Source organism: Nomascus leucogenys, chromosome 17, assembly GCF_006542625.1.
Source record: "Nomascus leucogenys isolate Asia chromosome 17, Asia_NLE_v1, whole genome shotgun sequence".
NCBI classification, from domain to species: domain Eukaryota; kingdom Metazoa; phylum Chordata; class Mammalia; order Primates; family Hylobatidae; genus Nomascus; species Nomascus leucogenys.
In genome coordinates, this window is record NC_044397.1 from 92909574 (window position 1) to 93033598 (window position 124025).

Here is a 124025-nt window from a genome sequence, read left to right on the forward strand (position 1 = left end):
CCTTACCTACTGAGGCCAGGTGCTTGAAGATCTCCAGCATCACATCTCTGTAGAGTTTTCTCTGAGCAGGATTCAGTAAGGCCCATTCCTCCAGAGTGAAATCCACAACCACGTCTTGAAAGACCACTGTGTCCTAAAACAAACCACATATGTGTACATGAGGATGGGTAAAACTCACAGCACTGGGGAACTGAACTCAGTTCATGGGACACTCACACAAGATCCTGCAGTCTCCCAAAATCTATTTAAGACTCAGTCCTCAGACCTCTTCCCCTCTGTCTCTAATCACTTCCCGTGTCATAGGTTTTTTTGTCTTTGACAAATAAAAGTTGTATACATTTAAGGTGTAGGTGATGATTTGATACACATATACTCTGGGAAATGATTGCCATGAAGTTAATTAACACATCTGTCACCAGTTACCTTTTTAAAAAATCTGATGGTAAGAACAGGTAAGATTTATACTCTTAGTACATTTCATTTTTTTTTTTTTTTGAGACAGAGTCTCGCTCTGTCGCCCCAGCCTGGAGTACAGTAGGGCTATCTTGGCTCATTGCAAGCTCCGCCTCCTGGGTTCAAGCGATTGTCCTGCCTCAGTTTCCCAAGTAGCTGGGATTACAGGTGCACACCAACATGCCTAATTTTTATATTTTTAGTAGAGATGGGGTTTCACCGTGTTGGCCAGGCTGCCCTTGAACTCCTGACCTCAAGTGATCCAACCGTCTTGGCCTCCCAAAGTGCTGGGATTATAGGCGTGAGTCACCATGCCCAGCCTTTTAGTATTTTTTTTTTTTTTTTGAGACGGAGTCTCGCTCTGCCACCCAGGCTAGAGTGCAGTGGTGCAATCTCGGCTCACTGCAACCTCTGCCTCCTGGGTTCAAGCAATTCTCCTGCCTCAGCCTCCTGAGTAGTTGGGATTACAGGCGCCCACCACCACACCCAACTAATTTTTGTATTTTTAGTAGAGACGGGGTTTTACTGTGTTGGTCAGGCTGGTCTCGAACCCCTGACCTCGTGATCCCCCCACCTTGGACTCCCAAAGTGCTGGGATTACAGGCGTGAGCCACCGCGCCCAGCCCAGTGTATTTCAAGTGTACATTACAGTATCCTTAAATACAGTCACCATGTTGTACACTGGATGTAGAGAATTTATTCATCTTACAGTGGAAAGTTGGTTCACTTTGACAACATCTCTCCTCACTTCCCCTGCCCCTCAGCTGCAGGCAATCACTCTTCTCCTCTCTTCCTCTAGGAATCTGGTTCTTTTCGATTCTCCATTTGAGTAAGATCATCTGGTATTCATCTTTCTATGCCTGGCTTGTCTCACATAGCATAATGTGCCCCAGGTTCATCCTTGCTGTCGCCATGGCAGGATTTCCTTCTTTATTATGACTGAATAACATTTAACTGTATATATGCGTATGTCATATACTTTTTTTTTCTTGAGACGGCGTCTCGCTCTGTCGCCCAGGCTGGAGTGCAGTGGTGTGATCTCGGCTCACTGCAACCTCCGTGTGTCATATATTCTTTATCCTGTGTCACAGTCTTTAGAAAAAAAAATTTTTTTGAGATAGAGTCTCGCTCTGTCACCTAGGCTGGAGTACAATGGTGCGATCTTGGCTCACTGCAACCTCCGCCTCCAGGGTTCAAGTGATCCTCCTGCTTCAGCCTCCCAAGTAGCTGGGATTACAGGCACATATCACCACACCTGGCTAATTTTTTGTATTTTTAGTAGAGACAGGGCTTCACCGCATTAGCCAGGATGGTCTCAATCTCCTGACCTTGTGATCGGCCTGCCTCGGCAGCCCAAAGTGCTGGGATTACAGGCGTGAACCATTGCGCCCGGCCTTTTTTTTTTTTTTTTTTTTTTTTTTGAGATGGAGTCTTGCTCTGTCGCCTAGGCTGCAGTGCAATAGCGTGATCTCGGCTCACTGCAAACTCTGCCTTCAGAGTTCAAGCGATTCTCCTGCTTCAGCCTCCCGAGTAGCTGGGATTACAGGCGTGTGCCACCACATCCAACTAATTTTTGTATTTTTAGTAAAGATGAGGTTTCACCATGTTGGCCAGGTTGGTCTCAAACTCCTGACCTCAGGCGATCTGCCTGCTTTGACCTTCCAAAGTGCTGGGATTACAGGCGTGAGCCACTGCGCCGGGCCAGAAAATGTTTTAGAGACAAGGTCTCACTCTGTTGCGCAGGCTGGAATGCAATGGCATAATCAGAGCTCACTGCAGCCTTGAACTCCTGGGTTCAAGCCATCCGCCTGCCTCAGCTTCCCAACTAACTGGGATTACAGGTGTGTGCCACCATGCCTGGCTAATTTTTATCATTATTATTATTTTTTAGTAGACTCAGGGTTTTACCATGTTGGTCAGGCTGGTCTCGAACTCCTGACCTCAACTGATCCACCTGCCTCGGCATCCCAAAGTGCTGGGATTACAGGCAAGGGCCCCAACCCAAAAGTGTAAAATGTCATCTGCTCCCTGAAATTAGCGACAAGAGAAGCTTTCAGAAGTGATCCAATTTAAATCAATCATGGCGAATGTAGTATACAATGAAAAAACATAGAAACGAGAAAATTGTTCTGGGTGGGAGAAACAGCCAGAGGTTAGGCCCTAAGGAAGGAGTGGGCCTTGGCTCTTTCAGGCACAGCCAGAGCCTGTGTGACTGGACAGAGGGGGATGGGGAGTGACAGCCAAGGGGGGTCGAGTGACGTGAAGTGAAGCACATCACTTTGTGGGGAACTCATCAGCCACAGTAAGGACTTGGCTTTGGCTCTGAATGACTCCAGGCCTTTGCACAGGGCAGTGATCTCATCTAACAGCTGAGACTAGATCATAGGGGACAGATACAGACACCGGGACACCTGTTAGGAGGCGAAAGCCGCACTAGGTGAGAAGTAGGCGTGTCAGCTTGGGTGGTCACAGTATAGTCACGTGCAGGACCGGCATAAGAGGAGATATAGGCCGGGCGCGGTGGCTCACGCCTGTAATCCCAGCACTTTGGGAGGCCGAAGTGGGTGGATCACGAGGTCAGGAGATTGAGACCATCCTGGCTAACACAGTGAAACCCTGTCTCTCCTAAAAATACAAAAAAATTAGCCGGGCATGGTGGCAGGTGCCTGTAGTCCCAGCCACCTAGGAGGCTGAGGCAGAAGAGTGGCGTGAACCCAAGAGGCAGAGCTTGCAGTGAGCTGAGATCACGCCACTGCACTCCAGCCTGGGTGACAGAGCGAGACTCCGACTCAAAAAAAAAAAAAAAAAGAGGAAAGTTGGGGCAAGACAGGACAGGAAGAATCAAGGAAGACTGATTATTTCATGCAGGAAAACTGGAATAATGGAGTTACCAGCAACTGAGATGTAGGCGGTAATATGTGGACCAGGCTCTTGGGGAGAGGCTGAGGATATACCGCAATGCAGCTGAGAATAAGACATTCAAGTGGACACACATATAATAATGTCTTTAGGGGCACTGGTCACAACGGAAAAAATTTGAAAATACCCAAATAGTCACTAGCAAGCAGTGGAATTAATAAACACTAACAATATATCCCTATGAATGAATATAAAAGAGTGATAAAGGGTCCGGGCGCAGTGGCTCACGCCTGTAATCCCAGCACTTTGGGAGGCTGAGGTGGGTGGATCAGCTGAGGTCAGGAGTTTGGGACCAGCCTGGCCAACATGGTGGAACCCCGTCTCTACTAAAAATATAAAAATTAGCTGGGTGTGGCCACGCATGCCTGTAATCCCAGCTACTCGGGAGGCTGAGGCAGGAGAATTGCTTGAACCCAGGAGGTGGAGGTTGCAGTAAGCGGAGATCACGCCATTGCACTCCAGCCTGGGTGACAGAGCGAGGCTCCATCTCAAAAAAAAAAAAAAAAAATAGCCAGTCACGGTGGCACATGCTGCCTGTAATCCTAGCATTTTGGGAGGCCAAGGCAGGTGGATCACCTGAGGTCAGGAGTTCGAGACTAGCCTGGCCAACATGGTAAAACCCTGTCTCTACTAAAAATACAAAAATTAGCTGGACATGGTGGCACGCAGCTGTAGTTCCAGCTACTGGGGAGGCTGAGGCAGGAGAATCAATCGCTTGAACCCAAGAGGCAGAGGTTGCAGTGAGCCGAGATCGCGCCACTGCACTCCAGCCTGGGTGACAGAGCAAGACTCCGTTTCAAAAAATAAAAACAAAAAAGAAAAGAACAGAATTATCATCTGTCACAAATTCTCCACCCTGGAAAAGGAGAATAACTGATATTTTAGCGAGTTTTTGTAATTCACCAAATTATATACCAAACATTTTTTCTTGTAGCAATGTATTCATTTCGGCAGGTGTCATAATAAAAGAGAGATTTTCTCTCTTTCTCTGCGATTCTTTTTCCCGGGAGCCGCGTCAAGGGCTAAGCCCTGGAATCCCATTTGTCATCACCGAAAATAAAACAACAGATGTGAGAAACTTAACCACACATGCAAAAAAGGAACGGGGAAAAAAAAAAGGCACGCTAGAATTTTTAACAAATGGAATGTAAGACGAGAGCTTTATTTTTTTTTCTTAAATTCACCTCCTTGGAAATATTTTATCTTTCAAAACTGTATTCTTTACTGTATGTTCTATTGACTGAAAAAATCTGAGGCTCAAGGAACCAAATCAGTCTTTAGAAGGAGAGAAACCCAGGCAGGGGCGGCTGGGCTGGAGTCCGGCCTGCGGGCCTTTGGGGTCAGGCCCGGCCGTCCCGCCACGTGGAGCGCCCGCACCACCTGTCCACCCCTCGCCCCTCCCAGGGACATGGGCCTGGGTCCGGGCCCAAAGCCTGCATCCAAACGCATTCTGCTTTGGGATTGTTGCACCGCCTCGCTGGGGTGAGTTTTTTTTTTTTATTTTGTACTTGGGTTAGTTTTTCTTCCAATTAACTTTGTGAGACCCCACAGGGCAGGAGTCATTTCTGTCTTTTTTTCCCCTCCATCCCAGCGTCCTGACAACTACAACTTTCCAGGGAATGAAGACTGGGGCAGGGGAAGAAGCTCCCCGCAGGACCCGGGGGTGAGACGGGGACAGAGGCTGCATAGCGGGGAGGGGGGGGGTGTCCCCCGGCGGCTCCCCTGGGAGTTTCAGCGTGTTCTGGCCGCTTCCAACCCTCCCCTCCCAGGGCTCCGGCTCAGGCTCGGCTCCTGCCCTGCACTCACCATGTCCTGCCCGTTCCTGAGCTCTTTGAGGAGCTCCTTGCGCCTCGCAGCCGGTGCAGGTGAGCACTATGGGGACACCTGTGGTCACTCAGGGCAGGCCGGGTGTGCTCAGCAGGGAGGACAGCAACGCCCCGCCCCTGGGGCTGTGATTGGACGGTTCTCTTCTCTGTTTATCTCTGATTGGAGACTTCACCAGTCACATCCCAAATCCCCTGATTGGACAGTTCTTTAGACTCTGCCCTTCCTCTTCTGGTTGGTCAACTTGCTATCCCCTGAGCTCCCCTGATTGGACAGTTCTTCAGGCCCCACCCCAGCTTTCCTAATTGGTCAGGTTTCCAGGCCCTGCCTCAGCTCCTTTGATTTGACAGGTCTCCAGGCTCTGCCCCAACCCCCCTGATTGACAGTTCTCATCTGGATTCTCCACCTCAGCTCCCCTGATTGGTCAGTTCTCTAGGCCCCACCCCAGCTTCCTGATTGGTCAGTTCTCAGGTCTTGGGTCCTGCAGGTAGCAGCCCCCATCCACAGTGGTCTCCTTCCTGAAATGAAAATAGTGCTGACTTAGAGGGAAACCTGGGCCCTTTGGTTATCCACCTGTAGAAAAAAGCAGCTTCTTCTGTCCTCAGTCTATTGCCAGATTCCATGATGCTGGAGGAGGTCCCCTCTCTCTCCTGACCAGTAGACACCTGGGGAGGCCCATGGGGTCAAGTGAGTGACCAAAGAAAGGTTTACCATTCCCTAACTAGGGTCAGCACAATTGCTAGAACTGACCTCTAGAGCCATTAGCAATGGTCCAGCCGGCCGGGCACGGTGGCTCATGCCCATAATCCCAGCGCTTTGGGAGGCCAAGGTGGGTGGATCACCTGAGGTCAGGAGTTTGAGACCAGCCTGGCCAACATGATGAAACCCTGTCTCTACTAAAAATACAAAAAATTAGCCGGGCATGGTAGCAGGTGCCTGTAATCCCAGCTACTCGGGAGGCTAAGGGGGAAGAATTGCTTGAACCTGGAAGGCGGAGGTTGTAGTGAGCTGAGATTGCCCCACTGCATTCCAGCCTAGGCAACAAGAGGGAAACTCCGTCTCAAAAAATCAAACAAACAAACAAAAAAAAACCCCACAAAAACCAAAACAAAACAAAAAAACTGAAAACACACACACCAAAAAAACTGTGGCAACAACTCTATCCTAGGTCAATATTTTGAGGTTAAAGCACTCTGGGGATATTTTGCCTCACAGTTTCCCCAGTAAAAATTAAGGTCATGAATATCTGTGTACCTATGAAAACTCAAACTCCAGAGCTGAGCGCTCAATGTGCAGGCAGATGAAACAGCTTGAATATTCTAGAAGCAAACAACATATAATCAAGGAGGCATAATCCCTGGAAGCCTGTTGGTAGGGCGGAGAGCAAATAGATTTTATAGGGTCCCCACCGAACTTTGCAGAGGCTATTCCCTATACTGTGATCATGGTAGCCACTTAAATGCGCATATTCCTTACCAATCCCACCAGACATTCTCCTGCTGAACCACAATACAGGGTTTCACCAAGACCCGCCCTTCCCTTGGGGTTACAGATGCTACTGACAGTGATCAAGGTGCTCAGTTCTTTTCTCAAACTACACTGTAGCGGGATTGAGAAGGAATCAGAGAGACTGATGGGGTCCAAGAGGACATTTATTATTGAGGTGCACCAGCCCAGTTGGATTAACATCCAAAAGACTCAGCCCTGAACGAAGAGTTAAGTTACCTTTTAAGCATTTTGTGGGGCAGGGGGAGATCTGTGCAGGGGGAAGCATATTACAGAAGCGAGAGACAAAGACAGTTATTCAATTAATTGAGACGTGCATTACATCATTTCTTACTTTTCAAGGCAAAACATGTTTCACAACTTGAGTTTATCTGTCTAGTGACCTTGCAGCTGCACAACTAGGGAAACAGGGTCTTCACAATGCCTGGGAAGGAAGGAGAGATAAGGCTCACTAGCCACAGAGAAACAGGCCGTTAATTTTTAAAGGACTCCAGCTCTTTCTTTCTCTCAGGGGGAATTCGGTTTTCTTACATACAACTGAGTTTCTGCTGACACATTCTTTAATTTCTTTTTCCTTTTTTTTTTTGAGACAGAGTCTCGATCTGTCACCCAGGCTGGAGTGCAGTGGCACCATCTCGGCTCACTGCAACCTCTGCCTCCCAGGCTCACGCCATTCTCCTGCCTCAGCTTCCTGAGTAGCTGGGACTACAGGTGCCCACCACCACGCCCGGCTTATTTTTTGTATTTTTAGTAGAGACGGGGTTTCACCGTGTTAGCCAGGATGGTCTCGATTTCCTGACCTCGTGATCCTCCCACCTCGGCCTCCCAAAGTGCTGGGATGACAGGCGTGAGCCACCACACCCAGCCTCTTTAATTTCTTTTCATTCCTATTCCAACACAACACTGGGCTTATTTATTTATTTATTTATTTATTTATTTATTTATTTATTTATTTATTTTTGAGATGCAATCTCACTCTGTCACCAGGCTGGAGTGCAATGGCTCTATCTCAGCTCACTGCAGCTTCCACCTCCCAGGTTCAAGTGATTCTCCTGCCTCAGCCTCCCGAGTAGCTGGGATTACAGGCGCCCGCCACCATGCCCAGCTAATTTTGTATTTTTAGTAGAGACAGGGTTTCACCGTGTTGGTCAGGATGGTCTTGATCTTTTGACCTCGTGATCCACCTGCCTTGGCCTCCAAAAGTGCTGGGATTACAGGCATGAGCCACCATGCCTGGCCAACACTGGGCTCTTGAACAAGGCATTCAAAGCAACTTTCTGCTCTCTTATACTCTCAGGCTAGAGGCCTCCTAGAACTGATGGCTCAAGCAAACCTTGTTGACATTACACACATGGTCTTCTAAATGGGTCTCCTCCACTGTGTGCAGCTTTACTTAGGCTCAACCCCAGCCTTTAGGGCCCCTTACTTTCTCCTGATCTTCAGATTTATTGGCACCTTAGAGTACAACCATAACACATGTTTCTCTCTCTCTTTTTTTTTTTTTTTTTTTTTTTGAGACAGAGTCTCGCTCTGTCGCCCAGGCTGGAGTGCAGTGGTACGATCTGGGCTCACTGCAAGCTCTGCCTCCTGGGTTCACGCCATTCTCCTGCCTCAGCCTCCCGAATAGCTGGGACTACAGGCGCCCGCCACCACGCCCGGCTAATTTTTTTGTATTTTTAGTGGAGACGGGGTTTCACCGTGTTAGCCAGGATGGTCTCGATTTCCTGACCCCATGATCTGCCTGCCTCGGCCTCCCAAAGTGCTGGGATTACAGGTGTGAACCACCGCGCCCGGCCACCATCTTTAGTTTCCATAGGAGAACTACACATCCGATGCTTCTAGCTTCCTTGGCAATTGTTTTAGGCTACTGTTACCTTCTTGCTTATCAAGTTGCATATTTACTTCTTGGGGCTAACTAAGTGACTAAAATTTACCTTGAAGAAACGCAGGATTGTTCTTTATTTCTATGCTTGGGAGCCCCGCAGACCGTGAAGAGGGAGTCCCTGCTCCATCTCACACCCACTCCCAAACCTCCTGTTGACACAAGTGTGCTAATTTTCTGCTCATTGCACATACTTTTCGGGCCATCTCAGGCACTGCCTTAGGCACACATGATGTCATCCTGTCAACTCAAACCATGAAGCCCTCGGAAAACGTTCAGCACACCGTAACCACACGCAGCAGAGAGCTAACGCTTTAGATGCTTTCCGTGAAGGACCGCGCTCCCTGGCAGACGTGACAGCTGATGACTGCTTGGCTCTGGACTATGTTGGCCAGCCAGGGAGAGTTATGTTCCCTTAAAGGGGCTGCTGGCTATACGTGGGTACTGGAAAGTTTTCACAAATAACAATTGTTGGGGACCAGCCTCAACATCACCCGTAGGGTACCCAAAGTCCAGTGGCGACGAAGGAATGAGAAGAGACAGCTTGAGTGCACAAAGAGGCCGGGCGCAGTGGCTCACGCCTGTAATCCCAGCACTTTGGGAGGCCAAGGAGGGCGGATCACGAGGTCAGGAGATGGAGACCATCCTGGCTAACATGGTGAAACCCCGTCTCTACTAAAAATACAAAAAATTAGCCGGTTGTGGTGGCGGGCGCCTGTAGTCCCAGCTACTCAGGAGGCTGAGGCAGGAGAATGGCTTGAACCTGGGAGGCAGAGCTTGCAGTGAGCCAAGATCACGCCATTGCACTCCAGCCTGGGAGACAGAACAAGATTCTGTCTCAAAAAAAAAAAAAAAAAAAAAAAAGAATGCCTAAAGAGTGGGGGCCAGGGGGCCAATTGCAAAATGGAAGCTGGAAAAGGCACCAAGCTCTGGTCTCCTCACTATATATTGAGTACAGTCACTTATATCTAAGAAGCACACGTGGCCGGGCGCAGTGGCTCATGCCTGTAATCTCAGCACTTTGGGAGGCTGGGGTGGGTGGATCACGAGGTCAGGAGATCGAGACCATCCTGGCTAACACGGTGAAACCCCGTCTTTACTAAAAAAAAGAAAAGAAAATTAGCCAGGTGTGGTGGCGGGTGCCTGTAGTCCCAGCTACTCAGGAGGCTGAGGCAGGAGAATGGCGTGAACCTGGAAGGCGGAGCTTGCAGTGAGCCGAGATCGCGCCACTGCACTCCAGCCTGGGTGACAGAGCAAGACTCCGTCTCAAAAAAAAAAAAACAACCGAAGTCTGGGTTGTCTAAGGGGATGTCTAAGAGATCTCCTGGCTTTGAAATCATTTCTATTTCTGCAAGGTAACCATGTGGAATAGAGTAGCGTGCTCCACCATCGGGGGTGGGGGTCGTAGATGGATTTAAAGTGTTACAAAGATGCGAGATGATGGATTGATTTGTTAATAGGGCTTCTTCATAGGCTCTCAGAGTGTACAGAGGTGTTATGTTTTGTGAGCTTGTAAGAGAGCAGACATGGCATGGGGAACATAGAGATGAATGGGAGAGCCTAATGTAAGAGTGTGGCTTTGTCAGTTGTCGGGGCAGCTGATAGTGGCAGGAGGCAGGTAACTCATAGGCAGACAGGGGCAGGTCCACAGTGAAACCCAACCTTCAAGCCAAAGACAGTTGAAAGCCTGAAGGCCAAGCTACACGTCTTGGATAAATCCACGGACTGGATTGAGAATCTCTCTTCCCATTTGTGAGCTTTCCTCTGATTGATGCCACTTTTCACCTATTACATATACCTACCCTTCCCTAATTGGTTTTTTGGCACCGTTGTGCCCATCTTTGAGTGGTGCCTCTTTTTTTTAGCCTTTTTTGCATACTCACAAACCAATCAGCACGTGCTCTGCCATTCTGAGCCCAGAAATGCCCTGGGCTCAGACAGACTTTGGGACTACCCACTTTCCGGTGGGGGAGACTACCCGACTTCAGGTAGAGGGCTGCCCAACTCAGGTTCCCCTCTCTGCTGAGAGCTGTTGCTCAATAAAACTCTCTGCCCTGTTCACCCTTCAGTTGTCGGTATAACCTCATTCTTCTTGGACACAGGACAAGCACTTGGGATCCACTGAACACAGGTACAAAAAAGGCTTTAACATTGTGGACCTCTGCCCTCTGCTGGCACGAGGCAGCTGCCCCATGCAATAGGAAGCAGCAGTGGAGCCAGCCCAGCCCCAGGGCCACAGGCCAGAGTGGGGCAGTGGGACTGAATGAGCTGTAACACAAATGGGCTGAAACACACCCAACCATTCACCATGCTACAAGTGGCGGGAGGGAGGAGAGCTGCTGCATGCTGCAAAACCCCGTCTGGTGCTTTGGGGTCATGGCACCTCTGAGTTTTTTGGGTGCCATCACATTCCCGTCATCCAGACACTGGTGCCTAAGGCAGAAGCAGGTCACTGCACATCCGACCCAGCTGTGGGCTGAGTGCAGATCCTGTGGCGAATGCAAGCTAAGTGCAGCCCGCTGGGCTGAGGGGGTGGGGTATCTCCAGCTGCGATCCCGGAGCCGAGCATGGCCCGGGCAGAGGCCTCTGGCTGGTGAAGCAGCACCAGAACATCCTGCATCACAGCTACAGCTACAAGATGTGGACAAGAGGGCAGGCATAGGGGCATGCCTGGTGCCACAAGGTCTAGTTAACAAGAGAAATATGCAATAGAATGTATCCGAGAGGGCTGTCCTTTACCTCTCAGATACCCGCAGCAATCCCATCATTTTCATGGCCACATAGATGAAAAGGTTCGTTAAAATTGGCAATTTTGGTAAGCCAAGAGCAGATGTGTGGACAGTGCTAATTGTAATAATTCAAAGAAGGTCTGGGGTGGGCGCGGTGGCTCACGCCTGTAATCCCAGCACTTTGGTAGGGCGAGGCGGGCAGATCACGAGGTCAGGAGATCGAGACCAACCTGGAGAACACAGTGAAATCCCGTCTCTACTCAAAATACAAAAAAAAAAAAAAAAAAAAAAAAAAATTAGCCGGGTGTGGTGGTGGGTGCCTGTAGTCCCAGCTACTCGGGAGGCTGCGGCAGGAGAATGGCGTGAACCCAAGAGGTGGAGCTTGCAGTGAGCCGAGATCGCGCCACTGCACTCCAGCCTGGGAGACAGAGTGTGACTCCGTCTAAAAAAACAAAAACAAAAACAAAAACAAAAACAAACAAAGAAGGTCAGTATCTCTGAGGGGCAGATAATAGGCTCTGAGGCAGCATGTGAAAGGACGGCATACAGAGGTTTAGCAGAGGAGCATAACTAGGAATTCTCAGTGAAGAGAGCAGCCAGCTGCTCCTAGAATTATACATCTCTGTTTTTTGTTTTTGTTTTTTGAGACGGAGTCTCACTCTGTCGCCCAGGCTGGAGTGCAGTGGCGCGATCTTGGCTCACTGCAAGCTCCGCCTCCTGGGTTCACGCCATTCTCCTGCCTCAGCTTCCCGAGTAGCTGGGACTACAGGTGCCCACCACCACGCCCGGCTAATTTTTTGTATTTTTAGTAGAGACAGGGTTTCCCCGTGTTAGCCAGGATGGTCTCGATCTCCTGACCTTGTGATCCACCCGCCTCGGCCTCCCAAAGTGCTGGGATTACAAGCGTGAGCCACCGTGCCCGGCTTTTTTTTTTTTAAAGACAGAGTCTTGCTCTGTTGCCCAGGCTGGAGTGCAATGGCACAATCTCGGCTCACTGCAACCTCTGCCTCCTGGGTTCAAGCAATTCTCCTGCCTCAGCCTCCCGAGTAGCTGGGACTACAGGCGTGAGCCACCATGCCCGGCTAATTTTTTGCATTTTCAGTAGAGACGGGGTTTCACTGTGTTAGCCAGGATGGTCTCGATCTCTTGACCTCATGATCCGCCCACCTTGGCCTCCCAAAGTGCTGGGATTACAGGCGTGAGTCACCGCACCCGGCCCATATCTGCTTTTATTTTGTGGACAGCGATGGATAAAATTGATTCAAGTTGTTCTGGGTGAGCTTTGGGTGCCCTGAGATATCTCGCATCCTAAGTCATAGCTATCTACACCCACTGAAATTTAGATTGGGAGACTTTATGGCTTAATTCAGCTAGTGTCTCTAGGAGAAGGAGGAAATCCGTAAGACCACCTTGCTTAGTTTGGCTACAAAGAGATCATCAGTATACTGAACAAGAGTAGAGCCTTGGATACATGTTACAAAGTCTGAGTAGGCCTTAAGGACTTGGGAAAATATTGATGGGGTACCAACAATATTCCTGAGGTGTGCAGGCCATACCCACTGTCCTCCTTTAAACAGAACTGCAAAGAGGAACTGTGAACCAGGGTGCAAAGAGGAACTGTGAGTCAGGGTGCAAAGAGGAACTGTGAGTCAGGGTGCAAAGAGGAACTGTGAACCAGGGTGCAAAGGAATGGAAAAGACAGCTGAGCAGAGGTCCATTCATGCAAACCAGGCTGCATAAGCAGGAACTGGGGTAAAAGTAGTGGTTGTATTGGGAACTGTAGGGTGGTGAAGAACTACAAGAATTATGGCTATTAGATTTTGTAAAATTGGTAAATTTGGTGCTCATCAAAGTCAAACTTCCCTTCTCATTTTTACTGGCAAGACTGGGGTATCGTAGTGGGAGAAAGTAAAGATAATGGACACTGCTGTAATAGAGTCTAGTATAGATTCAGTTCCTTGTTCTGCATATTGACATGAGAGGGCATTGAGCTATTGATTGAAAAGGCTTAGGCCGGGTGCAGTGGCTCACGCCTGTAGTCCCAGCACTTTGGGAGTCTGAGGGGGGTGGATCACGAGGTCAGGAGATCGAGACCATCCTGGCTAACATGGTGAAACCTCGTCTCTACTAAAAATACAAAAAATTAGCCAGGCGCGGTGGCAGGTGCCTGTAGTCCCAGCTACTTGGGAGGCTGAGGCAGGAGAATGGCGTGAACCCGGGAGGCGGAGCTTGCAGTGAGCCGAGATCACGCCACTGCACTCCCGACTGGGTGACAGAGTGAGACTCCATCTCAAAAAAAAAAAAAAAAAAAAAAAAAATGGCTTATTCATTTTCCAGGCAACGTGCACAGTCTCTGCGCTCTGTAGCAATGCAACTTCATTTGCATATGAGGCCCAGAGACTAATTGGAACATCAGTAATTGGAAGTAATTGGAACATCACTTGAGGTTGCATCCTCTTCAGAGGACAAGTCTCAATTAGGGAAAACAGAAAGTTTGAGGTTTGGTCTGAGGTCAGGGGAATAAAAACACCTTTCCCATTACATTGTAGGATGGCATTAAATTTATGTAACAAATCACTACCTAGAAAGTTTACCGGTGAGCCTTCAGAAACTAGAAAGCTATAATGAGTGTTAATCAAAACAGGATATTGGTGTGGCCTGAGACATGGGTAACAAAACAGGTTCCCTAGAGACTCTGACAGCTTGAATAGAATGGAAAGTAACAGGAGAGATGAGTCCTCTGAGAAGCTGGTAGAGAAAGTCGGACCACTGTCAATTTAGAAGTTTGGTTTCTGATCTTCTATTTTAAATTTAATGGCAGGTTCTGAGGTGCAGCTGAGGATTGGCTGGCCTCCATCAATCACTAGGGAATTCGGTCAAAACTCCTGATGCATTTTATATCTGAAAATATTCTATTTCTGAAAATATTCTATTTAAGAACCAATGGAAGTGCAAACTCTGATATTATTTATTTATAAACCAAATTGAAGAAAACATTCATGGTTTATGATTTACAAAAAGTACTGGTCACTTTCATAAAAATTAGTGTTTAAAGGATTACCATTTAGAAAACAGGCTTCCTGGTAATAATCCATTTGATATATGTTTTAAAATAAAATATGGCTGTTTTTGTTTGTTTGAGATAGGGTTTGTTTGTTTGAGATAGGGTCTTGCTCTTATTTCCAGGCTGGAGTGCAGTGGCACGACCCTGGCTTATTGCAGCCTCGACCTCCTGGGTCCAAGCTATCCTCCAGCTTCAGCCTCCTGATTAGCTGGGACTACAGGCGAGCCTCACCACACCTGGCTAATTTTCATGTTTTGCAGAGATGGGGTATCTCCAAGTTGCCCAGCCTGTTCTTGAACTCCTGAGCTCAAGGAATCCACCTGCCTCATTTCAAAGTGCTGGAATTACAGGTGTGAGCCTCTGATCCCTGCCCAATTGTTGTTTTTTAAATAAACAATGAATGCCAAACTTTAAAAAATCAACTTGAGGCTGGGCGCAGTGGCTCACACCTGTAATCCCAGCACTTTGGGAGGCCGAGGTGGGTGGAGGATCACTTGAGATCAGGAGTTTGAGACCAGCCTGGCCAACATAGTGAAACCCCATCTCTACTAAAAATACAAAAAATTAGCTGTGCATGGTGCCACACGCCTGTAATCTCAGCTACTTGGGAGGCTGAGACATGAGAATTGCTGGAGCCCGGGAGGCAGAGGTTGCAGTGAGCTGAGACTGCACCACCGCACTCTAGCCTGGGTAACGGGTGGAGACTCTGTCCCCCACTCCCTGAAAAAAAAAATTCACTCAAACTTACTAAAAAACTGTGAAGCTTTTTTTTTTTTTAACTATATTTTGGAAGAATTTAATAGTGCAATAAATATATGCCTCTCAATGCTTAAGTACAATTCATTAATAACTCTGAGCCTGCTAGGCCTTTATATTTCATCAAAGACTGGAAAACACAGAGACACAGAAAAATCACAGCTGTGCAGTGAGACACATGGACATTCACAGACACTTTCCTGAAAACAGGGACCACCACTGAGACACATGGGACCTCCCAGATACACCAATATATGTCCCCACAGAATCACCCAGACTTTGTCGCTAGGAAAAACAGTTGGACACACCCAAGCACACCCAAGAGATGAAAGTACCAGAGGTATTAACAGACTATCCCACAGACACACATAGTCCAGGCCCTCTGCACCCCTTAACCCCACCTTTGTTTTTCTTCTTAGGAATTACCACTGTCCATACAAAGTGTACTTGACTTGCATTCCTTGTTTTTTTTTTTTTTTTTTTTGGCCCCTATGACATTAGCTTCAAGGGAACAAGGATATTTTGTCTCTTCTGTTCACTGCAGCACCTAGGACATCATCTGTTACACAGAAGAACATCAAGAAATACTTGATGTCCAGGCTCAACAGACATGCATTCGGCGAGGTGTGCACACATCTCATCAGAGGGCCACATCCATAAGAACGTCAGAGAATGAGTTGTCTTCACATCCATCCCTTGTGGAAGGAGGAGATCCCCCGAACCCCAAAGGAAGGTCCTTCAGCCGTTTTGGTGGAGTGGCGGTGGTGGTGGGAGCCTTCCCGAGCCCTCACTGTCTACTTAAGAACCTGAGAACAGGGAGCCTGAGTCCGCGACAGGACAAGAGTCATGATGCTGTAGCCCCTGACGCGGCTCAAATTCTAAGAGCTCCTCACTACCAGACCCAGGGAGCTCAGTTAGGACATCACTGATATCTCTTCCTCGCTCGGCTGCCCTGTCCTTTTTTGCAGTCACCTCTGACGCCACCATATTCACAGCAGTGCCTTCTACTTGCCGTGGAAGGTCCCTCGGACCATCAGGGTCCTTCCCCGTCTGTCGTGTCTACTCAAGTACATCCGCCATTACAAGATGAAGGCCTCTGGCGCTCGGGCTGTCTACCTGCCACAGACACGTGATATCCGGGACCCACCACACCGGAAGCTGAAGAGGGCAAGAGGAGAGCTTCCGCCACTTCCAGTAGCACTCCTGATGTCTCCACTTCTTAGAGTCGCCCCGCCTCGCCTAAGTGCGCCTGCGCACTTCATTGAAGGCGGAAACTCCCAGATAGCCCCAACAAAGCACAGCTCTTTTAGACGCGAGCCCGTGTTGCATCCTGGGAACAGTCTGCAGGGCGGGGCTTCCGGAGCCTGAGGGGCTTGTCTTCGGGAACTCCACTTCCCGCAGGCCAATGGGCTGAGGCTGCGCGCGTTTAGGCTGCTCCTGAGAAGGGCACATGCGCTCTGGTGAAGCGTTAGTAACGCGCGTCCTGGAGTGTGGGGAGGAGGCAGGTAAAGAGCTTGGGGCGCGACGGGCACCTCCTGGGGTGTAACGACCTGAGTGCGCAGAAAAGGCACGTCAGGTGACTGGACAGTGAGGAGGAGCGCCTGTTTGCCCGCTTACAGGTGAAACCCCATCACCCCATCACTATAGGTGGGTCCCAGCTCGGCATCTTTGTGGTGTCATGGGAGATGTTGACACTGTGAGGCGTGTGATTGTGCCTATGGATTTATGCAGTCGCAGGAGCTGCTGTGGCTGATGGGCATGTCTCCATGGCATGGGTTCTGCCACTGCCTCTTCTATCTCACCTCACAACGTGGGGCTGCCACGTGTTCCCAACAGGAAGAGGAGTTTGGGGATCCATAAAGACATTTCCCAGCATGAACACACAGAGCTGAGCTTGAGATGAGAACTTTGGAGCTGGAAGTGGCCTCAGGAAAGGCCCTAGACAACAAGATGCGGATGCCCCTTGTCTGAAGACAGGATCAGGATGCTTCCAGGCAGGGTATTCCTGGGAAGAAGTGTAGGGTCCCCGTTTTATGTTTCAGAACCACAGCATTCCCAAAGATCAGATGCGAAGAACGTGGTGTAAACTCAAAGACAGATTCTGGAAGACCTCCCTCTTCTCTCCTGTTATGTGCGTGAGATGAAGTCAGGTATGGCCCTTGTGGGTGTTTCAAAACTTCAGACTGGGTTTCAAACAGGGTCTGACGAGGCACAAGTCCTTGTCATCCAGCCCTGCATTTCCTCCAGAGAATTCCAAGATGGTGGGGGAAGTCTTTGTTTTGTTTTGTTTTTTTTTTTTTTTTTTTTTTTTTTGAGACAGTCTTGCTCTGTCGCCCAAGCTGGAGTGCAGTGGCACGATCATGGCTCCTCCAGGACTCAAGTGATCCTCCCACTTCAGCCTGCCAAGTAGCTGGGACCACAGACATGCACCACCCAACCTGGGTCACTTTTTTTTGTAGAGCTGAGGTCTCGCTATGTTGCCCCAGACTGGTGTCTAGCTCCTGACCTCAAGTGATCCTCTTGCCTCAGTCTCCCAAAATGTTGAGAGATTACAGGCATGAGTCACTGCACCCAGCTAGGGAAAAGTCTTATTGCAAACTTATATATCAAGTTTCAGGAAAGTTTTGAATTTCTTTTTTTTTTTTTTTTTTTTGAGACAGGTTCTTGCTCTGTCACCCAGTGTAGAGTACAGTGCGCGATCATAGTTCACTGCACCCTCAAACTCCTGGCCACAAGCAATCCAACCGCCTCAGCTTCCCAAAGTGCTTGGATTATAGGCATGAGCCACTGCACCTGGTCTTGAGTTCTTTAACATACTGAAAGCATTTTTATTGTTTAACTTTAAAATACACATACAAAAAAATTTGCTATTTTAAGAGTAGCCTTATGAGTTTTCATAAATGCTTTTCACTACAATCATGACAGAACACTCTTACACCCATTTGTACTCAAATCCCCCACTTCTAACCAGCAATTTGTTCATTTATCTTTCCCTTTTCCATGTCTTATAAAAGGAATACCATATAGCCTTAGGAGTCTTTTTGTAAAATTTGATGCTCTATTTGTAAAATTAATTATACTTGCTTTCCAGTGTTCTAAATTTAAGTTTTGACAATGCCCAATATAGGCTAAGCACAGGTTAAGCCTTCAAACTTGATTCCATCATCATGAGCTACATGAATATACAAGACTCTGTGGTCCCTGTGCTTAACTTTTTTCATCTAAGAGGGAATGATGGGTAAGTGGGTGTTAAGAAATACAAGTGACTGCCAAATCACATTCATCTATAGAGCGTTATGAAAACTTATGTTAACATGGAAAGTAATGGAGATTATTGGATATTGTTTGCTCTTTAATAAAACTCTAAGGTGTTACATGTTCTTCCTCTTCCCTAGTTAATTCTGGAAGCTCAGAGGTTGAAATGATACCTGAGAAAACTGAAAATAGGCTTTTGGGGCTTTCTAGCTCATTAAAACAAAAGCTTCTGCCTCCTTGGCCTATAAAACACATGAAAAATTTTCTCTTTTGAGGATGTCAAACATGTCTTCTTTTCTTCCGGAACTCACCTCTAAACCACAAAAATCATCAAACGTTCCCCTCTTCTCCCCAATATGACTGGCTGCTGCTGCTTTACTGGTTAGTTTTCAGCTCCAATTAACTTCTGCTTTGTAGATGAGAACTTTGGGAGTTCCCAGAGAATTATATTCGTGACCTGAGAACATCCAATCCAGACCAAAGCCTGGCTTCCTTGAACACTCACCAAAATCACAGAACACAAGGCCAAATCTGATAGTAACTCCTTTTAAACACCTTCTGACTGATACAAGCCACAGCCCTTTCTTGATCATGTGTTCGAACGTGAACTCAACACAGCGAATTTTCTTTGACTACCAGTGTGATCCTGGTGGTTTCTGGGTAGAGGGCATTGACAAAACCATTATTTCCACTTTTTGTTATTAACCACAAATAAGAAATCATTTTAGGTTGGGCGCGGTGGCTCACGTCTGTAATCCAAGCACTTTGTGAGGCTGAGGTGGGCAGATCACCTGAGGTCAGGAGTTCAAGACCAGCCTGGGCCATGGTGAAACCCCATCTCTACTGAAAATACAAAAATTATCTGGGTGTGGTGGTGCATGCCTGTAATCCCAACTACTCAGGAGGCTGAGGCAGGAGAATCACTTGAACCTGGGAGATTAAGGTTGCAGTGAGCCAAGGTCACACCACTGCTCTCCAGCCTGGGTGACAGAGCGAGACCCTGTCTCAAAAAAAAAAAAAAAAAAAAAAAAAGAAAAAAAAAAATTTAATGGCACATGTGAAGTATATAGCAATTAAAAATAACATTTATATGACAAAAAATACCTGTATTTGTATATACCTGGTAATACTGATTCAAAATGTAACATGCTTAAATTATCAAAATTACGAAGTTGATTTGAAATCCATAATTCTCTCAGTAAACAAAAAATAACATTTCTTAGTGTTATGGGTTGAATTGGGTCTCCCAAAATTTTTATGTTGAAATCTTAATTCGTGGTACATCAGTATGTGGAAAGAGAGTTGTTGCCAACGTAATTAGTTAAGGTAAAATCATAGTGAAGTAGAGTGGGGCCTAACCCAATGAGTGGTGTGTATGTATAAAAATATTCTCACATGGAGAGACACACACACAGGGAGAATGCCATGTGAAAATTAGAGTTATGCTGCCACAAGCTAAGGAACTACCAGAAGCTAGGTGAGTTCTGAAACAGATCCTTCCCTAGCATCTTCAGAAAAAGCATGGTCCTGCCAATGCCTTGTTTCTGGATTTCTGGGTCCAGAACTGAGAAACAAAAAGTTTGTTTTCCTATGTCACCCAGTTTTTGTACTTTGTTATGGCAGCCCTGGGAAATTAATATAGTCTCTAAACAACTAATTTGAAAGCACAGTAAATAGGATATTTTTTTCTTTTTTTGCTTGTGAGGTGGGAGTCTTTCCCTGTCTCCCAGGCTGGAGTGCAGTGGTGTGATCTTGGCTCACTGCAACCTGTGCCTCCTGGGTTCAAGCGATTCTCCTGTCTCAGCCTCCCAAGTAGCTGGGGTTACAGGCACTCACCACCATGCCTAGCTAATTTTTGTGTTTTTAGTAGAGACAGGGTTTCACCATGTTAACCAGGCTGGTCTCAAACTCCTGACCTCAAGTGATCTGCCCACCTCAGCCTCCCAAAGTGCAGGGATTACAGGCATGAGCTACTGTGCCCAGCTAAACAGAATATTTCTAAGAAATATCTAGAGAAGGTTTTCCTTGAAACAAAATCCACATTATTTTTAATGATACATAATCAAACCTCATAATTTAACCCATATCAAGAAACTGCCTTTAGTTCAGAGTAACAGAAATCTCCCTAAATCTAATATATGAGGAAGGTATTTGTTCTCACATAGGACTGGGTTGGCACACTTAAAAATGCAATAGGGTACAAAGTCCCATGTGTTGTTTTTCTTCTTTGACTGCAACACTGTGGCTTTCGTGGTGGAATCAGGATCACAGAGCCACTGGAAGTATTAAGATAACAAGGTGTTCACTATATAAATTAGACCCCATGCAAATATGTTAAGATCTACACGGCCGGGCACAGTGGCTCATGCTTGTAATCCCAGCACTTTGGGAGGCCGAGGCAGGCGAATCACGAGGTCAGGAGATCGAGACCACGGTGAAACTCCGTCTCTACTAAAAATACAAAAAATTAGCCGGGGGTGGTGGCAGGCGCCTGTAGTCCCAGCTACTCGGAGAGGCTGAGGCAGGAGAATGGCGTGAACCCGGGAGGCAGAGCTTGCAGTGAGCCGAGATTGAGCCACTGCACTCCAGTCTGGGTGAAAAAGCGAGACTCCGTCTCAAAAAAAAAAAAAAAAAAAAAAAAAAGATCTACAGAACGGGAGAATCAGAAGCTCAGAGATGGCCAAACAAGACAGTCTGAATCAGTGGTCAAGAGGTCATACAGGGTTTTGAGAAAAATCCAGACTGTAGGTGACTGACCACAAAGGCATATCCCTGATACCAAGTTAATGGAGATGTCTGAGGAAGACTACACCTCTGACACAATGGAAATCAAGCACCTCTGACACAATGGAAATCAAGCACTCAAGTGTTTCTCTTGATGGTACTCTTGATTGGCAGGAATAAGAATCTGGAAAATAAGCTGAAGGTTGATGTTCACGAAGCCCCTATGCATCTGTCCATCTCCATTTAATGTGACCCCAAAAGCTCAGCGATGACTTACGTCTTCACTTCTTCATTCTAAATTTCATTCAAGTTATGGCTATTGGTAAATTTGCACATGGAACCATAAAGGAAATGCATTCCAGCAAATGAAGTTCCTAACATTACCCACACTGACAACAATGCAGAAGAACCATCTGCAACTCTGGATTTCTGTCATATCACAAGTCAAAGTCTACTCTCCAATTTACAATCACAAGCAAAGACAAACAGCAAAGGGCAAACATTAAACATGACAATTCATTTGAGGCTATACTCCTTAAATAACTTTGCATAATTACAAAATTCTGCCAACTACTTCTTAGAAAATGGAATAAGGCTCCTCTGGCCAAACAATAAAAATACTCCCAGTAAGAAAGGTGGAAAATAAAATAGATAAGTGATATCCAATACCTGCCACACTAAGTCGGTTACAATTTAAGAAATGAAATAAAACTTTTTTTTTTTTTTTTTTTTTTTTTGAGACGGAGTCTCGCTCTGTCGCCCAGGCTGGAGTGCAGTGGCGCAATCTCAGCTCACTGCAAGCTCCGCCTCCTGGGTTCACGCCATTCTCCTGCCTCAGCCTCTCCGAGTAGCTGGGACTACAGGCGCCCACCACGCCCGGCTAATTTTTTTTTGTATTTTTAGTAGAGACGGGGTTTCACCGTGGTCTCGATCTCCTGACCTCGTGATCCACCCGCCTCGGCCTCCCAAAGTGCTGGGATTACAAGCGTGAGCCATCACGCCCGGCCTTGAAATAAAACTTGAACCTAGTTGCATATTAAAAATACACTTCAAATCATCCATGAGTCCAAAACACTCTAAGATGAAAGTTTTATTTACTGAATTGTAAGAAACTACCTGTTAAAATTCATGTAGGATAGCTAAGAGTACTTGGAGAATTATTTTTCACCTAAATGTTTATTTGCAAATGAACTACAGACACACTCCTTAAGTGTCCACTTTCAGGATAAGTAACTCATAAAGGCAACACCATATTTACAACTTTGATCAGATCTCTCTCCTGGTGTGACTTTTCTGAAGCACTGCACATGAATTCATTTGCAGGAGGATGTCCTACATTACACTTATACCGTTTTTCTGTAGTGTGTATTCTCACATGTCGCCTTAAGGATGAGGAACAATTGAATGCTTTCCCACAATGCTTACATTGATAAGGTTTCTCTCCAGTGTGCAGTCTCATATGTATTGGTAAAGACGATGGCCATTTGAAGACCTTCCCACATTCCTTACATTCATAGGGCTTCTCTACAGTGTGCGTTCTCACGTGTTGTTGCAAAAGTTCAGGCCAACTGAAAGCTTTCCCACACTGCTTGCATTCGTAGAGTTTCTCTGCGGTATGCCTTCTCATATGTTTTTGTAAGGATATGTGGCAATAGAAAGCTTTCCCACATAGCTTGCATTCATAGGATTTGTCTTCAGGGTGCATTCTCACATGTTCTCGAAAGCAAGCGGACAAGCTGAAGGCTTTCCCACACTGTTTACATTCATAGGGTTTCTCTCTAGTGTGTGTTCTCATATGTTTTCGTAAAGATATGGGCCAATTGAAAGTTTTCCCACATTGCTGGCACTCATAGGGTTTCTCTCCAGTGTGCACCCTCATGTGTCCTCGAAAGGAGGAGGGGTGACTGAATGCTTTCCCGCACTGGTTGCATTCATAGGGTTTCTCTCCACCATGAGTCCTTTCATGTCTTCGAAAGGACTGGGGATAAATGAAGGTTTTCCCACACTGTTTGCATTCGTAGGGTTTCTCTCCAGTGTGAATCCTTTCATGTCTTCGAAAGGACTGGAGATAAATGAAGGTTTTCCCACATTGTTTGCATTCGTAGGGTTTCTCTCCAGTGTGTGTTATCATATGTCTTCGAAAAGCCGAAGAATAACTGAAGGCTTCCCCACATTCTTTACATTTATGTGGCTTCTCTCCAGTGTGTGAAATCATATGTCTTCGAAACGTTGAGGAATAACTAAAGGCTTCCCCACATTCCTTACATTTATATGGCTTCTCGCCGGTGTGTGTTATTGTGTGTCTTCGAAACGTTGAGGAATAACTGAAAGCTTTCCCACATTCCTTACACTTATATGGCTTCTCTCCGGTGTGACTTCTGAGATGACTAGTAAGACTTGAGAAGTCAATAAAGGCTTTCCCACATTGCTTACATTCGTAGGTTTTCTCAGCAGTGTGAATCCTTACGTGCCGATTGAGGGAGGAAGTACGAGGAAAGGTTTTCCCACATAATTTACACACATAGGGTCTCTCTCCATTGTGGGTTCTCACATGCATTCTTAGGTGTGAATGACAACTGTAGGCCTGCCCACATTCCTGGCACTGATACGGTTTGTGTCCAGTGTGAACTGTGATGGGACTCTTGAGGGATGCACGGCGATGCATGAAGACTTTTCCGTACATGTTGTATTCATACTGTTTTACTCCAGGCGGAATTTTCTTGTACAGATTAAGATGTGGAATCTCGCTGAAGGCTCGTCCACATTGATCATTACTTTCACAGAGTCTCTCCAACACATGATTTCTACTAAAAATGAGAAGCATGTTATTGGTTTGATTAATAATGATTTGTTAGTATTTATTAGGATTAGGACTATCTCTTAACCATTTTCAGTGAAAGCATAGGTATTTCACCCCATGTGAACTGTCTGAAAATGAAATAAACTGAATGCCCTGGAAGACGGCTTGACCACTGCCATTATTAAAACAGTGTTTCTTATGTATAGGGTTTCTTTTTCTTTTTTTTTGAGACAGAGTCTTACTCTGTTACCCAGGCTAGAGTGCAGTGGTGCAGTCTCAGCTCACTGCAACCTCTGCTTCTGGGTTCATGCAATTCTGCCTCAGCCTCCCAAGTAGCTGGGATTACAGGCCTGTGGCACCATGCCCTGCTAATTTTTGTATTTTTAGTAGAGACAGGGTTTCACCATGTTGGCCAGGCTGGTCTCGAACTTCTGGCCTCAAGTGATTTGCCCACCTCAGCCTTCCGAAGTGCTAGGATTACAGGCGTGAGCCACTGTACCCGGCCTAGGGTTTCTTGATAATGGTTTCCATCTAAATTATGTTTCTAATGTCACTCACTGTCTATGTCACATTTAAAGAAATACTTTTTGTAAAAATTCTGTGGATTAAGCAAATTTGGAGCTAGGCTTGGATGAGTTTTCTGTTTGCTTGCTTTTTTAAAGTTTAATGACAGACTAAGATTCTCTCCTGAAATATTGTGTTCTCTTGCGAGTGCAGCTCACCTGAGATTTCTCCCCTGGTTTGTGGGATGATCTTCAATGCTAAGACTGTCCCAAATTTTTCCTAAAACAGAGGCCCAGGAAACATTTCTGGTGAATGTGGCTATTTTAGATTCCTTGGGTATTTTTTCTCCATAAATATCCTGCTGAGAAACTGACCCACTGGCCTTAAATTGAGTTTCATCATCTGAAACCAAAAAAACACACAAATCATATAAGAAGGCACTTGTTAGCAGAAAACGACACTGAGGAGTTTAGCTATCTCAGGACTTCATCAAACATAAAATGGTCAAAAAGGTAAGCAACTCAATAAACACAGTATTAGTAAGCATAGAAAAATTATTAAAAAAAAAAAAATCATGGCCAGGCACGGTGGCTCACACCTGTAATCCCAGCACTTTGGGAGGCTGAGGCAGGTGGATCATGAGGTCAGGAGTTCAAGAGCAGCCTGGCTGACATGGTGAAACCCCGCCTCTACTAAAAATACAAAAATTGGCCGGGCATGGTGGCGCTCGCCTCTAATCCCAGCTACTTGGGCGCCTGAGCCAGATAATCGCTTGAACCCAGGAGGCAGAGGTTGCAGTGAGTCGAGATCACACCACTGCACTCCAGCCTGGGCGACAGAGTGAGACTCCATCTCAAAAAAAAAAAAAATCAAATTTTCACTGGCTTGCACAAACAAATTTCACCAGGCCTATCAAAGCTATATCCACAATGACGACATGAAGGGCGCTTTCTCCACAAAAAGAAAAAGCTGAAATACAGATTCTCATTCTCATGGAAAAACATTACATTCTAGCTCTACGACACCTGTGACTATGTCTGTCTTTTTTTTTTTTTTTTTTTTTTTTTTTTTTGAGATGGAGTCTCGCTCTGTCACCCAGGCTGGAGTGCAGTGGCACGATCTCAGCTCACTGCAAGCTCTGCCTCCCAGGTTCACGCCATTCTCCTGCCTCAGCCTCCCCGAGTAGCTGGGACTACAGGTGCCCGCCACCACGCCCGGCTAATTTTTTGTATTTTTAGTAGAGACGGGCTTTCACCGTGGTCTCGATCTCCTGACCTCGTGATCCACCTGCCTCGGCCTCCCAAAGTGCTGGGATTACAAGCGCGAGCCACCGCGCCTGGCCGTCTGTCTTATTTACCAGTTTATTTACCAGGTCCGATGTGTAAGAAATACCTGTTCTCGAAGAATAACTACATGAAGGAAGGAATGATGTCATCCTTACCTACTGAGGCCAGGTTCTGAAAGGTCTCCAGCATCACATCTCTGTAGAGGTCCCTCTGAGCAGAATCCAGCAAAGCCCACTCCTCCAGGGTGAAGTCCACAGCCACATCCTCAAAGACCACTGAGTCCTAAAACATTTAACATATTTATGGGAGGATGGTGGAGACCGAGAGCCCAGGAGCATTGTAGTCAATTCGTATGCAGTTCAAACAAGATTCTGTGGTCCCCTTACATCTACCCTGTGCCTCAGTTGTCACACCTCTTCCTTCCTGTCTACACTCACGTCCTCATAGATTTCACAGGACCATTAACACACTGAATTTATCTCTATACTTTTACTGGGACCAACTGAAGACATTATTCTCTATCAAAAGGATTCAGACCACATTGGAGATATCAAACAAATCCTATATAAGTGAAACAAATATTTGTATTTTAAGACCATCAGTCCCTTGTCACACAAACCGTTTCAGCTCCTCCCCTGCTGCACACACCATCCTTCAGCACTACACAAAGAACAGGGTCAAAACTGAATGAAGTTTTACAGGATAAAAACACCGAAGGACTGGGAACATTCCCTTCTGTTTCCTTCACCAAACATCAGGCCCAGGGGCCTGAGGGGACTCAAGTTGCAACAAGGGCCAGGTAGCCATAGCATCTTAAAGAACTCCAGGTCCAACTGGCTGAATAAAAACATTCTTTTGAGAAGTATTGATTTTAACTTGGAAACTAGAAGTTATTGAGAAATTAGACCTTAGGAAAGAGGAAAAAGACACGAGAACGTAGACCTCCACACATTCCCTATACTTCGAGCCTCAGTAACGGAAGCCCAACAATTAATTCTGGGTTCTCTCTCTCACACGCTCTCTCTCTCTCTCTCTCATACACACAGGCACACTCACTCACTAAGTATACACAGAGTGGGGTGCACACAATGACAAAACAGCTCTTTTCACCAGAGCCAAAAGAAAATATTCCTGGGCCAAGTGTGGTGGCTCATGCCTGTTACCCCAGCACTTTGGAAGGCCTTGGTAGGCAGATCATTTGAGGTCAGGAGCTCAAAACCAGCCTGGCCAACATGGTGAAACCTCATCTCTATTGGAAAAAAAAAAAAAAAGCCGGGCATGGTGGTGCATGCCTGTAGTCCCAGCTACTTGGGAGGCTGAGGCACGAAAATTGCTTGAACCCAGGAGGCAGAGGTTGCAGTGCGCCAAGATCATGCCACTGCACTGCAGCCTGAGTGATAGAGCAGGACTCAGTCTCAAAAAAACAAAAGTATTATTGCTAATCTTAAGGATAAAGTTAAGAGTCCCACTTTACAAAGGAGTTACCTGAAGTCCAAACTATTTGACTACGAATTTTCTTTTTTTTTTTTTTGAGACGGAGTCTCGCTCTGTCGCCCAGGCTGGAGTGCAGTGGCGCAATCTCGGCTCACTGCAAGCTCCGCCTCCCGGGTTCACGCCATTCTCCTCCCTCAGCCTCTCCGAGTAGCTGGGACTACAGGCACCCGCCACCACGCCCGGCTAATTTTTTGTATTTTTAGTAGAGATGGGGTTTCATCGTGGTCTCGATCTCCTGACCTCGTGATCCGCCCGCCTCGGCCTCCCAAAGTGCTGGGATTACAAGCGTGAGCCACCGCGCCTGGCCAACTACGAATTTTCAATGGTTATAAAAGACACAATGGACTCAATAGTGCCTTTCTAGAAAATTCTGTGTCTCAAATTCCAGGAGGAAGTGATTCCCCACATATCACTCTAGAGGCTGCACTCTGAATTTCTCATTATTTGTATATTGCATATTGGGCACAGGTGCATGGAACCCCCAAGATGCACGGTTCCTTCAAACCTGCTTTCTGAGAAAGATCAACTCGCCATCTATGAGCAGGAGACAGACAAAATACTGTCACGCAGCAATTCTGATGCTAGAACACCCTACTCACAGAGCAGCAGAGTATCCACAGGAATGTCGTGCTGGCACGGGGAACGGTATGAGCTCCCTGGGTCAGCCTTAAGTGCTCATAGTGCAGTGTATTTGCAGTGTTTTTTTAATAATAAAGTTCCCATATGCAGAAAGAAGTTAACAGTGCGGGTCTTAGACTTTACCCTTAGAAAGGCTTTCTGGCAATGTTGCCCTTAGCTAGTGTCTGGGAACTTGGGTTTTGGGAAGGTTCACCCCACCCTAATTCAGATTACTCATGGTGCAAACACCACTGTTAATGCTGAACAGCTGCTTTCCTTCTGGAAATGGAATCTGTGTACATACCAGGCAGGGGATGCTTATGTGATCAGCCAGCAATAAAAATCCTGGGCACTGGCCAGACGCAGTGGCTCCCACCTGTCACCCTAGCACTTTGGGAGGCTGAGGCAGGCGGATCACTTGAGGTCAAGAGTTTGAGACCAGCCTGGCCAACATGGTGAAACCCCATCTCTACTAAAAATACAAAATTAGCCGGGCGTGGTGGCATGTGCATGTAATCCCAGCTATTTGGGAGGCTGAGGCACAAGAATAGCTTGAACAACCCAGGAGGTGGAGGTTGCAGTGAGCCAAGATCGTGCCACTGCACTACAGCCTGGGCAACAAGAGTAAGACTTCATCTAAAAAAAATCCTGGGTGGCCGGGCGTGGTGGCTCACGCCTGTAATCCCAGCACTTTGGGAGGCCAAGGCAGGCAGATCACGAGGTCAGGAGATTGAGACCATCCTGGCTAACACGGTGAAACCCCGTCTCTACTAAAAATAGAAAAAATTAGCTGGGCGTGGGCCAGGCACGGTGGCTCACATCTGTAATCCCAGCACTTTGGGAGGCCGAGGCGGGTGGATCACAAGGTCAGGAGATCGAGACCATGCTGCCTAACACGGTGAAACCCCGTCTCTACTAAAATACAAAAAATTAGCCAAGCGTGGTGGCGGGCGCCTGTAGTCCCAGCTACTCGGGAGGCTGAGGCAGGAGAATGGCGTGAACCTGGAAGGCAGAGCTTCCAGTGAGCTGGGATTGCGCCACTGCCCTCCAGCCTGGGCGACAGAGGGAGACTCCAGCTCAAAAAAAAAAAAAAAAAAAAAAAAAAAAAGAAAAAGAAAAAAAGAAAACAAAGAGCAGCCTTTTTGTTCTCTCCTCCAGGTAGGAGAAAGGGCCCCATGTTCTGAAAGGTAAGCTTTGGGTGAGGAAAATGGTAAAAGTTTGTGTTGCATTGGGAGGGAAAAGAAAGTTAATTCCCAAGGCTGGAGCACAATTTTAGGTAAACCCTGGGGAAGCAGGGGACACTCCATGCTTTAAAACCTGCTGCTGGTTTAAAAAAGGCTGGAGTGTTCCCTGCTTCCCCCTGGTTTACCTCCTGACCAGCCATGGTCTTCCCTGCTAGCATAATGCTAGCCCTGTAAATGCCGAACTGGCAGTGGTTTGTTGTGAAGTGGTCCCCCAGGAAGATATGTCCGTGTCCTAATTCCTGGTACCTGTGACTATAACCTTATTTGTAAATAGGGTCCTTGCAGATGTAATCAAGTAAAACGACATCACCTAATCCAATGGGCCCTACTCCAATATGACTGGTGTCTTTATTTTTTTATTTTTATTTTTTGCAGATTAAGGAACTTTATTAGCATCAGTTCAGCTAATAAATGCTGAAGGCAGGATTTGAACCTGCATCTACTATATTCCAAGGATTTTTTCTCCAATATTTTAACTGTGGTAAACACATATAACATACAATTTACCATCTTAGCCATTTTTTTTTATTGTACTTTAAGTTGTAGGGTACATGTGCACAACGTGCAGGTTAGTTCCATATGTATACATGTGCCATGTTGGTGTGCTGCTCCCAGTAACTCATTATTTAACATTAGGTATATCTCCAAATGCTATCCCTCCCCCCTCCCCCAACTGGTGTCTTTGTAAGAGGAAAATGTCACATGAAGACAGAAGCACACATGGAAGGTGGCCACGCGAAGATGGACGGAGAGACTGAATTATGGTGCCACAAGCAAAGGAACACCTGGGGCCACCAGAAGCTCTAAGAGATGAGGAATACTACCACATCGGCATGTGTGATAAAAATGAGAGAAAATGGTAAAAAAATCTTTGTCATTTTAAAAACACTACAGGGATCATCTCAATCAGTTTTTTGTTTTGTTTTGCTTTTTTTAAAGTGACAGACACAACTTCCTTCCTCTTTGCCCCTGGTGCATGGATTGGAATTTAAACTCTAAGTATTAGAAATAAGATTAGGTCTCCACAACTGGTTTTTACTATCATTTTTCCTATTGGAGGTTCAGGGAAAAGGGAAACAAATGAAAAGAGAAGCAATCTCTAAGTGCAGATATACTTTTGGAATTTGAAGTAGTAGTTTCTAGTTTGTTAATACGCTCTTATGAAAATCTATTTCTGACAACCTCAAGAGTTGATGGTTTTCAAACCAGATGTGCATATTTTTAACTGGGTCAATTTGGACTCTAAGATTCATGAAACCAAAAGGGCTTAGGTAATTCTTGCTTGCAACTTGATCTTGGAACACAGCTGGCCAACCCGGCAATACCTAGGCTTTACTGCTGCAGAAGAAAAGCCTTCAGTGTTTTATAGAATTCTGAACTCAGATCCCAACTGCGTGGACTTGACTCTAAGCTAAAACCTAACACTGCCCACTGCTAATTCATCCTCACTATGTCCACTGCTAACTCAGCCTTCACTATGCTGACCTGACAGCAGGGCTAGGCTCAATGAACACGACTCTAATTCAGGAAACACTGCAGAGTTAGACACTCCCGGGGAAGGCCCTGAACTATGAAAAACATCAGGGGTGCTGGCTGGTCCATGTGGCTCACTCACAGTTGCCCACAGTGAAGGACTGGCTTGACCTTGGTTGGAACTGTCTGAAATCAAGCTGCTCTTTTCAAAGCTGAGACTGAAACGCTCCCCTCTTCCTGAAGGAAGTGTCACATGCAGCTGTGAGTGCTCTGAATTCACTCTTCCTGAAGGAAGTGTCACATGCAGCTGTGAGTGCTCTGAATTCACTCTTCCTGAAGGAAGTGTCGCATGCAGCTGTGAGTGCTCTGAATTCAGGTTGGCCACGAAGCCTCCGATCACACCTGACAACGCTGAGACAGCAGCAAGTGGCCCCAGTTCCTGAACTTTCCACAAAGGACACCTCCAGGTGTCGTCCATACTGGAGAGGTCAATGAACCAGTATCACAGACGTGCAAAACTGCTTGAAAATGATGCCTCGGGCAGAGCCTCTGAAACTGAGGACTAAACTGAATTAATCGGCCTACACTGAGAACCCTAGGACAGGAGGCCCACAGTGGGAGGTCACACGGGGGGCCCTGCTAACCCAACTGCCTGACCAATGTTTTTTTTTTGTTTTTTTTTTTGTTTTTTTTTTGAGACGGAGTCTTTCTCTGTTGCCCAGGCTGGAATGCAGTGGCGCAATCTCGGCTCACCGCAACCTCCACCTCCTGGGTTCACGCCATTCTCCTGCCTCAGCCTCCCGAGTAGCTGGGACTACAGGCGCCCGCCACCACGCCAGGCTCATTTTTTGTATTTTTAGTAGAAATGGGGTTTCACCGTGTTAGCCAGGATGGTCTCCATCTCCTGACCTCGTGATCCGCCCGCCTCCGCCTCCCAAAGTGCTGGGATTACAGGCGTGAGCCACCGCGCCCGGCCAGCCTGACCATGTTAAGTCCTGCTTGGGGTGTCCCAACCATTGCAAACAATGTGTTTCCAAGGGGACTGACTAGCTGTCCCCTCGGGGGTTGGACTTATTTTGTACTTACCCTGGCACTCAGGGCAATGCCTTGTCCCTGGAAGACACCCAGGTCTAAGTTTGACTTACTGGCCAGAGTTATGCTGTGCAGGAATTGGTGCCTCTCTCCAGTAAAAAATAGTAACGGGGGCAGGAAGAGAATAATACAGAAACTTAATAAGCCACCTGGCTTTCTAAGACCTTTGTGGTCCAAGCATATGAAAAAATGCTCAACACCACTAATCATCAGAGAAATGCAAATAAAAAGCACAAAAAGATACCATCTCGGCCGGGTGCGGTGGCTCACGCCTGTAATCCCAGCACTTTGGGAGGCCGAGGCGGGCGGATCACGAGGTCAGGAGATCGAGACCATCCTGGCTAACACGGTGAAACCCGTCTCTACTAAAAATACAAAAAAAAAAAAAATTAGCCGGGCGAGGTGGCGGGCGCCTGTAGTCCCAGCTACGTGAGAGGCTGAGGCAGGAGAATGGCGTGAACCCCGGGGGGCAGAGCCTGTAGTGAGCCGTGATCGCGCCACTGCACTCCAGCCTGGGTGAAGAGCGAGACTCCTTCTCAAAAAACAAAAACAAAAACAAAAACAACAACAAAAAAAAGATACCATCTCACACCAGTCAGAATGGCTGTTATTAAAAAGTTAAAAAATAACAGATGTTGGCAGGGCTGTTAAAGGGAATGCTTATACATGGTTGGAGGGAATGTAAATTAGTACAACCTCTATGAAAAACAGTATGGAGATTTCTCAAAGAACTAAAAACAGAACCACCATTCAACCCAGCAATCCCACCACTGGGCACCTACTCAAAGGAAAAGAAATCATTCTACCAAAAACACACCACTTGTGTGTTCACTGCAGCAGCATTCACAATAGCAAAGACATGGAATCAACCTAGGTGACCACGGACAGTGGACTAAAGAAGATGTGGTCCACCTACACCATGGAATACTACGCAGCCATAAAAAAGAACGAAATCATGTCCTTTGAAGCAACATGGATGCAGCTGGAGGCCATTATCCTCAGCAAACTAATGCAGAAACAGAAAACCAAACATGGCATGTTCTTACTTAGAAGTGGGAAGTAAATCTTGGGTACACATGGACATAAAACTGGAAACAATAGATGCTGGGGATTCCAAATGGAGGGACAGAGCGGGAAAGGGCTGACAAACTTCCTCACGGCTACCATGTCCACTATCTGGGTGACAAGCTCAATGGAAGCCCAAATCTCAGCATCATAAAATATTCCCTTGTAACCTACACATGTGCCCCATGAATCTGAAATAAAAATGGAAATTAAAAAAATAATAATTCCATTGCAGCCAATGGAATTTACCTTAACTGGCTAAGTCCAGGAGCCCTAAACAGCACAAGTGAAATCATTACTGCAGTGTGGTCTCATCCTACTTCATAGGGGCCTTCCATAATAATTCTGTGGTAAAGACACCTGTCCAGTGGCCTGGTGGGGGGCACTGCAGGAAGAGCCAACCCAAAGGCCTGAGGGCCCCTGACCTTAGAAAGTCCTGCCTGCAAAAGTTGGCCCTTGGCTGGCATAAGTGAGCCTGGATTTGGGGAGGGTTCTCATCCCAATAGAGGAGTTGCTTTCTGTGCTGAAACTGTTTATGCAATAATGTGTTTACCCTAAAGATGTGCTTTCCTCCTGGGTGTCTGAAATCTTGGCACAGCCAGGCACAGGGTACCTCTGTGACCAGCCGCCAATTTTAAAACACCCTGGTTGGGGGCATGGTGGTTCACATCCCAGCACTCTGGGAGGCTGAGGCGGGCGGGCCACCTGAGGTCAGGAGTTCGAGACCAGCCTGGCCAACATGGCAAAACCCTGTATATGCTAGAAATACATAAAAATGGCCAGGTGCAGTGGCTCGCGCCTATAATCCCAGCACTTTGGGAAGCTGAGGCGGGCAGATCAACTGAGGTCAGGAGTTCGAGACCAGCCTGGCCAATATGGTGAAACCCCGTTTCTACTAAAAATACAAAAATTAGCCAGGCGTGGTGGCGGGCACCTGTAATCCCAGCTACTCAGGAGGCTGAGGCAGGAGAATTGCTTGAACCCGGGAGATGGAGGTTGCAGTGAGCCAAGTTCCTGCCATTGTACTCCAGCCTGGGTGAAAATTCCTCTTAAAAAAAAAAAGAGAGAGAGAGAGAAAGGAAAGAAAGAGAGAGAAAGAAAAGAAAAGATAGATTAGGCAGGCGTGGTGGCAGGTGCCTGTAGTCCCAGCTACTTGACAGGCTGAGGCAGCAGAATTGCTTGAACCCAGTAGGCAGAGATTGCAGTGAGCCGAGACAGCACCACTGCATTCCAGCCTGGGCAATACAGTGAGACCCTGTCACGAAACAAAACGAAACAAAACAAAACAAACAAAGGAACACAGCCCTGAGGCAGCCCCTGTGTTTGGGGAAATCTGATCACTGCCAGGGCCGGCAATGCAGATGATGAACACTTTAATATATGGAGCTGGGACAAATTGTCATCTAAACAAGAAAAATATCTTGTATTCTACCTATTTCAGGAACAACAAAAAATGTATTATAGAATTAAGGAATGGGTACTGCAGTATTGGAAGCAGAACAGAATCATCCACTGTCAAAAATTCTCTACCGTGTCAAGGAGAATAACATATTTTGGTAAATTTTTATAATTTATCTGCAACATGTTTCGTGGCAATGTATTCATTTTTCTGCACCTGTGGTGGAAAGGAGATTTTTCTCTATTTCTCTGAGACTTCTCCCCAGTAACATTTTGAAGTCTGGAATCCTATTTGTTGTCATTCAAAAGAAAAGAACAAGGCTGGTCGAGGCGGGAGAATCACCTGAGCTCAGGAGTTCGATACCAGCCTGGGTAAGAAAGTGAGACGCCATCCCTAAAAAACAAAAAAATACAAAAACTTAGCCAGGCATGGTGGCACACACCTGGAGTCCCTGTATTCAGGAGGCTGAGGCAGGAAGATCGCTTGAGCCCAGGAGGCGGAGGCTGCAGTGAGCTGTGATCGCACCGCTGCACTCCAGCATGGGCAACAGAGCTCTCAAAAAAATAGTAGTAGTAAAAGAAAAAAGAAAATAACAGATCTGAGAAACTACACACACTCCAGGGAATGTTTAACAAATGGAATGTAAGACAAAGACTTTAATTTTTTTCCTGAAATTCACCCCGTTGGAAAACCCAGGCTGGAGTGCAATGGCGCGTTCTCAGCTCACCGCCACCTCCGCCTTCCGCGTTCAAGTGATTTTCCCACCTCAGCCTCCCGAGTAGCTGGGACTACAGGCACCCGCCACCGAGCCCGGCCTGATTTTTGTATTTCTAATAGAGATGGGGTTTCTCCACGTTGGACAGGCCGGTCCCCAACTCCTGACCTCAAGTAATCTGCTCACCTCGGCCTCCCAAAGTGCTGGGATTACAGGCGTGAGCCACCGCGCCCAGCCTGGAAATATTTTACCTTCCAACTTCTACTAATTAAATGTACGTTTCACTTACTAAAAAATGCTGACTCGAAAAAGTGAAAATCTTTTTCACAGTGACAAACCCAGGGAGGGGTCAAGTCTGGCCAGGCTACCACGAGGGACGCCCTCTCACCCTCAACTCAGGTGTTCCCTCAGCAAAGAATCCCATTGCTAGGACTCAAAACAGATCTGAGAAAGTTCCTGAAATCCACACTTTCTAGGGAACCGTGAAAGAATATATTTCCGTGGTTTTAGCCCCCTCGTTTGCAGTCAGTTGCTACAGCAGTCCGAGGACATTAATACACCAGCCTCCCGGGCGTCCCCACTGTGGGTCTGCGAGCGTTTGCTTTTGGGGTCCTCGCTCTCTCTTGTTTCTCTAGTCTTTTCAGTTACATTTCTTCCTTGTGTGTGAGAACCCAGGGACCAGGAACCCTTTTTTTTTTTTACCCCTTACCTACCCCAGGCATCTTGGGGTCAGAGGGGACAAGAAGTCCTCAAGAAGGAAAACCGGGACTCAGGGGAGGAAATCCCGCACGCCCCCAGGGGCTGCCTTTGCAGGTGGCGGCGTCAGAGACGCCCCTCATCTGCTCCCTCCGAGGCCCCACCGCTCCCGGGCTGTCCCGGGAGGAGCCCGGGGTCCCCCAGAGACCGCGGCCGGGGGCGCGGGGCCTCCAAGGAGCTGAGTCGCGGGAGCGCGGACGGAGGCGGCACCCACCAGGGACCCGCACCCTAGGAGGCACCGCGGCGTCGGCCCCAGGGCGGGTCCCGGGGCAGCCTGGACCGCACCGCGGGGTCGGGCGACTCTGCCTCCCGCGGCCCGGGGGTCCCGAAGCCGCAGCCAAACCTCAGAGGCGTCGCGGCCCCGGGCGGGGCGTGAGGGGTCGGGAGCGCAGGGACGCGGGGGCCCCGAGACGACAGGGACGGAGTCGGGCTCCCGGCGCCGCTCCCCGCTTTGCAGCCTTGGGGCCAGAGGTGGGCGGGGATCCGGAGTTCGGAGCGCCCTAGCTGCGGCCTCAGCGCGGGAGGCGGGGCCGGGCGGGACCCCCGGGGCCCAGGCTCCCGTCCTGCTCCGCCCTCGCCCGGGCCGACCCCAGCGTCCCTCAGCTCCCCCCAGCCGCGGTCTCGGGCGGTCGCCGATTCCTGCCGCCCCGCACCGGGATCCTCTCCTGCGCCACACTCACCATGTCCCGGGGCGATTTCTCCGCTACCGGCGCAGGTGAGCGCGACAGGAACCGGGTCGCCGGGTACCGCTAGAGGCAGGCGGGGCACTCACGGCTAGGACGGAGACGTCCCGTCCCAGGGGCCTGATTGGACAGAGCTCGGGAAGCTGCGCTTCTGATTGGACAGTGCTGCCAACGTCGGCGACTCTGATTGGAGAATTTCCCGGTCCGTCCCCTGGCGCTGTAAATCGGGCAGTTCCGCGGATTCCGATTGGGCGTCCCTGATTGGATACTTTTCTCGGCCCCGCCCCCGCCAGTCCTGATTGGATAGTTCCCTAGGCCCACCCCCTGCCGCCTGAGTGACGGGAGCGACGCGAACACGCGTGGCTGTCCCGCCCTGCGGGGACACTGGCTTCTGGGCGAACTGGTTTCAGCCTGGGGCGGAATCGCCCTCTCCCCGCAGCTCGGGCGCCCCGCCCGCGTCCTCCCCCGGGACGGGCGTGGGAACTCCACACTAATTTCCCCACGAGGCGACCCCTTGTCCGGACAGGAGGTGGAGGGCCAGCGGGCGGCCTGGGCCTGGCAGGGCCAGCGGGGGCTGGGCGCCGGGTCCGTAGGGCCAAGACCTACGTGGGGGCGGGACCTGCAGACGTGACATCATCGCGCTGTCCCGCGTGGGCGCGGACGCCATGGAGACCCCGCCCAGGGGGCTGCGGATCCGGAGATCCGGCTTGGGGGAGGCCGAACCCGAAGCCTGGCAGTGGGCAGGAGCTTTGCTCAAATCAACCAGAATATATAAGATGTTCATTAAAACCCTCAGACTTGGCCGGGCGCAGTGGCTCACGCCTGTAATCCCAGCACTTTGGGAGACCGAGGTGGACGGATCATCTGAGTTCAGGACTTTGAGACCGTCGTGGCCAATATGGTGAAACCCTGTCTCTACTAAAAATACAAAAATCAGCCCGGCGTTGTGCGGGGCGCCTGTAATCTCAGCTACTGGGGATGCTGGGGCAGAATTGGTTGAACCCGAGAGGTGGAGGTTGTAATGACCCGAGATCGCCCCACTGCAGTCTAGCCTGGGCGACAGAGTGAGACTCCATATTAAAAAACAAAAAAACTCTCAAGTTCATATTTTAAAGTGTAAGGAAAATTTTTTCAGATCATTTTTTTAAGTACATCCCCAATTTGGAAGATTGAAAAGCTGGCCGGGCGCGGTGGCTCACGCCTGTAATCCCAGCACTTTGGGAGGCCAAGGTGGGCAGATCACCTGAGGTCAGGAGTTCGAGGCCAGCCTGCCCAACATGGCAAAACCCTGTCACTACTAAAAATACAAAATTAACCCGGCGTGGTGGCGCACACCTGTAATCCCAGCTAGGGAGGCTGAGGCAAGAGAATTGCTTGAGGCCGGGCACGGTGGCTCACGCCGGTAATCCCAGCATTTTGGGAGGCCAAGGTGGGCGGATCACGAGGTCAGGAGATCCAGACCATCCTGGCTAACACGGTGAAACCCTGTCTCTACTAAAAAATACAAAAAAAAAATAGCCAGGCATGGTGGCGGGCGCCTGTAGTCCCAGCTACTCAGGAGGCTGAGGCGGGAGAATGGAGTGAACCCGGGAGGCGGAGGTTGCAGTGAGCCGAGATCATGCCACGGCACTCCACCACTCCAGCCTGGGCGACAGAGCAAAACTCCGTCTCAAAAAAAAAAAAAAAAAAACGACAACAACAACAAAAAGAATCGCTTGAACCCAGGGAGGCAGAGGTTGCAGCAGTGAGTTGAGATCATTCCACTGCACTCCAGCCTGGGGGACACAGCAAGACTCTGTCTCAAAAAAAAATAAGTCTATGATATTGCACAATAATAGGAATGTATCTAACACCACTGAACTTGACTTAAAAATGATGAACATGGTAAATTTTTGTTATTTGTATTTTACTACAACTTTTAGATGTTATATTTAAAACAGAAAAGGCTATATTTCTAAGGATATTGAATCCCTATTTTAACTGACATAAGAAAAACACGCAAAAGTTTAAATGAATTGGATTGAACCTTAGGAGGGAACTGTTTTTTTTTTTTAATTTTTGGTTTTTTCAGTCTTGCTCTGTCACCCAGGCTGGAGTGCAATGGCAGCCTCCCGACTCACTGCAAACTCCACCTCCCAGGTTCAAGTGATTATCGTGCCTCACAGCCTTCCGAGTAGGCGGGACTACAGACCTGCCCCACCACAGCCAGCTAATTTTTTTTTTTTTTTTTTTTTTTTTTTTTTTTTTTTTTTTGAGATGCAGTTTCGCTCTTGTTGCCCATGCTGGAGTGCAATGGCAAGATCTCGGCTCACCCACAACCTCTGCCTCCCAGGTTCAAGCGATTCTCCTGGTTGAGCTTCCCGAGTAGCTGGGACTACAGGCACCTGGCCATCACGCCTGGCTAATTTTGTATTTTTAGTAGAGACGGGGTTTCTCTGTGTTGGTCGGGCTGGTCTCGAACTCCCAAACTCATGTGATCCGCCCGCCTCGGCCTCCCAAAGTGCTGGGATTACAGGTGTGAGCCACCATGCCCGGCCTACTAATTTTTATTTTTTTAGTAGAGATGGGGTTTCACCATGTTGGCCGGGCTGGTCTCAAACTCCTGACCTCAGGTGATCCACCCGCCGCGGACTTGCAAAGTGCTTGGATTACAGGTGTGAGCCACCACACCCAGCCTTAATTTTTTTTTAAAAAAAGGAAAAACGATTGTGATAGGCCTGAAAACACTGAATACACTTAATAGATGGGCTGAAAACCAAACACAGTTAATGGTTATTCATTTCGGAAAACCCCATAGCTTAAGTGGTTGTTCAAACTCTGATACTGACATTTCATTTAGAAACAATTTTTTAAATTTATTTTTATCTTTCCTAGGAAGGTTTTACACACTTTTATAAAAATTAATGTTTAGAGGATTGACATAGGAAAGCAGCTTCCAGTTAAAAATAAATTAACGTGCCTGGGCTCGGTGGCTCACGCCTCTAATCCCAGCACTTTGGGAGGTTGAGGTGGGTGGATAACTTGAGGTGAGGAGTTCGAGACCAGCCTGGCCAACATGGTGAAACCCCCATCTCTAATAAAAATACAAAAAAAATTAGCCGGGCCTGGTGGCGCATGCCTGTAGTCCCAGCTGCTTGGGAGCTGAGGCAGGAGAATCGCTTGAACCCAGAGGCAGAGGTTGCAGTGCGCCGAAATCTCACCATTGCACTCCAGCCTGGGCAACACAGTGAGACTCCATCTCAAAAAATAAAATATAATTGCTGGAGGGAGATAACAAGACTGAAAACAGTACAGTCAGGAGACTTCTAAGTCAAACCCTTCTCAAGAATATGCTGAAAGCTATAGATGCTTTCCCCAAAAAAACACATCAGTGCACCAGCACACACTTTGCATCCAGTTCAAAGTTGTTCACAGAGCTCCTAAAGAAACTTACTCATCAACCCAATAGGGTCTAGACTGACCATGGATCAAGGGTCTCTAAGGAAAAGCAATGTGTTCCATTTGGGCAAAAGGAGATCTGATGGGCAACCTCCCTCATTAGCTCAAGGAAAAAGGGAAGATTCACAGGAAAGTTAGCTGACTCCTAAGAGAAAATTTGTAACATTTTTTTGAGACAGGGTCTTGCTCTGTCACTCAGGCTGCAGTACGGTGGTGTGCTCACAGCTCACTGCAGCCTCAGCCTCCTGGGCTCAAGCGGTCCTTCCACCTCAGCCCCCAGAGTAGCTGGGACTACAGGCGTGAGCCACCATGCCTGGCTAATGTTTGTATTTTTTGCAGAGACAGGGTCTAGGTTGCCCAGGCTGGTTTTGAACACCTGGGCTCAAGTGATCCTCCCACCTCAGGCTCCCAAAATACTGGGATTACAGTTGTGAGCCACTACACCCAGCTTTCCAAGAGAACATTTGGAAAACAGTTCCTGACCTGTCAAATGAGGTGTTGGCTTTGTACAGGGTGCTCAAGGTCAAATCCAGAGTCCATTACTTTTTTTTTTTTTTTTGAGACGGAGTCTCACTGTCACCCAGGCTAGAGTGCAATGGCACCATCTCGGCTCACTGCAACCTCAGCTATTCTCATGCCACAGCCTCCTGAATAGCTGGGCCTAGAGGCATGCACCACCACGCCCAGATTTTTTTTTTTTTTTTGAGACAGTTTCACTCTTGTTGCCCAGAGCTGGAGTGTAATGGTGCTGTCCCGGCTCACAGCAACCTCCACCTCCCGGGTTCAAGCGATCCTCCTGCCTCAGCCTCCCGAGTTGCTGGGATTACAGGCATGCACCACCATGCCCGGCTAATTTTGTACTTTTAGTAGAGACGGGGTTTCTCCATGTTGGTCAGGCTGGTCTCGAACTCCTGACCTCAGGTGATCCGCCCATCTCAGCCTCCCTAATTTTTGTATTTTTTGGTAGAGATGGGGCTTCACCATGTTGGCCAGGCTGGTCTCGAACTCCTGACCTCATGATCCACCCACCTCAGCCTCTCAAAGTGCAGGGATCACAGGTGTGAGCCACCGCGCCCAGCCCAGATTCCACTACTTTCTAATTGTGTGACCTTGAGCAAATTATTTCTGTTTTGTCTTCTGTAAAATGGAATGTGAATAGTGATTATCTCATGGGCTCGTGAGGGCTAAATGAAGAACAACATGGAAGTACTTGGCTGGTGCTTGGTATACAGTAAGCATCCAATACATGTTCATGATGATAATGCACATCGGCACTCCTGGTCTCAATTTTGCTAGGGACATCTCACAGGCGGGACTTTTCCTGGGCCACCAAAGGTCATTCCACCCTCTGTGTCCCAAAGTCTACTATATTGTGTCTCTACCATCCAGGTACCCACAGTCTATCCTGACTCATCAATGAGGTTCCGTATCCGTCACGATTTTGAGTGCTATTTGATTTGTATTCATTGTCAGAATGATTATAGCAATACAAAATGAAATGGCAAAAGACACACAATCACACATAATAGGAACACCCCAATCATCACGTAAATGATTCATTTCTTCACGTCCGTCTAGCCTTTGTCCTTTTGTGAATGGATCAAATTACTAGTACTATTTTGAAGTTGTATTTTTTAAACTTTACCTCCAAAGCACTTTGTCTTAGCATATACTCTGGATCGGCACAGTAGTGCAGAAGACAAACGGATCTAGCTAAGTGGCCAATGTGAAACACTGAACAGAATGCTAAAATAAAGGCCAGGTGCAGTGGCTCACACCCGTAATCCCAGCACGGTGGCTCACACCCGTAATCCCAGCACGGTGGCTCACACCTGTAATACCAGTACTTTGGGAGGCCAAGGTGGGTGGACTGCTTGAGCTCAGGAGTTTGAGACCAGCCTGGGCAACCTGGTGAAAGCCCATCACTGCAAAAATACAAAAAAAAAAATTTAGCTGGGTGTGGTAGCGGTGCACATGTGTAGTCCCAGCTACCGGAGAGGCTGAGGTGGGAGGATTGCTTGAGTCCAGGAGATGAAGGCTGGCTACAGAAAGCTATGATCACGCCACTGCACTTCAGCCTCAGCAACAGAGTGAAAACTTGTCTCAAATAAACCCAGAAAAGAATATTGAAATAAAAATGACGAACAATGAAATAAAAGTAAAGACACAGAAGTAGTTAAAAAACAGAACACCTTTTGTTTAAGCAAGTAAATTAACATGTGATGGTTCTTGGCAAGATCCCATCCATGATAGCATTCCCGTCCACCAATCTTTTCCAAAGTCTGGAGCTTACAGGACATAGTGTAATGGCAACTCCTCCCACTAAAAGGCCCCGTCAGGCTGGGCACAGCGGCTCATGCTTCTAATCCCAACACTTTAGAAGGTCAAGACAAGAGGATGTTTGACCCCAGGAGTTCAAGACCAGTCTTGGCAATGTAGCAAGACCCCAACTCTATAATAATTTTTTTTTTTTTTTTGAGATGGAGTCTTGCTCTGTCGCCCATGCCGGAGTGCAGTGGTGCAATCTCGGCTCGCTGCAAGCTCCGCCTCCCAGGTTCACGCCATTCTCCTGCCTCAACCTCCTGAGTAGTTGGGACTACAGGTGCTCACCACCATGCCCGGCTACTTTTTTGTATTTTTACTAGAGACGGGGTTTCACTGCCTCGGCCTCCTAAAGTGTTGGGATTACAGGCGTGAGCCACCACACCCTACCTCCCAACTCTATAATGAATTTAAAAATTTGCTGGGCATGGTGGTGCACACCTATAGTCCTAGTTACCTGGGAGGCTGGGGTGGGAGGATTACTTGAGCCCAGGAAGTTGAAGCTGCAGTGAGGTATGATCATGCCACTGCACTCCAGCCTGAATGGCAGACTCCATCTCAACAACCACAGTAACAAAATGCAAAAATGCCCATTCTCAGAGCTTTCTTACAAGAAGGTGAGAAGGTGACATAAACCCACTTCTTTTCAAATTATCCATCACACCAGGGCAAAAGATAACCATATGTATGTGTCAGAGTACTAAAAAGTGGTTTACAAAGCAGCATGCAATTGCTAACACCCAATAAGATGTCTGTTCTGGTAGAACGCTTTCCCACAGTCAATGATTTTATAGGTTTTCTGGCTGCTGTGAGTTTTCTGATGTGTGACAAGGGACGAGCTCTGGCTGAAGGCTTTCCCACATTCCTGACACCTGTAGGGTTTCTCTCCTGTGTGAGTTCTCTCGTGCCTCACAAGGGAAGACCTCTGGCTGAAGGCTCTCCCACACTGCTTACATTCATAGGGGTTCTCGCCCGTGTGGGTTCGCTCGTGCTGGTTGAGAGAGGAACGGTCGCTGAAGGCCTTTCCACATTCACTGCATTCGTAGGGCTTCTCTCCGGTGTGTGTCCTCTTGTGCAAGATCAGGTAAGAACTCTGGCAGAAGGATTTCCCACAGTCTTCGCATTTATAGGGCTTTTCCCCGGTGTGAATCCTCTGATGCTGAGTCAGCGATGAGATCCTGTTGAAGGCTTTCCCACACTCGCCGCACGCGTAGGGCTTCTCTCCAGTATGAGTTCTCAGATGGCGCGTGAGGGTGGAGCTGTGCGTAAAGGCTCGCCCACACTCCTGACATTCATAGGGTTTCTCTCCCGTGTGAATTCTTTGATGTTCACTCAAAGAATGCCTCCGGTTGAACACCTTCCCACACTGGTGGCACTCAAAGGGTTTCTCTATCGTGTTGATTTTGTTGTGGATAGTCAGGGCCATACCGTGGTTCAATGACTGCCCATTTTCCAAATACACAAACATTTTCCCCTCGTGTTGAATAAAGTGACTGTTGTGGCTGATGGCATTTCCACATTCATTACTTTCACAGGGTCTCTGATCTGCATATCCCATCTGATGGTGGTTTAAGACTGAATCGGATGCCGAGCTTGTAATATCTAACTCACTGCCACACAAGTGGTTCCCTTTAGAGCTTCCCTGTGATAAAACAAGGGCTGGGCTCAGATTACCATTTTCCCCAAATCCATGCCATGCAGTAGCCTTCTCCTGAGGAATGGCCACTACGTGGAGGGATGCCTTTTGGCTCCAAAGCCCCTGGGGGTCTTCATGGCTCTCCTCTAATTGCTTCCAACCCCTGTCTTCTCTGATAAGATTTATCGTATTTATACCACTGGCTGGTTCCTCCTGCAAAACCACCTTCTTGTAAGTTGAGTCTTGGTTCCTTAGTACAGTCATCCCATCTGAAATAAATTGAGGTGGAAACAATTTTTTTAGAAGAAGAAACAGCTACTTGAAAACCAGTAGGACAAAAGTCCTTCTGACATCTACAAGGCCTGTGTTGACTGATGTTCAAATATCAGCTTTGAACATGGGGGAAGGATGGGAAAAAGAGAGATGGGTGGCAAGGAAGGCCACTGAGGATGAGATGCAGCAGCAGAAGATTGACAGTGATGGGAAAAAGCAGGGAAATATCAATGAAGAAAGAAATTACTCTGTAGGCCAGGTGCAGTGGCTCATGCCTGTAATCCCAGCACTCTGGGAGGCCGAGGCAGGTGGATCACTTGAGGTCAGGAGTTTGAGCCTGACCAACATGGTGAAACCCTGTCTCTACTAAAAATACAAAAATTAGCCAGGCGTGGTGGCACACACCTGTACTTAGGAGGCTGAGGCAGAAGAATTGCTTGAACCTGGGAGGTAGAGGTTGCAGTGAGCCGAGATCACACCACACACTGCAGCCTGGGCAACAAGAGTGAGACTCTGTCTCAAAAAAAAAAAAAAAAGAAAGAAATTACTCTGTAAAGGTGGGAGAATATGTCTGGCAGAGAGAAGAATTATCAAGAAAGCAAACAGGGAAGAGACAACTACAAACATAGGCAGAATGGCTTCAAGAAGAAAATGGGGGGAAAAATAGAAGAAAATGGGGCCAGGAGTTGTGCCTGATGCCTGTACTCCCAACACTTTGGGAGGCTGAGAAAGGAGGATCATTTGAGGCCAAGAATTCAAGACCAGCTTGGGAAACACAGTGAGACTCCATCTCTGAGAAAAACAAAATAGCTGAGAGTGATGGCATGTACCTACAGTCCCAGCTGCTCAGGAGGCTGAGGCAGGAGAATCACTTGAGCCCAGGAAGGTGAGGATGCAGTGAGATATGATCATGCCACTGCACTCCAGCCTGGGCCACAGAGTGAGACCCTGTCTTAAGATAAAGAAATAAAACAAGAAAATGGGATACTCTTTTCTCTGTACCCAGAGAGAGGTCATGTAAGGTAGTAAAGAGAAGGAGAAAGCTGCCAGAAAGTGAACTGACGGTGTCTGAGAAAGGGATCTTGGCATTCCCTTACAGAATCAGGGCCTTGTGAAGAGCTCTCTGACCAATGTTTCCCATGATGCCACTGCCATCCCAGTGGTTCCTGTCTGCCTGATTCTCACCTGAACAGGAGGCTTGAGGAGTTCCTTTTTCCTCCATCCACAGGGCTTCTCTTTGCTCCAAGTGGGAAGAAGCCACTGGTTCAAAACGTAAATACCCCGTCCACGAGGAAAGACTAGTGACTTGTGAGGTTTGTGCTGGGGAAAGCAGACCCTCCTTAATCCCCACATCAGTACATTGGTTCTTCAAGGCTTCTGAAAGAGACAAGAGTATACTTGACAGGTAGCATAAGATAAAGATTTTATTTTCTAGTTAAAAAATTACAGATCTGCGCCAGGCAGATCGTGGTTCACTCCTGTAATCCCAGCAATTTGGGAGGCCAAGGTGGGCAGATCACCTGAGGTCAGGAGTTTGAGACCAGCCTGGCCAACGTGGCAAAACCCCATCTCTACTAAAAATACAAAAATTAGCTGGGCGTGGTGGTGCATGCCTGTAACCCCAGTTACTCAGGAGGCTTAGGTGGAAGAATCGCTTGAACCCGGGAGGCAAAGGTTGCAGTGAGCCGAGATCGTGTCATTGCACTCCAGCCTGGGCAACAGAGCAAGACTCAGTCTCAAAAAAATAAATAAAAAAAAAATTACAGATCTGGTTGGGCATGGTGGCTCACACCTGTAATCCCAACACTCTGGGAGGCCCAGAGGCAGGTGGATCACTTGAGCCCAGGAGTTTGAGACCAGCCTGGGCAACATGGCAAGACCCTGTACCTACCAAAAAGAAAACAAAAAACAAACAAAAAAACAACCCAAAAAACTAGCCAGGTGTGGTGCTCTGAGCCTATAGTCCCAGCTACCTGGGAGGCTGATGTGGGAGGATCACTTGAGCCTGGGAGGTCAAGGCTGCAGTGAGCTCTGATTACACCACTGCACCCCAGGCTGGGCAATGAGAGCGAGACCCTGTCTCAAAAAAAACAAAAAACAAAACAAACAAACAAAAAAACAGATCTTACATTTCCCCCCAAAATCGATACACAAATGGTCAATAAACACATGAATGGATGCTCAATGTCACTGGTCATTAGCGAAATGCGTATCAAAACCACAATGAGATACCACTTCACACATACTAGGAAGACCATAATAAAAAGTAATAAGTGTTGCCAAGGATGTGGAGAAATTATAACAGTTTGCACTGCTGGTGGGAATGGAAAATGTACACGCTGATACAAAAACCAGTATGGGGCTGGGCACAGTGGCTCACATCTGTAATCCCAGCATTTTGAGAAGTGGAGGTAGGAGGATCACTTGAGGTCATGAGTTCAATGCCAGCCTGGACAACATGGCAAAAGCCATCTCTATTAAAAATACAAAAACAGTAGCTGGGTGTGGTGGCGCATGCCTGTAATCCCAGCTACTGGGGAGGCTGAGGCGGGAGAATTGCTTGGACCTGGGAGGTGGAGAATTGCTTGAACCTAGACTGCACCATTGCACTCCAGCCTGGGCAACAAGAGCAAAACTCTGTCTCATAAAAAAAAATATATATATATATACACAAAAACAGGTGTGGTGGTGCACACTTGTAATTCTAGCTACTTGGGAGGCTGAGAATCATTTGAACTGATTGACATGAGAATCATTTGAACTGCAGAGGCAGAGGTTGCAGTGACCTGAGACAGCGCCACTGCACTCCAGCCTGGGTGACAAAGTGAGACTCTGTCTCAAAACAAAAAAATAAAACAAAAGAAAAGCCAGTATGGCAGTTCCTCAAAAAGCTAAATTCTAAACATAGAATTACCACATAATCCAGCAATTCTACTCCTAGTATCGACCCAAAGCACTGAAAACAGTGACTGAAACAGATACTTGTTTGCCAGTGCTGACAGCAACAGGATTCACCACAGCGGGAAGGTGGAAATCCAGGCGCCCATCAACTGGTGAATGGATGGACACAGCGTGTTGTATACACACAATGGAATCTTCTTCATCTATGAATAAAGCACTGACACAGGCTACAATGTAAATGAACCCTGAAAACATCACACCCAGTGAAATCAGCCAGACACAAAAGGCCACATATTATATGATTCCATTTATATGAAATGTCGGCCGGGTGCGGTGGCTCCCGCCTGTAATCCCAGCACTTTGGGAGGCCGAGGTGGGTGTATCATGAGGTCAGGAGATTGAGACCATCCTGGCTAACACGGTGAAACCCCATCTCTACTAAAAATATAAAAAATTTTTTAAAAATTAGCCGGGTGTGGTGGTGGGCGCCTGTAGTCCCAGCTCGGGAGGCTGAAGCAGGAGAATGGTGTGAACCTGGGAGGCGGAGCTTGCAGTGAGCAGAGATCACGCCACTGCACTCCAGCCTGGGTGACAGAGCGAGACTCCATCTCGGGAAAAAAAAAAAAAAAAAAAAAAAAAGCAATGTCCAGGGTAGGCAAATCCATAGAGATGGAGAGTGACTCATGGTTACAAGGGGCTGAAGGAGGGGCTGGGGAGGGAGAATTTAAGGGGTACAGAGTTTTGGTTGAGGATAAAAAAGTTCTGGAAATGGACAGTTGTGTTGGTTGTAGTACATGCTGAATGCATTTAATGCCACTGAACTGCACACTTAAAAAGGGTGAAAAAGGCACATTTTATGTTTATATAGAGATATATAGATATGTGTGTGCATATATATATATATGTACTTTTTTTTTTTTTTGACAGGAGTTTTGCTCTTGTTGCCCAGCTGGAATGCAATGGCACGATCTCAGCTCACCACAACCTCCACCTCCTGGGTTCAAGCGATTCTCCTGCCTCAGACTCCTGAGTAGCTGGGACTACAGGCATGTGCCACCATGCCCGGCTAATTTTGTATTTTTAGTAGAGACAGGGTTTCTCCATGTTGGTCAAGCTGGTCTCTCAGGTGATCCACCCCGCCTCGGCCTCCCAGAGTGCTGGGATTACAGGCGTGAGCCACCGCTGTATATATATTTTTTGAGACAGAGTCTCGGTCTGTCACCCAGGCTGGAGTCCAGTGATACGATCTTGGCTCACTGCAACCTCTGCCTCCCAAGTTCAAGCGATTCTCATGCCTCAGCCTCCCAAGTAGCTGGGATTACAGGCGCCTACCACCATGCCCAGCTAATTTTTGTATTTTTAGTAGAGATGGGGTTTTGCCACATTGGCCAGGCTGGTCTCAAACTCCTGGCCTCAAGTGATCCACCCACCTGGGCCTCCTAAAGTGCTGGGATTACAGACATGAACCACCACGCCCAGCCTACATTTTTTTATCACAGTAAAAACATTTTTTATTTATTTATTTTTTTTTTTTTTGAGACGGAGTCTTGCTCTGTCACCCAGGCTGGAGTGCAGTGGCCCGATCTCGGCTCACTGCAAGCTCCGTCTCCCGGGTTCACGCCATTCTCCTGCCTCAGCCTCTCTGAGTAGCTGGGACTACAGGCGCCCACCACCACGCCGGGCTAATTTTTTTGTATTTTTAGTAGAGACAGGGTTTCACCGTGGTCTCGATCTCCTGACCTTGTGATCCGCCCGCCTCGGCCTCCCAAAGTGCTGGGATTACAAGCGTGAGCCACCGCGCCCGGCCAAAACATTTTTTTTTAAATGATGGCTCTTTACCTTGGCAGAAAGAGTACAAATGCTCTGTGATATGGTTGAGCTGTCTCCCGACCCAAATCTCATCTCGAATTGTAATCTCCAGCTGTAATCCCCACGTGTCAAGGGAGGTACCGAGATCATGTGGCGGTTCCCCCATGCTGTTCTCCTGATAGTGAGTTCTCATGAGATCTGATGGTTTTATAAGTTTTTCCTGCTCTCCTCTCTCTTGCTGCCTTTTGAAGAAGGTGCCTGCTTCCCCTTCTGCCGTGATTGTAAGTGTCCTGAGGTCTCCCGAGCCATGTGGAACTGTGACTCCATTAAACCTTTCTTTTTTTTTTTTTTGAGACAGAGTCTTGCTCTGTTGCCCAGGCTGGAGTGCAGTGGTGCAATCTTGGCTCACTGCAACCTCTGCCTCCCGTGTTCAAGCAAGTCTCCTGCCTCAGCTTCCTGAGTAGCTGGGATTACAGGTACCCGCCATTTTTAGTAGAGACAGGGTTTCACCACGTTGGCCAGGCTGGTCTTGAACTCCTGACCTCAAGTGATCCACCCTTGTGATCCCTAAGTGCTTGGATTACAGGCATGAGCCACCACGCCCAGCCTAGGTGGTATGCTTTATAGCAGTGTGAAACGGACTAAGACACTCTGACTTTGTTCCCAAGGGGAATCAGAGAAGTTATCTATGCCTGAGCTGAGACATGCAATTGCACTGCAGCTCCAGCTATCACGTACTGAACAAGTAAGGTCATCTGTTCTCAGAGAAACCGGACCACGAAAGCCACAAAACCAGGACCCATGTCTGTCTGTCTTACCAATGAATCCCCCATTCCCAGCACGGTGCCAGACGCATAGTAGATGCTAGATGACTCGGTTTGGCTGTGTCGCCATCCAAATCTCACCTTGAATTGTAATAATCCCGACGTCAAGGGTGGAGCCAAGGGGAGATAACTGAATCATGGTGGAGGTGGTTTTCCCCATACTGTTCTCGAGGTAATGAATAAGTCTCATGAGATCTGATGGTTTTACAAATGAGAGTTCCCCTGCGCAAGCTCTCTTGCCTACCACCACGTAAGACGTGACTTTGCTCCCCATTCACCTTCCACCATGATTGTGAGCCCTCCCCGGCCATGTGGAACTGAGTCCATTAAACCCCCTTTCCTTTACAAATTACCCAGTCTTGGGTATTTCTTTATTAGCAGTGTGAGAACAGACTAATACACCAGATAAATGTGAATCAATGAACACAGGAATTAATGATGCTTGCCTTACCCAGGGAGATCACGTTCCTGTAGTTCTCCAGCATCACCTCTCTGTACAGGTTCTTCTGAGCAGGCTCCAGCAACTCCCACTCCTCCTGGGAGAAGTCCACGGACACGTCCTCAAAGGTTACTAATTCCTAGAATATCACAGCGGTTCTGCTCAAGATGGGTCCATCGCCACCCACGTTCATGGGAGGAGGGGTGAGGTTGGTGGCACCAGGGAAGTTGAGAAAGGTCAAGGTGCAAAGTCCAGAAGTCAGTTTCTACTAGCTCCCTTGTGGGTGCGTGTCCTTGGCTTAAAATCAGAGGGACATACAGACCCTAGGCCCACCATCAACACAGCAAGGACGACCAGCACACAGGTCTGGATGAAACATTTTGCCCATTTCTTATTGAACTGGTGATTCTAACCTCTGGATTTCTGAGTCTGACATTCCCATGTGAGAATCTCCCCCTGCTGATTCTGAAAATGAATGGATGTCATGGATATGCCACTTGCAGGTTATGGGACTGCAGGTATATTGCTGACCTATCCAGGACACAGCCTCCTCATCTGTTCAATGGAAAGAAGAATTTTATCCAAAGCGTGTTGTCGTGAGGACTAACTAGTTAGTATCAGTCGCAGCATTTGCTATTGCCATAGTCAGAAGACTGAGAAGCAATACCCAACGATATGCAGGGTGGAACAGGACCTTCCTCAAAACTCACAGTTATTAGAGATTAGTTCTCTTTGCTTCCATGACTCAGAGTAACACATTACAAGGCCTGGACAACGTAAGAAGAGGAATCTGTGGCCGGTCGCAGTGGCTCACGCCTGTAATTCCAGCAATTTGAGAGGCCGAGGTGGGCGGATCACGAGGTCAGGAGATCGAGACCATCCTGGCGAACACAGTGAAACCCCATCTCTACTAAAAATACAAAAAAATTAGCCAGGCGTGGTGGTGGGCGCCTGTAGTTCCAGCTACTTGGGAGGCTGAGGCAGGAGAATGGCGTGAACCCAGGAGGCGGAGCTTGCGGTGAGCCGAGATCACGCCACTGCACTCCAGCCTGGGCGACAGAGTGAGACTCCATCTCAAAAAAAAAAAAAAAAAAAAAAAGAGGAATCTGCTACAACAATTGACCCACTGAAATATGGCAAAAGCTTTGTTTCAACACATGAAGGGGCTGATGAGTGTTTAGGGCCTGAATGGCTATCCCGGTAATCCATGGTATAAAACAGCACCTAAGCTGGTATCTGCTGTAAGATATAAAAGTTGGCTGGGCACCGTGACTCATGCCTGTAATTCTAGCACTTTGGGAGGCCGAGGCACGTGAATCACGTGATCAGGAGTTCACGACCAGCCTGGCCAACATAGTGAAACCCTATCTATACTAAAAATACAAAAATTAGCCAGGCGTGGTGGCACACGCCTGTAGTCCCAGCTACTCAGGAGGCTGAGGCAGGAGAATCACCTGAACCAAGAGGCAGAGGTTGCAGTGAGCGGAGATTGTGCCACGGCACTCCAGGCTGGGTGACAAAGCAAGACTCCATCTCAAAAAAAAAAAAAAAAGTTACCAGCTGGGCACGGTGGCTCACACCTGTAATCCCAGCACTTTGGGAGGCTGAGGCAAGCGGATCACCTGAGGTCGGGAGTTCGAGACCAGCCTGACCAATATGGAGAAACCCCGTCTCTACTAAAAATACAAAAATTGGCTGGGTATGGTGGCGGATGCCCATAATCCCAGCTACTTGGGAGGCTGAGATACCATAGCTTGAGCTTGGGTGGCAGAGGTTGCAGTGAGCCAAGATCATGCCACTGCACTCCAACCTGGGCAACAGAGCAAGACCCTGTCTCAAAAAAATAAAAAAATAAAACTGCAATCACGTTACGCTCAGTGAGAGACGCCAGACACAGAAGGACACAGCCTGTGTGGTTCCACTCCTAGGAGGTCCCTAGAGTTGTCAGATTCAGAGAGACAGAAAGTAGGATGGGGGGTGCCAGGGGCTGGGGAGGGGGACAGGGAATGAGTGTCTCATGGGGACAGAGCTTCAGTTTGGGAAGAGGAGGAAGTTCTAGAGAGGAGGGTGGTGATGGTTGTCCAACTTAATACCGCTGAGCTGTGCACTTAAAAATGGCTAAGATGGTAAAGTTCATATATATTTCATGTGTGTTTTATCACAATTACAGAAATATTCTTTCAGGTAAAAAGGAGGATGCCTTCCTGGGCAGCACTGCCTCCTCTCCAGGGGAAGGTGCTGGATCCCACCTGTTGATGGCAGTGGCTGATGCCACCATGTCAGCAGCAGCAGGGAGGTGCCACCAGGGCTGCACACTCCATGGAGCTAGTGGGAGCCCCGCCCTCCTGTAGCTGTGGATCCGAGCCTCCCTGTGCTCTTGGGGGACCCGAGAAGAGGCAGGATCTGCCCTCTTGGGTGCACCTGAAGCTGCCAGACCTGCAGCTGCAGACCTGGGCCTTCCACTCCAGGAAGCAGGCAGGAGCTGGAGACAAGTGAGAGCCCTGCCTCTTCCAAGTTGGCGATGCAGGAGCTCCTGGGTGCAGCCATGGCTGCCCTCCCAGGCGCAGGACCCAGGCATCTCTGCAACCTGCATCCTCAGGGATCTCAGGAAGGACTCCCCAGTCCCTGCAGGTTCAGGGGTGTCTGCTCCCACTGCCTCGCCTCTCTCAGAGTGGGGGTTGGGGCCAAGTCCTGGGGCCATGAATGGCAGCAGGAGGCAGATTAATTCCTGGATGGAAGTGGGTGGGTCCCCAGTAAGGCCCCATCTTCAGGCCAGGGAGCGCCTGAAGACTGGGGGCCAGGCTGCCAGTCCTACAGACCAGAGCAGGGACTCATGGTGCCTCTTTCGACCCTCCCATGGCTGCCCATGGACCAGTTGGCCACACTTCCTCCCCTCTGAGGTCCAAAAAGCCCTGGGCTCAGCCTTAGCAGGGCAGAGGACGGCCAGAGGACAAAGAAGGCAGAGAGATGACAGGATGGGACCGGACGATCAGCTGCAGAGAGAAGTACCCTCTCCACTGAAAGCTGCAGAGACGACATGCAGGCAGAGAGGAACTACCGTCCCTGCTGAGAGCTTCAGAGACCTGCAGAGACATCCGAATGACTTGCCTGCTGAGAGGAGCCACCCTCCTGGGCCACCTTTCTGCTGAGAGCTGAATACTCGACCAGACAACCTGCCAACAGGGAGGAGCTGCCCACTCCTATGAACTGCTCTAACAGTAAATACAATTCTTCTTCACCCTTCACTTGTCTGCGTACCGCATTCTTCCTGAATGCAGGACAAGAACTTGGGCAAAGGTACCACAGCCACAGAGGTTTCCAGCCAGAAAAACTGACACCCCAGGGATCCCATAATATTGTCTCCTAGGGAGAGGCTGTGCTCAGTCCCAATACTGAGGGTCACTCTTTACACTTGGGAGCAGCATGACTACCTCATCCCACTCACCACTCCTGGGGAATTCTCCTGAACTTTCACACAGCAAAGGGTGTCCTTCTCTATCGAGGACTGAGTTTCTGGTGGGATTGTTCCCTCTGGATATACTGGGCGCCTTTTGGGAGAATGAGGACATCTCACCTGGGACCAGCGGGGCAGGTACCCAGCGGCCATTCTCTCCTCTTGGGAAAAGTAGGTTCCTGGGCAGGCAGAGCTGTGGGAAGGAAAAAGGAGCTGTGAATATCAGATCCAGGCCAGTGCCCAGATCCCAGAGCCCTTGGCCTGGAGAACCTCCATTTGCTTCAAGGGGCCTCCATACACAGAGGGAGGTAAACTGAAGCCAGAACCCAGGGCTGAGGCCAGGGTTTTTGTTTTTTAAGAGATAGGATCTCCCTCCGTTGCCCAGGCTGCAGTGCAGTGGTGCAATCATAGCTCATCTCATGGCAGCTTCAACCTCCTGGGCTCAAGCTATCCTCCTACCTGAGCCTGTGGCTGGAACTATAGGCACCACCATGTCCGGCTAATTTTTTGTATTTTCTGTAGAGACGGGGCCTTGCTATGTTGTCCCAGGTCTACAGCTCCTGGGCTCAAGGGATCCACCTTCCTCAGCCTCCCTAAATTCTGGGATTAAAGGTGTGAGACGCCACACACATCCATGGCCAGGGGTCTTAAAGGCCCCATTTTATGGATGAAGGTCCTGAGGCCCTTTGAAGCAAACAAGTTTACAAAACAGGCTCCATTAGGAAGTGAAGCGCTCCATGCATTTCCTGAGGCTGTTTTCACAAGGTGCCAGTAACCCGGGGGCTTAAAATAACAGGAATATATCCTTTCCCAGTTCTGGAAGTCTGAGATCAAGGTGTGGGCAGGGCTGTGCTCCCTCCGAAGGCTCTAGAGAAAAGCTCAGGTATGATGGCTCATACCTGTAATCCCAGCACTTTGGGAGGCCGACACGGGAGGATCACTTGAGCCCAGGAGTTCGAGACCAGCCTGGCTAACATGATGCAACCTCATCTACTAAAAATACAAAAAAAAAATAGCCAGGTGTGGTGGCCATCACTGTAAACCCAGCTACTCAGGAGGCTGAGGCACGATAATTATTTGAACCTGGGAGACAGAGGTTACAGTGAGCCAAGACTGTGCCACTGCACTCCAGCCTGGGCAATGGAGCAAGACTCTATCTCAAAAAGAAAAGATAAGGAAAAAAAGAAAAGCTCTCAGGAAAAATCCTTCCTGCCTCTTCCAGCTACTGGGGGCATGACTGGTGTCCTTGTAAGAGAAAGAGACAGCTGGACGCGGTGGCTCACGTCTGTAATCCCAGCATTTTGAAAGGCCAAGGCAGGCAGATCACGAGGTCAGGGGTTCGAGACCAGCCTGGCCAACATGGCAAAACCCCCGTCTCTACTAAAAATGCAAAAATTAGCCGGGCGTGGTGGTGCATGCCTGTAATCCCAGCTACTCGGGAGGCTGAGGCAGGAGAATGGCTTGAACCCGGGAGGCGGAGGTTGCAGTGAGCCGAGATCGTGCCATTGCACTCCAGCCTCCGTCTCAAAAAAAAAAAAAAAAAAAAAAAGGACCCTCGCTATCTTATCACTACGACCGCGGTGCTAACGTGTAAGTGAGGTCTCTCCCTCAGGGCGCTGTGGACACTGCGGCCTGGGTCATTCTCTGGGCTGGGGCAGGGTGCTGAGCTGCATCCCGGGCCTCCACCTACTCCATGCCAGGAACTGCCCCCAGTTATGACAACCACAGACGTCCCCAGACATCGCCCGGTGTCCCCTGGAGGGCGGGACCGCCCCTCGCTGAGACCTCTCTGATGTGGCCTCACTGCAGTGCGAGCGTGGCAGCCCCTCTCTGCCTTTAGGGTCAATGCGTCTTCTCCCTCTCCTTGCAGGCTGAGCCTCAGGAAGCTTGTGCGTCTCTCATCCAGGGGCGTTTTCACAGGGCAAGGGCAGACCGTGCCATCCTGGGCGCTGGGGCCCTGGGCGAGCTGCCGGCCCCCGACCCTCCCGTGGGGACCCTAACGCGACAGGGTCATGCCCCGGCCACCCGGCCCCGCCAGACCCAGCACCAGCAGAGCCCCGGCAGGCCCGGCAAGGAGGTCGCGGCGCGGGAGGCGGCGGCACTTACGGCTGAGCTGCCGGGAGCCGCGCGCGCGCCGGCCCAGGTGGGCGCAGGTGACCATTGGGGCGCGCGCTCAGGCGCCAGACAGGGCCCCCGAGGCGGGAGTGCCCTGTGCAGGCCGGCCGGCCTCCCCTGCGTGTCCCGGGGACGCCTCCTCCGCTCGGCTTCTCGGCGCTCGGAGCGAACGCCCCCCGCGGGCGCACCTCAGGAACTTGCCGCAGCCGCCGCCGCCAACACCGACGCGCGCAGAGGCAAACTCGGCACTGCGCCTGCGCACCCCGAGCCTGCGAACTACAAGTCCCAGCAGGCCCCGCAGGCAGGCGCTGGGCTCCCGGCGCTCCAACCTGGGTCACAGCGCCCCCTCCGGGCGGGAGGCGTCTCCGCAGGACCGCGATGCCCCTGCGGCTGTTGGATCCACCCCGTGTGGTTCGCTGGAGTCCCCGGGCGTTGTGGGGTTCGCGGAGCCAGTCCTCAAATCCCAGCTCCGTCGTTTCCCGGCGTCTAGCCATTGGATATTAATAACTATTATTATTTATTAAGCAAGTTATATAAACGTATAGCCAATCCTCAAATCCCAGCTCCGTCGTCTCCCGGCGTCTAGCCATTGGATATTAATAACTATTATTATTTATTAAGCAAGTTATATAAACGTATAATGTATTACATACTTATTAAAATTATTGCTTAAGTAATTGTTGTTTGTTTTTGAGACTGAGTTTCGCTCTTGTCGCCCAGGCTGGAGTGCAATAGCGTGATCTCAGGTCACTGCAACCTCCGCCTCCCGGGTTCAAGCGATTATCCTGCCTCAGCCTCCCAAGTAGCTGGGATTACAGGCGTGCACAACCACACTTGGCTAATTTTTTACATTTTTGGTAGCGACGCGGTTTCACCATGTTGGCCAGGCTGGTCCCGAACTCCTGACTTTCAGTGATCTGCCCGCCTTGGCCTCCCAAAGTGCTGGGATTACAGGCGTGAGCCACCACGCCCAGCCAAATTAAATTATTGTTTGAATATTTATTTAATATTGTACTGATTGTTATGAGAAATTAAAATAGTAAAACTACTATAATTAATATACTGTTGTAGGATATAATAAATTCCTCTTCAAAGATTTTAGCCTATAAATTGTTAAGTACAATCAGTTCTGAGCTCCTCTCCAAAGAACCAATGTATCTGTATATTCAGCTCCCCCGTTTTTTTTTGTTGTTGTTGTTGTTGTTTTTCGAGACGGAGTCTCGCTCTGTCGCCCAGGCTGGAGTGCAGTGGTGTGATCTCGGCTCACTGCAAGCTCCGCCTCCCGGGTTCACGCCCTCTTCTGCCTCAGCCTCCCGAGTAGCCGGGACTACAGGTGCCCGCCACCACGCCCGGCTAATTTTTTTTGTAGTTTTAGTAGAGATGGGGTTTCACTGTGTTAGGCAGGATGGTCCCGATCTCCTGACCTCGTGATCCTCCTGCCTCGGCCTCCCAAAGTGCTGGGATTACAGGCGTGAGCCACCGTGCCTGGCCACCTGTTCTTGGTTCTTCATTTTAAACTTTAACTTCCTCGTTCTTTTTGTCTCCTTGCCCCTAGTTTCAGTAAACAACCCCTCCTAGCCTCTATCACCTGCTCTGACCTTAGTCACCCTTGTCACCTGCTCTGACCTTAGTTATCCTTGGTCACCTGCTCTGTTTGTAGTCATCCTGAGTCACCTGTTCTGTAGCATTCCTTCCTGCCAAACTACTCACCCCGCCACTCCGACTCGTACCCCTGCTCTCTTTAAAACAGCCAGTCGGAATTAGCTTAGACTGTGCGGTCCAACCCTAGCCGATAGGGGAACGACACAGCAGTAGGGGTACCTGCGTCAGGGATAAGAACCCCTTCCCCTCCCTCGTTCAGGTGTGCTCGTTCAGGCGCCGCCAACCCCGACTCGCGCAGGGGCAAACTCGGCACTGCGCCTGCCCACCCCGAGCCTGCGAACTGCAAGTCCCAGCAGGCCCAGCAGCGCGGCGCTGGGCTCCACCTGCCAGACGCACCCTTCTATAGAAGTAAAATTGCCGTGCTGAGAAAATTAATGTTCGAGTGCTGTTTCTTTGGTGGCACTGAAAATTTATTTCTAACACTATACAGGTTCATAATATAGTCTCAGCAATTGCATTAGTCAGTTCTCACACCGACTAAAGCATGGGCCACCACGTCTGACTAAATGTTTGTATTTTTTAGTAGAGACGGGGTTTCCTCATGTTGGCCAGGCTGGTCTTGAACTCCTGGCCTCAAGCGATCTGCCTGCCTCGGCCTCCCAAAGTGCTGGGATTACAGGTGTGAGCCACTGTGTCCAGCCAATAAAAAATAAATAATAACTGGGAATTTATTGGCTCACATAACTGCCAAGTTCAGGGGCAGGTCTGGACCCCACCATAAACTGGGATGGAGGTGCTTGGACGATGTAGTGGGGTAGCCTTCGTCATAGCCCTAGCGTCCTCCGGGTTGGCAGGCCCCACTCCAAGCACCTCCACGTGCGGACAGCATTCCCTCCTCCCAATTTCAAGTTCAGGGAAAAATAAAATTCTCTAATAGTTCAAACCGAGTCAGACTGGAAGACGGCACTGATGTAGGTGCTCCAAAATAGGTCACTAGCCCACCCGTAAACCAATGATGAGAGGTGGCTGGGGGCACAGGATGGCCTTTGGGACAGAGCTCCGTCTCTGTCCTGAGCTGAGGATGGGGCAAGAGGGAATACACAAGGGCAGTCTGGGGTCTGAAGAGGAGAGCATCGCACCAGCCTGGTGCAGCCTGGAAAAGCCCAAAGGCTCGGTGCATGGCCACAGGGAGCTCAGTTCCCCAGGGAGCCACGTGGGCAGCACCGTGGCCCCCAGCCCATACCGGAACTCACCCCTGGGCCCCGTCTACCTTGAGACTTGAACCCAGACCTCCTGCCTTCCAGCCCAGAGCTCAAGCCACCCGCAAGCTGGCCATCAATCTCAGAATTGAACTGAGTTTCACAAAACATTTGTCCCTTGAAGTAGGGACAGCCCTGGAGACTGAGGCCCCACGTGGGCTGTCCCTTTCGAGGCTGTGGCCTTCAGCCAGTGTTGCTGACTGGGGAGAGGAGGGAGGATGCTGGCTCTGCTCCTGAGACGCCCCATCTGGGACACGGGGACAGTAACACAAGTCCCATGGGGAGGATGGGGGCGACTGCACCTGCCCAGCCCGCAGCACGGAGCCTGCCTACAGCGGCCCCACTGGTATCATCCTCGAGAGGAGTGGGGCCGCTCGGGGCCACCAACTACAGAGATCCCAGCAGCTTCTCGGTTGGAGAAATACTTCGTGAAGGACCAAAACGGAACCACGGGCACAAAGCCTGGGGTGCATGTGTTGGAGGCAGCACAGGCAGGGACAGGACTGTGGGGACGAGGAGCCAGGGACACCTGGGGACGGCCCACGGGGGCTGGACGGGTGACCGGGGAGGAGACCACTTCTGCATTCAGGTTTTGTCAAAAACCCAAAGAAGGAGAGTTTACGGAGAAATGTTGCGAAGATCGCAAAACATACAGGTTCCAATATATATATTTTTTACAATTCTTTATTTCCCCCCTTCTTTTCCATTGGGGAGCAGCGAGGGGCCAAGGAGAGTGACAACCTGGATGGGCAGGGGATGCTAATGCTACACTGTCCTCTGAGCCCGCTGCTGGAGCCCTGAGTGGGGAGCATGAGGCAGAGGAGCCAGGAGACACAGCAGCTCTGCATCCCCCTCCGTGATCAAAGCCCCTGCTCTGTCCTGGAGTGTTTGGGGAAACCCGGGTGCCCCAGTGTGGGCATTTGGGAAGGCTCTGATGCCCAGCTTCCTGGGGAACAGCGCCCTGGACCGAGACTCTGTGCTGCTACCTCCACGTCCCTGGGTGTCCACAGAACAGGGGACATGCTGGGGGAGGCGGCCCAGCTTGTGAAGCACCGCAGGGGGCTGCTTGGGGCATCAGGCAACTAAGCCCGGTCAGTGACTTCCAGGGGAGCGGGGTGTGGATGGTCTGGGCCATTGGCCCACGGCCCAGCAGCCCAAGGCTGTGACCCCAGCTCTGCTGTGACAGGCCAGGCTGTGTGTCACAAGGCTGTGACGGCCCAGGACCCAGCTGGGGTGCTCCTGCACAACTGGGACTTGGCTGGGACCAGGTGAAGGCCAGCTGAGGGCTTGGTGCAGGGGAAGTTGGCTGGGACCAGGTGGAGGCCAGCTGAGGGCTTGGTGCAGGGGAAGTTGGCTGGGGACCAGGTGGAGGCCAGCTGAGGGCTTGGTGCAGGGGAAGTTGGCTGGGACCAGGTGGAGGCCAGCTGAGGGCTCGGGACAGGGGAGGATGAGGGAGCCCCCAGACTCGCCGTCTCCACCTCTATCCAGTGCGGTCGGCTTTGCTTTCCAGCTTTTCTTTTCTGAACCCCAGGTATTTTATTATTATTGTTACTTTTAGAGACAGTCTTGCTCTGTTGCCCAGGCTGCAGTGCAGTGGTGGGATCATGGCTCACTGCAGCCTCGACCTCCCAGGCTCAAGCGATCCTCCTGCCTCAGCCTCCCAAAAAACTGAGACCACAGGCACTGGCCCCACAGCCACCGAACTTACGTTTTTTAGAGATGGAGTCTTGCTACGTTGCCCAAGCTGGCCTCGACCTCCCAGGCTCAAGCAATCCTTTTGCTTCAGTCTCCTGAGTAGTTGGGGCTTCAGGTGCAAGCTATGAGACCCGCTCTGAGCTGTGAGTATCTGAAACGTGACCGCTTTGGTGTTCCCACTTATCGATTCCCGCCTCGCTGGCATAACCCTCCTGGCCACAGGCTGTGCCATCCAGCTCTGCAAAGACAAGACTCACCCCTTACCCCCAGAGTTGGAAAGACACAGAAGCAGGTGCATGGAGCAGAGCCAGGCGTGCGTACGGTGCAAAGTAGGCCCCATGGCAGCAGCCACAGCCACACTGGCCTGGGCTAGGTGGGAATGGGACAGGAGGGGCTGGAGCAGATGGCACAGCCCTCGGAGTCCCGTCCAAATGCAGATGAGGACGAGGCGGATGTCTGGCCACCCATAGGCCTCGGGAAACAGGGTCACAGGTTCTGCTGACCAGCCTCCTTCGTGGAGGACTAAGACTGGGGAGGGACGCTCCCAGGGCACGAGGGGGGCTCCCGAGAAACTCAGTCACGGGAGAAAACATCAGAGTGCTGGGATTGAAGAGGCGGGGAGCATCCACCTGTCCTGCTCGGGAGGCGGGGACACAGCCGACAGCCATCCCTGAGGCATCTCTGAGCACCGTCGGAGGGTCCAGGAAGCGCCCCCCTGACCCTGCACCCCCGATCAAGACTTTGCCACAATGCCCACAGCCAGGGGAGTGGGGCCGCCAGGGAGGGCAGGCACAGGCAGTCCCCAAGACCACGAGGACGAGGGCCATGGCTGAGCTTCCAGCAGCTGCCCTGGTTCACCAGGTTCACTTGTGTCCAACAGGAACCCCCAGAGACTCTGCCTAGGAAGCTGGAGTGAGCCTGGCCTTCCCCTGTGGGTGAGAGGGTGGGCAGCTGCTGACCTCCAGCCCCACCCCGGCTGCCTGTGCACACAGGGCCTGCCCTGACTTTCCGGACTCTCTGACCAGTGGAGCCTGGTCCTTGATGGCCTGAGCTGAGCAGGGAGGGGAGGGAATGTTTCAGAATGATGACAAGTGAGAAGCAGGCAGGAAGCAGAAGTCTCTCAGACCCCCCAGGCTGGCCTGGCTGGCAGAACTGGTTCCCAGACCTTCACTCCCCCACCCCCCGCCCCCACAAGGACCTGAGCCCCAATCCAGGGCCTGGTGTGGCAACAGCCCAAGGGCTGGACCCTGACCCGACGTCCCGCTGTCCTTGGACAAAAAAGCGCAGGAGCCAGTGACCAGGCCAGGGAGCCTCTCTCTTTTTCTGTTTCCTTTTAATGACCTCATTTCAAAGAAGAGCCATCTCCTGACAAGGGACGTTTCCCAGGGAGGAGACGTGTTAGTGCAACAAAGACCAGGCCCTGGCGGCCATGAGAGCCCTCCAGATGCCTTGCGGACACCATCTCTAGCCGGGTGGGCCACCGGGTGGGGACAGACAATGACAAGAGGCAAGAGACAGCTGCTCAGCCACCCTGCCAGTCCCAGGCGCTGTGCCAGAGCCTGCCCCATCCTGGGCCAGGGGCTAAGGCACCAGGGCGGTGGGAGCGCAGGCAGGACTGGGCAGTCGCAGTGCCGGGCCTCAGCAGACCTGCGGCTCAGGCTCGCAGCCCCCGACCTGCAGCCCCTTGCTCAGAAGGAAGGCGTCCTGCTTGGGGTCACGGCCCAGGAAGCGCTTCAGCATGGCGCTGGCATCCTCGGAGCCGCCAGGTCTCAGGATGCAGCTTCTGTAATCCATGCCGACCTGCCAAGGAGACAGGGCACTGTGGCCGGGTGGGGACCCAGGGAGGAAGGCAGAGGACCCCAGGAGTCTGCACACCCTCGCCCAGGGGGCCTCGGAGCAACCCCTTCCAGGCTCCCAGGGAGGCCTGGGGGCCGCCTGGATCAGCACGGGTGGGGGAGCGCAGGTGCCTTTCATCAGAATCTCAGCGGGGGTGTGCACTGAGGGGCCAGCAGGGTCCCGAACTCCCCAAACTCCCGAGGTGGCTCCCGCCATCAGCCCCCACTGAAATCCCAGGCTGAGCCCATGGACAGAAGTGGCTGAGCCTCCGGCTGGACAATGAGGGAGCCGCTCGCGCTCTGGGCCGCCCTAAAGGCCTGGGTTTGAGCCTAGCGCTGTGACTGCGGGACTACGGGCAGGTGAGGCAGAGACGAGACCGCGAGGCAGCTGGTGCCCGCCACCAAGGAGACACCAATGCCCCAGAGCCCCGCAGGAGCCTGCGCGGACTGCAGGCTGCAGAGCCAGGGAGCCACAGTCCCAGCTCCCAGCCCGGGGGACTCCACCTCTACAGCCCCCAGCCGGTCCTCAGAGGTGGGACCCCCTCACCTCAGCAGCAGGGGGAGCCGCTGGAGGCTGCCTCAGGAAGGGGGAGGTCCCTGCTGGGCTGTGAAGACAGGGGCTTGTCGGACCATTGCTCCCCCAGGTCCTGGCCTCTGCACCTCTATAAAGGGAGCGGCTGAGCGCCTGGGCTTAGTGGCCCCGAGGTACCTGCAGGCTGCCCAGTGCAATGTTGCACCCAGACAGGGCAGGGCCGGCCCTCAAAGATGGTAGCCACCTGTTCCTTGTGAGGGACTCTGGCGGCTGTCCCGAGCCTGGGTCACACCAAGTCAGCGGGAGGCACAGGCTCACATGGCGTAACGGCCGCACTTCATAGTGAGGAAACTGGAGGTTGGAGGAGCAAATGAATGGCAAACGCCAAGCCTTCCCCAGAGAAGGGTCTGTCTCAGCCCGTGGCTCTGAGGCCGATCACGCAGATCCCTGAAGGACTCGTATGGGAAGACACGGAGCTCCCAGCACTTACAGCCCGAGGCTTGAGGGGCCAGTGTGGAGCTTCCTGCAGGGCCCAGGGAGGAGCTGTGGGCAGCACCGCACCAAGCCCAGCAGGTGCCTCGGCCGGGATGGCTCACCCGGCACATCCAGGCCCAGGCCAAAGGTGTGCTTTTCTCGGCCCCACCCTGCTGTTCAGGACATCCTCCCCGTCCCAGCTTCCCCTCGCTCTGCCGTTCAGGACGCCCTTCCTGGTCCCCGGTCCCCACGTACCTTGCTGTTCAGGACGCCCTCCCTGTCCCTGTCCCCGTGTACCTTGCTGTTCAGGACGCCCTCCCTGTCCCCCCCCCCGTCCCCCCCGTACCTTGCTTTCAGGACGCCCTCCCTGTCCCGTCCCCGTGTACCTTGCTGTTCAGGACGCCCTCCCTGTCCCTGTCCCCGTGTACCTTGCTGTTCAGGACGCCCTCCCTGTCCCTGTCCCCGTGTACCTTGCTGTTCAGGACGCCCTCCCTGTCCCTGTCCCGTGTACCTTGCTGTTCAGGACGCCCTCCCTGTCCCTGTCCCTGTACCCCCCCCCCCCCCCCCCGCCCCCTCCCTGTCCCCGTGTACCTTGCTGTTCAGGACGCCCTCCTGCTTGAAGCGCGTGTGGAACATGTCCATGGAATACACCTCGCTCCACAGGTACCCGTAGTACTGGGCGTCGTAGCCACCTGCCAGGTGGCCGAAGGTTGCAGGCATGTTGGTTCCTGGGATAGACACATGGCAGGGTTCACGCTGTAGCCCCCACCCCATGCTCCTCCTCCAGGAGAAGACATCCAGCCAGACTCCTGGGACCCCTGCCCGGAACAGGGAGAAGCTGGAGGATCACAGTGAGGGCTGAGACCAGCCGGATACTTCTAGAACCAGAGCCAGCCACAAAGCGAGGGCCACAAGTCTCCACCCCCTCTCCTGGAAGGACAGGAGCTCATTTAATGGGGCTGTCAGCTGCCACAGAGCAACGTCCCCATTATGAGAGTGCGTCAATGAAGCAAGGCACGTCCACGCAACAGCACAGGCCACGCTGCTGAAAACGCTTTTGGAAAGATTTTTTAAAGTCTATGGAGTGTTAAGCCAGCAAAACACCACCCATGTTAAAATCATGCTGTATTTCCAAATTCTGGATCCTCGCAAGCGTGCGTGAACACACATGCACACAGGACAACAGGTGTGTGTGGAAACAGGGCCCACTTCTCATCGTCAGGATCGGAAATTCCTAGGCCTTCCTGTACTCTCTAGGCTTTTTACAAAGCATGTGTCATACATTTGAATCAAGAAAACGCCAGCTTCATTCAAAGCAAAGGCTCCAGGGAACACACTCCTCCTGGGGGCTGGGGCCGCACACCCGTCCCCGACCCTGGGCCTGCAGCTGCATCTCAGCTGGGGCTGTCCCCCGAGGAGCCTGGGACGCGCTCCGCGGCTCCCCAGCAGGGACTCCTGCACTTGCTAAGTGAAGCATGGGGACCAACTCCCTTCACCTTCCCAGGGAAGCAGCTGAGGCCCCAAATTCCAGAGTGTGCCCGGTTCAAGGGTGGCTACCTGGCGTGGCCGGGACCCCGAGGATCTCCTGGCAGAGCCGCGCATACTCCTCGGCGGGGTCTGCGTCCGTCTGCGTGTGCAGGGCCTGGTCCACCTTGGCGAGGACGATCTGGCGCAGGTTGAAGAGGCCTGGGCAGGAGGGAAGGAGGGAGCTGGCCTCTGCACCTGCCCCAGCCCACTCTGCCCAGAGCTCTGACCCCCACCCGGGGCACATGCCAGGCCCCAGCTGTGTGCTGCCACCCGAGGTTAGCGCCCTTCCCCAGACGGGGCGGGTGCACCTGTGTTGGCCTGCCGGGACTCAATGAGCTTCTCCAGGAGCTCCTGGGGCACCGCGCTGCCTGTACGGTAGTGCCGCGACATCCGCAGCAGTGGCTCCTTCTCCCACACCCAGTTCTCCAGCATCTGCGACGGCGCCTCCACGAAGTCCCGCTCCACGTGGGTCCCGCTGAACATGGCAAACTCCGCCTGCAGGGATGGGGCAGAGCCTCAGAATGCCCAGGCCCTGCCTAGCCCGTTCCCGCTGGCCTGGCCCATGTCAGCTGCCACAGCGCAAACAGGGCAAGTGCACAGGTGATGCGCTGGGCCTGGCCCTCCCACCCCAAAGCTGGAAAACGACCGGGACCCGGAGGCCCCTCGGCTGCTGCTGGCTGCCAGTGCCAGCAGGACACACCTGAAGATGCCGGCCACATGACCCCATCCCTGGAGGCCACCCACGCTTCTCCCCTATCCACGGAGCCACTGCTCCCTGAAAGCTCTGCACGCCAGAGGGGTTGGGACCTGGGGACAGCCAGGTCCGGGTGGGGACGTTGTAAGGCATGCTGCATTTCCCTGCTTGTGTGTGTATGTGGAACCTTCCCTAAAAGCACAGCCCTTGACTGAGTCCTGCTGGAACCATGGCTGGCAGCCAACAGCGAGGGAACTCCTGGGTGATCCTCAAGGTCCTCTCTGCAACACCGAGGCTTTTCCGTTCCAAGGACCACGCAGCCACGCTCCTCATCCCGACGGAATGCACCAAGGGACTCGCCGTGCCAGGCGCCAGGGACACGCAGAAAGCAGCATGCAAAGCAGGCCTGCAGGCACGTGCGTGGGCACCTGTGCGAGCACCTGTGTGGATGTGCACACGCATGTGCTGGCTACGAGTGCTGTGCAAAGAGTGTGGCAGGGAAGCCAGGAAAGGTGGACACACAGTGGATCCTCATTCCTGGACTCCGTGTTTTTGAACTTGCCTACTAAGATCCACAGAAACCCCAGAGGCCAGCACTGCGGCGCCCCTCAGACGGGCCGCGCTCTGTCTTCTCGCTTCAGCTCATTCTGTGAGCAAGCGTCCTTTTCTCAGTCTAGTGGGGGCACGGTGTTTGCATCTTTGTACTCTTGCACTTAAAAGGCCCCAAATGTCGCGCAGAGCACTGTCTCGTCTCCTTAAGCACCAGGAGGCCATGATGTGCCTCACGGGGACATCCTGTGTGTGCAAGCTGTGCTCAGGCGTGGGTGACAGAGCCACCGGCCATGTGTTCAACGTGAACCCGTCAGCGCTGCACAGCAGTAAGGTGTCTTGAACCCAAAACACACATAGCAAGGTTCTGGAATGATCAGTTGGCGAACACGTGACCAGAGGCTCCTGGGAACCCAGCCCTGGGTCCCCTCAGAGGGACGGCTCTGCACGCACTTCTCAGGTTCTCAGCGACTTCACAGGACAGAGCCTTTCTGAGGAGTGATAGCTGACTGTGTGCCAGGAAAGATGCTTGCAACAAGATGGCACCATGTTGGCCAGGCTGGTCTTGAGCTCCTGACCTCAGGTGATCCACCCGCCTCGGCCTCCCACAGTGCTGGGATTACAGGCGTGGGCCACCACGCCTGGCCAGGATGTGACTACTTAGAGACGGGATGTCTAAGGAGGTCACTAAAGTCAAGTGAGGTTGTTGGGCGGGCCCTGATCCGGCATGACTGGGGTCCCTGTAAGGAGAGGAGATGAGGACCCACACAGAAGGACGACCACATGAGGATGCAGAGAGGTAGTGGCGTCTACAGGCCAAGGAGGGACCTCGCGGGAGCCAACCCTGCTTACACCGTGACCTCCGACTCCAGCCTCTAGGACCATGAGGAAATACATGCCCCTTGTGTAAGCCCTGGTCTGTGGTGTTTTGCTGGGGCAACCCCAGGACACGGGCATGAGAGGGAGTCACCATCTTTGGGTGGCATTGGATGGAGGAGCCACCGGGTGGGTGCAGAGACAGCCGGAAGCCAAAGCCCCAGGCTTGGGCCTCGCTGACCACAGGCAGCCCCTGCCCTGCCCCTGCCCCTGCCCCTGCCCGGGCCCCGCACCCACCTGGGAGCAGAGCTGGTGCATCACGTGGCCAAACTCATGGAAGTAGGTCTCCACCTCATCATGCTGCAGCAGCGAGGGTGCGTCGGCTGTGGGCTTCGTGAAGTTGGCCACCATGGCTGCGATGGCGATCTGGCGGCTCCCATCCTGCCGCAGGCAGCCGGGCTGCAGACCAAAGCAGGCCGCGTGCCCGTACTTTCCTTCCCTGGGGAGGGAGGCAGCGTCAGGCCCCGCAGGGACTGGAGACACCACAAGGGTCCCTGACTCCGCATCCTTCAGCCCACCTGACTGATAACCCAGACCGCCGGGCACCTCTGAGGTTCTAAACCTCCCTCTCAGCAGAGACAGCTTGGTGCAGAGCAGCATGAAAAGCACAGCCAGGCCCCGGCTGCCATCCCTCCCCTAAAGGACTGTGGCCTGGGCAGAGCTGCACCCTGTCCAGGTGGCTAAGTGAGAGTGGAAACGGGGACAGCCGCATTTTCCGCTCCTGTGGTGTGCCCACGGGTGCTACGTCTCGGGGTTCATCCCCGAGGCCCCATGGAGCAGGCAACGACTTCCTTCCCATCTCAGACGGGAACGCCGGGCTCCGAGGAGACCCAGGGCCGGGGTGCGCCCCCCGCCCCCGCTGCCCTCACCCACCGCGGGTACAGGTCCAGGTAGAACTTGCCGACCACCTCCCCCGAGGCCGCATCCCTCGCGGTGTAGAGCCGCACGTCCTCATGCCAGGCACTGGCGCCCTCCTCGTGCTGGAAGGCCAGCCCCAGGAGCTCCTGGTAGATGCCCAGCAGCCCGTGCGTGACCACCTGCACGGGGAAGTACTCCTTGAGCAGGTTCTGGTCCACGCGGTAGCGTGTCTCCTCCACCTGGTTCATGTAGTAGCGCATGTCCCAGGCATGGATGCGGCCGTCGAAGGTCAGGCCCCGGCGCTCGCACTCCGCACGCTTCAGCTCCAGAATCACCGCACGCTCCTGCTCCCCCAGGGGCTTCAGCTTCTGCGCCAGCTCATCTGCGGGGAGGGCAGAAAGGTGGGCCTCTTGCCCTGCGGGCTCCTCCATGGCTCTGGGCTCGCCCACCCGTGGCCGCGACTTCGTCAGGCTCCCCATTTGGAAGGGAGGGCCCGCAGTTCCTAGCAACCCCTTGAGGGGCCGAGCATCCTCTAGCTCAGGGTGAGGGGGTGGCGGGGCCGGGTGCAGGCATGGGACTGACTCCAGGGCCCGGGCGCTTCCCTGTTCTGTGAGGGTCCCTCCGGGGGACTGAGGGAGCCAGGGCAGGCGTCAGAAGTCCCTCTTCACGGAGGGAAAGGACAGGGCTCTAGGGGTAGCACCGACTGTTCCTGGGGTGACCCTGAGAACCTTCCCCATGTGGACCCCGGTGGAGGAGGAAGGAAGGGCTACCTAGGAAGGTGGCCACGGTCTGGCTGGTCTTGGCCATGTTCATCTCCAGGACATAGTCGGCGTGCGTGTGGAACCCCAGCAAGCGGGACTTCTGGGCCCGCAGTGCCACCAGCTCCTTGAGGATAGCACAGTTCTCCTGCAACCGACACCACCACACTGTCACCCAGGGGCGCCACTGCCTCCACCTCCAGGGCCAGCACGCCCTGTCCCGGGGCCAGGGGCTCATATCCAGCTCCGTCTGGCCTCCGGCCCCTGCCCCTCTGTGCCTGTGTTACTGCACAACTCCTCTGGTCATGCCACCGGTGTCATCATAATCCCGAGGCCTTTTCGGAACCAGAAGGGGCACAAATGACTCTAAGGCCTCACACGGAACGTGGCGTGGGGACGAGGGGCTGTCCGAGGAGCCTCCGAGGGCATCACCGCTGCATGTGGGGACACCCCCATGTCCAGGCCTTGGTTCCCAGTCTCAGGGGCTCTGCCCATCGCCACCGGCACATGACACGCACACAGCCTCACTTCTGAGGACTGGCACTACTGACCAAGCCGGTGGGGATAGGGGGAGGACGCATGAAACCCATGTGAGGCGTTTACAAGGAGAAACAGAGGCCTGGGCAGATGTGCCCACCAGCTGGGTCCACAGGAAACCCACCTGTAACCAGGCAGGTGGGTGCACAGCAGCCAAATAGGAGCCAGGCCGACCACCAGCAGCAGCAAGCTCTCTGAGGCGGCACATCCCCCGGGACTTGGAACTCAGCCCACCCGTGTGCTCCCTCTTGGCCTGGCCCTCACTCTGCCACTAGGACCCAAGCCTGGGGACCAGGACGGGATTGCCCAGTTGACCTTCCAAGGCGTGCTGGGGAAGTCGAGGTGTGCCCAGTCCACGGGTCCACCTACTCAGGCTTAACAGCAACGGGAATTCCCAGCCAACATGTAGAGGGCAGGCCATGCCCCATCTGAGCAGACTGAGTTCCCGGTCCCTGAACAGCGAGGAGCTCCCCCCCCGCAGTGATCCGTGCCCACCTGTCCCTCCATTGGTGCCTGCCCGTCCCCCTGCAGTGATGGGCACCCGCCCGTCCCCCTGCAGTGATCAGTGCCCGCCCATCCCTTTGCAGTGATCGGCGTGTATCCCCCTTTCGCCAGCTGCACAAGCACCAACATGGTGTCATCAGGCGACCAAGAAGCCCACTCCTAGAGCCCCTGCCTGTTCCAGATGGCAAATGGAAGACGTGCAGAGACCACCTGACCGACCATGCCATGGCGCCGTGGACAGTTACACGCGCCCCTGTGGGAATGGCCGTCTGACACCAGTCACAGCGAGAAGGCCCAGTCACAACCCACCTGTGGACCCAGGCTCAGGTCCGGGCACTATCATTTAAGACAAAAGGAATGATCTGGGCTGACACACCTGAAGGGCGGCTCCAGATAAGGGAGGGACTAGACGTGCGCGTGGCCAGATGCGCAGAGCAGCAGCAGGAGGCTCAGCTTGCGAAGGAGGAACTGGGCCCTGAGCTGTGGCCCCAGGGTCTGGGTGGAGCCCAGCACAGACACCTCCAGGGCGCAGCACAGCCCCACAGGGAGGCCTCTGCTGGCCACTGGGCCTGACGGGGGAGATTGGGAGGCCATCCAAGTGCAAAGCCTGGAGGTGCCTCACACACATGCAGCAGACAGGCCCCACAAGCTCCAGACCCCCTGTTCCGGGGCCCCCCGGCCGCACCTTCTCACCTCCTTGCACCGGCAGTTGAAGGCCTCCTCCACTTTCCTCCTGGTCTCAGGCACGTGGCATTTCTTCAGGAGGGGGAAGTAATGGGGGTACTTGAGGGTGACCTTCAACTTGCCGTCCTCCATCTTCTCCAGGGAGTTCAGAAAGTCCTCAGGGAGCCCTCCTATGGGGACAGAACCAGGGTGGCTTTGACAGGACTGATGTGCCCACAGCCTGCACACAGCGTGGGAGGGAAGGGGTGGGCTTCCCCTCTGCCTGGAAAGCTACAAGGGGGCCCTCAGCAAGCAGCCACAGCCTGGCCACCACGCGCTGCAATTCTCACGTCCCCTGTGTAACCCCATCAAGAAACACCCTGGCTCCCCCACAGCCTGGCCACCACCTGCCATGTTTCTCACGTCCCGCCTCTAACCCCACCAGGAAACCCCCCAGCACCCTCACAGCAGGATCTCCTGCCCCAGAGAGGTTAAAGCTAAATCCGGCCCAACCCCTGGACAGCGTGGGCCTCCAGGGCACCGTCACCACCCCCATGTGTGAAGGGAGAAGGGTGGCGGGAAGGGTGGCCCGGCCACCGCACAAGGAACCAGCGTTAGAGGCAGTGCCTCCCATCAAAGACGAAAACAGCAGAAGAGCCGAGCACGCTGGGCCCTGGGCGGAGAGGGAGGCCCCGCGTGGAGAGGGAGGCCCTGCTTTGCTTTTCCTGAAGGACGACCCCCAGGCAGAGCCTCCCGCTCAGAGTTGAGATCTCAGCACGCAGCCCACGGCTCGGCCACTTTCAAGTGTGTCCCTCTGGAGAGACCCAACTCCCACTCCCAGAGCTTCTCACTGGAGCCCTGCTGTCCCTTCTCCACCCACAAAACCCCGGCAGGACACAGCTCACCCCGATGCCCGGCAGCCACACCCTCCCACCTGGCCCCTGCCCGACAGCCTCAAGAGAAGAGGGGGCGGCAGCATCCTGGACTGAACCCCTCCGGGGTTCCTACCTCGCGGCTCGGGAGACGCCAGGGCCACCGTGCCTCAGGCTTGCAGCTTCAACGCAAAGACTGGTTCACCTCAAACCCAGGGTGGTCAGGGTGAGAAAGAATGATCGGGAGCTCATGCTGACCCCAGGGTGCTCAGGGTGGAAAGAATGATCGGGAGCTCACGGTGACCCCAGGGTGCTCAGGGTGGAAAGAACGATCGGGAGCTCACGCTGACCCCAGGGTGCTCAGGGTGGAAAGAATGATCCGGAGCTCACGCCGACCCCAGGGTGGTAGGGGTGGAAAGAATGATCCCGATGGGGGGACAGAGGCAGATGGGGGACATTTTGGGAGGCCAGCCCGTGGGTGTGGGTGGTGATGAGGGAGCTGAGAGTCCTGTGGCCGGCAGAGCCCCCGCCTTCCCGTTTGTGCCCCAGCACCAGTGTGGGCCTGGCAATTGTCTGCCGAGTGACCGCAGCACAAGGGGGAGGCCTCCCGGGACCTGCACGTTGTCCTTTCCAAGGACCACGGGCCTTCAAACGGCAGCTCTCCATCTCAACAGTCTGTCACCCAGGAGTGATGGCTGGCGGTCGGAGATGGGAGTTAAAGGACAGCAAGGGAGACGGCTGGGGGGCCCAGCAGCACTGGACTGGAAGAGAAGCTGCAAAGTGGACTCATGAAAGTTTTTATTTTTTTAGAAACAGGGTCTTGCTCTGTTGCCCAGGCTGCGATGGATAGTTCACGAATGCATAGTTCACATTCACTGTGACCCTGAACTCCCAGACTCAAGCCATCCTCCTGCCTCAGCCTCCTGAGTGGCTGGGACCTCAGGTGTGTGCCGGCATGCCCCGCTGCACTTGTGCATTTGATATACAGACGCAGAACATAAGAGTGTGTGTGTCCATGTGTGGTGCCGAGACGCGTGTCTGCTTCCTAACTGTTAACAGTGTCCAGGAATGCCGCTCCCCGGCAGCGGTGAACACATCTGGTGCCTAAATCACCCTCCACTCAAAGACACCAGGGCTCCTCCAAGAAATGGAGCATCTGAGGGCTGGGGCAGGGAGAGCATGGGACGAGCCTGCGACACCACACGTCCAACAGTAAGAGCGGGCTCAGAGGCCGAGCCTGCGGTACTGCGCGCCCCACAGTAAGAGCCGGCTCAGAGGCCGAGCCTGCGGTACTGCGCGCCCCACAGTAAGAGCGGGCTCAGAGGCCGAGCCTGCGGTACTGCGCGCCCCACAGTAAGAGCGGGCTCAGAGGCCGAGCCTGCGGTACTGCGCGCCCCACAGTAAGAGCCGGCTCAGAGGCCGAGCCTGCGGTACTGCGCGCCCCACAGTAAGAGCGGGCTCAGAGGCCGAGCCTGTGGTACCATGTGCCCCATGGTAAGAGCAGGTTCAGAGGACAGCAGGTGCATTACAAGGACACGGGGACTGTTCGGAGGGACTCCCGAGAGTCCATGTGGGACGATTTGAGCACTGGGATAAATGATAATGAATGATAACCCGAGAATAAGACAGAAGCCTCATGCACATGGACAGAAACAAATCAGTAAGAAGACAGGCGAGGAGGGAAGGTTCGGAGTCACGGCAGGACGATTGATGCCCAGAGGGTGAGGGCAGCAGAAGTCATCCATGGACATGGCAACTAGTGCATGACAATGTGCAAGCGACGGACACTCACAAGTCTCTGCTCTGATTGGGTGCGACCCCTCCAAAATGCACCAGGAACTTAATGCCAGAGATGGGGGTGTCGGGAGATGGGGGTGTCGGGAGGTGGGGGTGTCGGGAGATGGGGGTGTCGGGAGGTGGGTGTGTCGGGAGATGGGGGTGTCGGGAGGTGGGGGTGTCGGGAGGTGTTGGTGTCGGGAGGTGTTGGTGTCGGGAGGTGTTGGTGTCGGAGGTGGGGTGTCGGGAGGTGGGGGTGTCGGGAGGTGTTGGTGTCGGGAGGTGTTGGTGTCGGAGGTGGGGTGTCGGGAAGTGTTGGTGTCGGGAGGTGGGGGTGTCGGGAGGTGGGGGTGTCGGGAGGTGTTGGTGTCGGAGGTGAGGTGTCGGGAGGTGTTGGTGTCGGGAGGTGGGGGTGTCGGGAGGTGGGTGTGTCGGGAGGTGTTGGTGTCGGGAGGTGTTGGTGTCGGGAGGTGTTGGTGTCGGAGGTGAGGTGTCGGGAGGTGTTGGTGTCGGGAGGTGGGGGTGTCGGGAGGTGGGTGTGTCGGGAGGTGTTGGTGTCGGGAGGTGGGGGTGTCGGGAGGTGTTGGTGTCGGGAGGTGGGTGTGTCGGGAGGTGGGGGTGTCGGGAGGTGGGTGTGTCGGGAGGTGTTGGTGTCGGGAGGTGGGTGTGTCAGGAGGTGGGGGTGTCGGGAGGTGTTGGTGTCGGGAGGTGTTGGTGTCGGGAGGTGTTGGTGTCGGGAGGTGGGGGTGTCGGTGTCGGGAGGTGGGTGTGTCGGGAGGTGGGGGTGTCGGGAGGTGGGGGTGTCGGGAGGTGTTGGTGTCGGGAGGTGGGTGTGTCAGGAGGTGGGGGTGTCCGGAGATGGGGGTATCGGGAGACAGTGGTGTTGGAGATGGCGGTGTTGGAGGTGGTGGTGTTGGAGATGGTGGTGTTGGGAGGTGGCGGTATTGAGAGGTAGTGGTATTGGGAGATGTGGGTATCGGGAGATGGCGGTGTTGGAGATGGCGGTGTTGGAGATGGTGGTGTTGGAGGTGGCGGTATTGGGAGATGTGGGTATCAGGAGATGTGGGTATCGGGAGATGGCGGTGTTGGAGATGGCGGTGTTGGAGATGGCAGTGTTGGAGGTGGCGGTATTGGGAGATGTGGGTATCAGGAGATGTGGGTATCGGGAGATGGTGGTGTTGGGAGGTGGCGGTATTGAGAGGTAGTGGTATTGGGAGATGTGGGTATTGGGAGATGTGGGTATTGGGAGATGGCGGTGTTGGAGATGGCGGTGTTGGAGATGGTGGTGTTGGAGGTGGCGGTATTGGGAGATGTGGGTATCAGGAGATGTGGATATCGGGAGATGGCGGTGTTGGAGATGGCGGTGTTGGAGATGGTGGTGTTGGAGGTGGCAGTATCGGGAGATGTGGGTATCAGGAGATGTGGGTATCGGGAGATGGTGGTGTTGGAGATGGCGGTGTTGGAGATGGTGGTGTTGGAGATGGCGGTATTGGAGATGGTGGTGTTGGAGATGGTGGTGTTGGAGATGGCGGTATTGGAGATGGTGGTGTTGGAGATGGTGGTGTTGGAGATGGTGGTGTTGGAGGTGGCAGTATTGGGAGATGTGGGTATCAGGAGATGTGGGTATCGGGAGATGGTGGTGTTGGGAGGTGGCGGTATTGAGAGGTAGTGGTATTGGGAGATGTGGGTATTGGGAGATGTGGGTATTGGGAGATGGCGGTGTTGGAGATGGCGGTGTTGGAGATGGTGGTGTTGGAGGTGGCGGTATTGGGAGATGTGGGTATCAGGAGATGTGGGTATCGGGAGATGGTGGTGTTGGAGATGGTGGTGTTGGAGATGGCGGTGTTGGAGGTGGCAGTATTGGGAGATGTGGGTATCAGGAGATGTGGGTATCGGGAGATGGTGGTGTTGGAGATGGCGGTATTGGGAGACGGCAGGATTAGGTACTGGGGCCTTCAAGAGGCAGCTGGGTCACGTGGGCTCCGCCTTCAGGAATGGATGAACCCATTCATGGATTCATGGATGAAGGCGCTGATGGGTTAATGTGGCGGAGGGCCTGGGGCTTTGTGAGGAGGAGAGACCTGGGTGGAACCGGCTCGCTTAGCCCCCTCCCCTTGCTATGTGACACCCTGGCCGCCTCAGGGCTCCAGAGTCCCCACCAGGAAGAAGGCCCTGACCAGATATGGCCCCTCGACCTGGGACTTCTCAGCCTCCAGAGCTGTGACAAGTTAATTCCTTTTCTTATAAACTACATGGCTTTAGGTTTTCTGTTGTAAGCAGAAGAAAAGGAACTAAGACCATCTCAAAGCGTCTCCTGAGAAATGACTGACCACAAAGGGAAACAGGTCCCGGGGCAGCAGAGAGCCCTGGAGACTGTCACCCAACGCACTAGCCACCCGCGTGACGGTGTCACCTGGCCACATGGGACTCAAGCCACCTGCATGGGAGGCCCCTCAGGCCCGACAAATGGAACGGCGCCCCAAAGACTTAGACACCAAAATCCATAAACACTCTTGAGTTTGCAGGATGGCAAACGTGAAAAGAAACAGGCAGCTGAAACACTGACAAGAACAAAACTGGCTGAAACCGGCTGGAACCCACATGAGCCAGCAGAGTCTGTGCAGAACCAGCTTGCTGACGCCAACTGAACTTCCACTGCACTTCATACAGACTTCCCCAGGATTCACACCCAGGACCCATGAGCTGGCATGGACAGATAACTGTGCGTGCCCGAGGACCTTCCAGACCTCCCCTTTCCTTCCACCAATCACCTGTTAATCCCAGAATCCACCTCTACACCTTCTCTCATGAAAGTACTGCCTGAAAGCTGGCACAGGAGGCAGATTTGAGCTGGACGCCCAGTCTCCTTGGGAGTCACTTGCAATGAAAAGCTTGGTGCTGTGGCATTGGCTTCTAGCACGTCAGGCACCGAGCCCTTCTGCTTGCTAACACGAGCAGGAGGGAGGAGCAGCCCCACGGGAATGGTGCGGGTGGCTGTGGGGATGGTGCAGCTGCGGGAATGGTGCAGGTGGCTGCGGGATGGTGTGGGTGGCCGCGGGATGGTGTGGGTGGCCGCGGGGATGGCGCGGGTGGCCGCGGGATGGTGTGGGTGGCCGCGGGGATGGCGTGCGTGGTCACAGGGACGGCGCGGGTGGCCGCGGGATGGTGTGGGTGGCTGCGGGGACGGTGCGGGTGGCTGTGGGGATGGTGCAGCTGCGGGAATGGTGCGGGTGGCTGCGAGAATGGTGCGGGTGGCTGTGGGGATGGTGCAGCTGCGGGAATGGTGTGGGTGATCAGTGCACCCACTGAGGGGCAGGCTGGGTCCCTGGGGCTGGGAAACGTGCTTTACAGCAGATTGTAACCCGTCGTGTCTCCTGAGTGCCAGAAGCTGAGGGTAGGATGTGCTGCCCGAGACACGGGGGGGCTGAGCAAGGCGCTGGCAGCCAAGCTTGGCAGTGCCTGACCTGCGAGTGTTCCCTCAGGGAACATACGCCCAGGTGACCACACATCAAGCCACCTGCAGAGGCCTTGGGCCATGAGGGCCTTGTCCCCACCCACCACCTCAGAGGCAACTACATTCAGAGTCTAGAACTGGAGGTTATATTCTATAGCACCCATCAGAGTATGCCGGCCTGGCTGGGTGCGGTGGCTCACGCCTGTAATCCCAGCACTTTGGGAGGTTGAGGCGGGCAGATCCTGAGCCCAGGAGTTTGAGACCACCCTGGCCAACACGGCGAAACCATCTCTACTAAAACTAAAAAAATTTGCCAGGTGTGATGGCATACATCTGTAGTCCCAGCTACTCAGAAGGCTGAGACAGGAGAATCACTTGAAGCCGGGGGACGGAGGTTGCGTGAGTGGAGATCGCGCCACTGCACTCCAACCTGGGCAACAGAGCAAGACTCCATCTCAAAATAAATAAATTAATTAATTAAGTTAAATAAATAAAGGCAGGCAGGAAGTGGGGTCTCAAGGAAAACTTGTGGTTCCCTCAGGGCCATGGCTGAGACTGGCGCCCTTGGCCGCCCCGTCCGGCCTGGGCTTCCGCCACTGCCAGGGACATTTTCTATCAGGGTGGGATCTTGGTGGGACAGACCACGGCCCTCTCCAAGGAGGGCTCCGAGCTTTTGGCTGTAAACGGCCCTGGCGTGCCCTTGGTGGGGAAAGCCCTTGGCCCAGGGCGCTCAGGTCCACGTACTTCGGCCTCCCGCCGCCCTTCAGCACAGAAGCCCACAGGAGGAAGCGGCGGCCCCCGAGGGCCTGGCAGGCCTGCAGTGAGTCCCAGGACCGACGGCCACCCATGCCCCACCGCCCGGCCCCTACCTAGCTCCTCGAGCGTGAAGGGCAGGAAAGTCGTGTCCTCGTTCAGGTTCTTGTTGAAGTCGATGCACAGGAGGCTCAGCTTCTTCTTGATGCTTTTGATGTTCTGGAGAGAAAGGCGAGGCGTGAGAGGAGGGAGAGACCGGGGCGGGCACTGCAGGAAGATGCAAGGTCCTGGGAACGCTCTCACTGAGGGCTCAGGGATTTCCCCAAGAACCAGGCCGAAAGAAGAGGTAACCGAGGAGGAAAGAGTGAGATGGGAGGTGGAGGACAGACAGACACGGAGGCCACGAGGATGCACAGTGTGGATTTCAACACTAGCTGCGGCCTCCAAAGCTGGGTGACCTCAGGCAACCTCAGGGATGTGCTCCGGTCTGCCAGGTGTGGCCCTGGCCAAGAGTGCTCCAGACCCTCCTGTCCATTATGGAATCACCTTCAGAGCCTACAGCCTAAGCTTTTCAACATTTTTCTGAGACAGGGACTCGCTCTGTTGCCCAGGCTGGAGTGCAGTGCAGTGGCATGATCTCGACTCACTGCAGCCTCAACCTCCCAACTCAATTGATCCTCCTGCCTCAGCCTCCTGAGTAGTTAGGACTACAGGTACACGCCACTACACCCAGCTAATTTTTGTATGTTTGGTACAGACAGGATTTCACCATGTTGCTCAGGCTGGTTTCGAACTCCTCGGCTCAAGCGATCCTCCCACCTCAGCCTCCCAAAGTGCTGGGATTACAGGCATGAGTCACCGTGTCTGGCAGCTTTTGAACATTTTACCCCTTACCTGGTAAAGCTGGTTTTAGAAACAGCTAAAACTCGACCCTGGTGATATGGGATACCAACAAAGGAATTGAATCTTGAGTGGTCCCTCTGGTGGCCTTGAAGGCTGGGAGGTGACCACTATGTGACGAGGACGTGGCTTGAGGCCACATGACACGTGACAGGCTGGCAGCAGGGCTAGACTTTGACTCAGATCCTCCTGCTGGAAGCTCCACCAGGTGGGTCTGGAGCCCAGCTCCATGGGGCCAGAGCAGAAATGCTCATCCGCAGGACAGACAGCGGCGGCAGGGGAAACTGTGCCCAGGACTTTGCAGGGAGCCTGTAGCTGGTCAGGCAGGCCCCGGTTCAGAACCAGCTGAGGGCTTGCTGGGCCTCTCCTGGGAACAGGCCCCATGCTGGGCAATTCCCAATGTCTCCCCCTCTTGCCATCTCACATAACAAACCCAGCCATGCCAGGGAAGGCTCTGGAGACTCAACGAGCAAACAGCACTGGCCCTGAGGGCCGCGGGGACGCGCTGGAACTCCGCTCGCCAGCATCCGGACCTGGCACCTTTTCTGCACTTCTGTCCTCCGGGCGGGGCTGCCTCTGCTCCCTCCTTGCTCGCTGGTCCTTGTGGGAGAGTTTGTGGCTTCCACCATGCACATGACCACTCATGCTGAGCATGCAACAAGCCAAGGGGGTTTTAAAAATAACTGTGGTGCGCTGGCTCACACCCGTCATCCCAGCAGTTTGGGAGGCCGAGGCGGGTGAGTCACTTGAGGTTAGGAGTTTGAGACCAGCCTGGCCAACATGGTAAAACCCCGTCTCTATCAAAAATAAAAAAAAATTAGCCGGCTGTGTTGGTGGGTGCCTGTAATCCCAGCTACTCGGGAGGCTGAGGCAGGAGAATCGCTTGAACCCAGGAGGCGGAGGTTGCAGCGAGCCGAGATCGCACCACTGCACTCCAGCGTGGGTGACAAGAGTGTGACTCCCTCTCTAAATAAATAAATAAATACATAAATAAAAATAACAGTAACTGGCTCCTGTCCGCTGCGGCTGAGCTGAGGACCCCCAGTCCCCCGAGTCCTGAGACGGACCCTGACTCCGCTTCCGTCACTGCTGGTTTCACTGACGAACCCACCTGGCCTCTCTGAGTCTTGGTTGCCTCAGCCATAAGGTGGAGACGCCCCCTAACCAGGACAGCGGGGGCTTTATGGGAACCGGAACAGGGACAGCCACGGGGCGATGGCTGCAGCCTGGAACCTGATTGAACTGTGTGCTTTCTTTCCTGTACAGATTCTCCTTGACTTAGGACAGGGGTATGTCCCAATAAACCCATCGTGAGTTGAGAATATCATAAATCACAAATGCATTTAATGCATTTAATAGGACTGAACATCACAGCTTAACCTGGCCTGTCTTAAGCGTGCTCAGGAACTCCCAGCAGCCCACATTCTGGTGAGATCGCCGAAGGCAAAGGCTATCGGATACGAGGTGTTGGGTATCTCATGTAACTTGGGTTTTCAGTTCTCCTGCGCCATCGCAGGCTGGCTGGGAGCTATGGCCGGCGCCCAGTGTCATAGGACAGCAGGTGCCCAGGTGGCCGGCCTAGGAAAGATCAGCATTCCAAGCACAGTTTCTACTGAACACACATCACGGTCACACCATGGTGAATCAGGGGCTTGTATTCCGATGCTTTGATATTTGGGGGCCTTGCTGGCCCTCAAGAAATGGCCCCTCCCAGAGACAGCCAACAGCTCGCCTGCAAACATCTTTCACGTGCAAATCAACCAGTCTCGAGTCCCCTACACTCTGGGGCACCATCCACTGGCCCCCATTACCCTAGGGCCAGGCACCCCATGAGGGGCAGCCCCCATGCCAGGGCCGGCTGAGATGGTCCAGCCGGCCACCCCTGAGCCCACTGCCCGCTATACCCATGCCTTCACAAGGGACCCCAGCAAAGGCCCTGCCCAGAGCACACCTCCTCCTGACCCAGCCGTGCTTCCCATGTGGCGAGCTGCCAGTTCCTGGGAACTGTGACACACATCTTTCCAGTGGCGGTCGCCACTGCTCTGTTGGTGCCACTGAACCCCGGTCTTCTGCTAACGCACTACGCTTGACTTCAGCACTGTGCTCCCAGCTCTGCACCAACTAACTCACGTCACCCCTGAGATGCCCACATCAGGCACACTGGGCAGCGGGTGGAGGGGCTCCCCTTGTTACTGAGCCTCTGCGCCCCATGTCTGTGTCGACCTGCCTTGCCAGAGTTCAGGTCCTCAGGCAGCAGAAAGATGGACATCAGGCCGGGGGTCAGCCCTGAAGGGAGGACGCTCCCGAGGAGGCAGGGGCAGGGGGCCACGGGAGCTCCACTGGCCACGCCCAGCACCCCCCGTACGCAGTACTCCCTGAGCCCAGCATTCCCCACAACTGAGCACTCCCCATGCCCAGTACTCCCCATGCTGAGTACTCCCTGGGACCGAGTACTCCCCACACCCAGTACCCCCCACGCCCGGTACTCCCCAGGACCGAGCACTCCCCACACCCAGTACTCCCCACGCCCAGTACTCCCCGGGACCGAGCACTCCCCGCACCCAGCACTCCCCAAGCCCAAGCACTCCCTGAGCTCAGTAGTCCCCACGCCCAGTACTCCCTGGGACCGAGCACTCCTCACACCCAGCACTCCCTGCACCCAGCACTCCCTGTGCCCAAGCACTCCCTGAGTGCAGCACTCCCCGGGACCCAGCACTCCCTGAACCCAGCACTCCCCGGGACCCAGCACTCCCTGAACCCAGCACTCCTGGTGCCCCAAGCACTCCCTGAGCCGATCACTCCCTGAGCCCAGCACTCCCCCTGCCCTGCACTTCTCACTCCCAGCACTCCCTGGGACTGAGCACTCCCTGTGCGCAGCACTCCCGGGGATCAACCATTGCCCATGCCCAGCACTCCCTACACCCAGCACTCACTTCCTGAGTCTCTCTGGGGAGGTGAAGCCCGTTTCTCCGGCCCAGCTTGATTAGCCGCTCCAGGTACCGTGCAGCCTCGGGCCTCAGTGAGTCCTTTTCAACTTTCTCCTGGAATAAAAACATCAAAGCATGTAGGACATGGGCCAGTGCACCTGCTCCAAAGAGCAGTTTGGCAGTTTCTTAAAAACCTGATCATCCGGCCCGCATGTGACTTGGCAACTGCACTCTTGGGCATTTATCTCAGAGAAATGACGACTTGTCTCTACATAAAACCTGTGCAAACGTTCGCTTTGTTTGGAAGAGCCCCACACTAACATCAGTCCAGAGCTCCTTCACCAGGGCGATGGCTGAATGGGAATTAGATTGCTGGTGGTCCCCAGGTCAGTATCAGGGTGTAGATGACACCATAGTTTTGCAAAACATCACCACTGGGGACCTGGGCAAAGTTGGCAAAGGCACTCGATTCTTTCCTGCACCTGCATGGGAACCTCTCATTGCCTCAACAGAAACTCTGGAAGGTGGAGGTGGGAGGATTGCTTGGGCTCAGGAGTTCGAGACAAGCGTGGGCAACATTGTGAGACCCTGTCTGTATTTAAATAAAAAGAAATAACAATCCATGGCTATCATGGGCCACCCTGATGTGTATTTACCAAAGCACTAGGGCTGCATGTCCCTGAGACTGTGGGACACATCAGCGCATTCCCGGGGGTCCTCGCCTAAGAGGATGAACAGCAGCAGGAGGGTCTCTGGGTCTCTCCTGATCATGTGACATCAACAGCAAAGGCCCCACTGCATACTGGGAGGAGCATCCAGGGGAGCAGGAGCCCATGCAGCCATGCTGCCAGGCCCTGCCAGCTCACTCCATGTGGCGATGGGGTGTTTGGGTCACACTAGGATGGCCAGGAAAGGAAATGAAAGTGCACATGTGTGGCCGGGCGCGGTGGCTCAGGCCTGTGATCCCAGCACTGTGGGAGGCCAAGGCGGGCAGATCACCTGAGGTCAGGAGTTTGAGAACAGCCTGACCAACATGGCAAAACCCTGTCTCTACTAAAAATACAAAAAATGGGCCAGGAGCAGTGGCTCACACCTGTCATCCCAGTACTGTGGGAGGCCGAGGTGGGTGGATCACTTGAGGTCAGGAGCTCAAGACCAGCCTGACCAACACGCTGAAACCCCGTCTCTACTAAAAATACAAAAATTAGCCGGGTGTGGTGGCGTGCGCCTGTAATCCCAGTTACTTGGGAGGCTATTCGCACTCCCCGCAGGGCCCCCTCACCTGGAGCCACACGATCCTCTGGTACACGTCCTCCCTCATGCTCATCTCCACGTCGAACTCAGAGAGCTTCTTGTCGGCCTCCGTGCTGGCCGTCCGGATGTCCTTGGAGGGGGAAACGTGCTGGGGGAAGTCAAGGATATTCCTCTGAACTAAAACAGGGGAGACCAGGGAGACAGGTGTGAGAACAGGCCCCAGTACAACTGGCAGGTGTTGCCTGGACCCCTCTCCCAGGCCTGTCTGCTGAATCCCCCCGTGAACTCTCTCCTGCCTCAGCCTCCCAAGTAGCTGGAACTACAGGCACACGCCACCGTCCCCTGCAGGCTGGGCCCTGGGATGGAGAAAGGAGGCGCTGCTGCCTGTGTCCTTGGGGATCTTACAGATTAAAGAAAAACAAGGATTCAACTCAAAGCCCTCCAGGCCAAGGAGGACCCCAACAGAGCTGGGTACGACGAAACAGAGGCTGACAGAATTCCATTCCAGAGAGCGCTGCAGCTGGCGATGGTCACATTTGAATGCATAAACTACTTAAAATTTCCTGAGCACATCTGCGCTTCAGGTTGAGTACAGGAAGTGTCAGTGGCTAGAAAAGCATAAGCTTTAGGCCAGGTGTGGTGGCCAAGCCTGTAATCCCAGCACTTTGGGAGGCTGAGGCAGTCAGATCACTTGAGGTCAGGAGTTCGAGACCAGCCTGGCCAACAAGGTGAAACCCCGTCTCTACTAAAAATACAAAAATTAGCCAGGCGTGATGGCACGTGCCTGTAATTCCAACTACTTGGGAGGCTGAGGTGGGAGAATAGCTTGAACCCGGGAGGCGGAGGTTGCAGTGAGTTGAAATGGCACCACTGCACTCCAGCCTGGGCGACAGAGTGAGGCTCCATCTCAAAAAATAAAAAAAAAAAGCTTTAAAATGGAGTCATCCCATGACCCCTAAGACTCCAGTGCCAGGCATCCAGCCAGGAGACATGAACACACATCCACACAGGAATCTGCACACGTGCACTCACAGCAGCAGGGCGATTCCCAATTGCCAAAAGGTCCATCCACGAGTGACTGGACGGACAAGATGTGGCCCCCGCCCAGTGGAACACGACTCAGCCATGAAAAGGAATGAGACTCTGGAACAGGCTGCGGTGTGGATGCAGCCCAAGGATGCCACATGCAGAGAAAGAAGCCAGACACAAAAGGTCACACAGTGTGTGATGCCATTTTTTTTTTTTTTCAGACGAAGTGTCACTCTGTTGCCCAAGCTGGAGTGCAATGGTGCAATCTCGGCTCACTGCAACCTTCAACTCCTGGGTTCAAGTGATTCTCCTGCCTCGGCCTCCCGAGTAGCTGGGACTACAGGCGTACGCCACCATGCCCGGCTAATTTTTGTATTTTTAGTAGAGACGGAGTTTCACTATGTTGGCCAGGCTGGTCTTGAACTCCTGACATCATGATCCATCTGCCTTGGCCTCCCAGTGTGCGAGGATTACTGGCATGAACCACTGCGCCTGGCTGTGTGGTGCCATTTCTATGAAATATACAGGATAGGCCCATCCACAGAGACAGGAGGGGACGCATGGGTGCCGGGGCTGGGAGCAGGGGAGATGGAGCGTGACCACTGAAGGGTATAAAGTTTCTCTCTGGGGTTATGAAAATGCTCTAAAATGAAAGAATGGTGACAGCTGAACAATGCTGCAAATTTATTAAAAACCATTGAAGTGTGTGTTTTTTTCTTGTTTGTTTGTTTGAGACGGAGTTTCACTGCTGTTGCCCAGGCTGGAGTGCAGTGGTGTGATCTCGGCTCACTGCAACCTCCACCTCCCGGGTTCAAGTGATTCTCCTGCCTCAGCCTCCTGAGTAGTTGAAATTACAGGCATACGCCACCACGCCCAGCTAATTTTGTATTTTTAGTAGAGACAGGGTTTCTCCATGTTGGTCAGGCTGGTCTCAAACTCCTGAGCTCAAGTCATCTGCCCACCTCGGCCTCCCAAAGTGCTGGGATGACAGGTGTGAGCCGCCGCCCAGCCTGAAGTGTGTGGTTTAAATGGGTGAACTGTATGTTATGCAAATTATATCTCAATGGAGCAGTTTAAAAAAACAAATTAGCCAGGCACGGTGTCACACACTTGTGCCCTCAGCTACTTAGAAGGCTGAGGCAGGAGGATCGCTTGAGCCTGGGAGGTTGAGGCTGCAGTGAGCCATGACAGCGCCATGCACTCCAACCTGGGTGACAGAGCGAGACTCATTCTAAAAAAACAAAAAGCAAACAAAAAAACCCCCTAATAATAATAAATATTTTTTTAACAGTTGAAAATAAGATTTCATTAAAATATGTTATGTATAACAGTTTTACATTATTAAGAAAAAAGTAGAGAAAACATAGCTGAAGGCTAAATTATATACAGCCTAGAATATAATAGGGATTTGATAAAATATTATGAATGTATTCATAATAGGTAGAAAAAGTATGAAACTATATTTTTATAAATTAGTAATACAAAAATTGAAAATTATATTTTATAAAAAAGCATATACTTTGCAGCAGAAAGACCTGAATTCAAATTGCAGTCTGGTCACTACCTCAATTCTGTGCCAACAGAAATGTCCCCAGGCCTCGGTATATTTAACGGGAGGAGGCTCCGCGCGTTTGGAGAAGGCTCCGCGTAACTGGAGGAGGCTCCGTGTGTTTAGGTGGGTTGGGGGGCTGGGCACGGTGGCTCATGCCTATAATCCCCACACTTTTGGAGGCCAAGGCAGACAGGAAGCTTGAGCTCAGGAGTTCTAGACCAGCCTGGGCAATACAGCAAGACCTCATCTCTCCTAAAAATTAAATTTGGCTCGAGCCTGGGAGATGGAGGCTGCAGTGAGCCATGATCCCACCTCTGCACTCCGGCAGCCTGGGTGACACAGCAAGACCCTGTCTCAAAAAAACAACAAAAAAGCCCGTAGTGGGGGCTCTGTGCCAGGCCTGGCGCTGGGGCTGAAGAGAGAAAGAAAATCCGCTCTGTCCTCTCGGGATTTACGGGCGACTGATTAGACAAGTGACTGCAGGGACGACAGTGTCAGTGCCGTGCAGGGGCTAATCCAGGCAGCTGGCATGGGGACAGGAGGAGGAGGAAGGGCTCCTGGGTGAAGCGGACTTCATCTGTGATCAGAGAGAAGCCGGGCATTCAGAAGAGCACAGGGCGAGGGGTGCGAGGGGCTGGCTGGAGAGGCCCCGGCTTGGGGAGGGTGCCAGGCACGAGGAGACTGCCTGTCCAGGCACAGACAGTGCAGGGCGCTGAAGACCACATCCAGGGTGCTGGGCGTCACCCTGAGGGCAGCGGAAAGGGGCCGAGGGGAGCACCGGGGCCAATTTCAGTTTCCTTTAACGCTGGTCTCGCCACCATGTGAAGGAGGAGAGGAAAGGCCACAGGAGGGGAAGGCAGGGCACGGGCGGGGGAAATGATGCCTGGCACCGCTGGGCGCCATAAGAGGGAACTGGTATCACCTGAGCCTCATGAGACTCCTGCGGGAGGGACAAGGGGCCACCACGTGGCCGAGGAGGGGAAACCGAGGTCATGCTGGGCTCTAAGTCACTTGTCGGAAGCCAGAGGGAGTGGGAAGAGGGTCAGGATTCCAAGCGGGGGCTGCAGGGGCTGCAGGCCCGGGATGCTTGTGGAGCTTCAGCCCTCCCTCCAGCCCCCTGCCCAGACAGCAAACCCTCTGGAGGCCGCACGGCACGGGCCACGGAAGCCAACCCTTTCAGGGGATGCCTTGGGAACACGAGAGAAGCCCTGGGCTTGAACTCAAGGATTCTCGATGGTTCCCAGCAAAAAGGCCTTCCCCTAGATGGAAGGGGGGCAGTTCCCTCACTCAGAGCTCCCTGTGGAGACTCTCTGGGTCTCTTGGTCAGGCAGGTACACCGTCAGCCTTAGGCAGAGCTCGGGAAACAGTGTCCCTAACCCATGTCACCAGGCACCTCACTCCTCACCGTGAGCACAGGGACCCCAAGGAGAGGAGGAGGGTCAGGCTGAGGGCGAGAAGGATGCCCAAGGTCACGAGGTCACCCCCGCCAGAGGGCGCAGAGGCAGAAGCCAAAGGGGCCAAGTTCAGTCATTCAGAGGGAAACAAACGCCCACCTTCCTGGGCCAGGGAAAGAGGCCAGACGGGGTCAGGGTTCAAGGCTGCTGGCTCTGGGAGAGGCTGGAGAGGCGTGCTGTTTAGATACATTTTCTCATCTCCGGCTCTCAGATCACACAACCAGGGAGTCCTTTGAATGGATGAGGCTGTGAAGCAGAGCGGAGCACGGGCGGAACCACCTCTCTCCGACACCTCCAGTGACCAGCACCTGCCAGATGCCTCTGCCCAGCCATCTGATGTAGCCACCACGACCAGCCTGGGAGTAGGTGGCGCTGCCCTGTGCTCAGGGGCAGGGTGCCAGTGACACTTCACGCCAGGTTCTGAACCAGCTCCATGGGCTGGGCTACTCCTGCCTGCGATGCCACCTCCCTCGGCACCTGCGGCCCACGCCCAGACCCTGCCTGGGACTTACCTGTGTAGGTGACCTCCACGTCGGCCAGCGCTTTGAGCGTGCTCTCATAGGACACGTCCTCAAACGCCTGGGCGCCCACCTGGTCGTACACGCGCTTGGTCTGCTCGATGAGGTCCCTGCTGCGCTCCTCTATCTGCTGGGCGCTCAGGTCCCATCTCAGGTCGTTCACCACAGAGCACGGAGATGCCGCGTCTGCCACGTCTCCTGCACAGGCTGCGCAGAAACAAAACCCAGTGCCGGGCGGGTCTGCTTTTGGTTCAGAGTTAGGGTCAAAGTGAGGAGGGCACAGGGAAAGGAAGGGATCAACCGCTTCTCATCCAGAAGAGTGAGGTCCAGCGCTCTTGTAGGGAAGCACAGACTGACCAGTCCTCTAGAGCAGGAGGCAATTCTGCCATCGGTCCCATCCAGGGGACCCTGGGTGACATCTAGGACACCTGTGGCTGTTGCAGCTGCAGATGCTCCTGGCGTGGAGTGGGTGGAGGCCAGGGATCCTGCTTAGTACCTTGCAGTGACCAGGACAGCCCCAGCAGAGCATGATCCAGCCCGGAATAAAGATGGATGCTGCTGTTAAGAATCCCCCTGCCTGGCCGGGTTTGGCGGCTCACGCCTGTCATCCCAGCACTTTGGGAGGCCGAGACGGGCAGATCACGAGGTCAGGAGTTTGAGACCAGCCTGAACAATATGGTGAAATCCCATCTCTACCAAAAATACAAAAATTAGCTGGGCGTGGTGGCACGTGCGCCTGTAATCCCAGCTACTCAGGAGGCTGAGGCAGGAGAATTACTTGAACCCGAGAGGCAGAGGTTGCAGTGAGCCAACATAGCACCACTGCACTCCAGCCTGGGCAACAGAGTGAGACTCCATCTCAAAGAAAAAAAAAAAATCCCCCTGCCCTAGAGTGGAGACACCACGCACAGATCAGCCTGTACAAACCCCTGGGTGTCCACAAAAGGGGAAGTCCAGGACCACCCACGCACTGCTCAACTCCTGCCATGCCAGAGGGGAAAGGTGAGGTATGGGGGGGTTTCCAGGAGGAGTCCCTTCTTCCACCTGCTTCTTCCACACCCCACACCCAGTGGGGGGAACAAGCAGGCCTCCATTCATGAACTCAACAAGAAAGTCAGCCTGGTGTGTGGCCGTGCCAGACCCACAGGTGCTACGGGTGAGTCATATGTGGCCCAGCCACTCACTCCAGGGCCTCTCTGAGAAACGGGTAAACGGAGTCTGAAAACGAGAATGGCAGGCGGGGGCTCCTGGCAGCGAGAGCAGCTGCGGGAAGGGCGACTATGTGAAGTCAGTGCGGCTTGGCACAGAGAAGGTGGCAAAACCACCTGGAAACACCTAACCGTGCAGGGTCCAGGGGGCCAGCAAACAGTTCTGCAGACGGTCCAGGGGCCCAATAAACAGTTCTGCAGAGGGTCCAGGGGGCCAGCAAACAGTTCTGCAAAGGGCCAAGGATTTTCAGCTTTGTGGGCCACATATGGTTTCTGTCTCAACCAAAAATCATCTTCAGTTCCAGGGGTGTACAAAAATAGGCAGGACTGGCCAGGTATGGTGGCTCATACCTGTAATCCCAGCACTTTGGGAGGCCAAGGCGGGCAGATCACTTGAGGTCAGGAGTTCAAGACCAGCCTGGACAACATGGTGAAACCCCATCTCTACTAAAAATATAAAAATTAGCCGAGTGTGGTGGTGTGGGCTTGTAATCCTAGCTACTCTGGAGGCCAAGACAGGAAAATCGCTTGAACCCAGGAGCCAGAGGTAGCACTGAACTCTAGCCTGGAGGACAGAGCAAGACTCCATCTTGGCCGGGTGCCGTGGCTTGTGCCTGTAATCCCAACACTCTGGGAGGCCAAGGCGGGTGGATCAGGAGGTCAAGACCAGCGTGGCCAGCATGGAGAAACCCTGTCTCTACTAAAAATACAAAAATTAGCTGGGCGTGGTGGCAGGCACCTGTAATCCTAGCTGCTTGGGAGGCTGAGGCAGGAGAACCGCTTGAACCTGGGAGGTGGAGGTTGCAGTGAGCCAGGATCGCGCCACTGCACTCCAGCCTGGGCAACAAGAGTGAAACCTCGTCTCAAAAAAAATAAGCAGGCCGGAGTTTGCCAACTCCTGGTGTAGATGATAATGAAGGCTTTGAACTTCAATCCTGAGTGCAAGGTGGAGCCCTGGAAAGGGACAGGAAGGGGATGGGACAGTGGCACTAACAATCAGATGTGCATTTTTACAAAGGCTGGGGCAGGCACAAGCTAGCTCGGAACGCAGAAGCTGAAGTCAGACGGCCCGGGTGCGGGCCCCGCCTCTGCCACTTGCTAGCTCTGGGATTCTGGTAAGAAACGTTAACTCTCAGGCTTCCCACCTGCAAAACGGGAACAATTCAGGGTGCAGAGAACAAGAACTGTCTAAGAATTCAGTGAGGAATGAAGGCAAAACATCTTGTATCCTGAATACCACCAGAGTTTTCAAGAGGTAGCTGTTATTACAGACCATGCTCTCCTGTCCAAAAAGTCTTGGGGCCGGGGACGTTTTAACATTCAGAATTTCCCCCCATGGTAGAAAAGTAATAGCGTCCAAGTACCATGTATTCCAAATCACTAGGGAGGCTGGGGCAGCACTCCTAAATCAAATTACTCTTTCTGAAGTGAGATGCAGGAATACGCACCAGGGTCTCTCCCTGTCTGCACTGTGGCCATCGGGGCCGGATCGTTCTCTGGGGTGGAGCTGTCCCGGGCACTGCAGGGTGCTGAGCAGTGTCCCTGGCCTCCATCCACTCCAGACTAGGAGCGCCCCCCAACTGTGACAACCACAAATGTCCCCACACATCGCCCAGTATCCCCTGAGGTAGCACAATTACACCAGCTCACGATCAATGATATTCGCTAAGTGGGAAAAAGAAATGCTCTCAGTCGGTCAGTTGAGGTCATTTTTCTGGCCAAATGACTGCTGTGAACTTAAGGCAAACCTTTCAGTTTACAGAGTATTTAGGATTTTAGAACTGCAAAAAAGGGACAGTGGATCTACATTAAACCGTGGGGTAAACAAGAGCTTCAGGGACTCAAAGGACGGAGATCAGTGGGAACTGGAATTGTCAGAAAATTCTCCTGGAGGAGTTAGGATTTGAAAAACTTGTGGACGTCAGTTCATCCTGTAAATATTTACTGATTGTGCCAAGGATCCAGTAGCAAACAAGGCAGACAACATTCCTTCCTTCCCAAGGCCTGAATATCCCTGATTATCATTATTACGATTATCATCCTCATCGCAATGGAATGGACAAAGAGCTGGGGGAGTGTGGCTGGGCAAGAGAAAAGCCAAGGTTAGGGGTGAGGAATTGCCTCAACAACCTGAGTGACTTTCTAAAATCCAGGCTGGGCACCTGGGCACGGTGGCTCATGCCTGTAATCCCAGCACTTTGGGAGGCCGAAGCAGACGGATCACTTGAGGTCAGAAGATTGAGACCAGCCTGGCCAAAATGGTGAAACCCCGTCTGTACTAATAATACAAAAATTAGCCAGGTGTGGTGGTGGGCGCCTGAAATCCCAGCTGCTTGGGAGGCTGAGGCAGGAGAATCGCTTGAACCCGGGAGGCAGAGGTTGCAGAGACCCTGTGTGAGCAGAGATTGCGCCACTACACCCCAGCCTGGGAGACAGAGACTGTCTCAAAAAATAAATAAACAAATAAACAGTACACAGGTCATATTACCCCTTTGCCTTTAAATTAAAAGGGTCTTGGCTGGGTACAGTGGCTCATGTCTGTAATCCCAGCACTTTGGGAGGCCGAGGCAGGTGGATTGCTTGAACCCAGGACTTCAAGACCAGCCTGGGCAACATGGCGAAACCCCGTTTCTACAAAAATTACCCAAGCGTGGCGGTGCAGGCCTGTAGTCCCAGCTACTCAGGAGGCTGAGGCGGGAGGATTGCTTCAGCCCAAGAGTTCGAGGCTGCAGGGAGTCGTGATCGCACCACTGCACTCCAGCCTGGGCGACAAAGTAAATAAATAACAAAATTAAAAGGTCCCTTCGTTATGTTCCAGCCAAAGTGACTTTCTGCTCTCCAAACACGTTCCCTCCTCCCGGGAAGCCTCCTTCCCCGGTCCTGGCAGGACACCTGCTTCTCCCAATCAAGCAAGTCGACGCTCACCTCTTCAGAAAAGCCCCCAGGATCACCCTCTCTCTAAAGACGTGTCCCTGGGACTGCCCCGTTCGTGTTTATCTGCTCCAGAGCACCGATCCCTCCCTATCTTCGATCCTCTCTTGCTTATTTACTTTTTGAACGTCTGTCTCTGGTTCTAGAATTCCGGGAAAACGGGGACTGGAGTCCTTAAATCACGGCCTCCTCAGGGTCCGCCACGGGGCCCGACCCATCCGGAAGGGAAGCGCCATCAACTTTGCAGAATGAATGAAGCGCTGGAAAAGCTGGTTCATTCATTCGGCAAACGAGACAGCAGGGTCGCCCACCTCCCCCGCTGCCCCTCCAGCCCGGCCGACGGTGGCTCGGGGGTCGCTTCGCTCCAGCCTTAGGCCCAAGTCGCGACCCCGGGAGGAGCGAGGGTGCAGGGGACGCCCGGGTCCGGCGAGCGCGGTAGTCGGTACCTGCGGGGGGCTTCATGGCGAGTGGGTCTGCGCCTGCGGCTCCCTCCCTCCTTCCACCTGCTACGCGTCCAGCCACCTCGGCCACTGAGGCCGCCTCCCTCGGCCCAACCGCCGCCACCCCCGCCACGGCCGCCTGAGGACCAAGGGGCCCGCCGACCGCGCTCCCGTGGCATGCTGGGGCGGCGCGCGCACAGGGAGGGCAGGACGCACGAGCCTCCGAGCCCCGCCCACAGCTAAAGGAGGAGGGCCGGGACGCTGGAGCCCTCTGCGCACGCGCCGTAACCCTCCCGTTCCGTCATTGGTCTCGGGGGTGCGTGGGCGGAGCCTCTCGCTCTACCCCTCCAGAGCCGCTGGGGTGGCTAGGAAGGACGGTTTCCTTGGAAACCGCACGCCGCTGACGCCTCTGAGCCTCTGCGGGGCTCTTTCCGCTGAGACTTCGCCTGGGCTTCAGGCTACCGTGTTAATGTGTACTTGCCTCGCTTCTTATAGCTGTGTGTTGGGCCAGTGTTATTATTGATCGCTTACTGTATCCCAGGCCCACTTTCCAGCATCTGAATCCGACGAATCAATTAAATTAACCAGAAGTTTTGGTGTTTTGTTTGGTTGTTTTTGAGACGGAGTCTCGCTCTGTCGCCCAGGCTGGAGTGCAGTGGCAGCAATCTCGGCTCACTGCAACCTCCGCCTCCCGGGTTCAAGCAATTCTCCTGCCTCAGCCTCTCGAGTAGTTGGGACTACAGGCGCCAGCCGCCACCCCGGCTAATTTTTGTATTTTTAGTAGAGAGGGGGGTTTCACCATGTTGGCCAGGATGGTCTTGATCTCTTGACCTCGTGATCCGCCCGCCTCGGCCTCCCAAAGTGCTGGGATTACAGGTGTGAGCCACCGCGCCGGGCCAAGTTTTGTTTTTTTTTTGTCAGAAACAAAAGCAAGTAAACGGATTCATGTCAAATAACAGGTGTTTTGGAACAGTGCAGTAGCCTGACCTACATCCAGTGTTGTGGGTTAAAACAAAAAACATCTTGAACCGTCTGTCTTGAACTGTTACGGCAACCAGAAAAAACAATGTACTACAATTAAACTGGCAAAAAACAAAACAACCGACCTCCTTTCTTTCCTTTTTTGTTTTTTTGTATTTGTTTTGTTTTGTTTTGCTTTGGAGGGGCTGGAGGGAGTCTCACTCTGTCGCCCAGGCTGGAGTGCAATGGCGCGATCTCGGCTCGCTGCAACCTCCGCCCCTCGGGTTCAAGTGATTCTCCTGTCTCAGCCTCCCGAGTAGCTGGGACTACAGATGCCCGAACCATGCCTGGCTAATTTTTGTATTTTTAGTAGATACAGGGTTTCACCATGTTGGCCAGGCTGGTCTCAAACTCCTGACCTCAAGTGATCTGCCCCCTGGCCTCCCAAAGTGCTGGGATTACAGGCGTGAGCCACCGCGCCCGGCCTCACCTTTATTTCTGCAAAAGAAATTAAAATAATCCACGCCATTAATCGTGCATGTATTTCGAGTAGGACGAAAATGAATTGGGAGAACATTTCTGGCAACTGTAACTCAGATGACGATCAGTTTTCTGTCGTCCTTGGAAATTTCTCATCACTTGGTCTCTATTTTTTTTTTTTTCATATGTCTTGAGCACACCAAGCTTAATTTTACATCGGCCTTCATTTTCGCTGTTCCCTGTGCCTGGGGTCCGTTTGGACTTTTTCCTATCCTTGAAATCCAAATCTAAAGGATGATCTTTCCCACCCATCCCATGCAACTTAGCTCCCGGTGTCAATCACACGACCTTCATTTTTTTTTCTTAGTGTTTGCTGTGAAATTTCTTGTTTCTCTATTTATGTACTAGTTTATTAGTTTATAGTCCGTCTACCCCAATGCAAAATAATGAGTAGACACTTTGCTGGCTTTTATGGCTGCTTTGCAATAAATATTGAATGAATATTAGGCACCTGCTGTCTACAAATGTCTCTATTCTCACAAACGTCTCACACTGCATGAAAGAATGCATTTGTGGGTGAGTAGATGGGTGGGTGAATAAATGAACAAAGATAGTAAGCGGATAACACTGACTCCCATTCATTGCGCGGCTGTGACGCTCTGGAGTCCAGGTGTCCAAACGCGGCCGCACCACGTGGCGGACCCAGCACCACGTGGTCAGCTCGGCGACCGGCTGGAGTCAGCCACTGTTCCATCGTGCACCGCTTCATTCCCGCTCTAGAGGGCAAACCAGCTCCGATTTCCGGCCTCCATTAGGTCGCAGAGGTCAGTTGCCCTAACGACCAGCTGGTTCCCGCCTCTACGTTGCGTCACTTCCTTCCACGCCCACCTCGATCATTAACGCGCCTGTGCAGAAGGGAAGCAACCCGGGGCGCACTTCTTCTGCGCAGGCGTCGCGCCCGGGGGCCGGGGCCGGGCGGCACCGCGGTGCGCAAGCGCAACCGTCGGTGGGTCGGGGATCGGTCGCCTGAGAGGTGAGTGAGGGGCACTGCGCTGAGCCTGGCGGGTCTGGGGTCTGCGGCTCGGGGCTCACGGGGCCCCAGAGCCCGTAAGAGGTTGGGGATCGTGAGGCCAGAGTTACCGCGACCCGCGGGGTCCTGTGAGTAGGCGGCGCGGAGGGGAAACTGAGGCCGGGCGGCATCGGGCAGACCCTTCGAGCCCTGATCTCCCTTCCCCGGGCCCCAGGTGCTGGAAATGCTGGTCCGCGGCCTGGTGGCGAGGACGGCGGGAGGGGAAGGCGCCCCGCATGTAGTGAGCGCTCGCTGCCGTTCCGCTCTTATTAACCACCTGGAAACGTCGTCCCTGTGACTCGGGGACCCCGTTTGTGAGGACTGAAGTCGGGGCTCTGGTTCCAGCGCCGCCAATCCCTACCTGGGTGACTTTGCCCAGCCTCTTGGCTTCTCGGAGCCTCAGTTTTCCCCTCTGTAAAACGGGCGTTGTCAAAAGTCCCTGCCTGGGAGAAGGAGAGCCGCAGGGTCCAGCGGAATCTGAGAACTCCAAAGAATTAGCAGCCGTTCGTCTTATATCATGTTTAGTCTTATTCTGCAAATCGTGCTAGAGGTGGGGGAAATCTGGGATTCAGGACCAGCCCACCACCACCTCCCACCGGCTGTGTAAACCTGGGTGAGTCGCCTTCCCTCTCTGAGCAAACCATTCCTTCTTTCGTAAACGAGTTGTAAAAGCAGATGCCTCGGAGGGTCATTATGAGGATAAACCCACATTCAATTATTTGATCAGGTGCCTGGAACTTGATAAGAGAGAGCTGGCTCGAGAATGGCTGTTTTTGTTACTAGGTGCCAGAAAATTGCACTGTAGTGTGCCTCTCAGGGGTTGAATGATTGTCCCATTTTCTTTTGTTTCTGTCTCTGATTATTCGTCTGTCTGCCTTTTCCCTCCCTTGATCAGTGGTTCTCAACCAGGAACAATTCTGTGCCCCAGGGATTCTTGGTGACATTTGTGCTTGTCATGATTTGGGGGATCCCCTGGTTTGGAGTCGGTGGAGGCCAGGGTTGCTGCTCGGCACCCTGCAGTACCCAGGACGGCCCCACCCCAGAAAATGATCCAGCTTTGAATTTCAATAATGCTTTAAAAACCCTACCATATGGGCAGATTACCTGAGGTCAGGAGTTCAAGACCAGCCTGGCCAACATGGTGAAACCCCGTCTCTACTGAAAATATGAAAATTAGCTGGGCATGGTGGTGTGCACCTGTAATCCCAGCTACTCAGGAGGCTGAGGCAGGAGAAGCCCTTGAACCTAGGAGGCAGAGGTTGCAGTGACCCAAGATCACGCCACTGCACTCCAGCCTGGGCGACAGAGCGAGACCCTGTCAAAAAAAAAAAAACCTACCCTAGATCAGTGATTCTTTACCAGCATGGGCAGCTGGGACTGTGTGGGCCTGCGAAATGGTGTACAAAGTTTTGTGTGTGCACCCAATTTTGTGCGGAGAGAAATGGGTACTTTGGAGTTTAGCCTCTCAAGTCAGACTGCCTGGGTTCAGAACTCCTCATTTTCATCCTCATAGCTGGGTGGTCTTGGGTCATCCCCATCTTTCCAAGCCTCAGTTTTTCTTCTGTGGAATGGGGATTATAATAGTAACCACCTCAGGTGTGTGAGGATTAAACCAGGCAAGGTATCAGCAAACTGACCAGAAGGCCAAATCCACCTCTGGCCTGTTTTTGTGAATGAAGGTTTGTGGGAACACAGCCACACTCCTCGGTTTACGCGTTACCTGTGGTTGATTTCGAGCTAAGAAAGGCACAGTTGAACAGTTGCCGTAGGGAACTTAACGCCTGCAGAGCTGAAGACAATCTGGCTCTTTTCAGAAAAACCTTTGCTGACCCCTAAAATAAGCTATCGCATGTACAGAACTTAGCTGGGTGCCTGGAAAGCTGTAAGCACGCCAAGGATTTGAGCTGAGGTTTATAATTAAATCTTCCTAGAAGGGTGAATGATTCCAAATGCGGGTGAGCTCTGCCCCAGATTGGAGGATCCTGGAGAGCTGTAGTCTTACTCAATTCTACAATTTTTTTTTTTTTTTTTTTTATGCCAAGACCCAACAGTGGCCCTGGTAGCAAGTGCTCAGTACAGGCTGAATGAAGAAACAAAAGGGGTGGTTTGAGATAGGGTCTTGCTCTGTCGCCCAGGCTGGAGTGCAGTGGCGCAGTCTCTGCTCACTGCAGCCTCGACCTCCCAGGCTCAGGCCCTCCCACCTCAGCCTCCTGAGTAGCTGGGACTACAGGTATGCACTACTACACCCAGCTAATTTTTGTATTTTGTTTTAGAGATAGGGTTTCACCGTGTTGCCCAGGCTGGTCTCAAACTCCTGGGTTCAAGCGATCCTCCACCTTGGCCTCCAGAGTTCTGTGATTACAGGCGTGCCCCACTGCACCTGGCCTGTTTTCTCTTTTACTGAGGTGGAAACAGAGACCCAGAGAGAAATGGCCTCCCCAAGGAACGTGACCATGTGGCTGTGAAGTTTTCAACAATCGAAGGCTTTCCTGAGTCCATAGGGTTTAGACACTGCCAGATGCTGGCGTTCAAAGGGAGGATGGGTCTGTCAAGAGATAGAAAGCCTTGTAAGAGATGCTGGGCCAGAGATAGGAGTTTGCGGGGATACTAGATTCTCTCCTGGCGGAGTTGGGCAGGGGAGGTGAGCACTTGAGTTTGAGTGGCATGTACAGGGTTTGGTGTAGGCCCCACAGATGACCCCCAGCTGGTGAGGGGGCCTCCTGTGCATACTCCTGGGGTTCCAGGGAGCAGTTGAGAGCTTTTATGTGTGCAGTGATCTCCTGGTGGCATTTTAGAAGAAAGTGGGCTTCGATGTGGGGAGTGGGCAGGAGACTGAGCTAGAACTCGGGTATCCTAAGAGGGAGTGAGGAGCAGGGCACCCGGCTTTCTTGCCCTGCTGTTGGTGAGAAGCACCGTGGATGGAGGTGGGCAGAGCGTTCACAGAAGGTGGTGGGCAAGAGCGGACGCTTCCTACTGGAGTGTAAGGAGGTAAGATGACCTCAGTTTATGAGGATGTTTTTTTTTTTCATTGAATGATCCATTCTGGGCAGGGCAATAAGGAAGAGAGGTGGTTGTGAGTTTTTTGTTCGTTTTTAGAGACAGGGTCTCACTTCGTCACCCAGGCTGGAGTGCAGGGCCCAATCACAGCTCACTGCAGCCTCCAACTCCTGGGCTCAAATGATCCTCTCGCCTCAGCCTCCCAAGTAGCTGGGGCTACTAGTGTGTGCCGCCACGTCAGGCTAATTCTTTTTTTTTTTTTTTTTTTTGTAGAGTCTCTTTGGTAGGGTCTCACTATACACTATATTGCCAAAGCTGGTCTTAAACACCTGGACTCAAGCGATTCGCCCACCTCGGCCTCCCCAAAGTGCTGGGATTACAGGCGTGAGCCACCGCCCCTGACCGAGGTGGCTGTGTTTTGATTTTGTTTTTATTTTAATGATAAAATGGAAAGGTGGGATGTGGAGTCATCGGCTCAAAGCCAAAAGGGACACTGAAGCCCCCAACATTGGAGCTGGCGCCACCCCCACGGGCCAGCACCCTCCCGCCCTCACTTCTGTGGCCTCTGCCTTGAGACCAGGCCTCGGCCCTGTGTCTCCTGAGCATCCATAAAGCCCTTGCTGTTGGGAGACACAGCAGGCCTTCTTTGAGAATGCTGTCCCACAGCCAAACCCTACAAGTTGTGATTGTTCCAAAGACACCGAGTGCCAAATGGCAGTTGAGGAAAATGCCGTCCTCATGCTTCCTGGACCCCCCTCTGAAGAGCAGAAAACTTTCTTGCGGGAAAGCCTGGCTGTTGAAGCAGATTTGAGAGCCGTTTGATGATGTCCCCTACCTTGGGGACGGCAGAGAAGCCACAGGTCCTGGCACCACCGGCCTGTGTCACGCGCTGGGCGGGGCCTGTGCTTCCCTTAGGTGAGCGGTCCTCCGCCATGGACCCGCAGTTCTGAAACCCAGAATAGCCTGCAAGCAGAAGGTTTTCAGAAAGCTCACAGCAAAGTCATTTGGACAGAAAAAGCTGACCTGTACTGACTTCCAGCCTTTCTTCTTCCCACTTAGTGGCCGTCAGTGATTTACAGCTGGGGGCAGTTTGGCAGTGTCTGGGGACATGTGTGGTTGTCTCAACTGGAGGGTGTTTCTGGCGTGCAGTGGGGGGAGCCAGGGGTGCTGCTCAGCCCCCTGCCGTGCCCAGGACAGAATCATCCACCCAAGATGCCCACGGTGCCACAGGGGACAGACCTGCGTTAATTATTTGGGAAAGAAATTGAGCTTGCTCCCTGCTCACACTGGACACCAGAATAAACTTCTGATTGGGCAGAGGGTGAAAATCGGGGTCCCCAGCTCCAAGGATTTACCTCCTCGCTCCCTCTCCACTTAATGTGTGGATTTATTTTATCTTTTGTTTTGTTTCGTTTTGTTAGAGACAGGGCCTCACTTTGTTGCCCAGGTTGGCTTCAAACTCCTGGGCTCAAGCAATCCTCCATAGTTTGTGAATTTCAATATGTGCAGCCTCCTGGGACCTTAGTAGAGCAAATGATCATGGGATGCAGAGTCTCTTGGGGATCAGTGGCATCCCCTAGCCCAGGGGGTCTAAGCTGGGGCACTTCTGCTCAGCTCTGCCCCAGGGTAACAGGGAGGGGGCAGGGTGGAGACCATGAGGCTAAGAGGTTCTCTGGGACCTGGGGGGTGTTGCGGGAGGGAGAACAGCATGTGCAAAGGCCCTGGGGTGCAGAGGCACCGGTGGCACCGGGAGAGACGAGTGTGTCTCAGTGAGTGCGACTCTTTCCACTTTCTGAACCCTCAGTGGGTCCCTAGCCACCTCCCACCCTGTCCAGTTCTCACACCTCAGTTTAAGAGAGAAGGAAACAGGTACACCAAAAATGAGATTTCTTGGTTTATTCTGTGTTAGTTCCCTGTGAAGGAACGCACATCCCCCTCCACACACACACCCCCGCCCCCCACACCCCTCAACGTGGATCGTGCTAGGCCTGTGTGCCTGGAATGCTAAGCCAGTTCCAGCTGTCACTGGTATGATCTTGCATGTGCCACCTGTCTGGGCCTGTCACCCCCTCTGTAAGAGGGGGCTGTGACCCCCGCCTTCTAGGTTTATGTGGGGACTCAGCCAGGTCTGATTTCTTTTTTTGTTTTTTTCTTTTTCTGAGATGACGTCTCGCCTGTCACCCAGGCTGGCGTGCAGTGGCACAATCTCCGCTCACTGCAACCTCCACCTCCCGGGTTCAAGTGATTCTCCTACCTCAGCCTCCCAAGGAGCTGGGATTACAGGCGCGCACCACTATGACCGGCTATTTTTTGTAGACGGGGTTTCTCCATGTTGGCCAGGCTGGTCTCAAACTCCTGTCTTCAGGTGACCCGCCCGCCTCAGCCTCCCAAAGTGTTGGGATAACAGGCGTGAGCCACCGTGCCCAACCAGTCTTTCTTTTTTTTTGAGACGGAGTTTTGCTCTGTCACCCAGGCTGGAGTGCAGTGGCTCCATCTCAGCTCACTGCAGCTTCCACCTCCCGGGTTCAAGCAATTCTCCCCCCTCAGCCTCCTGAGTAGCTGGGACTACAGGTGTGTGCCATCATGATTGGCTAATTTTGTTTGTATTTTTAGTAGAGACGGGATTTCACCATGTTGGTCTCAAACTCCTGACCTCAGGTGATCTGCCTGCCTCAGCCTCCAAAGGATCTGGGATTACAGGCATGAGCCACCACGCCAGGCCAAAAATTACCATCTTAATCAGTTATAAATGCACAGTTCAGTGGCTTTAAGCACATTCACTCGGCTATGTAGCCATTGCCACCATTATCTCCAGAAGTTTCTCATCTCCCCAAGCTGAAACTCTGTCCCCGTGAAACATTCACTCCCCATGCCCTCCCTAGCCCCTGGCACCCCCAGTTCTACTTTTGGTCTCTGTGAATCCAGCAACTCTAGGGACCGCCTAGGAGGGGAGTCGCACAGGTTTTGTACCTCTGTGTCTGGCTTATTTCACTGAGCGCGACATCCTCAAGGTCCGCCCTTGTAGCCTGGTCAGGATTTCCTTTTTGTGGCTGCGTAGTGTTCCATCATGTGGACAGACCACATTGTGTTGATCCACTCACCTGTCCATGGACACTTGAGCTGTTTGCTTTTGGCTATTGTAATGCTGCTATCAAAACATGCGTAAAAATAAAACAAAAAAAACGCCGTAAACCAAAAATCTTCACCTTTTGGGTGGCATGTGTCTGTTTTCCTTGGGCTTGGGGATCAGGGGACCTGACTGGTTTGCTCTCTGAACCCTGTTGGCCGGGGTGGATGACGTCAGCTTTTGTGGTTTCACTTACTGGTGGTGGTTGACCGCCTTGGGCCCTGACGTGTCGCACATGAGACCTTTGGATTCTGGGACTGGCTGCCTGCCAGGCTCTAGACCGTCCTGATCCCAGACCTCAAAGTTCCGGGCTCTCCACTGTGTCCTGAGACGGGGGCGGAAAACTCATTACCGTCCCCCAGGAGCTTTCAGGAAGACCGTAATTCCCCATCCAGCGAAACAAAACACAGCCCTTGTAGATTTCTCCCCCTTTAAAACATTGAGCCATGATTCCCATACCACTATTATTCCCATACCGCTGTGATTCCCATACTGCCATGATTCCCACACCGCTGTGATCCCCACACCATGGTTCCCACACCGCCGTGATCCCCACACCGCCGTGGTCCCCACACTGCTGTGATCCCCACACTGCTGTGATCCCCACACCATGATCCCCACACTGCCGTGATCCCCACACCGCGTGATCACCACACCACGTGATCCCCACAACATGATCCCCACACCGCCGTGATCCCCACACCGCCGTGATCCCCACACCACGTGATCCCCACACCGCGTGATCACCACACCGCGTGATCCCCACACCACGTGATCCCCACGCCATGAACCCCACACTGCCGTGATCCCCACACCATGATCCCCACACCATCGTGATCCCCACACCGCCGTGATCCCCACACCGCGTGATCACCACACCGCGTGATCCCCACACCATGATCCCCACACCATGATCCCCACACCGTCGTGATCCCCACACCGCCGTGATCCCCACACCGCCGTGATCCCCACACCGCCGTGATCCCCACAGCGCGTGATCCCCACACCGCTGTGATTCCCACACCATGATCCCCACACCACGTGATCCCCACACCGCATGATCCCCACACCGCCGTGATCCCCACACCGCCGTGGTCCCCACACCACGTGATCCCCACACCGCCGTGATCCCCACACCGCCGTGATCCCCACACCGCGTGATCACCACACCGCGTGATCCCCACACCATGATCCCCACACCGCCGTGATCCCCACACCGCCGTGATCCCCACACCGCCGTGATCCCCACACCGCCGTGGTCCCCACACCGCCGTGATTCCCACACCGCCGTGGTCCCCACACCGCCGTGATTCCCACACCGCCGTGGTCCCCACACCGCGTGATCCCCACACCGCGTGATCCCCACACCGCCGTGATCCCCACACCATGAAATTCAGTGGCATTTGGTGCCTTCACAGGGTTGTGCGACCATCACCACTCTCTGGTTCCAGAGTTGTCTTATCGCCCCAAAAGGAAGCAAGGAAGCTCCATCCCCACCAGCTGTCACTCCCCTTCCCCTCCCCAAGCCCTGGCACCCGTGCATCTCCTTCCTGTCTTTGGATGGGCCTGTCCTGGACATTTCATAGAAATGGAGTCGGAGTCACACCGTGTGTGCTTTGGGTCTGGCTTCTTTTGCTCTCTGTTTTGTTTTGTTTTGTTTTGTTTTTTAATGATCGCTGATGGATGTTGCTTTCCCTGAAAGGGAAACAAAGCTGTGGGCACACCCAGCGTGTCTGGGACTGTGCTTGTTGAGTGGCGTGGAGGTCCACGTCGCCGGTGTCATCCAAGTCTGATGTCAGCCACTGTTTAAAGCTGGTGGGCCAATGCCTTGCTTGTCTCTGGCGTGTGATGGGTTATGCGGTCAGGCGGCCCACGCCTCATCTTCTAGGGGGTGGTGGCTGTTCACCTCATGGAGAGGCATTTTAGGGGAACCAAGACACTGAACACCTCTGATCTTGAGTGTGGGGACAGGTCAGGCGTCTGCCAGGCGTGGATCCTGCCGTGCCTGTGGCTCCAGTGGCCTCGAGTGAACACCTCCATCCCCAGTCCTGCCATGGAGGTCGCTGCGCCGAGGTCATGAGATGGTGTTGTGTAAAGTGCCTGGTGCGTCCACAGGCTCTTCATGTTCCCCTCGTCTAGTCCAGCATTTCTCCCAGTGGGAGCTGTGGACGTTGGGGCCGGATCATCCTCTGGGACGGAGCCATCCTGGGCACTCCAGGGCACTGAGCAGCGTCCCTGGCCTCCACCCACTCCATGTGAGACACCACCAAGTGTCTCAGCACATCCATCGAGGACTGCTGATCTGGGAGGGAGACAGAATCTGGAGAGAGATGCACGCACGATCCATCGAGAACCACTGATCTGGGAGGGAGACAGAATCGAGAGAGATGCATGCACGATCCATCGAGGACCACTGATCTGGGAGGGAGATGGAATCTGGAGAGACATGCACGCACGATCCATCGAGAACCACTGATCTGGGAGGGAGACAGAATCTGGAGAGACATGCACGCACAATCCATCGAGAACCACTGATCTGGGAGGGAGACAATCTGGAGAGAGATGCATGCATGATCCATCGAGGACCACTGATCTGGGAGGGAGATGGAATCTGGAGAGACATGCATGCACACACACACATGCGCACACACACAGCTTCTACAAAATCCAGTGAGGCAGTGGAATCCACAGCTTTCTCAGCATTTGCCTCCTGGAGGAGGCCGGGTGTGGTGGCTCACACCTGTGATCCCAGCGCTTTGGGAGGCCAAGGCAGGAGGATTGCTTGAGGCCAGGAGTTTGAGATCAGCCTGGGCGACATGGTGAGATCTTGTCTCTTTTTTTTTTTTTTGAGACAGAGTCTTGCTCAGTTGCTCAGGCTGGAGTGGCGCGATCTCGGCTCACTGCAAGCTCCGCCTGCCAGGTTCACGCCATTCTCCTGCCTCAGCCTCCCGAATAGCTGGGACTACAGGTGCCCGCCACCACGCCTGGCTAATTTTTTCTGTATTTTTAGTAGAGGCGGTTTTTTTTTTTTTTTTTTTTTTTTTTTTTGAGACGGAGTCTCACTCTGTCGCCCAGGCTGGAGTGCAGTGGCACGATCTCGGCTCACTGCAAGCTCCGCCTCCTGGGTTCACGCCATTCTCCTGCCTCAGCCTCCCGAGTAGCTGGGACTACAGGCGCCCGCTACCACGCCCAGCTAATTTTTTGTATTTTTAGTAGAGACGGGATTTCACCGTGTTAGCCAGGATGGTCTCGATCTCCTGACCTCGTGATCCTCCCGCCTCAGCCCCCCAAAGTGCTGGGATTGCAGGCGTGAGCCACCGCGCCTGGCGGAGATCTCGTCTCTTAAAGAAAAATCAAATTCTCTGGAGGTGCCCCTCCCCTCTTTGCCGATGTTCATGAGCAGGTATTTTACACAGTTGACGTTCTAGGTCTGCAAAGTGCTCAGATAGGTCATCTGCGTGATTTTAATGCTTTTGGTGCCCTGCCTCTGATCCTGTCTGCACGGGGATGGTTGTAGCTGAAGGCATCTGTGTGCGCGTGCACGCGTGTTAACTTACGTGTCTTGCACCATTAGACATCTGTGCACTTCAAGTTAAAATGGACATTTGCATAGAAGTGATAGGAAGCGTCATTTTCTAATAAGAGAAGCTGCCCCTTGGGCAGCTGGCTCCTGGGACCGCAGCACAGTGAGCAATGCGCAGCCGCTCCCTCCCTCCGTGTCCCTCGGCCACCGCCCTTCGCTGCTCCCTTCCGTGCGACGGCAGCCCATTTGTCCTCCTGTCTACGTGGTCCTGGGCACACGACCACGCCCCCCTGCCCACCCTGGCTCAGTTCACCTGGAGACAGGGCCGACCCGCTTGTTGGAGCTGTCATGAGGACAGAGGTGCATCCTGAGATGCCTGCTCGCCAGGCGTTAGTGTCGGTTTGCTGGGGCCGCTGTGACAGAGTGCCACAGACCAGGCAGCTGAAACAGGGTTCGTCGTCGCGCAGTCCTGGAGGCTGGAAGTCCATGATCAAGGCCACGTCACGCATCACCTGTCTCTGCCCTCGGTGTCCCTGCCGTGTGGCCGCGTCACCCATCTCTGCCCTCGGTGTCCCTGCCGTGTGGCCGCGTCACCCATCTCTGCCCTCGGTGTCCCTGCCGTGTGGCCGCGTCACCCCTCTCTGCCCTCGGTGTCCCTGCCGTGTGGCCGCGTCACCCTATCTCTGCCCTCGGTGTCCCTGCTGTGTGGCCACGTCACCCTATCTCTGCCCTCGGTGTCCCTGCCGTGTGGCCACATCATCCCATCTCTGCCCTCGGTGTCCCTGCCGTGTAGCCGCGTCACCCTATCTCTGCCCTCGGTGTCCCTGCCGTGTGGCCACATCATCCCATCTCTGCCCTCGGTGTCCCTGCCGTGTGGCTGCGTCACCCTATCTCTGCCCTCGGTGTCCCTGCCGTGTGGCCACATCACCCCATCTCTGCCCTCGGTGTCCCTGCCATGTGGCCGCGTGGGGCTCCCCATTTTACAGACATGGAGGCGGAGGCGGAGGCGGAGGCGGAGGCTCAGGCTGAACAACGCGTCCGAGCTCGCAGGCTTTGCAGGCCACAATCCGGGAACCGCCTGGCCTCTCCCTCACAACCCGGCTGGCTTAAAACAACCAAGATTGATTTCCCTCGCAGTTCTGGAGGCCAGAAGTCTGAGATGAAGGTGCGGGCTGGGCCACGTTCCCTCTGAAGGCCCCGAGGGAGGCTCCGTCCTGCCTCTTCCAGCTGCTGGGGGCCGGCAAGCCCCGCCTTTCTTCACGTGGCCACATCGCCTCAGCCTCTGCCTCTGTCTTCACGTGGTCGTCTCCATGCGGCATGTTCAGTCCCTGCATTAGGGCCACCATAGCGACCTCATCTCCACTTGCTTCCATCTTCAAAGACACAAACAAAGTCCCATGCTCAGGTCCCAGGTGGACGTGACTAGGTGAACACCGTTCAGCCCAGAACTCGGCTGCTCTGGTGGCGGGGGCGGTGGCGGCTGCTTCTCCACGCAGCTTGTTAAATCCGAACGTTTAGAGTCACTGTGGCCAGCCTTCGGGGGAAATGGAGGCACAGTGAGGCCGAGCCTGCCCAAGCTGGCGCTGCAAGGCATCCGGCCAGCCTGCCCCGGAGGAAGCTCACGCAGCTCGTGGCGGGCCTTCCTGCTCAGCCCCGTGAAGGTCACTGTGGCTGAGGCCCCTCCAAGTTGGCCCAGCACCCAGGAAACCTGCGTGAAAGGTCTTGTACTAAAAAAAGACCTGTCCGTAGACTACAGCTCCAGATTCCAGAACAGCCTCTCCCGATGTCACCATCTGGCACCCTTTAGAGCTTTGGCAGGAAACCGCAGGGACCACAGACATGAGCAGAAGCAGCTGTCAAGTCCTGGGAGTGAGGAACAAGACAGGGTACCCAAGGGGGAACCAGGCGGGTGTCCGAGGGGGAACCAGGAGGGTGTCCGAGGGGGACCAGGCGGGCGGTGTCCGAGGGGGGACCAGGCGGGCGATGTCCGAGGGGGAACCAGGCGGGTGTCCGAGGGGGAACCAGGCGGGTGCCCGAGGCGGAACCAGGCGGGTATCCGAGGGGGAACCAGGAGGGTGTCCGAGGGGGACCAGGGGGTGTCCGAGGGGGACCAGGCGGGTGGTGTCCGAGGGGGGACCAGGCGGGCGGTGTCCGAGGGGGAACGAGATGGGTCTCTTGGGGGAACTAGACGGGGGTCTGAGGTGGAATGGGGTGGGTAGGCCTCCGAGGGGGAACGAGACGGATCCCCAAGAAGTCCCTGGGGGGGGTCCCCTGCAAGTCCTGTGAAACAGTGATACCAGGACAGGCACACCTGGCCCCGTTGGGTGCCTAAGAAATGCTTGCTGACATGCCACAAAAGAGGTAAATTGAGGAAAGGGGCAGTGGCGTTGGCTCAGGACAAGGTCTCTCCCTCTCAGCACCGTGGACATTGGGGCTGGATCGTTCTCTGGGGTGGAGCTGTCCTGGGCACTGCAGGGTGCTGGGCAGCATCCCTGGCCCCCACCCACCTCGTGCCAGAAACAGGGGCGGAGGGGACCTCCATGGTGCCTCAGTACCACCCTCGGAGCACTCAGGAGGCCCTGGGAGCAGGCGGGTTCTCTAGGGCAGCCCCTGCTTGCCTGCTGGCTTCACACTTCCTGGCTGTGTGCCTGGCCTGATTGGTGAGCTCCAGACCTCAGGTCATCATTTGTGAAATGGGTGTATTAAGGCCTTTCTACCTGGGCTGCCCTGGAGCTGAGATCAGCCAGCACCCTTAAAGCGAGGCCCAGCGAGTTAGGGGCAGGCCTGGGGCGCCTGGAGTGGGGAGTGTGAGGGGGCCTGATGGGGGTTTTTCCTGCACCCCCAGGTATCACCTCTTCTGGGCTCAAGATGGACAACAAGAAGCGCCTGGCCTACGCCATCATCCAGTTCCTGCATGACCAGCTCCGGCACGGGGGCCTCTCGTCCGACGCTCAGGAGAGCTTGGAAGGTAGGTGGGTGCCCGCCACCTCCCCCTCTCCCTTCCTGGGCAGCAGCTGGCATAGTCACCTAGCGTAGACACCTGGTGTGTAGACGCCTGGTCCTACGCCTGGCTTTTTAGGGGAGGAAGCTAAGCCCAGAGAGGGCTGGGGCCGGCCCAGGGCCACACAGCCCCTGACCGCAGGACCCAGGGCCGAGCTGAGCCCTCCCGCCTGCCACTGTGTGGCGCCACCGCCGCTTGACGCCTTCAGGCTGAGCTGCCTTCCGGTGGCTTTTCCCATCTCCCCATCTTCCACCAAGGTGTGTTCCGGAACGTTCTCACCACCCAGTGTGTGTGTCACCATCGGTCATGGGAAAAAGCTCTCCTAGTGCTGGCCTCACCCAGAGGCCCAGACTTGCTGGCTTCCTGCATGGCCTGTCCAGGCCCCGGGCGCTTTGGTCTCCTGTCTGGTCTTGCTCGTGCTTCTGCGACACCTGGATCCGGGGCTCGGAGGGAAAGGAGGGCTCAGGGAGGCACCCTCGCGTGGCTCTAGGTCCTCCTTCCCCACCTGTGCCCCGCTCACCTGTGTCCCGGGCCTGCCGGGCCTCTGTAGCATGGACACCCAGTGACACCTGTGCCCTGCTCACCTGTGTCCCGGGCCTGCCAGGCCTCTGTAGCAGGGACACCCAGTGACAGCTGTAGGGATGTGCCCGGGGTCCTCGACACAGTGCTGGGGAGGGAGTGGCTGACCCCCACTTCTGACCTGGGTTAGGACCCTGGGTCCACACGAGGAGGGGGGAGGCCAGGGCTAGTGTTGTCTGGCTTGGGGGGAGGGCCCCTGGGTGCTGAGTGTGTCAGGTGGGCCAGCGGAGAGAGGGGCCTGTGGCTGTTTCCTGTCCTGCTCTCAGTGGTCCTGCCCTGGTACAAACCCAGTCATACAGGCCTTCTACTGGGGGCTGGCTTCAAGCTCCTGACTCAGGCCAGGTGCCCTTGGAGGTGCAACAGCATCCAGGGCACCTCACCCCCGACGTGGCCCTCCAGGTGGGGCCAAGCCCCCACCATGCCACAGCCGGGCAGCCCCAGCATTGGGACCCCACAGAGGCCTGAGGCCACCACCTGGGCCCCACTCTGCCCACGGCTTCCGCTGCTCTCAGGCACACGGGGCGTCTCTGTCTGGCTTTTCTTTTCGGGAAGGAAGAGGGTCCGCTGTCCCAGCCCAGAGCACAGGCGGCAGCCCCTGCGTTCCGGGATCCTTGGGAATGAACACACCTGGGGAAGTGTGAGCACCAACCCCACCCTCTAGACCCAAAAACGTAACCTTGGGGCTGCGTGCAATGAGTGGGACCACCTCTGTCCCCACTTCCAGTCGCCATCCAGTGCCTGGAGACTGCATTTGGGGTGACGGTGGAAGACAGCGACCTCGCGCTCCCTCAGACGCTACCAGAGATATTTGAAGCGGCTGCCATGGGCAAGGTGAGCCTCAAGGCTTCCCCAGCCACCGCCCCCAAAATAAGAACAGCAGCAGCAGGCAGCGCTGGGGACCCCGGGAGCCCCTCTCGCATCGTCCCCCAGGCACTCTGCCCAAGCCCCGCTCGCATCGTCCCCCAGGCACTCTGCCCAAGCCCCGCTCGCATCGTCCCCCAGGCACTCTGCCCGCATCCTCTCCTGGGCTGGGGACGTGGCTGCAGGAGCACTCGGCCCTCCTCCCCGTTGGCAGATCCTGAGACGCATAGCACTGTGGTCACTCGCCCAGGGCCACATGATGGGGGGCCAGGAATCCCCTGCACAGCCCCCGGGTCCTTCGGAGCTTGGTGGCCCTCTCTGGCATCCCGAGGGAAGCTGAGGCCGGAGGGTGCCAGGTTGGGAGGAGAGGACAGCGGGTCACCTTTACCTCCGGGTCCAGGAGATGCCGCAGGACCTGAGGAGCCCTGCGCGAACCCCGCCTTCTGAGGAGGACTCGGCAGAGGCAGAGCGCCTCAAAACTGAAGGTAAGGGAGGACCTCCATCCCCACAGACGCCTGGCCCCACCTGGACTCGGGGCTGTGGGACCCTCGCAGAGGCCAGCTGATCCCTGGGGCCCAGGGAGCTGAGGGAAGTGCTCTGATGTCCAGCACGCTGGCTTGTGGGGACGGGGACAGAAGGGGGACTGGCGAGGGCACAGGTGCAGGGAAACTTGACCTTCAGGCACAGCACGGCTGGTGGGGATGTCAGGGGCGCGGCCTCTGCGGAAGACTGGCTGGTGGCCCCCAAAAGTTACACAGCTTCCATGAGACCCGACGGTTCCACCCCTAGATACCAGATATGTGCCCAAGAGAGCTGGACACATGTCCACCAAAACCCAGACACGTGTTCACAGCAGCTGTATTCACAAGAGTCAAGCAAGAACAGGCCGGGTGCGGTGGCTTACGCCTATAATCCCAGCTCTTTGGGAGGCCGAGACGGGCGGATTGCCTGAGGTCGGGAGTTCTAGACTACCCTGGCCAACATGGTGAAACCCTGTCTCTACTAAAAATGCAAAAAAATTAGCCAAGCGCGGTGGTGGGCACCTGTAATCCCAACTACTCAGGAGGCTGAGGCAGGAGGGTTGCTTGAACCCGGGAGGCGAAGGTTGCAGTGAGTCCAGATCGCGCCACTGCACTCCAGCCTGGGCAACAAGAGTGAAACTCCGTCTCAAAAAAAATAAAAAATAAAAAAAAGCAAAAACAGCTTAAATGCCTGTCCACAATAAATGGTCAGCACAGCGTGGCCCATCTACACAGTGGAATGTGGATGGGTGAGGCTCTGACCCAGGCCCCAGCGCAGATGCACCATGAGGACGTCACGCTCAGGGAGAGACGCCAGACACAAAAGGACACACAGTATGTGATCCCATTTCTTTTTGTTTGTTTTTGAGACGGAGTCTCGCTCTGTCGCCCAGGCTGGAGTGCAGTGGCGTGATCTCGGCTCACTGCAACCTCTGACTCCCTGGTTCAAGGGATTCTCCTGCCTCAGCCTCCCGAGTAGCTGGGACTACAGACACGCTCCACCACGCCCGGCTAATTTTTGTATTTCTAGTAGAGACAGGGTTTCACTGTGTTGGCCAGGATGGTCTTGGCCTCCTGATCTCGCGATCCGCCTGCCTCGGCCTCCCAAAGTGCTGGGATTATAAGCATGAGCCACCACGCCCAGGCTTATATTTTTAAAGCGTAAGCTTTGTGGCATGTAAATTATATCTCAGTAAAACTGTTTAGGGAAACACATGCTGATACCCATCTTCCCCCCACGCCCTCCTGAATTGGGCTCTCGGGGGCGGGAGTGGGTTTCTGTCTTCAGGGCTCTTAGTTGGTTCTAGGATAGCAGCCGGGGTTTTTACCGTCCTAGCAGCTGGGACCCACGCCTCAGACAGAAGCCCCATTGCCTATGAAATGAGAAGGTATCACATAAGTATTCCAAAATACAGGCCTCCGCTTGGGCTCTTTCCAAAAGAAACAGCAAAAGGGACAGTTTCCATCCCTGGGCCGATGATCTGTATTAACAGTTCTGTTCCCAGGGGTCACCATCCAGGCAGTGACAGCCACCGTCGCCAGGCCCTGCCGCCCCCACCTCCATCCCCCTTAGTGGGTGTAGATATGATCGTTTGCAACTAGCGAACCCCCTATAGATGCAGACGCCTCCTGAGCCGGCATCTGTGTTGAGCCTTGGATGCCCAGAAAAGCCAAGTGTGACGGCCCCTCGGGTCTGTGTGGACACCGGGCCGGTGTTTTCCTCTCTCCCTGATGGCCCCTCGGGTCTGTGTGGACACCGGGCCGGTGTTTTCCTCTCTCCCTGTAGGAAACGAGCAGATGAAGGTGGAAAACTTTGAAGCTGCCGTGCATTTCTACGGAAAAGCCATTGAGCTCAACCCAGCCAACGCCGTCTATTTCTGCAACAGGTACCAGCTCGGGGCCTGCCCAGGCCAGGGGCAGCCGGGTGTGGGGGCGTCCTCCGGGATGCCTAGCAGGGACCTGAGACGGGAGAGGCCTCTGCACTGTAGATGAGGGATCCATTCACCAGTGGTCCCAGACCAGGAGCAAGCATCAGGTGGCCATCAAGGGGGTCGGGGAGCGTCGATGCTGATGTTAAAATCAGGTGACACGCCCAGCACTCTGGGAGGCCACTGGGGAAAGATCACTTGAGGCTAGGAGTTCGGGACCAGCCTGGGCAACGTATCAAGACCCCCCATCTCTACAGAAAATGTAAAAATTAGTCTGGGGGCCAGGCGCGGTGGCTCACGTCTGTAATTCCAGCACTTTGGGAGGCCGAGGCAGGTGGATCACTTGAGGTCGGGAGTTCAAGACCAGCCTGGCTAACATGGTGAAACCCTGTCTTTATTAAAAACACAAAATTAGCCGGGTGTGGTGGTGGGCACCACCAGCTACTCGAGAGGCCGAGGTATGAGAACGGCTTGAACCTAGGAGGCAGAGGTTGCAGTGAGCCAAGATTGCGCCACTGCACTCCACCCTGGGTGACAGAGAGACTCTGTCTCCAAAAAAAACCCAAAAAAAACCACAAAAATTAGCTAGATGTGGTGGTGGGTGCCTGTAGTCCCAGCTACCTGGGAGGCTGAGGCAGGAGAATCACTTGAACTCGGGAGGCAGAGGTTGCAGTGAGCTGAGATCGTGTCACTGCACTCCAGCCTGGGCAGCAGAGCAAAACCCTGTTTCAAAAATAAATACATAAATACATACATAGAAAATCAGGTGTCATGGCATTCCACGTGGATGTCAAGCCAAGAACATAATCCAGTATGTGGAGGGTTGTGTTTTTTGAATGTGTGGTCTTGGATCTGCTCCAGGCTTACAGGACAGTTGCAGAGGCAGTGCAGGGTTCTTGGCCGCCTGTCACGGGGTAGTTTAGTCTCCACTCACGCTTCTCTGTACTTTGAAAAAATTGTAAAGAGAAACGCTAAACACAAAAATGGTGAAGACGATTCAGACGCTGTAAGCCAAGAGCTTTGCGCTTTGACATTGGTCTGAATTCTCTTTTTACTGATACGTAAATAATTTGTCAATGAAACTTGGGTATAAGTTCCCTACACTCATTGCTCTTGTACAGCCATGGATCGGAACATTTTTTGCAAATAAAATTCAGAGTTGCAGTCCTGAGTGGCTGTTGGTGCTTTGAGCCCACATCTGTCTAAGAGCATCTCAGTGGCCACAGCTCTCAGCTTTCCCCCATCAGCCCCATTTTACAGATGGGGAAAACTGACGCCGTTCCTCCAGGAAGCTGGAGAGGAACGCAGCTCTCAGGCTTCCCTTCAGGGCTGCCCGTTGGGCTCAGAGCCACCAGTGAGGGACCTGCCCTGCCTTTTCTTCCCCAGAGCCGCAGCCTACAGCAAACTCGGCAACTATGCAGGCGCGGTGCAGGACTGTGAGCGGGCCATCTGCATTGACCCAGCCTACAGCAAGGCCTACGGCAGGATGGGGTGAGTGCCTGTCCACGGCCGTGCCTTTCCAGTCTCTTCTCGGGACCCCTCCTCTCCTGCTCCTGCTTCCTCTCTTGTGTGGCTTTTTTCCCACCCACAACCAATTCTCCCACCCCGGTTCAGTTCAACTCTGACACTAGCTGTTCGGAGCCAACGTAGCCCGTACAGGTCACAGGCTCAGCCCCACAGACGCCCCGCATCAGGTGCCACCTGGAGATCCCTGGGCCCCTTGCTTCTCCCTGACTGGCTGTCAAGTGGGGTTCCCATGGCCCCTACTCAGGCTCCATCGTTTGCTGGGACGGCTCACAGAGCTCAGGGAAGCACCTGGTTTATGATGAAGGACACGGGACAGGTCCGAGAGTGAGGCCAGGAGGGTCCCCGGGGCAGGAGCCTGTGCCCCGTGCAGCTGGTGCCGCCCTCCCAGCATGAGGATGCATTCGCCTGCTTCTCTGAATGCCCTTGCTCAGACTTTGTGGGATTGGGTCTCCCCGGAGGCTGGAGAGGGGCCCTGTTCACCTGCCCCGTCTCCCCAGGACCCGCCTCCTCCTGGGCTCTCTAGGGGGCCCTGAGTCACCGCAGGAGTGAAGACTCAGGTGGGCGTCAGGGGCTGCTTGTGGAGGACGGGAGACATGTCTGTCGCTCAGAGGTTCCGAGGGTCCTTGGTGCCCTGTGCCAGGAAGCAGGGCCAAGACCACATCCACGCATTTCCTGTGACCTTGAGCCGGCCCACTCCCTCCTGTCAGCCCGCTCTGGGCTTTGAGGCCCCGTGTGTGGCCCCATGGGGACGCCAGTTCTTGTGTGGCAGGGGTGTTCTCATGTCTGTCTCCCTCAGTCCCGCTCCTGGGCCCCTCGAAAGCCAGGTTTGTCTCCACCGAGCTGACAGTGGGCAGGGGGTGGCACCATCCGAGGCGGTTTAGGGGTTGTCGGGACCACTGGGGACCAGGGCTTGGGTGGGGCCTCCTGGAGCTGGGCAGATGGGAACAGGCCGTCCCCGGCGCTCTCCTCCAGCCTGGCGCTCTCCAGCCTGAACAAGCACGTGGAGGCCGTGGCTTACTACAAGAAGGCGCTGGAGCTGGACCCCGACAACGAGACGTACAAGTCCAACCTCAAGATAGCAGAGCTGAAGCTGCGGGAGGCCCCCAGCCCCGTGAGTGCAGCCGGGGCGAGAGGCTCCAGAACGCCAAGCTGACTGTGGGTGGGGGACAGGTCCTCGGGCGCACCAGCGGCTCTAGGCGTAACCTCGGTGTCGTGAGGGTCCGGGGTTTGTTTCAGTCGGTGATGAGATGCGCAGGCGTGGAAGTGAGTGTCGTGGGGAATAGGTTCATGCCCCCAGACCCCTGGAAGCAGGAAGGCTGCCAGCGGAGGCGGAGGGAGGGGCACAGAAAGGACCCTCGATGTGGGTTTTGTGGCGAGGCCGGGTAAGGCTTCAGGTTGGCCGGTTGAAGCCATTTCATTAGACCCAGGCCTGGGGGCTGCCCCTGGTTGCCTGGTCCCTGGCCTGGGGGTGAGTGGGGCAGGTGGACTGTGGCCCTGGGGTGATGGGGGAGGTGCTGAGGGTGTGGGTTCTGGGTGAGTCATTTGCTCTCTCTGGGAATTGGCTACTCCAGGAGGGGGCGGCTCTGCCAGGCCAGCAAGTCCCCAAGGTGTCAAAGCGGCAGAATACAGGAAATAAATACGGGATGATAGACTGTGCCATCCCCGGGCGGTCGCGCTGTGTGGGGAATAAACACAGGACGATAGAGTGTGTCGTCCCCGGGCGGTCGGGCTGTGCTTCGTGCTGCCTGCCTCAAAGCTCCCTCTGGCCGCAGGGTTGATAGAATGTCTGAGCCCAGTGGGGGGCCGTTGTTTCTGAGTTCCAGGGGGCTTATTCACCGTGGCCTCTGGTCCAGGCCCCACTAACCAGGGCTGTTCTCATCCTCAGACGGGAGGCGTGGGCAGCTTCGACATCGCCGGCCTGCTGAACAACCCTGGCTTCATGAGCATGGTAAGGGCCCACCGCTCCTCCCTGTCCAGGGTGTCTGCGCCACGCCCCAGGCCTGCATCTGCTGTGTCACCGCTGCTGGCCAGGGCTTCCTTGCCTTGGCACTGCTGGCTTCTGGGACCAGATGGTTCTTATCTGTGGGGCCGTCCTGGGCACCGCAGGGTGCTGGCAGCATCCCTGGCCTCACCCACCCCATGTCAGGAGCACCTCCACCCTCTGCTTTGACAATCAAAGGTGTCCCCAGTCAACACTTGCTTGATGTCCCAAGCAAGACCCATCAGTAGTGAGCACCAAAAGCTGCGCGTCCTGGCTCTCCTGGCTGAGCCCAGGGAGGTCACACCCCTACCCCACCCCAGCGTGGGCTCCTCCTCGCAGTGTGGAGACACTGATCACAGTGCAGCTGTGTCTGCCTCCTAAGGTTCAGGCAAGGGAAGCAGAGCGCCGGGTGCGCCGGGCGCAGGTGGACCTCCCGATGCCCGGGCACTCATGCTTCCAAACGGATGGCCTTTGGCAGGGGGTTCCTTGGCTGGGATCCTCGGAGAGCCACCCCCCCACACATGCATGTTCATTTCTTGGGAGGTCTGTGTGCCCTGGGACCACTCTGCAGGCTCTCACAGCCTCAGGGTGCAGGGACTCGCCTAAGGCTGTTAGGGGGAGAAAAGCCCTCAGCCTTACTGTCAGTCAGAAAAATGACCCAGCTGGGCCAGGAACCCTGCCTGGGTCATGCCATTCAGCAGAGGCCACGCCTCTTACTGTAGCCCTCGGCCGCTGGCCAGGCTGCCAGGGGAACACGTTCTCCCTCACCATGGGATGGAGGGTGACCGGGTCCCAGCCCTTCAAGAGGCCTCTCAGCCTGGCCATGACACAGACTCCTTTTCCCTTCAGACATCTGGGGTTGGCAGAATAAGGCCCGCCGCTGGGTTTTGTTAATAAAGTTTTTTTTTTTTTTTTTTTTGAGATGGAGTCTCGCTCTGTCGCCCAGGCTGGAGTGCAGTGGCGTGATCTCAGCTCACTGCAACCTCCGCCTCCCAGCTTCAAGCGATTCTCCTGCCTCAGCCTCCCGAGTGGCTGGGATTACAGGTGCCCACCACCATGCCCGGATAATTTTGGTATTTTTTTAGTAGAAATGGGGTTTCACCATGTTTTCCAGGCTGGTCTTGAACTCCTGACCTTGTGATCCGCCCGCCTCGGCCCCCCAAAGTGCTGGGATTACAAGTGTGAGCCATCGCGCCTGACCAATAAAGTTTTATTGGCACACAGCCATGCCCATTCATACACCTAGTGTCAATGGTGGCTTTCATGATACGGTGGCAGAGCTGAGTAGTTGGGTCAGGCACCCCGTGTCTGGAAAGGCTGAGAGTATTTACACACTGGCCCTTTACACAGAGAGTTTGCCACACCTCTGAGCCACCTGCTTTCAACAGGTCCACAGCAATAATCCCAAGTGGAAAGTTAACGTGAGAAAGTGCCCAATACAGTGCTATTTATTTATTTTTACTTCTTTTTTGAGACAGAGTCTCGCTTTGTCACCCAGGCTGGAATGCAGTGGTGCGATCTTAGCTCACTGCAACCTCTGCCTCCCAGGTTCAGGCGATTCTCCTGCCTCAGCTTCCCGAGCAGCTGGGATTACAGGCATGCGCCACCACATCTCGCTAATTTCGTATTTTTAGTAGAGACGGGGTTTCACCATGTTGGTTAGGCTGGTCTCAAACTCCTGACCTCAAGTGATCTGCCTGCCTCGGCCTCCCAAAGTGCTGGGATTCCAGGCGTGAGCCACCGCGCCCGGCCACAGTGCTATTTATTGATAGAGCAAAACTGGAACCAAATATGCTAAACCAAATATGCTAAAGTAGACAGCAGCTAAAATAAAGAACCAAAACGCATCCACACAGCAAAACCGCAGCAGCCAGTGAGAGAGCGCTGTGGTGCTTCGAGATCACTCCTCAAGCAGGAACCCAAAACAGGATTTAAGTCAGAATGTGGAGGTCACAGCTCGTGGGTGGGGGGTGAAAATGTAGGGAAAAGGGTACGAAAGACCAAATGCCCGGCTCTTACTGTTCGTTGGCGTGCTGGAGTCCAGAGCCAAGGCTGGTTAAGATGGAAAGTGTCTGATGAAAGAGAATGATGTGCTTGGAGCTTTGTCTTCCTGACAAATTTGTTCTGTACTTCAGGCTTCCAACCTAATGAACAATCCCCAGATTCAGCAGCTGTAAGTGACAACTGGGCTTCTTCGGGTATTCTTGTGGTTAAATTTCCTTTAATTGTGGGAAAATTCACTTAACATAAAACTAACCACTTTAAAGTGTACGACTTAATGGCATTAAGTACATTCACACTGTCATGCAACTGTCACCACCATTGAGCACCAACACACCTTCATCATCTCTGAAAGAAGCCCCTTCCCCATCAGGTGTCACTCCCCAACCCCTCTCCTATCCCCTGGCAACCACGCATCCCCTTCCTGTCTCTGTGGATGGGCCTGTCCTGGACATTTCATAGAAATGGGATCACACACTGTGTGGTCTTTGGTGTCTGGCGTCTCTCACTGAGCGTGACGTCCTCAAGGTGCATCTGCGCTGGGGCCTGGGTCAGGGCCTCGCTCCTTTTCATGGCTGAGTAATATTCCAGTGTGGAGGGACCACGCTGTGCTGATCCACACATCTATCCGTGGACATTTGGGCTGTTTCTACCTTTTGTCGGTTGTGAACGGTGCTGCTTGAGCATGGGTGTTGCGCAAGCATCTGTGTGAATCCGATTTGTTTTCATTTCTCTTGGGTATAAACCTCTGAGTGCACTTGCTCATATGGTGACTCCCCAGTAAGCTCTGTGCGTACTGGGGAGCTGCTCGCCTGTTTTCATGGTGAAATCTTTTTTTCTTTTTTTCTTTTTTTTTTTGAGATGGAGTCTTGCTCTGTCACCCAGGCTGGAGCGCAGTGGCAGAATCTTGGCTCATTGCAACCTCTGCCTCCCAGAACTAAGTGGGTCTCCTGTCTCAGCTTCCCGAGTAGGTGGAATTACAGGCACCCGCCACCACGCCCGGCTAATTTTTGCATTTTTAGTAGAGATGGGGTTTCACCATGTTGGCCAGGCTGGTCTTGAACTCCTGACCTCAGGTGATCCACCCGCCTCGGCCTCCCAAATGACAGGGATGACAGGTGTGAGCCACTGCGGCTGGCCCATGGTCAAATATTAAAGCATGGTTTCCCAGCCACAGCACCGTGGCCATTTGAGCTGGACCAGTTTCTGGAGCGGGGCCGTCCTGGGCACTGCAGGGTGCTGAGCAGCGTCTCTAGCCTCCACCCACTCCACGCCAGGAGCACCCCCTGCCCCTGTCTTGGCATAACCCAATCATGGCTGTTGCAAATGTCTCCTGCCATTGCAGGGGTCCTCTGGGGGCAGGATCACCCCCTGGCTGAGAACCACGCTCGTTAGGCCAAAGAAGGAGGGGTGTTCTGGGAAAGCGGGTGAAACTCACAGGGTGGGTTGTGCCCGGGAGGCCCACCAGGTGGTGAGAGAGAATCCTCTCCTGCGGGGGAAGGTGAAGGGCAGAGAGAGATTCTCTCCTGGGCCACTGCGAGGGGCTGCAGTGGGGATGGCGGTTGGGCTGTCCCGGCTGTGAGTCACACGCTCTCTCCTGCAGCATGTCCGGCATGATTTCGGGCAGCAGCAACCCCCTGGGAACTCCCGGCACCAGCCCCTCGCAGAACGACCTGGCCAGCCTCATCCAGGCGTGAGTGGACCTGCTTCCAGGAGGACGGAGGACGTGGGCGGCGGGCAGGGCTCGCAGGCGGAAGGGAAGGTGGAGAGCGGAAGGAAGGGAAGGAGGAGAGCGGAAGGAAGGGAAGCAGAAGAGCGGAAGGAAAGGAGAGCGGAAGGAAGGGAAGGAGGAGAGCAGAAGGAAGGGAAGGAGGAGAGCAGAAGGAAGGGAAGGAGGAGAGCGGAAGGAAGGGAAGCAGGAGAGCGGAAGGAAGGGAAGCAGGAGAGCGGAAGTGCTGCGTCCCCTGCTCCAAAGGGCCCAGCGTCCTCCGGCAAGGGGTCAGGCCTGTTTTCGGGGTGGAGGGCCCGAGGAGTCAGGTGGGGATGGACGGAGGCAGCGGGCAGGTTCCTGGCCCCGGCTGAGCCCCGTGTGCCCTTCCCCGCAGGGGTCAGCAGTTTGCCCAGCAGATGCAGCAGCAGAACCCAGAGTTGATAGAGCAGCTCAGGAGCCAGATCCGGAGTCGGACGCCCAGCGCTAGCAACGACGACCAGCAGGAGTGACGCCGCTACCAACAGGAGTGACGCTGCGTGAGTGCGCGGAGCCGGGGGGCTGGGGGGTGGCCAGCAGGAGTGACGCCACGTGAGTGCCTGGCAGTGAGGGCAGCCAGCAGGAGTGACGCCCGGGGGCTGTGGAGTCTGTCTGGACACTGGACAGCAAGTCCTGGGTGCATCCAGCTCGGAAGATCGCCCTGAACCGCCGAGGCAGACGGGGGCATCGCTGGGCATTGGGCCCCTTTCCAGGTGGCCACCAAGTCCTGCTCCCCACTCCTTTCCCATCTGTGGATCGGGGCTGGGTGGAGATTAGGGGGAAGCCACGGCTCCTTGGAAGGGGCCGGTGTCTGGGGTCTGGGTGGGGATTAGGGGAGAGCCACGGCTCCCTGGAAGGGCAGGTGTCTGGAGTCTGGGTGGGGTTTAGGGGAGAGCCATGGCTCCCTGGAAGGGCCAGTGTCTGGGGTCCCCCTGACGAAGGCCACCTACAGAAGCTCTTTGTTTCCACAGTGTCAGGGCTGCCACCTCAGGGGTGGGGGTGAGGTCATCGGGTGGTGGAAAAGACAAGCTGGGCACCTGCCTTTGACTGTGTGCCCAAGCGTTTTGCCTGCATTTTGTGAGGGATTTTTTGTCCTTTTCTCACTGTGAGCAGGCGTTGCACTTACAGTTGTTTAAAAAATACACTCAGTGTCCCCCATGGTTTCCAGGGGCCCGTGGCTGGCTTGGTTTCCTTCCCCAGGGGCCCCCGAGTTCAGTCCTGTCCATCTCCAGCAGACGCCGGCTCCCTGGGGGCAGGAGGTGTTTCCATTCTGCTCCGATGTGGCCTCTTCACTTTGTCATTGTCCCTCCTCATATACACACTCTTTCATTTTTAAACCATAATTACTGTAGACAAATTTAAAAGACAAAAGTGTTAAAAAGCAGCAAGAACAATCTTAATCTTCTTTTTTTTTTTTGAGACGATACTGCTCTGTCACCCTGGCTGGAGGGCAGTGGTGCAGTCACGTCTCACTGCAGCCTCAACCTCCTGGGCTCAAGTGATCCTCCCACCTCAGCCTCCCAAGTAGCTGGAACTACAGGCGCACCCCGCTGCACCTGGCTGATTTTTGTATTTTCTTTAGAGATAGTATCTCATTTTGTTGCCCATGGTGGCCTCAACACCTGGGCTCATGCCATCCTCCCGCCTCGGCCTCCCAAAGTGTGAGCCCTGCATTCAGCCCAACCTTACTCTTTTCACCCAGAGCCACCAACATTAATATTTTGGCCACCTTTTCTTCCAGTCTTTCCTTTTTTTTTTTTTTTTTTTTAATAAGCTTTTATTTATTTTTCCTTTTTTTAAAAAAAATAGTTGAGGTGGATTTTTTACCAACGTAACCTCATACACAAAGTACCCCCACACTGTAGACCCTTCTAGGTCATGGCGATGTTCTCTGCGCCACCAGCCACACGTTTCATGGCGATGTTCTCTGCGCCACCAGCCACACGTGGCCCCAAGTGTCTGGAATGCTTCTGGTGCAGCTGTGGCTCTGACGTTCATTGAAATAGCCGCTGTGGCCCCTGGCTGTCCACTCTGGGCCTCTCCTGCTGCCTGGAGTGTGTGGTGCAGCCTTGGTCCCCACCTGCACTCTGACTGCCTTCACATCTGTCCCCCTCCAGCCACTCCCGGTGTGACCGCGTCCTTCCCTGGCCGACTGGAAGGAAGCCTTCTGGTTGTCTGCCACTTCCTCCTGTTGGACTGCCTGAGAGAGGGGAAGAGAGAGACCTCGGACCTGCATGTCAAGATGGATTTTCCCCTTTTATCTCTGCCCTCCTCCGCTCCCTTTTTGTAACTCCCTTACAGCCCCCAGACCCTTCTTGAAACGAGAGCCAGCAAGCTGAGCGCAGACCAGCAGTGACCTCCCTTCCAGCCCCCAGAAAGCTCAGTCACCTGAGTGTTTTCTAGAATCCTGGGGTGCTCCCGGGCCGCTCTCGGAGAAGCGGCAGGTTTCACGTTCAGCCGTGTGGCAGATCGTGTGGCTTCCAAAGGCTTTCACAGCCCCCACCCCCATCCCGTGGTCTGTCTGCAGGAACTCTCCCGTCCATGAGAAGCCTCTTTCCGAGTCCACCTCCCGGCCACCCCGGCCCCGCGCCTGCTCGGAAGAGCTCACTGCCAGCTGCGGCCTGGGCGCCGCGGGCCATGTGTGTTCGCATGAGGAACTCTAGTGGCAGACACCTAAGAGACGGCTGCAGCCACCCCACGCCTCCGCGGCGCAGGAGCCGTCCTGGGTGCATAGGACCAGTTTCTTGTGACTTTCCTCCAGTTGGGCATGTTGACAGACATGTATTTCCCCTCCTCCCACCCTCATTTTCTGGTCCTCGCGACTGAGAGCCAGGGGCGACATCATGACCTTCTGTCCCTGCCGCCTTAGCCCCGGGCACAGGGAAGGCAGCTGGGCCGTTTCTGTCTGTGTCCCATCCTGCTGTCCTTCTGTCCTGGATGCTTCATGGGCCCGGGGCCCCCCCGGGAAGCTTACCCCTCCTGTGCTTGGTGGAGGCCACGGGGCACTTCAGGTGCCACCCACCTTGGCCCTAAAACAGCCACCAGGAAAGCAGCCGGAGAGCCAGACAGCAGGGGGCCTGTCTGGGTTCCTGAGGCCTGGGGGTGGCAGGTGAGCCCACGGCGCCGTGGTCCCGGCAGCAGGGTTGTCAGTCGGAGCGTCCTGGGGCTCCCTGGCTCTTGGCTGTCTGTGAGGTGGGCGCAGTACTGTGTGTCGTAGCTAACAGTAGGAACGGGGCCCGCCGCGGCCCTACAGCCGCTCATGGCGGTGAGGTGTGTGCCGAGCCCACCCGGGGTGCAGGGTGTGACATGTGGGGAGTAAATAGGCGTTGTGACCTCTGTCTGTCTCCGTGTTGACCTTGGCGCCACCGATACCCCCCAACCCCAAACCTCGAGAAAACCCCGTACATGGAGTTTGCAGATCAGCTGGGCTGCTTGTGAGTGAATCCCCGTGACGCCTGGAGCCGCACTTCCTGGGTCACGGGTCGTGGGAGGTTCTGGACAGTCAGCCTCTACCCTCTGCTATCTCCCTTCCCTCTACCTCCGCCCCCAGCTGCCTCCCGGTGCAGAGGGTCACCCCAGGGTCGGGTGAGATGCCTCGGTCCTCAGTAGACAGTGATCGTATTGTCTGTTGCTTTCCTTTTTTTTCCTTTTTCTTTTTTTTTTTTTTTTCTCTGAGACCGAGTTTCACCCTAGATGCCCAGGCTGGAGTGTAGTGGCACAATCTCGGCTCACTGCAACCTCCACCTCCCGGGTTCAAGTGATTCTCCTGCCTCAGCCTTCCAAGTAGCTGGGATTACAGGCATGCACCACCAGGCCCAACTAATTTTTTGTATTTTTAGTAGAGACAGGGTTTTTCCATGTTGGTCAGGCTGTTCTCGAACTCCCAACCTCAGGTGATTTGCCTGCCTCGGCCTCCCAAAGTGCAGGGATTACAGGCGTGAGCCACCACGCCTGGCCTTGTCTGTTGCTTTTCTAGCATATTGTAACTCCATAAATTCTGTATTTGTAACCAAAGGCACCTCCCTTTCACAACGGCTCCAGTTGAGAGAATGGGTCCATGGGGGAGTCCCAGGCAGGAAGGAACCCAGAAAGCTTCCAGGCCTATCTTGGCCCCAACTCTAGGGTGCGGCACAGGGTTTTGTGAACATAGAAGTTGCTCCCTTGGCCGGGTGTGGTGGCTCACGCCTGTCTTCCCAAGACTTTGGGAGGCTGAGGCGGGTGGATCACTTGAGGTCAGGAGTTCAAGACCAGCCTGGCCAACATGATGAAACCCCATCTCTACTAAAAATACAAAAAAAAGATTGGCAGGCATGGTGGCAGGTGCCTGTAATCCCAGCTACTCAGGAGGCAGAGGCAGGAGAATCGCTGGAACCCGGGAGACGGAGGTTGCAGTGAGCTGAGTTAGCACCATTGCCCTCCAGCCTGGGGAACAGAGTGAGACTACATCTCAAAAACATAAAAATGAAAGAACAACTCCCCAAAGGTCCCCTAAGCTTTCGTGGACTGTGAATTCCTGTTTCCCACAAGCCAAGGTTGGGCACCGGCACCCTCATGCTAGAGACAGAGAAATCGAGGCCTGGCTGTCCGGCCCGAGGTCACCCCACCTGTGAGCGTCTGAACCTGGCAGAGCCCTGGCATGGACTCTGGCTTAGGACCCTGCCTCAAGCACCCACCTTCCCCACCCCTGCAATAATAGCAGCAAGAACCGAGATCTGCAGGGGCGAAGTTTCAGGTTCAGCTGGTACCTCTGTCAGCTCCCAAAAATCACACACCAAAAAGTCACGAAATTCAAAGAACAGCTTCCCCGGGGTTGCTGGCTCTAGTGCTGAAGGGGCCTGGCTGTGGGAGGCAGGTCTCAGGCAGAGCTTCTCAGCAGGGTGGCTCTTTCTCCAGGGCACACTTAGCTGGTCAGCATCTGGGGACGTGAGTGGTTGTTGCAATGGTGGGGGTGGAGGCCAGGGACGCTGCTCAGCACCCTGCAGGGCCCAGGACGGCCCCACTCCAGAGAATGATCCGGCCCCAGTGTCCACAGAGCCGGGGCGGTAGAAGGGGAACCCTGGATGAGCGATACATTTTAGACTGTCCTCAGCTCAGCAGCAGCAGCGTGGCCTGGGGGCGCAGTAGAAACGCAAAATCTTGGGCCCCACCGCAGGCCTAAATCAGACACTCCAGGCCAGGTGTGGTGGCTCACTCACGCCTGTCATCCCAGCACTTTGGGAGGCTAAGGTGGACGGATCACCTGAGGTCAGGAGTTCGAGACTAGCCTGGCCAACATGGTGAAACCCTGTCTCTACTAAAAATACAAAACTTAGCTGGGCGTGGTAGCACAAGCCTGTAATCCCAGCTTCTCGGGAGGCTGGGGCAGGAGAATCGCTTGAACCTGGGAGGCAGAGGTTGCAGTGAGCCAAGATCGCACCACTGCACTCCAGCCTGGGCGACGAGAGCGAAATTCCATCTCAAAAGCAAAAAATAAGATGGTGAGCCTCCATCTGTACCAAAAAAAAAAAAAAAATTAGCCAGACATGGTGGTGCTCACTTGTAGTCCCAGCCCCTCAGGAGGCTGAGGTAGGAAGATCACTGGAGCCTGGGAGTTTGAAGTTGTAGTGAGCCATGACCACACCACTGCACTCTAGCCTGGGCAAAGAGCAAGACCCTGTCTCAAAAAATTAAAAATAAGTCAGGGCCGGGCTCGGTGGCTCACACCCGAAGCAGGACACAGAGGGACCATTGATTGGGTCTTAAAGTTTGGTAGGCGTCAGAGTCACCCAGAGGGCTTGATGAACACACAACTGGGGCCCACCCACATGTATCTACATGTTTTTTTCTTTTGAGATAGAGTCTCACTTACTCTGTTGCCCAGGCTGGAGTGCAGTGGTGCCATCTTGACTCACTGCAACCTCTGCCTCCTGGGTTCAAGCGATTCTCCTGCCTCAGCCTCCCGAGTAGCTGGGATTAGAGGTGCCCACCGCCACACCCAGCTAATTTTTGCATTTTGGGTAGAGATGGGGGTTTCACCACGTTGGCCAGGCGGATCTTGAACTCTTGACCTCAGGTGATCCACCCACCTCGGCCTCCCAGAGTGCTGGGATGACAGGCATGAGCCACTGCGCCTGGCCGGATCTCCACTGTAGACAAGCGGCCCAGGTGATCGCGATGCCTCTGTTTGGAGACTCCCACTCTGGGAAACACCTGTGGACACTGTCGCAGGAGCTGCGTGTCCCAGCCGCAGTCGGCACGCCCTTCAGTCTTCGTAGACGACCTCGGCTCATTTCCTCCCATCTCGTGTCCATCACTGAGAAAGCCTGCACAGTCTCTTCCCAGTTGACCCCGAACCCAGCCCAAGCCTTTGAGAGACCTCCAGAAAGTTTCTGTTTTGGAATCACCACAGGGTGGAGAAGAGGAGGGGTGGCGAGGGGGAGCTGTCATCTCATCCCAGAACCAGCGGCTCCTCTGCGCGACTTGATGACAAGCGTGTCATAGATAATGGCTGCTTGATCCCACACAAGTTAGAAATAGGGTAGTTCTGAATATTCCTGTCAGAGATGCGCAGAGCAAAGAAACGGTAATTAAACTTGGGTTGCGTGTTAAGTCGTGACTCAGGGCTCCAGGAGTCGGTTGAACCTCCAAGTGTAATCATGGAATTAGGAAGGCTCTGCCCTCTGCTTCTCTGCATGCTTGGGGTGCAGTTCCTACAAAGCCTGACCCTGCAGGGGCTACGTTGCAAGCCCCTCCAGAGTAAGTCCCAGGAAGCCACGAGGAGGAGACAAATAGTGTTTTTCTCTTTTGCAGAATTGGTGCTTCTCAACGGGTGCAGTTGTCCTCCCTGGGACACAGGGTTAT

At 53.5% G+C, this 124025-nt stretch overlaps 4 protein-coding genes across 5 annotated transcripts; 1 reads left to right on the forward strand and 3 right to left on the reverse strand.

Moving 5' to 3' along the window:
* Positions 1 to 22130: 22130 nt before the first annotated feature.
* ZNF555 (zinc finger protein 555) lies at positions 22131 to 36379 on the reverse strand. 2 transcript variants are annotated; one of them, XM_030795852.1, is made up of 4 exons: positions 36239 to 36370; positions 25858 to 25984; positions 24635 to 24818; positions 22131 to 23916 (listed from the first exon to the last, which is right to left on the reverse strand). In XM_030795852.1, exons 1-4 carry the CDS (start codon positions 36239 to 36241, stop codon positions 22347 to 22349), a joined length of 1884 nt encoding a protein of 627 aa, XP_030651712.1. In that variant the 5' UTR covers positions 36242 to 36370; the 3' UTR covers positions 22131 to 22346. The 2 variants fall into 2 exon arrangements, with proteins under 2 accessions (XP_030651712.1, XP_030651711.1); XM_030795851.1 differs by having other exon boundaries at positions 22262 to 23919; positions 36239 to 36379.
* Positions 36380 to 42472: 6093 nt separating this feature from the next.
* On the reverse strand, positions 42473 to 55668 carry ZNF554 (zinc finger protein 554). The gene is given in 6 exon segments (XM_030795853.1): positions 42473 to 43906; positions 45096 to 45287; positions 49896 to 50022; positions 53458 to 53530; positions 55444 to 55469; positions 55472 to 55668. Coding segments are annotated over 6 exon segments (1617 nt in total). The 5' UTR covers positions 55499 to 55668; the 3' UTR covers positions 42473 to 42734.
* Positions 55669 to 61322: 5654 nt separating this feature from the next.
* On the reverse strand, positions 61323 to 91098 carry THOP1 (thimet oligopeptidase 1). Its single transcript, XM_030795854.1, has 13 exons — positions 90890 to 91098; positions 86299 to 86511; positions 81780 to 81928; positions 80504 to 80611; positions 76787 to 76889; positions 69846 to 70006; positions 68124 to 68259; positions 67369 to 67735; positions 66733 to 66934; positions 64685 to 64871; positions 64407 to 64535; positions 63441 to 63577; positions 61323 to 61808 (listed from the first exon to the last, which is right to left on the reverse strand). The coding sequence occupies exons 1-13, from the start codon at positions 90903 to 90905 to the stop codon at positions 61647 to 61649; spliced, it is 2070 nt and encodes a 689-aa protein (XP_030651714.1). The 5' UTR covers positions 90906 to 91098; the 3' UTR covers positions 61323 to 61646.
* Positions 91099 to 93223: 2125 nt separating this feature from the next.
* On the forward strand, positions 93224 to 120521 carry SGTA (small glutamine rich tetratricopeptide repeat containing alpha). The gene is made up of 12 exons (XM_003277011.4): positions 93224 to 93356; positions 105885 to 106007; positions 107344 to 107450; positions 107881 to 107965; positions 109788 to 109887; positions 111316 to 111420; positions 112429 to 112567; positions 113342 to 113404; positions 115573 to 115610; positions 117042 to 117131; positions 117544 to 117685; positions 119303 to 120521. Exons 2-11 carry the CDS (start codon positions 105908 to 105910, stop codon positions 117656 to 117658), a joined length of 942 nt encoding a protein of 313 aa, XP_003277059.1. The 5' UTR covers positions 93224 to 93356; positions 105885 to 105907; the 3' UTR covers positions 117659 to 117685; positions 119303 to 120521.
* Positions 120522 to 124025: the final 3504 nt, after the last annotated feature.

What these genes read in the sequence shown, in the direction of transcription:
- ZNF555 (XM_030795851.1), bottom strand. An exon ending in TCAGAACCTGGCCTCAGTAG is followed by an intron (nt 24,819 to 25,857) that starts GTAAGGATGACA and finishes TTTTGGTTTCAG; the next exon opens with ATGATGAAACTCAATTTAAG. An exon ending in AACCAGGGGAGAAATCTCAG is followed by an intron (nt 23,920 to 24,634) that starts GTGAGCTGCACT and finishes TCTCATTTTTAG; the next exon opens with TAGAAATCATGTGTTGGAGA.
- THOP1 (XM_030795854.1), bottom strand. An exon ending in CGTGGAGGTCACCTACACAG is followed by an intron (nt 81,929 to 86,298) that starts GTAAGTCCCAGG and finishes CCCCTGTTTTAG; the next exon opens with TTCAGAGGAATATCCTTGAC. An exon ending in TACCTGGACCTGTACCCGCG is followed by an intron (nt 66,935 to 67,368) that starts GTGGGTGAGGGC and finishes CTCCCTCCCCAG; the next exon opens with GGAAGGAAAGTACGGGCACG.
- SGTA (XM_003277011.4), top strand. Translation starts at nt 105,908, where the DNA reads ATGGACAACAAGAAGCGCCTGGCCTACGCCATCATCCAGTTCCTGCAT. An exon ending in AAGGCCTACGGCAGGATGGG is followed by an intron (nt 111,421 to 112,428) that starts GTGAGTGCCTGT and finishes GCTCTCCTCCAG; the next exon opens with CCTGGCGCTCTCCAGCCTGA. An exon ending in ACCCTGGCTTCATGAGCATG is followed by an intron (nt 113,405 to 115,572) that starts GTAAGGGCCCAC and finishes TCTGTACTTCAG; the next exon opens with GCTTCCAACCTAATGAACAA.